The sequence below is a fragment of the Micropterus salmoides genome, unplaced genomic scaffold (assembly GCF_014851395.1).
Source record: "Micropterus salmoides isolate LMB-PRFRI ecotype aquatic unplaced genomic scaffold, ASM1485139v1 Ms_hic_scaffold_14, whole genome shotgun sequence".
Taxonomy (NCBI): domain Eukaryota; kingdom Metazoa; phylum Chordata; class Actinopteri; order Centrarchiformes; family Centrarchidae; genus Micropterus; species Micropterus salmoides.
The window spans coordinates 24,819,013-24,950,236 of NW_024040485.1; the positions used below are offsets into that span (position 1 = coordinate 24,819,013).

A 131,224-nucleotide genomic window follows, 5' to 3' on the forward strand; every position below is an offset into this window, starting at 1 on the left:
CCCACAAACATGCGTAGATGCATAACTGTAAACATCTGTGCACATCTTTATGCACGAACACATTGGTGATTATTTTGACAAAAAAATTTTCATTTGTTCACAAAATGTCATGCACAGCTACAGATCTTACAGATTAAAAAAATCTATTAACCATCTGACTTTAATCTTGCAATCCTGGTTTACTAATGGGAGACCTGTTGACAAACACAAAAATGAGGCTTTGAGACGTCACAATTCAATTAAACACTGTACTCACTCATTGAATTCCATCATGTGACTTTATTCAGCTACTAAAAATCATCTGCATGTGTTGACATTTTCCAATAATCTATATATGTCAAGGAATCTCTTTCTCTCTTTCCACTTCAAATTATCCATTTTTTGATGTACACATTTTATAATTAATCAAAATTAAAAAATATACGTAATGATCTGTAAAACAAAAACAAGCGTTTAAAAAAATTAAAGTGTACTTGCCAATCGAGTGATTAAATTAATACTTATTCAGTGACCCCATAAAGATGCAGAATGATGGTTTTCTGATGAATAAACAATAATGGGGAAATAAATTTAGTAAATCCAAGTGACTTTCAACTCAAAGCCTTTGATGGTCCATCATTTTATCACCAAAATCGCATACATACACGGAGAGAGAGAGAGAGAGAAGTGTAACCTGTGCCATCCGTCTATAAAAATGACATTTCATCCATTAGCGTTGGACAGGTTTTGAGTGAGAAAAAAAAATGCATATCATGACATCTTAGCACAAGAGTGTGTGATTACAAGCCCCATGTAATTCCAAAAGTACTAATGTTAACAGATCAATAAGGTGCCAATTAAACAAACAAGTTGTGCATGGTAAGTGATGCTCTGAAAAAGGCCAACAGTGGGAAACACCACTACAAAACAAATTAAACTCATGAGTCGGTCTGCTTACATTAATCAATATTTACATAAGCAAAATGTTCCTTTTATCTGACATAAACACTTAAAACAGTCAATGCATCTACATCATTACATACAAACCTCATGTTTGTGTAACAGTGCATGGGGTTGCCATCATACATACATTTACAACATCTTTACATACACCATTTACATCAGTACCTGAACTTGGAGCTATTTCACAGCCCTTTGCACGTGGTACTAAACAACCATACAGCTACACTGGGAGTGACGACAGTGTTTTTTTGGTGAGTGTTTATAAAGCAAAGAGACTACAGTCCTGTAAAACAATTTGCCTAATGACAAAAGAACTAAAGTAATACCTGGCTCCTGGAGAAGTTTAAAGGGTTACACTTCATCCAACATATAAAACCTTTACCTTTAGCAGTATCCAGATGTACAGATTTCTACTGTCCCTCAATACAATGGGGATGAATGGGATTTTGTTCATAGTGCTCACAGGAGTCTACAGCCATGCTAGCAGCTCTGTGAGTCTCTACTTAGGCACTCCAGTGCACTGACCTAAATGCTAATGTCAGCATGCTAACATGTTCAGAATGACAATGCTAACATGCTGATGCTTAGCAGGTATAATGTTTACCATGTTCATCATCATCATCTTGAGAGTGTTCTAACATTTGCTAAATTAGCAACACAACATACAGCTGAGGCTGATGGGAATGTTCGTTTGCAGGCATTTAGTATTTGGACAAATTGAAATTTTGACAAACAACTCAAAACCTCTGCAAATAAGATCAAAACTCTCTGCATGGCTAAATACCACTAGAGGCAAGTGACACAATCTATATACTGTATATTTTTTAGAGTATATAATTTTTTTTTTGCCATTTGGATGAACTGCCCCTTTAAGCTTTATTTCAGTTTGGTGGAACATTTTCAGTTTTTGACCATGTACACCTCCACAGAAGTTCATCAGCAGTCAGCTTGTAATATAAGCAGCCCTAGGCTCGGCACTCATTGCCAGCATTCAAGATTCTTCCCAGCTGTAACAACAATAATAGTAAACAGGCAAAATCACCTCTTAAGCCTGATTTATACTTCTGCTTCGAGTGTAGTAGATTCGATACAGGATCATAAATCAAGCTTCAGAGGTGATTTACAAGGGTACATAGTTAACAGCAGTTATTACCCATGTCTGTCCATTGGTGTGTTCAGTTTTCACTATGGTGACTGTTTGTGAACGTGCACACTGCAGGTACCCAAAGCTGGTTGTTTGACTTCATGAACTCCTAGTGAGGTACACGCAGAAAAATTGGATTTATTCAACTCAAAAGAAATATCAGCAACCAGTGGTCACATACGGTGAAAAGAAAATACCTATTGCATAGTACAAGAATATTAGGCAGGTTTCAATTTGTCAACATAATGCCGTCTTTGAATACCTTGGAAAAACGCCATCTGACAGTGTTGTAACTGCAGTAATTAGACAGTTACAGTTGATTTATGTATGTTTATATGATTTCAGCAGTGCAGTCAGTCGGAACCTTGGTTATGTTTTGAGAAAACACCACACGCCCTGGGCTGCCTTATACAGAAATCTGGTCATTTTATTATATGTTAAGTAAAAATCCATCTGAATTTACAGAATTACAAAACTAAAACTAAGCTACTGTGTTTATAGGTCATTTTCTTAGATTTCTGGGATAGGCGTAAATAGCATACGCCAAATACACAGATAGACTAAATTTTTCACCCAATGGACTGGTAAAATCTATAGTTTGAGTAACTAAGGCTGAATTTACACTTTTCAATTTCAGTGTAGCATAAAGTGCCATTTAAAGGTTGCACGACACTCTTGTGGCACAGTTGATTTAAAGAAACAAAAAAAAAGGCAATCACTTCCAGTACTGGCAGGAGATTGGTTTGGATTGTGCTTATGTATGAAGAGGAAGAAAAAAAAAAGACAAAGAAATTAGGAGTTGATATAGTTGATTGCATCTCGTCTCCCATTTACTGTATAAGCGCACTGTAAACTGTTTCAAGTGTGATTCCTGTGATGAACTGAGCCCCTTCTCAATCTGGTCCTCATGTATCCTGCAGTCTCGTCACACTGCTGCCAGCATCATGTCTCCTCCTCATCCTCCACTCTTTGGCAGTAGTGGTTTCTTGGACTTATTGACTACAATGCAGCTGTGCAATACCATTTGTTTCTGTCCTTCTGTCACTGGCTCTATTTGACTTAACTGATGCTGAGCTGCGCAAATCCAATGAGTTTAACATCATCAGGAATTTCAGACTCCTCCACGCCAGATGCCTGGAAGAGAGAGAACAACATTACAAACACACACACACACACACACACACACATACATATATAAATACATATATTTTTTTTCCTTCATACATTGTTCTCACTGTGTACTTACCAATTTAAAAGTCACATTTTTGTTACTGTGAGGATCGTCAACAATCTTTTGCAAATTGGCTGCAACTACACAGAAGACACAAACGAGAGGACCATGTCAGATGACCAACTAATGTAAAGACATCATGATCAGTGGTGAAAACAGGTAAACAACTGGGGCGAGTTCAATCTTTAAACATTTAGCTCCTGTTGGCTACATTTCAGATTTAACAACATGTTTTCTAGGAACAGTGTGCAACGTTGCACAACGGGCTTCGAGGTATGTTTGCTCCCATTTGGTGGCCGTGTCGGAGATGTTACCTAATCAGCTGTGACAACGATGTATAGACAGCCGTAATAAAAAGGTAGTAAAGTGCAGTGCACTTGCATACACAACAGGGAGTTCAAGGCACTGGTGTTGGTGTGAACCACATTCACTTTATGATGTGTGAAACACAACAATAGGATTTTATACTGTACCAGCATGTTTGCATGCTTCAGCACATTTACTACGATTCAAACATTTAAAAACATTTTAGATGCTTTAAATACACTTTAAAAGAAAACTAAATCTAGAAGACATGTACACTGAGGTGGTAAAGTTCATGTTTACTGATAACATCCTTACAGGGCTTATATCCATTACTTACCAATGACCAAGTCTCTCCCATCAACCAGACCTGCTGAGACCAACTCCTGAGAAACTCCATCAGCAGAATCTGAGGACAGACGTGCAGAGAAAACACCAAAGATTTAGACTTGAGATTGTTAGCTGCATGATGAAAGAGAAAAAAGCTAGGGTAGGAATCCTACCTCTGCCAGACATGAACTCAAATCGGATGTCATTGAGTTCCTTCTTGAGATTCCTCAGTCTCAGGACGAGGCTGATGGGAACACTGGCATTGGCTGCAGCTGGATCCTGCAACAGCACAACAGCATAATAATCACTGTACAGCACTTCTGGTTAGAATGAACAGGGAGATAAAAATGCTTGACTAACCCATTCATAGTGCCCATGACACACCTCCCGTCTCCGTGAGTATCATTATATGTCTATAATTAACGCCTGTGGTTGGAGGTTTCGGTTGATCTAATTGAGGGGTCGTCTAGAGATGTTCATTTATCACCCATTGTTTCACACTGAAGGGGATGTAAGGCCTTTTGGCTGAGTGGGTGTGAATTAGGGCTTCACAAATAAACCCTTAATTAACAAAGCACAGTGTGCAGAGGTTTCAGAAAGCTGAAATGTGCACTGTGACGTCAGTAGTGCACACAAGTAGATCACCAGTTTAGTTTGTAATGGTAAATGCACAAGGACGATGTGTGATTCACATCCTGACGCAGGTTTCAAGCTATTCCACTGATCACACCAAGACACACATCAATGTGCCAACAAAAGCAGTGAATCAATTACCAAAAAATGCTAATTTAAAAAGTTAACATTAAAGGTTCAGTGTGTAATATTTAGGATAATCTACTGACAGAAATGCAAAATAATATATATATATAACTATGCTTACAGTGTTGTATAAAGACCTTACATAATGAACCGTTATGTTTTAATTACCTTAGAATGAGTCATTTCTATCTACTGCGCCGCCATGTTTCTACAGTAGCCCAAATGGACAAACTGCTCTACAGAACACATTTTGTCACTACATTAAATACGTGCGAAGAAACAAGAAGAAGTAGTAGTCGTCGTCGTCATCTTGTTTGTTAGAAGTAAGTAGAGAAGGGAAATTTGAACAAATAGAGGACCACAAGTATTATTTAGCACAAGTACAGACAGAGAGTTTCAGCCACCGTAGCTTCTCCTACACGCTTGCATAGGGAGGGTTGAGTGGGGGCTGAGCAGTTGGTTGAAATTCACAACCCTCTCCACTAAATGCCACTAAAACTTACTCTGTGAAACTTTAAGAGACTCTGATTAAGTATCTGTAAAGAAAATACTGAAATAAGCAGTTGAAGTGATACTGGTATAACTTAAGCAAAAGTACTGGAGCGTTATCTAAAAAGCTCCCCACTTACTTATTTTCATGTTCTTACCTGAGCAGTGGGTGCATGTGAAGGGCTTGCTGTTTGAGTGGGAGCTTGTGGTGGAGCCTGGCCCACATTTGCAGGGCTCTCATGGGCAGCGCCAGGTGGCTTGAGATGTCCCGTGGAGCTATCTGCTGGCGGGAAAAGCTAAGAGACACGAATGTGCAAATGAATCAGCAGATGTTTTCAGTTTTACATATATGGAAAGAAAGAGAACACACATAGGACAGCCATGTAGATTTAATTTTCAAGGCATAAATCAAGATGTTCAGGTCATGCCCACTACAAATGGACTCACCTCCATATTCTGGGACCCCTCCTTCACTCTGGGTGACTGCAGAATGGACATGACAGATTGTCAGGATTAAAAGCATTTATTCTCCTTTTATCCCCCAATGAATAGACAGATGGAGTATTGTACGATTGAAATTATTTGACCCAAGGTGACTTTAAACAGAGGGATGAACTGAAATCACAGTCAAGATAAAAAAACAGTAGAATCCCACACCAAGACATGAATTGAGAATAAGTAAAGAACAGGTGATCTGAGCAGGTGTCTGGTCTAGTTACCAGCTAGTTTGTATCTTGTATCTTATACAATTACATCTTTTGCTGCCCAGCTAAATCAGTGTCAGGTACAAGTCTTTTTCATACTGTGGCCGCACTTCACTAAACATACAGAATTGCTGTAAATACTATGCAATAATTGGTCCTGTTATGTTTCCACTAAAACAATCTCTATTCCAACAGCAGCAACATGGAGCTTATAGTACAAAACCGTCAAACAACTACTAGTCCAGACAAAACAATTCGAGATAAATAATCTAAACTTGAACCACACGGACACTGAGGCAACAGGCTCTAAACAAAAGCAAACTCCTAAGTAAGATAAACAGTCCAACAGCACCATCTGCTGGCCATAAGGATGCCAAGCCAAGTGAGAAATGCAGTAAACCGAAGCGGCTGAAGAAACAGGCATGCAGAGTCTCACCCGCAGAGCTGCCACGGCAGCTTTGCCCTCCTCGCTCTCCTCGTCCAGCTCATCGTCACTCCACTCCCAACCGCCATCCTCCGTCTTGTGGAGACGTCCACTCGAGCCGGGGACACGACGCACCTACACAATGCAAAACATTATTATTTTTTTTTTTTTAAGATGCAACACTTAATACTGACTTGACTCATAAGTGATCCCATCTTTCTGGTTAATACTTTTCATGGGCGTTTCCCACATTAGGCAAAAAGTTAGGAACTGGGACACACCTTAGGCAAGACGGCACACCAATGCAGAGCAACACAAGATTATAGACAGACATTAAATCTTCCAACTACTGCGCATTCATAGAGTATTAGTAATGACAATCAAACCTTTTTGGACCGCTCTGTTATTGTCGGGCCTTTATGTAGGAGCCTCTCCTGCAAATACTCATTGTTCTGTAACAGAAAGACAAATATTTCTTACAGTATCTATAGAGATTCTCTTCAAAACACAAACAATATTTCAGTTTATTTTTATGATAGTGACGTAAGGCTCACTTTGGCTTTTGTGAAGAATTTATGCTTCAGCAACTCGGCTGCAGTTGGCCTAAAAAGGAAAAAGACAAAAAGACAAAAAGGCTATTCATTATTTTCATTACAAAACTGGGTAATCTAACAGAAAGCAAAATGAGCACTACTCTCATCTGGCATTAGGCAAAAAAAACAAACAAAGGTTTGTTGACTAACGCACCTTTTTTCTGGGTCTTTCTGTAAGCACAGGGAGAGCATCTTCCTGAAGGACTTGCCATATTTCTTCACCATTTCCTTGTCTGTGATGCCCGTCTCCAGACAGGGAGGGTCGTTCTGCAAAGTCAGCATCAGCACCTAGAGACGTGCACAGATTAGCTTCAGTAAACTGATATCAAAACACCTGCTAATTCAAAACTGAGGCACCCTTTAATTATGAACACCAATCTGTGCTGACTCACTGGACAGAAACAAATGTCCTCCCTCCAAAGGTTTCTTTAGAATTTAAAACACCAGCATTTCCATAATATGCTACAGTAAGTTAAACAGGCTACAGAACTCCTTAAAATGTTCTTGTTTTTTAAGAGCTGTTTAAAGTCGTCTTTTTAATGGGGAAACAAAACAAAAAACTTAATTAAAACTTAATCAAGCGGACAGCTGTAGCTAGCAAAACTGAACGTCTCATGTCCCTAGACAAACGATACCTTAAGAGATGCAGCGAATACCAGTAGGTGCACACACAGTTACCTTCATGGGTGGGTATTTGTGATATGGTGCAGCTCCAGTGGCCAGTTCAATAGCTGTTATCCCGAAACTCCAGATGTCTGCTTTGAAGTCATAGCCGCGGACCTGTGGATTGTAACAGGATCAAGTGAACAAAGAGCTCAAGTCTTCCTTTTATCGCTGAGTTCTGAGGAATTACAGAGAGAAAACGGGGAGAGAAAGAAGCCCTGTACAAAATAAGCCTCCCACCTGCTCCATGACCTCAGGGGCCATCCAGCATGGCGTCCCCACAAATGTCTTCCGAACCTTGTTCCTTGTCATGTCTCCTCCTGCTGCTAGAAAGGCACTCACGCCAAAGTCTGGGCAGTGTGTGATTAGGGATGTATGACAGAGAGAAAGAAAATAGAGAAGAATTATTGAAATTACTTAAATTCATACCTAAATATTGTTTGTATTATATATGTCAGAATTGAACAGACAAATCTAGACAGAAACTGTCTACTGAGGAATGTAAATACTGTAATTATGCAGAAACACGCTAAAAAGAAAAATGAGTGTACCAGCAATTTGCACTGAGCCATCTTCCCCAAGAAGAATATTTCCAGCTTTTAGATCCCTGTGCAAGAAGAGAGGGAGGATTAAAACATGATAAATAGGGATTGCAATGTGACAAGATTTCAGTTAGTTTCAATATCCAAACTGTCTAGAAGGGATAACGTTACTACCAGTGGAGCAATAACCTAATGCACATTAGTGTATAGATCAGGTAGACGTTTTTTTTTTAAATTATGAATTCTCATTAAATGACGACGTTAGTCTCGTAATATTACAAGTTTTTGTCAGAACACATATGTGGAATAGATTTTGAATGTGCAGAAAACCTGCTGAAACACAGGAGCTGTTAAAGTCCAGGAATTTATAACTGAATTAAAATGAATTCATTTATCATTGAGGTGAAATTTAAAGTGGTTATTTCCCCAAAACAAAAAGGCACAATCATGCCTGCATGTGTGCTGACTCAGCAGGGATGATATTAAATGAGAAAGGTTGATCAGAAAACATATTTGAAAGCTATAAAGAACGCCTGAGAGCTGCACCGCATTATATTCTGTTATAGTTTTACATTTTGGAATTTTGTGTTTCCCTTTACATAAATAAAAACATTTCCACCATAAATGGATGCAGAAAAAATCTCCAGAATGCAGAAAATAAAGTGTTAAATGCTCAATTTCTTTCATATAATTCAGCATTGAAGATTTCTTAAAAATAGTGTTAAAATGTCCTCTTGATTTTGTGAACCCAACACCGTGTCTCGTCTGATGAGCTAAGTGTCTCGTCACACCCCTATGATAAACAATGTCACAAGTCAATACCTGCACAAACACGAGTGGTTAGGCTGTGCACACTGACTCTGCAAATGAGCAGAGCACTCTTGCACACAAACACGTTAAAGCTTCACCTTGATCTGCCTCATTTTAATCCACCTTCCTGTTTGCTTACTTTGAGTGCAAACTATGCACAAAGAACAGGAGTGGATTAAGGTGTAAGTGTGTTAGCCATAGCATCTGAGCTCAGTCAGCAGCTGCTCTCTCTTGCTGAAAATACTGTCCAATCGCTCTCTAACTATAACATTAGAAACAAATCAAATGAGGATTCTATTGGATTTATCCAATATAATACATCATCATAGTGAAGCCGTAAAAATAAACCATCTTTCAAAATACGTCACAACACTCGGACTAAAGAAAACAATAACCCTTGTCTTGCAACAAGGCAGAGAGGACACAGAGGCCTTTCTTTTTGGTGCTGGTTCACAGTGTTCCTGGGAGGAACTTTTATGTAAAACAAACCTCCTCAATTATGCATTTTCACTGTATTAAATATTAAAGGAGCGAGCAGGGTCTAGTTTAAACCACACGCTCATATGCAGAACTGAAGGGCTCAATGCAAGAGGAAGCTCAGACAGCCGAGTGTATGATGGGAATCAAACTGCACTAACACAGTGTACAGTGGTGACAAGGCATTGGCCCGCAGGCCTGCTGACACATTATTGGAGCTCACCGATGAATCTGCCCATTTTTGTGAAGGTACTCCAGCCCCTCCAAGACTTCTTTCAGGATGGTGGCGATGCTGCCCTCATCCAGCACTCCGGTCTTGTGCTCGCCACGAGAGATGATATGCTTGATGATGTCCAACACTGAGCCTGAGAGAAAGGCAGAGGCTTGTCACAAGACGTGCCGACAGTCTCACTCAGAGCTCCCCATCAGCAGCAACCGACCTCTGGAAGAACGCACCTGACTTTACCTAATATTTACTGAGGTTAAGCTTTTATGTTGTTGTCTGTTGTTTGTCTATGAACGGACTGCTAGCTGTTGGTGAATTTTCAAAGTGAAAGTTACTACTTAAAAAGGATCCAGTCCTCACAAGTCACAAAAGTTGATGCTTAGAAAAGTCTCTAACATTCAAAAAAACAAAAAAAACGTTTTCACGACTGTAACTTGAACAAACGAAACGTTCCCAACATTTAAATGTCTTCCCTTAAGCTATACTGACAAAATGTTATAAGTAACTGTTTACCCAGAAACACACAAAGAATGTTGAAAGTAATAATGCTTAAGATTTTCCTTATATCAAACCCTGTTTTTGATATCATCTATGGTAGGGCTGGGCGACCAAAACCTTTTGGCGGAGCCTGCCATTCCCACGCTGGACTCAAATTGTCTATCAACGTACGAACGATTCATAGGACCGTTGACCACAGGTGTCATTAAATCTTCAGAATTATCACTTCAAAACAAAATATTTTCTAGCCATATTATTTGATATAACATTTTTTTTCAAGTTGGCATGACAAAGAATGTCATGTCAAGGCGAAGATAAGAGTCAAGTCAGAGGCAAAGTTTCTTTAAACATTACAGCACTTACCACCACTGAGCAGCTTCATCACCAGCCACAGTTCATCCTTCACCACAAAGGAGGTATAATAAGACACAATGTTCGGGTGGTGGCACTGGCTCATGGCCTGGATCTCTTTCTGCACAGAGAAGAAAATATGGGATGTAAGGTCACACGAAGTAGTGGAGTACAAAGCATAGCACTAACTAAATCTTAATATTACACTTTCAGTGACAAACTAAACTTTCCTCACAGTCAGCCTGTTCTGTTAAAATGACTCAATCCTAAAAAGGAGTACACAGAGCCTGACTGACTCCAAGCTGGGTTACATCACCACTGAGCCACGAAGCCAAGACGTTTTTAACCTAGATGACAGATATAGGGGAATTCAGGACCTTGAACTATTATACAATTACTGGGTGGGTGGAAGTCCTGGAACATAAGGGTAATATAATGGAATATTCTCATCAGATGGCAAACATTGCACTGTTGATATTTGACAGCCCTTGATAAGCAATAATTGCACAAGGATGAGGAGAACTGACTGATGCAGCGTAATCTCTCAGATGTTCTACCTTAAGTTTCATTTTCATGTAAATGATTGCCATTGCACAGCTGAAAAAAAGCACATAAAAAAAGTCATATTTGTAACTGTGCAGTAGGGTTGGCCGATAAAGCAAGTTGATGTGACAACCAATAGAGATTTTGCTTCTCCAATTCTACAAAAGTAGTCATCTCTTTAATCCTTGTGGTTATAAAAGAACTGTGTAGGAAACAAGACCCGCTTTTAAGGCATAGGCTTACAGTATTTTTTGCATCGATGTCAGATTAGATCAGATTAATTACTAGCACAAAGCCAATTAATCAATCACCTGCTGAGGTGAATCAGACAGCTCCTGACACATCTTATTTTGTTTTCAATGTATTGCTAGTTAACAGTTTCAACAAGCACCTTACTTATTTAATAAGCAGATTTGTCTATTTGTTTGCCCCCTAAGCTTAATCAGTCTAATATTACATTTCATAAAAATTTAATAATTTCATCTGATGCTAGCGGAGTTTATTTCAGGCAAGGTGGGATGTCTCTACTATAAAATGCTGCAGGAATCCCTGGATTACTGTACCACAATTTGCACTGCTATTGCAATATTAAAAGTTTGCTTTGTCATCTGATCACAAGGGTGAATAACAAAATACTAACACATAAAACACTGACTAAGCTTTTCTTTTCTGTAGTTCTATAGCTGGTGAAAATGCAAGACAGAAAAATCCTGCACATACAGTCAGCAGAAATGTCCAGCAAAGCTTTAACATTCTGTTGCACATACATTTATATCCTATTCACAGGTTTGCTTTGAAGCTAATAAAAACACTTTCTGTAAATGATAACGTGTTAAACATTACAAATGATCACATTGTAGTGTATCCAATGTTTAATGTAGAACCAATGTTTACTGTTGTTGCTGACAACTTGGTGGTATTGAGAAACTTAACAGTGATGAAGTGTGTGTAGGAGACTTTACACTCATGTCAGCTGTGTAAAATAAAGTGAAGAAGACATTATGATATGCCACAGGAATATATTACGTATTTCCATTTCATATGTCTTTACGTTGTGTCTTATTGATTTCACCCAGCTCTAGTACTCAGTGGTTGTTGTGGTACCAAGCTTCTGATCTGTCCCTGACTGATGTGATGCCACCAACCACACCACTCCCTGCAAACAGAAAGATAGACACGCACACACACACACACACACACACACACACACACACACACAGAGCATCTGGACTGCAGATACTGGCCCACACACTGCTGCAGTTTCTTACCAAGAGCTCGTCCATGCTAGTTTGACACTTTTCCAGGTTGATGCGTTTGATGGCCACCTTCTCCTTTCTGGGTTTGCAGTATGCTGCCTGGACAACTGCAGTGGCTCCGCTCCCTGAGTAGAACAACATTAAGAGTGAAACTGTAGGAGCAGCGAAGACAGCAGTCAGAATATGACAGCTCGACTAAGCATTTTGTGTGCAAGTGCTAAATTTAAGTAGGCTCTAGTTTCAAAGATTGGGTCATTTATAGTATTCACACATTACTGTAATACGTAGCATCAATCTTGGATTATAAAAAACGGCAGTTAAATACCACATCAGACCAACTCTTTGTTCAAAGTCATCAATCACGTTACCTGAGCTAACTTAGTGTATAGAATGAATGGCTCACTATAATCCGTGTCATACTTTCAGCAAAGGAGCACCACCCTCTCCAACTGACTAGTCCTCACGCACTGTAAGCTAACTTGAGTTAGCCCTTTAGCTTCAAGCTGACTTGCTAAGGAGCCATCACACTTTAGCTCGCCAACTAGCTACCTAGCAGAAAACTGATTTGGCCTTACCAGGGGGAACCTCTGCAGAGCTGTTAACCTTCCTGACATGTAGCTGCGGGTTGTAACTGGCCTTCTGTTAGCTAAAAGACATGCGATGCTAGTTGGCTAGTGCCAGTTGGCTTTAGACACAGGGGAGGCTCGGATGCTAACTTTAGCATGCTAAGCTACTCACCTATCACCTCATTGAGTTCGTAGTCATCCCTGTCGATTGACCAGGGTTGAGAGGACTGGTCGTCTGCCATGGTGTCGTTGTGTGGGCGGTGTAAACAACACGTCTAAATGGTAACAGGGAGAAAGATGTTTATTGTTACTCCATTCGTCTAATGCAGGCTGTTCCGCTGACAACTCCTGCCGCTCCTGCCGTCAACACAACTTTGCGCGCGGCTGACGCATCGTATTACGTACGAACTCTGAAGGAGGCACAAAGATGTCGCCATCTTGAGTGCGGCAAAGTCTGCTATATGTCTAAAAACAACAAACAAACTCGGAAACAGAAAACATCTGCAGGTGAACCCCCTTGTTGAGATAGTTACTGGCCAACAGCATTCAGGTTAATTGAAATGTTTCAGTCTTTTAGGTAATAGATACGCTTTTCGTACACATGTAGTGTGCAAAGTAGACCCAATAGAGGGCGCAAATGCCTCAACTAAATGCGTTCTTCTTTTTCGTGGTTCCTGGCAGTTGACATCCAAAATGTTGTATTACTGCCACTTACCGGATGAAATACTTTCCCAAGTGCAATAAATTTACAGTGCCCACCCAAAGTACTCCCATTCAGTGCATTGTCCGTTCAATGACTCAGACCCAATGGACTGAGATGGTGTCAGTGTTGTGACTATTTCTTCTCCTGATATGTCTGAAATGTACAAGAATCCCCTTGCTGCATCCAACACGATCTTGCTCCCTTCCTTTTGCACTGCTGCTCGTTCATCCTTTCTTTCTAGTCTCGTGGTAGCTTCAGCGTATGACAGACCCTCTTCTGCTCTGACTTTACTCACTTTTATTTGTTTTATTTTTTCAGACATTGTGCTGATGGTAGTTTCCCACAGAGTGAATGCACTTTGCTTGTTCCTGCTCCTCTTCACACTCCTCTCTTTCACAGTTTCTTTTGACTCCTCTATATACTGCAGCCACATGTTCATCCTCCTGACAACAGAAGCACCTTAATGGAGCTCTTTCATAAGGTCTCACCTTGTAACATATGTAATCTAAATGTACCCTCTCTGGCAAATCTCCCTCAAAAGTTAAACACACAGAATTACTTTGCTCCCTTTCTCCTTGACAGAATTTTGCCTCACAAACACCTTCAATATCCCCAAATTCCTCATCTTCCGCTGACTGCGGTACGCCACTTACAACTCCTTTCTTTTTGATTTCTGACCTGAGTGGGAAGCATTTCAAACTGCTATAATCTTTATACATTTTAATCCTCAAAGCTTGATCTCTCAGCCGCTTTGACACACAGTCACTGATAACATCCCACTTTTTATTTTGATTGACCAAACATCTCCAAATTTTTCTCCAACTAACTTTCCAATTTAAGGGCAACTTAAATTGCCCTTAAGTTGCCCTTGATTTTAACTTTCCTTGGATACTATGACCTGGATGACTGAGAACCTTCAAAGACACAATGCTGGGTCGATTACTCTAAACCAGTTCCTTAATTTTAATAAATTCATTATATGTTTTGTTTGTAAAATCTTGAAAAGTAGTAAATAAAACTGTCATTTACAGGTTAGTAAAAGTACACTATTTTGTTCTAAAATGTGGTGGAGTAGAAAAAGAAGGTAGCACAAAATGGAAATGTACAAGAAAAGCAAACTTTAAAATTGTACTTTGGTAGAGTACTTTAGTAGATGTGCTTAGATACTTCCCACAAATGAACTGCAGACAGATCTAATCAGACTTAATCTTTCAGTCTCCAGGTTGAAATGTGGGATTTGCCAAGAAGGTTCATGAAAAGCAGATGGACTGTGCTAAAAACTCAACAGACTGCAGTTCTCATAACTCAAATTTTTGTCATTTCTGTGGCAGATACCTACTCTTCGGGCTGTATCCTTTGGTAACCCAGGAATTGAATGTCAGTGAAACAGTGTCCTGAGGCATGAGGATGTTTTGGTATGTGAGGAAGCAGTGTGGCCTGCTCTTACATGTTCAACAGGGACCAAGCAAAGACACAGACTTATCAGAGGTCACTTATTCTGTTTACAGAGCTGTTTTCAATTGAGCAGAAGTTTATGTGACACATTAAATTTCTGTCCGCTTTATCCAAATTCATTTAAGTAGAGTCACAGTTCGCTGGTTAGTTGTTCCATGGTCTGCATACAAACCAGCCTTTGCTGCAAATCCCTTTTTCTGGACTCAGTGATTTTTACAAAAGCACATTGACTAGTTTGGCAGTGCAGCAGGGGGTGGCTAATGCTGAATGTTTTTATTTGGTTTTTTTTTACATTAGGAGTTCTGTTAATAGAAAATGGGGACATTTTAATAAAATTGTAACTTAACATGTCTCTGAGAATGTAAAAATCGTCACCACTTTGTCTGATTCAATTGATCTATGGTGTACAACAATCCAAACCAGCTCTGGGCGAGGAAATAATTGTACTCTGCCTTCATCTCTACCTAAATGAGCAGAAGATTTGAGCCAATTATGGAGCTAAAAGAAAGGGACAAGAAATGGTTAAATAATCTGACCAGAGAAAGTGTAATACTCACTCCTGCCTCATCAGGTACTTCAAGTTGCCCTTGAGCAAGGGACTCAAGCCCAAATGGCACACATGGATCAGAGAAGCTCCCAAATGAAGGTATTTAAGTGTACAAAATGTGAAACCAAGATAAAATGCATGTTTTCTTGCACGTTTTTTTTCTCTCAAGGTAAAAAAACCCACATGTGCAGTGTTAAAATAACCTTCTGTTCTCAAACAGAACCATGGTAAAAACTTGACAAAGACAAAGATGCACTCTGTTTTCCTACGTGTTTTCCTGAACCTCGTTTGTACATTTTGGAAGTGGTCGGCCCTTGTCCGGAAGCTCTCCCTCTGATGCTGCACTAAAGCTCACTCATCCTGATGCTGACAGTGCCCTGAGGGTAAGCCAGGACTGAAAGGGAAGTGCTGAGAGCCACAAGAGCCCCAGACGCACCAGTGATTGCAGTGCTGTTATCCAGGCAAGGCTGAGATGCACATGAAAGGAAAGCCAAAATAAAAAGTCCCATTCAGTGTCAACTAATATGCTCAAACTTACTGTGAACTATGTAGATGGACAGAGAGCCTAATCTGTTAATCAGCCCTCTTGATCATATTCTTCTTACCTTGTGTTCAAATAAGGATCAGCTGTCCCCATGAAATACAACTGACAAAGACATGAAGTGAAATTTCCACAATATTACTTATAAGACCTGATTACAGTTACTTGAGTGCTTCTCAAGTGAGCTCCCCTCCAATTTTATTCACATAGTTTCCTCTGGGGAAGGAATGGGCCTTGAAGTGCTTTAGAGAACATTTATTATAAAAGATAGGCTGTAGATTAAAGATTTTTCATTCCAGGTGCAAAGACCAACTAATAATGTGGCATGCTTTAACTGCTTGCTCTTAAGTCAAACAGTATGTTGGGATAAGATGGTGTGAAGGTGTAACCTAAACTATTGTGACATCGGCACCGCTGCTTGCATAGCAGGCTTGTGAAACCGGTGCTTGAGCCCGCAGGAGAACTGACACCATTCAGACTGCCGGGAAATCCCACCTGATTCGCCGCCTAAGGTGTGTTGTCTTCATATCCGGCTCAGCAACCCCAATCCCAGGTCGTTTTACATAGCTTAATTGCGTTTACATGGAAAGAAGAAGCAATTTTGGATGAAACGGTGCAGCAAGCGAAACGTGGAAAGACAAGACCTGACTGCGTAAAAAAAAAATAAGACAGAGGGATCAAATTCAGAAAGGATGGAAACGAATGGGATCGAAAAGACAAATGGTAAGAAGCATTTTGATTTCTATACCATTGTGCACATTAAAGTGCGTCTTTCATTCGCTGGATGTAATTTTGCTCCAGAATTGTCCAATACTGAATAATCCCCGGGCCAATATGGCACATGGCTTTTAGACTTCTACTTCTTACAGTTAAATTGTTGCAATTAAACTTTTATCTTCACCACCTGCGGATATTTAGCCTACTTTATTGAACGACATGTGGAATAAGATCAACCGTAGGCCTATACATTTTAAGAGTCGGTCATACTCTGCCAAAAGGTGTGGCCCCTTTTATTCTGCCCGGTTTCACCTTTCTGCAATCCAAACCAAAACAGCGCACCACCTCTTTAACCACAGAAGAAAACACCCACTTCAAGCACTGTTATCAAGAGGCGATAAATGCTCCTGCATCTATCTCTTCTTGCCAATCAGTGTGTTTGTTGCCCTGTTTGCACCTGTAAACTTTTTAAAACTTAGTAAAATAAAGCTTTATCGGGTGCATTTAAATCTCAGCACTTGGCACAATGTCACCACTAGATGGAGTCGAGAGTCAACAATAGCAGGACCACACTGGACTTATAGACACTAACTTTAGTTGTCATGTAGCTTAAATTGTGATTCTTTAGCTAATTAAGGCATTGTGAGAATTAGATTTTTATGTAGCTGCTAATGTAACCTAACTATTGTTGAAAGTCTATGTATTTATTTTTCTTACTAGTAGACTATTTAGACCTATTGCTGCGCTTAGGCTACTAGTAGGCTAGCCTATTGCCTCCTGTCACTTGTAGTCCTAGATATCTTACTGTTATGCTTTACTGATTTAAGTCATTTGTTCCTCAAATTTAAGTCGTTTTGGATAAAAGCGTCTGGCAAATTAAGTAAATGTATTAACCTCACTGCCAGGTTATTATCTAAAGTTAACTACGGGGTCTTCAAAATTGATCAGCTCCTTCTCCTGAAATAATTTATGAAATTACTTAAACTGACAGAAGTTTTGAACCACCTCGTCTTGCAAACAAATGCTGGTGTTAGGACTTGAGATCATGCTGTCAGCTGACAGTCTGAAGGGGAGTCCCGACAGAGATGAAAGTGAACTTTGAGTGGGGCAGGTACACGCACTCCCACACACTGGTCGGCCACACCGCCTTGGGAACAACACTGTCCGGTAGCGTTTCAGCACCTCAGGCACCATGAAATGCCTGCAAAGACAACCCAAACTGAGCAGATCTGAGGAATTACTCCACTATGCCAGAAGCCAGAAGGCGATCCAAATGAACGTAAAGCTCCTAGGTAGGCAGATATTTCAACTATATCTTGTAGCAGACGTGGCGTCGGAGGGGGAAGTGCGTGAGAAGTGGAAGATGGAGGTAAGTTAGGCCTATAGGAGCAGCAGCAACATATCAGGGAGGGAAAAATGGGTAAGAAAATACATTTGAAGTTACCGGGATGACTGCGAGAACGAAATCCACCTGGCTGCTGTAAAACTGACTGGGAGCAAGGGCGGAGGCTATTTGGAGTTCTGTTGGATAAACACTACGTTGGATTAAGGTCAAACGTGACGATGTCAGTCTAGTTGATGTTGAAATAAGTGGAGTAATCATTGTTAGATGTGTCTTACAGACACAATTAAAGAAGGGAATGGAAATATGCCAAGGCAAGGCAAGTTTATTTGTATAGCACATTTCAACAACAAGTGCTTTACAAACTAAAGCATAAAAGCAGCAATAGGAAATAAAAACAGGGTAAAACAGGACAGTAAAAATCACAGTGCAGTGTACGATATTGATCTACAGCATCACATTTGATTTAATTAAAGGCAGTGTTAAAAAGAAAATTCTTCAGTCTTGATTTAAAAGAACTGAGAGTTTCAGCAGACCTGCAGTTATCTGGGAGTTTGTTCCAGATATATGGAGCATAAAAACTGAACCCTGCTTCTCCTTGTTTAGTTTTAACTCTGGGGACAGAAAGCAGACCTGTCCCAGACGACCTGAGAGGTCTGGGTGGTTCATAACGAAACAGAAGTTCAATATTTTGGCCCTAAACCATTCAGTGCTTTAAAAAACAACAGCATGATTTTGAAATCAATTCAAAAGTGCATAACTGAGTTAGATGGCTACAAAGAGTCATGTTTCCCATTAACTGGAAGAGTTCCAGTAAAAGAGTATTGTAGTTTAACAAAGTTGTTGACAGTCAAATAATATTCAGGATTAGTGGCAGAGCAAGGTGTGCAACAAGATCTGTTATGTTGTGTTTTGAATCAGAAGTCCTGCCTGACACAATATTCTTAGATCATATCAGTTATCCAGTAAGGACCTTTGTTCGTGAACCCATTCAGTGCAGGCATTGTTGGAAATTTGGTCACAGCTCGCTTCTGTGTAGACACGATATTGGGATGTGTGGTGAATGTGGAGATGAGATGTGCAGCGGCAGAAACTGTGGAAAAGATGTGTAATCAGTGTGGGGGGAGTCATGAAGCACTGCAAGCAGACTGTCCAGAGAGAAAGAAAGAGATTAGAGGGCATGAGGACTGTAGGTCAAGGTAGGAGTATGAGTAAGGACAAAGTTCTTAGCATTTCTGGCCTTAGTGATTAACTGGGCTGCAGAGACAGAAAGGAAATCTGAGATATTAGAAATAGTTGATGCTGCGAGAACGTTTTTGGATATCGTGGGAGTTCCTGGAGAGGCAGTGCAGGGGTGTTGAGACAGGCTTTTAGTCCCTCATAGAGCCTAGATTGAGTAGGTTAGTTTTATTAGAGAATGGGATGAGGGATGGGGAAGAACTTTCCCTAATATTTTAGTTTTTATTTTAGTTTTGAGAATTGCATCTTATTTTCAATCCAGATAAGGATACAAACCAACAAAGACGAAAAAGATGTGACCAAGGGGTTATCCAGGGTCAGACCAAACGCTTTGTTATTACAGTGTAGGCTACGTCTCAACTTGTTTATAATGTGTAAAGCAATAAAACTGTGCGCGGGAAGGGGCTTGCCTTGGTTGCATTCTTGGCTTGTGATTTTGTGCATTCAGCTCAGTAGATTTGCAGGAAATTTTGCATTTAATCTCTGCTCCTCGGTTCCACAGGTATGGAGGGTGATACGGACCTCAAGTTCCTCCTGCAAGGGGGAGATCTTCTCAAGGTCCGCTCTCCATCCTGGAAGAAGTTCCGCCACTTCAGACTCCAGGAGGACTGCCAGACCATGTGGCACGAATCAAAGAAACCCTTCAGGACAAACCAGACCTGTGAGTGCTGCCCCAGCATCCCACCTGCATGTGTGTGACAATACAACTAAAACTATCTTTGATATCTTTTCCCAGGTCAGATGGATTTTTCTTCATGGATAATAAAAGTGAGAGAATGATCACAGAGCTATAAAATATTATTTCTGTCTGAAAGTCCTTGGTATTATCACACGCAACTGGGTTGTTAATGGTAGCAGTGACAAGTTTTCAGGGTGTGTTTATCAAGATAGTATTTTTTGTAGTTTGAAGGAGTGGTTGTATTTTCCCCTTGGATTACATCCATATGCATATTTTCATGCAGTCACAGTGCAGTCACAGTTGCCATGTGAAATAACATGCAACAACTCTGCACAAGTGACTGAAAATGTGGATTTTTCAGTTCTCACAAACGTCTAATGTGACGTCAGTAAACAAACAGCCGGTTTATGTTTATCAAGCAGGCTGGTCTGTGATGTCTAAAGTAAGATTTACAAATGGGCACAATAATTTGTTTTAATCCATACACAAACACTAAGCAATTTGAACTAAGCGGAGGCAAGTGTTGTGTCGAAGATGCATTTCCTACCCGTTAGGTTCAACCAGAATCCGCTGGCTGGATTGGCTGTTTTCCCAGCAAAACAAGTCCACCACCTAGCAGTAGTTTATTTAAAACATATATTTATATTTATAGGCTGCAGTATTGAGTCTATGTTGGTAATGCACATGGTCTAATCGAGTGGTGACAAGCTATTCTGTCTAGTTAGAAAAATGTAATTCCACACAGATTTCACAGAAAGCCCACCACTAACACTTAAACGCAGCATGCGTTTGTGAATCTGTGTGAAGCTGGAAACTGGGAAAGCAGTCTCAAAACTCTCCATGCAAATGTAACCTAACCCTTGCGTATCAGGTGATCCGAGCACACCCAGATCACACACATTTAACAATCTGTAAATAAATACAAAGGAACGTCACATAGTTTGACATTTTTATGCACAGGAAGCTTTTTGAAAGCGAAAATGATCAACTCTGTGAAGCTGAAGTTAAAGATCTGTACGTAAAACATTCATATTTATTCAGGTTGTCATGTGCGCATTTGTAAAACTCTTTTAATTTTGTGTTTGGTGTTTGTGTGTGGATTGGACATGCATCTGTGAGTACACAAAATTAAATATTGTGTACAGTTGTAAATCTTATTTTTATTGTAATACACATTTGTAACCATTTTTGAGTTTAATACCTCTCCCTACAGAATTGCCCTTTTTTTTGTTTTTTTTTTTACAGTCCTATGGCATAAGATTTAGTGTAAAATGACATTTGCAACTCTTCTCGTGTCTCCAGTTTCACTTGATGAAATCTCAGCTGTGCGAATGGGCCGTCAGTCAGAGGGTCTGAGGAAGTACACAGAGGAGCAGGAGGAGGGTCGCTGCTTCTGCATCATGTTCAAGGGCCGCCGCAAGAACCTGGACCTCATGGCCAGCTCAGAGGAGGAGGCCAAGCAGTGGGTCACCAGCCTGAACAAAGTGGCGTCCAACATAAACAACCTCAGCGTCCAGCAGAGGACAGGGCAGTATCCTTGTCATGATATTGGAGGTTAGACTTTGAACATGACTGATTTTCAGCAATGCACAGGAATAACCACTCTGGTCCTTATAGGTGATATTAGTCATAACCGATTACAGAAAGCAGACAATTTTTCTGCTCCTTACATTAAAATCACTTCAGTTGGATCATCAGCTGCCTGAGGAAAGCAGACAAGAACCATGATGAAAAGCTGAGTCAGTTAGAGCTCAAAAACTTCCTGCGTCTGATCAACATCAAGGTGGATGACGACTATGTGGAGATGCTCTTCAAGGTGATGATGACCTCCAAGCTCTTAATATCTTCAGGAGCTAAAAAAAATATTAAAAGTTATTGCTACAGTTTTCATAGATAGATGTAAATTTAGAAAAAAAATGAAGATGAAATAAAAAAATCTTGATGAAAAATGTACCCCCTACCTTCTTAAGACTTAATAACATGTTCAGGTTAACTAGTGTGGACCAACTTTCACATTACATTTCCATCATACAGAAATGTGACAACTCAAAATCTGGATACCTTGATGGAAAGGAGATTGAAAACTTCTATCACCTGTTGACCAATCGGGAGGAAATTGCCGTGATCTACGGGGAGTACGCTAAAACTACTGGCTTTATGAGTCCTGAAAACCTGGTGGACTTCCTGATGAAAGAACAGATAGAGAAAGCCTCACTGGCGGACGCACACAGGATTATCGAGAAGTATGAGCCAAATGAAAATGGTCAGTACCTTTATCTGAAATAACGTGTTTGTGTTTCAGGTTGTTACTTTCAGCATCACAGCCAAATCACTGAAGACTAGCCGTGGTACTCTGGCTACTTTCTTTTAATTATTCATTTTCATTTTTGGTATTATAATGATGTAATATTGATTATAATAATCTTAATCACTTACTAAGTGCTTTCACAAGGCAGAAAATAAAACACAGATAAAACAAAGAATATATATATACAGTTAAAAGAAAAGAAAAATAAAGTTAACTAAAATCAGGAAATGCTCTCTTGTAAAAATTTGTTGTTAGAATGATGATTTTTTTCTCTGGCATGCTGTTCCAGAGCCTCGGGGCCCTGATTGCAAGTGCTCCTTCCCCTTTAGTTTTAAGTCGGGCCTCTGGAACAGATCTCAGCCTGAGGGTGTCATAGTTCGTGTCGATGCGTATGGTACTAAAAGGTCAGAGCTATAGCAGGGAGAGAAAAGTAAACAGTAACATTTTAAAATATATTCTAAAACATACTGGGAGCCAGTGTAATGAAGCTAAAACAGGGGTGATTTTTTTTTGTTCTGGTTCTGTAGTCTGGCAGCTGAGTTCTGGACAGTCTGTAGTAGATCAGTAGGTTTTGGGGTCAAGCAGTAATCCAGGCTTGATGGGATGAGGGCGTGTAAAATGTTCTAAGCATCCTTAAAATTTTACATTGTTAGTATTTTTTTATATTTCTAAGATGGTAAAAATGCGATTGGACAAGCTTTGTGGTGTGCTTCTCAAAACTTAAATTAGTCAAACCAGATGCCAAGATTCCTTGCAACAGGCTTGATATGATCCACTAGGGAACCAGCAATTATGCAATTATGTATTGCATTTGTGATTTCAGAATAGCCCTTTAGATTACATTTTTGATGTAATTTGGAACACAGTGACTCAGGACTAGGAGATTTAAACCATGGTGCAGTAACAGGAGCTCTCACTGTCCAGACACCTTTCTCAGTCTTTTGAACCATAAGGCAAAAAATAGCCTCCTTTGTCTTTATCAATATGTAATATGTGCAGGAATCCTATGTTGAGTAAAAGAGAAACATTTGGCCAATGAGACCTGTAGTTCCAGGGACTACAGATGCAGAATAGCCTTTTGACTAACTCGGGTGCATTTACAGCAATGTTTATTAATGTGCACTGTCCCTGTTAAACCAGTTAACACAAAAATACTGCTCTGTGGGTCGGACCTAGAGAAACAAGAGATGATTGACATGTAGAGAAACAGGCTTAAATTCTCTAACTGGTACTAATACGCCACTGCAAAGATATACAACAAACAGCAATTTTCCAAGTCAAATATCATGCTGGGAAGCCAACTAACCTGTTAGACAAAGCCCTTTTATCACTAGAGCCTATAGTGCCTACAAGATAAACTTAAAAAACATGCAGTATGCAAAGAGAACAGTGTTGTTGGTGCTCTTACGGTTAAGTAATGTATTACATGAATGTTTTACTTACATACACCACAGCTAGGACATCTTATGTCAGGTTGCGAAGCCTATTTAATGTTGCATTTAAGGTGCAGAAGATATCTCAGCTGATTCACACACAAACTTTTCAGCAAGGATCTTTATTTATCTTTATCTTGGATTTCAATATGAAACCAGCACAGGCGTAATCAACTCTTCTTAAGGGAGAGTGTATATGTATTACACTCACACGCCTGTTCGGCCTTGTCCTTGTGTTCTTTCAGCCAAAGAGAAGAAGCTGCTGTCCAAAGATGGCTTCCTCATTTACATGCAAAATCCAGAGGCCTCGGCCCTCAGTTCAGATCACAAAGAAGTGTACCAGGACATGAGCCAGCCGCTCAGCCACTACTTCATCTCCTCCTCCCACAACACCTATCTCATGGAGGATCAGCTCAGTGGGCCCAGCAGCACGGAGGCTTATATCAGGTAACGGCTTTCGTCCAACCTGTAAGAATCTGCCCTTCAAGTCTTGAACTCAGCTGCTACAGCTTTGATGTACTGGTACAATCACTGCAGGTAGTTATTCAACTTTTGGTCTCTGGTTAGCTCTCTATCCCAATGGGAGGAGGCTGAGGGTTAGGGAAATATGACTGTAGTTTGAGCAAAGCATCTGTCTCAAAGCAATATGAGGATGAACTTACGCTGTGTAGTTCACGAAGGAGAAAGTGCAAATAAGTCAGCAACACTGTCCCGGATGATTAGGAGTGGCCTGTTTTAACCTGGCCATCTGTTGGAACCTTTGGACACGACTTGTATGCACTGGCTGAGGAAAATGAAACCATTTGGATCAGAAAATAAACAAGTTTGTAGCCAGTATTGGTACAAAATATCCTGTCAAAAATAAACCACTGCCTCACCAGAAATAAAATAAAAAATGAAACGCTAATATAGAAATCTGTTTGATGGTGGAAGATGAGTTATTTCTACACTTTTTTATATTGGTTCACTTAACTTCCAAGTACCCTCTCGGTGTGTTTCATCATATTTTATTGGCTTGTTTGTTTAAATTCATCACAATCTGCATGTTTATGTAAATAAGTTATTAGTTATTTTAACCACCTGGGGTTTATTAACAACAGGCTGCTTTACAGAGCCTCTTTGTAGTCCAACTATTCAGTCACTAATGCTGGTTGTGACTCTCTCAGGGCTCTGCTGAAGGGCTGCCGTTGTCTAGAGCTGGACTGCTGGGACGGGTCAGACGATGAGCCGGTGATCTACCACGGCTACACACTCACTTCAAAGATCCTCTTCAAAGACGCGATCCAAGCCATCAAGGAGTATGCCTTTAAGGTACAGTTAGTATCCATTATCATAAAATATCCATTAGTACTCTACTTAAGTTTTCCTCATCTGAATTCTCTGTGTCCACAGATGTCCGATTACCCAGTTATCCTCTCCTTGGAGAACCACTGCAGTGTGGAGCAGCAGAAAGTCATGGCCCACCACCTGAGCTCCATCCTGGGTAGTGCACTTGTCACTTCCCCCCTGGGGGATGGCATGCCCACAAACTTCCCATCTCCAGAGGTTTGTATCTACTCTTATCAATGACGGATGCATGTGATGATATCAGTCACTCACACAGCTACACTGTGTGTGTGTGTTTGTGTGTGTGTGTGTGTGTGTGTGTGTGTGTGTGTGTGTGTGTGCATGCGCATACCTTCAGGAGCTAAAGGGGAAGTTCCTGATCAAAGGGAAGAGGTTAAACAAACTTGAGGCCATCTTTGCTCCTGAGGCGGCAGAAGCTGATGACATGGACGTGACGGAGGAGGAGGAGTCGAATGATGAGGATGAACAGAAGGCGAAAAGCAAGGTGGGGGCTGTCACATCAAGGACGAGTGAATAAATCCTCTCACTTAGCACATTTTTAGCATTAGCAGACATTTCTTTTCCTTTTAATGTGCAGAAGAAAAAGAATCTGAAACTAGCGAAGGAGCTGTCCGACATGGTGATCTACTGCAGGAGCGTCCACTTCCACGACTTTGACGACGCTAGACAAAACCTGAGCTTCTACGAGATGGCGTCCTTCAAGGAAGGAAAGGCCCTGGTGCTGGCCGAGGAGTCGGGTGAGGAAGACTTTGTTTCTGGATTCACTCAAGTGTTTTATTGTAAAGATACATGTTATCTTAAGGATATTGCTGTTTCCAAAAAATTCTGTAAATTTGTCTCAGCTTGATAACAAGTTCTTGAATAGGGCAGATTTTGAAACAAATATGTAAACGTGAGTTAATCATTAATTAACTTCCTCAGGGACATCTCCCTGCAACTAACCCTAGTAAGCTTAAGACCCTTGCCTTATCTTTCCTCCTCAACCAAAGCCAGAAACTCCCCTTCTCTGCCTCCTCAGCCAGCTCCCTCATGGCCTTCCTCAACCTTGCCCCCTTGATGCCCATAGCTCAAGCTCAGGGTGGATGATTCCACAAAGCCTCTGCAGCCAACCTCAGCAGTAACATTTGCCTGCTGTCCTCTGCACTCAGCTGTCAGCTCCGAGTACTTATCCTTTTTCCGGTCGAAAGCTGCCTCCATCCCAGCCTCCCATCAGCAGCTGTTGACCATAGGACAACGTCTGGCCGAAGAGAGGTTATGATGATCTCTAGAAACTTGAGCTGTCGTTCCAGGTCAACCCTCAGATTCCAATTGCTCCCAGGGGTCAGGGTTGTTTTCCCTCTCTGAGTGGTGGCCTTTGTTGCTCCTCCTTGCCCGACAAAGTGAATCAGGTGTTAAGAGGACTTGGTTGTGACGCCATCCATATCGACCCTGCGCCAGCGCTGTCTTACAGCTGGACAGGATGTGCTGCAGACCTGGGTCAGGGTCATTGCAGAGTTAGCATCTTTCCTCTGAGCCGTACCACATATGCAGGTTGCCTGGATAAATAGCTACTGAAAGCAACAAAATTGAATTGAACATTTTCTTTCCTATATAGTTATGATGGTACCTCGGTCAGAAAAAAGTGTATAGAATGATGCACAAAAGTTGAATCAAACTTTCAGCTGAGTAGATAACTCTGTTCCACTATCTCATTGTGTTCTTCACAGCTAATGCCTACATCCGGCATAATGTGGACAAGCTGAGCCGAATCTATCCATCAGGCTTCAGGACCGACTCATCCAACTACAACCCGGTGCCTCTGTGGAATGCTGGCTGCCAAATTGGTACGTAGTCCAGACTCTCACATGCATGGCCAATCACTTATCTTTGATTCATCATTGTGCATCATCTTGTTATTCCTTTTCAGTGGCCTTAAACTTCCAGACAGCCTGCACAGACATGGACATTAACCAGGGCAGATTCCTGGTTAACGGAAAGAGTGGCTACATCCTGAAACCGGCCTACATGACCGACAGAGCCACAGAGTTTGATCCCATCACCCTGACCCGAGGAGAATGGCTGAAGCACAGGATGCTCCATGTCATGGTGAGAGTTTCTCTCTCTCACACGCACACAAACATATGCTGTAGAATCCTGTTGAGAATCCTGCTGTCCAGATCTTGAAGGATCTTTTATTATCTGACGGGATGTATCCCCCACCTGTCATCAGATTATATCAGCCCAGCAGCTCCCCAAGGTGAACAAAGACAAAAACTCCGTTGTGGACCCGCTGGTTAAAGTACAGGTGTATGGAGTGCCGGCTGATGTCGCTGAGAAAGAGACCAGTGTAATTGAAAACAACGGTACCTTTCTTTTCCAACACTATATACATATATATGTTTTGTACTGTACTTGTATTTTTCAATGCAGCTCTGTTTAAAAAGCAGATATTGGTCATATAAATACTTTTGGAGGTATTTCTTCTAATTCTAACAGATTGTTAAATGAAGGTAGCCAATGCAACATTTTTATTACAGTTACAATGCTGTTTGACATTTTTCAGCCAGCTAAAGCTAAAGGGAAACATCAATGTTAGGCTTCAGAAACAACTCTAGAGTCATGGTAGAACATGTTCCTTCCAGTAGTAGCCGCAATAGACCAGAATGAAAGTGCAGCCACAAAACACATTCTGAGTCAGCTGTAAGAGTGTTGTTTCTTATTTACTGGAAAAAACTCCTGCTCTGCCTTCCCTGTGTATTATCTGTTTTTAATATCTAAGACCCCACACCCTCTGTGGGGGGCATGTCGAAATGCATTCTGGGAAGTGTGGGAAGCCTTAATAGCACAAGTAGACCAGGCAGGTTGAAAGATGACCAAATAACTCCTGGAATGTGCTGAACATCAGAATTAATGATGCACAACATCTGTGATACATCAAGTTTCCGACCGCACATTTCTTCTTTTCTGTTTGAGGTTTTAACCCAACATGGAATGAAAACTTTCAGTTTGATGTGTATGTGCCAGAGCTGGCACTGGTCCGTTTCCTCGTTGAAGACTACGACTCCATGTCTGATAACGACTTTATTGGACAGTACACACTTCCATTCAACAGCTTAAAAATGGGTAAGTGTTAGCAACTGGCAGTGGATATTTGTAGAATTGTTTTTCACACTTTATAAATGAACAGAGGCAGAAACTCTCCCTTCTCTGGTCGAGCATAGACAACTCAGTTCACACTCTGCACAACGAGTTCTTCATATTCTCCTTTTTCTGATCACTGACTGGAACCACTTTGTGCTCCCACACAGGATACAGACATGTGCCTCTGCTCAATAAGAACGGAGACGTTCTCCCCTCAGCTGGACTCTTTGTACATATCATGGTCGTTGGTGCTGAGTAAGAAGTCGCCGACTGGCATGTTCACAAGGACCTCCATCACACAGCCATATTTTATTTGGTTTTAATTGTTGCTATTTTATAGTTTTAGTTCATGATTAACTTATTGGCTTGATTCCATTAGTTTGAGCAGTTACTGTAAAAGTCAGATAAAAGCACATTATTCTCAAAGGAAATTAGTCTCAATTTAAACTAAAGATCTCCATCCGCAAGTAGAAATTAATTGTATTGGCAGGTGGGTTTTGCATGCAAATACTGTACATACTCATAATTACACTTAATACTTATGCAACACATTACAGGGACTGTTATACAAACTGTTTTAACTGGTTTGTGTGAGTTGCACTAGTATTACGCTATATTCAGGTTGAGATGGCATTGGACTTTTTTAAGACAGTTTGTGTCTCTAATTTCTGGTCAGTTAATGAATTGTTTGTTTAAATTATTTTTTATTTTAAAATCACCATTTTATGTGCCTTGTCTTCATCAGTAATTTTAGCCATCCAGTATCCTTATTTTTCATGTAACATCATCGACAGTTCTTCTTTATCTTTTTACATATCAAGATGAAGATTAAAGTTTTAAACATGACAACCTGTCGACAAACTTTTAACTTTTCTCTCCCAGCACAACTAAACAGGGTTTAACCAAAGGGATACACTCTGTAGTCATGTAAGACTTTGAAGATTAACCTAATTAATAAACCTTCTGGCTTCTCATCCAGTGATACCAAGTGGAACAATACACCTGCATAGATTTTAACCAATTATATATGCCTACAGTGCGCGTAGTAGGAAAATCAAGTACCTTTTTAAACCACTATTTTACTCAAACAGGAAAAGGAGTAGACGTGTTTGGGGCTGAGCCACTTCAGCCTTTCCACAGAACACAATTAATACCTAGTGAACTTGGGATAGACACACCCTTGATACACAGTGCAACAATGCATCAGTGCAAATATCAAAAGGGAGGTGATCATGGGTAGGCTTACTACTGATTGGCATGAAAACCTTTGACTAGGATTATTTAATAAGTCTTCCATACTTAAAGTGGCTATGATCAGTGTTTTATAACAATGGATCACATGACTTCCTGTTTGTGAAAGGGGTTGCTCTTTTAGGGACTATCCCATGTTCCCCTTAGCTCTTTGGAGTTTTTTTAGCTCATTGTTTTGATGATATAACCCGCAGCTTTACTTGTGGTTCGCTTCCATAGTGTGCGGCACCAAACAGCACACAGTTAGCAGGTAGTTTGTGAATATAGTGAACCATTTAACAAAGAGACAGGTTTTTTTTTTTTTATAAATACATGAAAAGAGCTAAAAATAGAGTCAGTGGACCTGCATTCCCCAGGAAGTCAGAAACATGACCCCATTTATGCTAATGTTGCTCCATATCTGCTGGATTTGTTAATAGGCAACTCTATGCGAACAAGTTAGCCATATCAAAGTAAACGATATGTCAGTCTTGTGTTTGCAGCTTGTTGCCGCTGCACTTACATGGTCAAAACTTTATTAAAATATACAGTTGATATAAGTTTAATTCTTCAACCTGCCAGCATGTTTAGGCTAAATAAAAACTGACTTTGTTGCCATTAGTGTGCTGACAGAAGACAATCAACATTCCTCCATAAAAATGTGCTTTATTGAGACATGTCTGAAAAGAAATGAATAGCAAAATAAATGAATAATATTATAACAGAACACTAACATTCTCTCTCGTGACTTTTGGAGTTATTAGACCATTTCAAGTACAGAGCGACAGTGGAAACCTCAATCACACCAAGCTGAAGTGATGACCTTTGGCCTTAATTCATGTAGCATATCTGACATTTGAATAAAAAACAAAATAGACATGGTGTAATTGTTTCAATGAAGCCTTTTATTATGGAAAGAAAGGGAAAAAAACTGAAACTCAGAATGACAACACGCTGCCAACACTCAAACTAAGCCAACAAGAACCGACAAGTGTTTAGAAAAAAAAAAAAAAGTGAATAACCTGACCAAAAAACAACGACAAAGCTGTGACTTTAACTCAAGTGTTGCAGAACTTTGGTGTTAAATCAATACAAAATGATTGAATGTGATTATGAGTGAAGTGAAACAAAACTGTAAGGAAGCACAAACAAGATGCCTGTGCACGCACACATACACGTCCCCGAATAGGAAAGACAAGACCTGACTGAGTTCTTACCAAAAGGCAAGAGATAGGGACATTACAGATCTGAAAGGAAGAAGATGGAAAAAAGCTGGATAACAATGGGCAATATGCAACTTTTCAAACCAAATACTGACAAAAAGGTAGGTAGAAAAATATCACAATGATACAAACATCTTCAGAGAAAGGTAATCATTGAGAGGTTGAGACAAGTCGACCAAACGCTTCTTTAAAAAAAGGACATTGCACTGAAACCATCATCATGAGCTGAACACTCACCCATCACAAATGCTTAGGTAAAAGAAAGAAAATATTTCAATACATCTGAAGGAGCAGCAGCCTTTCAACTTGAAAAAAAAAAAAAAGTTGGAAATCATGAAGTAGTGTAGGTCTTTAACACTATGACACAAAACAAAGCAATAAAGCAAATTAGTTTTTTTTGAGTGTACAATCCCTTGATGGCACTACAGAGCTTTTTCCATGCTTCATTGCTTCATTTCATTGTTTCATAACATTAAATGACCTGATCTGGCCGAGCTGTTTTCACACTCCATAGGAAAGTACTAATGAGACAACGCTAAAACGTGTAGATGAAACCTCGGAATTAATGAAGAAACATTGCTTTGTGCCTCGACAGGCAGTAAGGCATCAATGCCACGATGAGGTTCTTCGCAGTCCTTTTTTGCAGTGCCCCAGTAGTGTTCCACTTAGAGCTGGCCCCTAACATTTGGAGGCTGTTCTGGACTGAGCACCCATCTGTAGGTTTGGAAGGTGTCCTTTTTTACGTTGTTCCACAACAAAAGCTGATAATTATTGGCAATGTAGTTTACTACATGAGGTCGCTTTGGAAATTTAGTTGTAATAAGTTCTAATAATTAAAATTTTATCCTCAAATGACTAAATTGTGTGTGGTTTTTCCAGACCAAATAATGTGAAAAAGACATGTTTAAAAAGGTTCTATTATGAACACTAATCGTGATAACCCGGCCAGCCTCAACCGAACCTCTACTGGCTAGCCGTGTCAAGTGCTTTAGACACCAAATCAAACACTTGGGATGGAACCCTCCCCCTCCCCCCCAAAAAAAGGTTATTGCCATGGTAGCTAATGTTGCAGCATTCGGTTGCGTGGCTCCTCTCATATGTAGGCACTGAGGTGAAGAGCAGTTAAAAATAGCCTGGGAAGGTAAACGCCACACATAGTCTCCGCTGGTTTCAGCCAGAGAGGCCAGGTCATCACTGTATGTAAATCAGGGAGAATGGTGCGATTTTAACACTGTCCAGATTCGATCAGACACCATCCTATATTCCCTAAAGACACTAAACCTCACAAAAAAATAAAAAACATGGCACTCGACCCATTTACTGTAAGATCCCAGACCATTTGAAACAACAACAACAAAAAAGGGATACCTTTGCAACTGTTTACAATTCTGGAGAAAGATCATCCTCTAAGGGTGAAGCTGCACCACTATGTGTGCCCCACACACAAAAAAAGAAAAGACAAAAACCTGGGCTAAAAGCTAGCCATATGATAAGCACGACATGACAAACAAGGACCTCATAACATTTAAAAAAACACAAATGTATTTGACCACTATTTGTCAAAAGAATAAAACCTATAATGCTATACTTTCTACTGATGGTTTAACAGCTATAACTAAACCCCTGTTAAAGATATGAAGCCTGTTAAGAAATTCCTTATTTGGCAAATAATAAAATGAGATATGAGGGGGGGGAGGTGGGGGGGGGAGAAAAAAATAAATGGCACAATTTTATGTAAGCTTTCTGATCAAACTATCAAACGCAAAGAACTACTGTACTTGCAGGTGGGGCGTAAGGTTCACAATTGCAGATGTACTCCTTTCCTAAAACAAATGAACTATTTCTACATATAATGAAAGCAGAAATAAAACAAGGTCACATCTATATAATGGCACAGGCATACTGGGGAAAAGAAAGAATACCATGGAGACATTTACCCAGCGTTTGATGATCACAAAAACTGAAGTAAAACTTTTATCTCAAATACTTCTGTGTCCACTTTAAAGCATATTGTGTGTGAAAAGAATTAAGTACTCTGGAAATATGCCATGTACAAAATATCTCCCCATATAAACAACATTCACACAAGGCACTTCATTCAGTAAGAAAAGAGAATCACAGTCCTTTCTACTACCAGAAACTGCCTGCATAGCAAAAATACGAGGACAAAATCTTTTCAGACTTTTGTGTGGTACCACAAAAGAAGTTTCAGGAAAAAAAAAGTTGTGTTTTTTTTTGTTTTTAAAACAAGAACTTCACTGAATAGTAAAACTTCGTTGGTTTGAAAATAAAGACCAGAGTTCAATCCTCTTAGCATTTTGTCCCCAATAGTATCAACGTAGGACGTTCTGTACACTTTCTGGTGTGATTTTTGTGAAACACAGTGCTCCTGGGATATTTAGTGTTTCTTATTTTCTGATGGCACTCAGAAGGCAGCCAGTCGCTAGCAGATGAGAGCAGAGACAGGTCACGTGAAGGTTTCCACAGTGAGACTCCAAGACGTCCCCTTGGGGCAGAGACAAGAGGGCCGCGTGTGGGACGATCTGCCTGAGTCTGAGAGATGCAGTTGTAGAAAGGGGCAGAGACTGACAGAGACAAGGATGGAGAGCACGGGCGCTTTGGTGTATCCTGCTACCTGCCTCTGAGATTCTGCAGGACCCCGTAAACCTCTTCTTCTTTGCTGAGTCCCTCGAAGAAAGGCAGCAGGTCCAGGAGCTCTGTATCATTCATATCGTCAAACCAGGATTGGACTGGGACCTTGGGAGACAGGGAAACCACCTGTTAATTACCTTTTATTTAATATCACCAAGATTACCAGCACCATACTCAAACATGGAAACATAATCCAGAATCCTCTAAGTAACTTGATGGGCCTATATATTAAAAGCTAATACCGTCATCATGTTTTCCTTATTGTCATTAGAACTACCTGGACTGCATTTTTCAGTATTTACAAACTCATGTAAGGATAAGTATAATAAAGATGTACTTAAGGGTGGGTTCACACCTAAAGGTCCAGTTCGTGAATCAAACTAATGCGACAACTGGTCCAAAAGGTCCTGTTCAGACTTCATGACTTGCTGTCTTGTAACGGGAGTCTTGAAGTCGTTGTGGCATTCACACTACACGAGCTGACGACGACTCTGTCTGGTCTCCAAACCACGTTTCGTAAAGAAAACGCGTGAAAAGTGTCACACGAAATGATGCGAAACAGGAATTGTTTATCATTATAAAGATTAAACCTTATAAAGACAAATATTATGGGTGAAAGAATAGATTAGCACACGCAGGCAGCAGGGATTGTCTAAGCTACAGAGAGAGCTGGAGGAGAGTGAAAAGTGTTTTGTAGCGAAAAAGTAGCTGCCTGCTCTCCTTGGCTGGATGTTGAGTCGGCCAACAGCTACAGATAGTAAGCATGCTAGATACCGGCCTTTGATGCGTCTTTGAGTAGTTCACAAATAATGATTGGCGAGCGCCGATGGATCGCTGATTTGCCACCAGTCACAGCTCGACGGTCTGCAACTTACAAATCGGGCTTAAAATTGTGTGAACTAGGCTTTGTTTGCATTTGCCATACAAATTGGACCAGTGAAGTAACTGGGCCACATCTGCAAACATCCAAAAATCATAAAGTTGGGCCATGCAAATAAGCTGATAAAGGATAAAACATTTTCACATACTCTCTCCTTGAATGATTGAATTAAAGACTAAATGGACCTTATACATGCTACACACATAAAAAGTTCAAGATCAAAAGGTGATACACTTTCATTATGTAAATTACATACTATAATTATATAGTGTGAACATTTGTTATGGTTTTTATAGTCTCCTTTTTCATATTTTGAACTTTGTAATTATTTTCTATTTATGTTCTTTAATAAATAAGAATTCTTCAAATGACAAATAACAGTGCGCTTCCTGTGGATGGTTCAAATGGTGTTAATATCAGAAAGGAACCGCTCCAGAGTTCACTTGACAGGAGGACCTTCCTGGCAGACAACAGAGAAATTGTTGGATCCACACACAGTACCGAGTTTGGCGTTCACACCAACCCAAACTAACCGCACCAAGGGGGTAAGGCTCCAGTGTTGAACCTGCCCTGAGGTAATAGACTACATGGTACACACAACAGTGGGAGCCTAGGTCTCTTTGGTGGGCAGGCAAATGATTTAACAGTCATAGTTTCTGATTGTGACAAATATATTAGTGGTTTAGAGACTCACAGCATTTTCTGGGTGGAAAATGTAAGAGGCGGGTGAATTGTCAACAATGATGACGTTGCTGAGTTCTCGTCCCAGCCTGCTGAGGTCTTTGACATAGTTCCCTCTGTGAAAAACGCAGGATTCTCTAAAGAGTCTCGCTCGAAACACGCCCCACTGATCCAGCAGGTCCGCCACAGGGTCTGCATACTGTCCAGGCCAAACAAACACAGGGAAATGTTACAATTAGACATATCCTGAAATGCACATAATTAATCAAACTGGTTATTGTGAAAACACATTGTCACGTCTACAGTGCTAGCAGCAAAACTTACTTGCAAATGCTACACTATTATTACAAAAGGAAACACAGCAGGTCACCGATCACAGTTGCGTTTACCCGAAAAGGAAGTTGCCTGAAATACTACTCTATGATCCAACAAGCACCAATGACACCTAGCTTTTAACTCAGCTTGAGGAACATAGGATACTACAGAAACATCAGGTCCTCAAAAGGGTTATTTCTGTCTCATTCATTAAACTTACCCATGAATTTCTGGCTAAGATGCAAAAGACACAGATGGAGAGCGAAACAGAGGAAGTGTGAAAAATTGCGACAGTAAAGAGTACATGAAAATAAAAAATACAGCAGAAAAAAAGAAATGGAAAATGTTGTTCCATGCCCGTTACTGGCTTGTAACCAAAACACATGTCACAACTGAGAATGTGTCCGGGCCTAAACGCACCTTGGCAAGACTGGCTGTAAAGAGCACACATTCAAATAGTTCTCCCATCTTTTGAAGAAACTCATCCACATGGGGTCGTTTCAGCACATACACCTGCAAGACACAACACAGATTTTAGGCCAGGTTTGAGAAAAACAACATACAAGGTGCTGCACACATGTCAGACAAACGCATGACTCAAAGTATGAGTATGGAGTACTATAACCGTATTGAGATGGGATGTCACCTCCATGAACACTTTTGAGGACTGCTACAAAAAAAAGTATTTCTTTTGCTTTATCAAAAAATCTTTAAATATCTGATATCAATCTCACTCACAGATTAGATGCCCTCCTCTCTTCGTCCAGCGGCTGCCACCCAGTGCAAGTAATCATGAATAGGCCAACCAGGATACACACAGCCTATCCTGGATTACTTGAACTGGATCACAGTCATTCTCTTCGGGATCTTCACATAGGAACACAACGGAACATTTGCCCCTGATAAAAAGGTAAGGTATACTTCACTTAAAATGTCTTTTCATTGTGTGTGTGCGCAACATACCTGATGAACAGTACCGTCGATCTCCACTGGAACAATAAAATCAGCATTGCTGATGGGCTGTGAGAAGAAACAGCAACATATCAGTGTCACGCCAACTTTTGGTGTAGTACCACAACTGATCAGCAGAGGTCCCGCTAGGAACACTAAAACTTTTCAGACTGTCAAATCTCTGTCTTCCTTTTGCAACCTCTATAGTAGTGAAACTCAACAGACAACTAGGGGGTCGTCCTCTAACAGGAACTGGATATAGCGGACGGGTTGAGGTAAAAAAGGAATACAGATCAACAGGAAGGGGAGGAGATTGAGGTCTACACACAAAAACAGACTTTTCTGTTATGCTGCTTTTATTCTTGAATGCACAAACATGACAGGAATATCGACCCTGTTCTTACTACAGCACATCCTCCACCACCTGCTCCTCTCCTGGTTTTGTTTACACGGTGATCTAATAGATTTAACACAGCTTTGACATCCTGCAGGTTATTGGCTGAGTTTTAGATATAAAGACAAATATTGATAATATCAGATATACAACTTGTATTACTCTCATTGCAAGGCATAAATGGTCAAGCCAACTGGTGGCTGTATCTCTTTAACATAGAAGGCCTTGACAACTGACTTGATCTGTGCACATCAATAGCAAACCTTTAGCTTTAGCCTGTTCTTACCTTGAACGAGCTGTGGACAAGCGTTTCATCCAAGTCGATCACCACACACTTTTTGCCATAGTCAGATATTATCATCTCTGGTAGGAGGTATTTGGCTGGTGGCTGGGGCGGAAGACAAGGCAGATAAAGTCAGATATATTGAGAGAGTGAGAGTACATGAGAGAGAAATACAGAGAGATATATATACTTTGCATAAATGAATGTGCAAGGCTGAGCAGAAAAACCAACACCATGTTAGGAAGAGCACCTCCATGGAAGACAAAGCAGCAGAGATACAGCCATGTCTGAAATTATGTGTCTGGACCCATTCAATAAAACTTTTCATCACATTCTCACAGACAAAGGCCGTGCGAAGGTTAGCTGATGCTGCTGTGGAGCAGTTCATTGAAAATCATTCAAACTTAAACCATATCAGTTTGTCTCTGTGCGGGTACAGTGCTCTATTTGAAAGTCATTCATGTTTGATGGATCTTAGGAGTTCATACAGTCACTGATGGGTGATTTGACCGGTATGTTGGCCAGATAACATAATTCCTTTCTTGAATGACGGAATGAAGAGCTTAACTAAATATTATTCATTACTTCTGGCATGAAAGCACCCAAGGCGATCAACAGAAACAGTTTTACACTTAACTTGTTAGACAGTTAGTGTCACAGTATTTCTGAAAGCATACAAACCACCAAGTGTCATGCAGATCAGGCACTGAGGCACCATTTAAACCCATGTAACCAGGTGCTTATACACCTTCCACACGGCCAGTGCTACAATCGGCTGAAAATGAACTGCAGTACGGCAGCAGAGCAAAAGCTTTCTGAGGAGAACTGGAGCCCACACAGACAGGATGTGCCAGCAGCAGCCCACTCAGCCTGCATGCAAAGGAGAAAAAAAGGCAATACATACACTAGGGACAGGGATAACCTCGACCTGGTCACACTACAAACAAGAGAGACAGACACATACAAAAACAGGTTGAGGGGTAGGAAGGAGAACAAATAAAAGAGACAAAAAAAGGGGTCCACCAAGATAAAGAAACCCCTCCCAAAACAAATAGCGTGTGTTTAGCCGAGCAATAGCTCACCTTGGGAGGTGATCCGTTCTCCTCAACAGGTGGAGGCAGGGAGCTGGTGTTGGAGTTGGTGGCTGGCGGCTCCACATTGTAGTTGCGGAAGCAGCAGAAGAATGTGCTGAAGATGCTCCGGCTCCTCTGCTTCTTTAGGCTGCTGTTCGACTGGGACGCTGTCAAAACAACACGGAGGGATGGGAGAGCGGAGGGTGAACAAGTAGATATGCAAATCGATATTCTGTCACAAAAATGGAGCTGGAGCTGGGAGGCATTTACGTTTGGTTATTTGCATGCTGAGCTGTGGACACTGCAGGAATAAGTGGGACACAAACTGTTACATGTTCACTACAATTCTCCTAAGTGACAAGGGTGGTGCGAGCCACACTGAATCACAACAATAGGTGAGACCTTGGCAGTGTGATTAAATGGCATTAGTGTCGGTTTTGTTGACCCGGCATGGCAGAACCACTGATCAGAAAATAACTTGGCTGGCCGAGTGACTTCATCAGTCACACATAGCGACAGTACAGAGCTCTGCTCTGATTGCAAATCGCCTCTCATTCCAGGACTACAGAGCAGGGCCTAAATCAGACACTGAGCTTTTATTAATAGTGACAAGTTGGAAGCTGCGTGCTCCTCTTTCCTCCTTTTTGCCCTGCCGTAGATCCCATCACCTGATTGGCCCAGGAGTCTCCATTTTGAAAGCTTGCTTACGTTTCCCTCCCAAGTTTCAGCTGGCAGGTGAGTGACTGAAGCAGCCTGCACATGCACAAGAGACGAGGGAAGGGAGGAGGTGGGAGGCCCTCAGACCCCGCAGAGCCTATACAAGGCTGCATTCCTCTCCACCCATTAGTCCCCCCTGTTCACCCCTCGGCTCACCCAACCAGAATGCTTTTGCAACTGAAGACCAGCGAAGAGCAAATAGCATTATGTCATGTCTTTTGGCATCTTGATATTGTGCCACTTTGTGTTCCTGACCTTAAACAAATACCCACCAGACATTTGTCATAGGACAGACACAGAGCATGAAAAAACATACATCAAATGACTTGTCATAAAACAAGCTGGTAGTGTATTAGTAAGAACTACAAACTTTAGACAACCCTTACAAATACCAGATACATTTTTACATCAATCCAGCTACGTCAAGCGTTTTCCCAACAAAACAGTCCTCCATGCCACAGTATCTTGGGGCCGCAAAAGCAACCAGAGCCTCATCGCATGTCATAAAAGATAATGTGGATAATGTGGCGTTACCAGACTATTGTTTTAAGATTATTTCAATTCTATATTCCACTGCTAAAAATACTCATGAGTGCAAGAAAGATATCAAGACACTGACTATCAGCATGTCACGGCTACATGAAAAACTTACTGCCTTCCCTTCCCTCCCCTCTGTCATTTCCCTCTATCACTAGCTTCCAGTCCACATTAATAACTGCCTTTCAAGCTACAGCACGCTGTGCTGGGTACTTATACTGTGTCTTATCAGTGACACAAAGCCCAAAAGAAGTTAAGTACAATATGCATCCATCAACAAGGAAATCACATTAGAGATTATTTTAATTAACTTAAAAACCTAAAACACACAGAATTGCTCTGTCAAGCAGTGATGATGTAGTATGGCTGATTATTAATGATAATATTGTTTTTTGTTATTTTATAGATAGTTACTTTATTACAATATTTACAAAACTATCACACATTACCTCTGTGAAAAAAAGATAGACTACTTACGTTTTTTAAGTATGTTTATCTGTTGACAACCTTTTTGTAAATCTGTCTCTGTCTGAAATAAACTTATTACCTTTTTTGGTGAACAAACAGGCAGACCATGTCCATCACTTCTGTAAATGTTAAGTAATGGAAGCCAAGGAAATCCTGCATGGAAATGCTATCCTATCTTCTTAGTGTTTAAAACAAAAACAAAAAAGAGGGGGCATACCACAAGTGCAGAGAAGAGGAATGAAACAGGATGCACAAGAAACTACTGCAACTGCCCAATGTTTCCAGAGTATAAAAGGCCACCATCTGACCCAATCCACTGGAAAATACCAAACTTTTACACAACACTGCAACAACCACCAAATACCAGGGATCTGCTTGGCAATATCCCCACAACATGAAATTAAAATATATATTTAAAATTATAGAGTGCTTACGTTTAAGGTTTCTGAACCGTAAAGGGAAATTACCAAATTGTTCAAGCTTTAGTTAGAGATGAATCATATCTGACATTATAAGCTTGGTTTAAATCTAAAAATAACCTAATCAGGAATTCACGACTTCCTTTATTAAACTGGACTTTTCAGCTCTCTGTTCTGTAAAACTGGGACAGTGAGGCAGTTGTCAGCTTCCTGCTGTGACTCATCACTACAACCGGCCGATTCCTGCACAAAGACCCTCAGAAAACACTCAGGACATCTGAGTCATGCACAGAGCAGAGGTGGGCCCGACACATCACTCAACGTTAATAGTTCAAGAAGGAGAGGGTAAACTGTTAATGCAGTTACATGTTAAGTTCAGCTCCTTTATTAACATATTCCCCACATCACACTCCAATGTTTCATTACCAATTACCTTATTACCCATTTATAGGACACAGCAACATATCCCCTGTGCTGTTTCTCTTGGTCTTGTGCCTTTCAGGTACAGTATATTCAACACCAGGCTGTCCACATACAAACTCACTATGTATCATTAATCAGCAGGTGTGAAAACTCCCAGTCGGGGTCTGGCCAAGAAAAAACACCTCTCTCTCTCGAGCCTATGGGTGGGTTTGTGATTGTTGACACATCATATACAGTAAATAAGGGTTAATGCAGCTGCACAGTGAGATAAAAGCAGTCCCATATTAGATTCTGTAAGCAGTGCTTTGCAATCTCAAAGCTTCGTACTTGGTCTACTGTAGGTGGCACAATGAGTATTTTATATAAATAATAACTCAGTGGACTAACTTTCCACAAGTATACATAATGTAAACAGTAAATACACTAATCTATCAGAGTCTAGTGCTTTACTCCTTTAATATACAGAACTTTTTTTAATCAATATGGAAATGAGTGAAGACACTATTCTAGTTTTTATTGATTGATTCTGATTTTTATTGAAAGCAATACAACCAACCACTTTTATCAACTCAAAACACTACATGTTTACAAGTTTGAGGAATATCTGTGAACGCACTCTGGCAACATCATAAGCAGCGGTGAGGGTTGGGCCATAAGACGATGCCATCGTCAACAGACATCACAATGCTTTAACAAAACTTTATCACACTAGATCGCGCAGTGAAAGCATGTTTTAATATCCACAGAAAGTATTATAATTTTTAAATCTACATGCTTTGCACCTGCCTTAGAAAATCAGGGGGCGAGTCATATGCATAGTACAACCACAACGGCTTAGACCATTCAGTGATAATCTTACATTACATACAAGTCTCCATTACACAAATAAAAATTAATTACTTTTTTTCTGATTAGGTGATCATGAAAGACAAAATTGTCAACACAATGAAGTTGTTTCTTATTTAGAAAAGAAATGGCTAAAGTGTCTGAATTTCCAATTTCTAAGTTCATAAGAGTTTAATTAACACAATTTAAGAGTTTACTGCGCAAAAAAAGCAAAACAAATTATTCTAGATCTTTTACATTAACAAAACAAAGTATACAAAAACAATGGCAAAATTCAAAATAATTTAAATGGGCCTGGTTAAATTAGATTTAAATAGGCTACACAAATGCTTTTAGATAGGCCTACCTGCTTCGTGGTTTTACAATGACAGACAGTGTTCAGAATCCAAAAAAAGTTTAAATCTCAGAATTTCTGAGAGAAATAGCCAGCACCTGATTCCTTTTCCTTTTCTCTCACTGGTGTGTGACAGGGTGTCGGAACTTGTGCATGTTGCTGCTGCCACCATATAAATATATAATCCAAATCGAAGACAGAGGCTTGATCCACGACCAAAAAAGCCCCAAAAGACTGGAACCTGCTTTTGTTCCCAAATTGATTGACAAGTATTTGATTGTTTTTCATTCCAAATTGGGAGATCAATGGAAAACAAAATGCAAACTAGATGTACTGTTAAGAGGGCTATAGATTGAAAGTAACTGATCTATACTTCCATCCATTAATTTCTATACTTGCTCATCCTGCACCAGGACCAGTAAACTATCCCAGCACACACTGTGCAAGAAGTAAAGAATACCTTTGACATGGCAGCAGACACACAGGTCTGACACCAACAGACAACCAAGCAATTGGACTGTGGGAGGAAACCTACACATGCATGAGGTGAACATGCAAACTCCACACAAAAGCCACAACTGACCAGTGGATTCAAACTCAACATGCAGCATTGTGTACCATTCCACTACTTCACCTGTGCTGGGAGGATCTTAACATAACTTCACACTATATCCCTTTATTTTTGCAGTTGAGTTGAGGCTCCAACGAAACTGTGATCATTGTGATCATTGACAGAGTAATCCATGTTGAGCTTAGCTGGCAGCTGCAGATTAATTTTTATTTTTCCAAGTCAAACTCTTAAAATAAGTCTGGATGGACTTACTAATTATAAAAGGTCAAAACATTAATTAATAAAAAACTATTAATAATAACAGGGAACCCCAGGAAATAAAAAGTCTTATATGGTTGACATCTGACAGAACCGAATTGGTCAAAATTAGACAGCCACTGAACAACTGTGGTGCTCAATACTTAGCACCACACATAAATCAATCATCAGAAACGTCTTGGATTCCATGTCTATAGAGGGTGAGGGGATCATGTAAGAGCCACCCATGCATCTCACAAAAACACTGATCACTAAGACCACATCCCTTATTTTCTTCCTTTGAATAATCAAGTTGATGTTATTTTTCCCCAAACTAAAGTCTAGTATGACAGAGAATGAAAAATAATGATTATTGTCATCTTTGCGAGTTATTATGCTTGGCCTCGAGGTCAGTGGTGCTTTGGTCAACAGGGCAGCGAGTCTATACTTAGGCTGCTGCTTGGCAGCCAAACCAGTATGAAAGGCAGGCACATGTTGTAAGACAGCCAGTAGAGAAACACTGAGAGCAAAGGTGGTCAATTTTTGTCCAGACAGTTTGGAGCCTGTTCAAGCAGTGGAAGACTACCTGTCAAATTCCTCTAGGACAGCTGCAAGGACATGTTTTATGTTAAGTGATTTGCAATAAAAAGGGACAGTCAAACCGATGGCTAAAGCTAAGAATGCTGCTGTATACTAGAAAAATATAACAACAAACAAAAAACAAACACTTTCTGGATCTATTTAAATTAATGTTCATAACACAGCTGATGACTGTGCCCCTCAAAACTTACAGTTTTCATGTCCAGAACAAAATGGAAGAACATGGCCATACTATTCCTTTAATGATGGTAATATTTGACTTGGCCCCAGGGGAAGAATTCTGTGTGACTCATTCTTAAGAGAAAAAGTAAGAGGTAGAAAAAACCCCCAGCAACATCCGAGCCCTGCTTCATCATCTAACTCAACTGTGTCCTGCATAACAGACAGCTCTAACTCAGGTGATTTTACGCATGACAGTGAACTCCCACTGTGTGAGTGGTGCAACTCAAACTCCTCTGGTGGGTAAACAGTCATAGTAAATGCTACCAGGATGCAGGTATACAATGACTTCATAATTGGACCAATTGTCTCTGATTTTCATGTGCAAAATTGTTATTACAGAATGAAACATTTTAAAATAATTTATTGAGACTTGACCTAGATTTAAAAGAAAAACAGTGAGCTCATAACTAGCACAAGGCAACAAATCCTGAGCTTAATCAGATCAATTAAACTGTCAAATTTTATTTATTATTATATTATTATTATTTATTTATCATGTAGTCTATAAAGAAAGAGAAATCTACTTTACAAGCCCAAAGTGATGCCTTATATTTGCTTACATTCTCTGACAAATGGCTAAAAGAAAGAAATTAATTTATGAAGAAAGAAAGGAACACAAAAAACATCTGCTTGTATGAAACCATAGCCCACACTGTCATATATTTATACTGGAACAGTTACCTAAACCATTCATTTATTTTTAACCATTAACAGACACACCACTTAATTGACTAATCATTTCAGCACTACTCATAACCAGTGACCATACATGACTTTTCCACAGCACAATAACACAACCAAGTTATGACTTATAAAACAAATACAAACCCTTAAAAATACCTTCTGATATCTTTCAAGCAGAATAACTGTATCTCAACAACATTTTTACTGAAACATAACAGCAAGCTGTTTGTAAAGTAACGTATAACTGCAGTGGGATCTGCATATTTTTCATAATGCGTGGATCCCATCTCAAATCCCAGCCTACAATGATAAACTCCCACACATCTGCAATGATAATCTCACATGGCGCACACATATGTTAAAGTCACACAGAATGCATAGTACTTGGTGAGGGATACCTTTGTACCCAGAGGAGAAAGCACGGTTGTGCCTGAAAGACTTAGGTTCTCACATTACTAATGCTTTGAAAAGTGAGGTTTGAGATGGGATACTGATACATGTCCCACGGGCCCGGGTGACCCGGAAAGTGTCAGTGTAGCCTCAGGAATGGGAATGAATGGACATTAGCAGCTATGGTCCTGAAGGAGAGATTTGACCTCCACTGTCAATGGCAGATGGAGTGCAAGAGAAAGGTATAAGATAACATTTTGCTCCCAAGATCCCAATATATGTGGGTGATTAAAACCTGAAAATCTAACAGTTAGCTTTCAATTTGCAGCTTCCGATTCAGCAATTATGGGGAAAACTAAGGGAAACTCAGGTCCAGATCAAAAACCACAATAAACACAGTTTCAGATTTGTGAAATCTTTATTCTATTTGTGAAAATAAACAAACACATAAATCCCCCCCTTTCTGAAATTTCACAAATAGAATCAAAGGTTTCACAAATCTGAAACTGTGTTTTAAAGAAACTTTGGCCTCTCATTCTGGTCCAGATTTGACAGCTCTAGGTATAGTTGTTTTTGATCTGGACCTGGGCTTCCCTTAACTTCCCTTAACCTTTTAAAATAAATTTTTTTTTACTTAAGATATGAGAAAACACCACCTGAACTGGTTGGGAATTTCACTTGACGTAACTAAATCTTCATCGGAGACGAGGCAGCATCACTGATTACAAAATTGTACATGCAACATTGCTGGCGGCAGATAATTTCTCTTGTCCCCAAAACCCTTTTGCTTCCCCGCAGACCAAACCACCATGAACTTTTCAGCTTCTTGTGGTCGTGATTCATATAACGTTAGTGAATCACATGTAAGACCGTTTAGTCCAGCTATGTTACCAAAACGCTAAATGAAAAGAGTAAAATACAGATATTTAAAAGAGTAAAGACTTACTATCACTGGTGTTGATCAGGTGTGAACACCCACGGTGTCACTACAGTGTTAACGTTAATTCGGCCAACGTTAACGGGATTAAAAAAACACACGTCTTGACACCGGAGTCCTCTTCACACTGAACATGCAGCAAGCAAACGTTAAGCTAGTGCGTTAACTTATTAGGGACGAGGCCCCTCTGATAAACTTGTTGCTTACTGGGAAGCGTGTCAACTAACGTTAGTTACGTTTCCAGGATTTTATATTACAAACAGGCAACCAGTGTCTCAACCTACTACAAGTTACTAGAGCAGCGAGCAGGCGAGAGCAAAAAGCTAACGTCAGAAGAGAAATGTAGTAGCAGACAGCTAGCATTAACGTTACTTCTCTGTCATTAATTGGCTTTTCCTTACCTTTTTCCTGGTTAAAGGATATGATTTCCTCCTCCTTCGGGTTGGAAACTTGGGTTATTATGGACATGTGGTCCATTTAGACGGGTGGTTATTCCTGTTTTGGTTTCCCCACAATGTTATTCGTGCTAGCGCGCTTGCTCCGTTTGCTAGCTACCGTCAGCTAGCTGTTTAAGATGAGGATGACCAGCCAGCCCACAAAGCCGAGGTGAAGTGTTGTTGCAGCGGTGGTAGCCAGCCAGCTAGCACGGTGGTGAATGGAAGCCAGTGAATGGCTGTCATTTATGGCTCTCCGCAAAATATCATTGCTGCAAACAACACCGAAAGCGTGTGTGGCAAAAACAAAATAAAACAAAACAACCGACGTTTAATTGCTAACTAGCTGAAGTTAGCAAGTAGCATGGATTAGCGAGTTAGCTGTGAAGCTCCGATCATCCAAAAATGTGAGGCCGTGTCTGGAACAACGTTGAAAACACGCTAGGAAGCCCTGTCGGATGCGTGTTCTTGTCCAAAAACATGTACCAAACGCAGGTTGTTCAACGTTAAAGTTTAGGCAAACACTTCATATCTCACTGGCCCTATATTCCCTGTGCAACATGGAGGCTTTATGTATTTTGAGTAGCATCTGAAGCGGGGGCACGCCGAGTGGGAGGGTTTGTTTCTGTGATGGATTCTCTCAGGCAGCCGCACTAACATTGCTCAGCCCGTGAAGCTGGCTGGACTCGGCTTTCTCCTCTGTAATTACTGTTTGGTCTCACGCAACAAATATAGCCTAGCTCTTTATTAAAAAGAATACATTCAAACATATGCTAATACACTTTGTGTAACTTAACATGATCCAGGGGCCAAAAACTGCCCGTTAAACAATTCACGCAAACAGTTGACGTTAATCCAAACCCCTTGGTTTGTGTGCGCCTTCCCCGTGTGTGGCTAATTTCAACAGATCGAGAGCGCCACCCAGTGTCTAAATTATGAAAATGCTTCGAGGATACCCTGCATTTATTACGATAAAATACAGTAGCCTACACTGCCTGCATGTGTACTCACATCAGTCGCAGTATCGGATCTGGAGTACGACTTCTAGTCAAACGACTTGGTTTATTTTTGTGTAGCCTGTGAGTGTCTGAAGAGAGAGTGAGACGGTAGGCTACACCGTATAGGCTGGTAAGACGATAACTGCTTTTAATTAAGGACCTCAAAACATCTCACTTAGCCTAATTATGGGAGACATAGACTACTGAAAACTATGAAAACCAAATTCCTCTGACTTTGTAATGACTTTATAAAGTGGTAGCCTATTCTGATACCACAGAAGATATACAAAAAAACCCACTTCATCAGAAAACCTGATGTAATTGCTTTTGTCGCTGCCAATTGGTGAACATGAGACATGTATAGCAGCGTTTACCTTCTCCTCCAGTGTAAACCATCCTACTTTTTGACTAAAGAGTCGTCAAATGTATTGTAGGCTATATCACTGTACTGTAGAGGCTGCTTGACGCAACTGCTTTCCCCCTCATTTTTAATCATTGTCCCAGAGTGTGTTTGCGCTCTAGTAAGGTCTGATGGGCTCGGTGTGGACCACCCCTCACTGCGGTACAGTAGTGAAAGATAAATATATCCCCCACCACCACCACCACCACCACCACCTCCTCCTCCACCTCCTCCTCCTCCTTTCGTTGAGTCCGCAACATCCTGACTGGCCGAGGCTGGTGATCGCAGGCAGCGGCAGCGGCAAGCCCCCACAAGACGGATGAATTAGAAAAACTGCTGTAACCACCGCCACCCCCTTTTCTTTTATTTATAAGTGAAGAGTCGGGCTGTAAACACTGCTGCCCTCATCTTGACAGTGTGAAGCGGAAACAAGGTTAGTAAAAACAAGTCCCTGTTATTTGTCCATAGAGTTAAATATAAGAGTAGGTAAGCATGAAAATCAATGCAGAAGTGACCGGCTCTGTATGCATGGAGCAGTGAAACAGTAAACCTGCATTTGTATGCAGGACGCTTTGCTGGGGTCCTGCTTAGCCATGGTTACATCTTGGCATGGAGAAGACTTGTTAATCAAACTCCTGTAACTTTAACTCAAATGAGCCTGGCACACACACACAAACACACATTCTCAACCAGATACAAGTGCATTATTCTCCACTGGAAAGTATCTTTCTATCGGCTTCTTACTCTGTTGCACCATTCTTGGTCATTCCAGTCAGTGCTAATTATTCTGTGAAGTGAGTCCCCAGCGCCTCTCAGATCACATAGCACTGCAGCTGCCCTGCTGCACAGCAGACCAACTGCAAGAGCTATAATAGGAAGGAGAGGTAGGGTTGCGCAGCTGACGGTGCTGATTCCGCTCTGCAGTCCTATTTAAGTCACTAAGATCATGAAGACTTGTTAGTAAAATGCCACCTCTTTAAAACCCAAGGTGTTTTAAACAGAAAATGCCCTGGTCTGAATCTGACATGAAGAACTAGTGCTGATTGGTATAACAATACTTTGTTTTTGTGTGCATATCTTTTTTTTTTCAGTAGAAGTTATTCCACTTGTTTTTTTTACGTGGGGTTGTGCTAAAGTCCTCTCAAGGTCTGTCTTATTAATCACATTTGTATGGCAGAGTTCACACAAGATGAAGCTGTCAAATACTGCTTTCATGCTAATGTCTCATATTTGACTAAAAAGCATTTGCTTCAGAATAATGACATCTGAAAATCACCCCAAAAACACTGGTTCAGTAAACCTTGGTAAACCCTTAAACCATCCATTCATCCATTACTGGTTTCAGATATGTCTTTTTTTATTCATAATCATGCTGTTTACCCTCAGTCAGGTTTGATATTGTTTGGCTGATTGCTTTTCAACCTGTTAGGCTTCCAGTGTGCAGATTCGCCATGGGGATCAAGGCTGCTCTCCCCAGATATGAGCTGTATCTCTACACAGCAGTACTCGGCGTGGCTTTGATATGGGCAGGCAGTTGGATATTTGAAGCTTCGAGTGGTGAGTGCACGACATGTCAGGGGACGTCAAAAGCGCACACACACACACACACTGTAAATGTAACCCAGAGAGAGTGAAGAATCACTGACAATGCTGGAGTTTATTTAGGTTCACTGAAATCCCTTCATATTTAATAAAGTCAGAGCAAATGGATACTTTTCAAGCAGCTGCTCCAGAAAAACACTCCAGTCAATATTTTCATTCGAAATAGATCTCACTGAAAAATCACTTACCTTGTAGCAATGGGAATTTTATTATTAAAATCTGCTTCAATAAACAAGGCCCCTACCTATAATATAGCCATAAACTATAATTGCTGCTGTTTACATTCACCCCAGATGCAAATTTTAAAAAATGCACTGTGGATTGTTCAGTGTGTATACGTGTATGTATATATTGTTTATTTTATTTAATATGTTACCATATTTTAATATAGGTCTATACTTAATTATATGTCGTGTGTGTGTAGCATGAAGGATCTACAAATTTTGTTTCGTTATGCAGCCTTGTGCTGTATAATGACTAATAAACAGCTTTGGACCTTGTATAACATTTCCCTGTTTAACCTAAAACTGAGTAGAACAAAGTTCATGTAGCAGATTAAAATAGACTTCCCTCCTCTAAGGAATTTCAGCATGTTCATGTTAATATGAAGACAATTTAAAGATGCTCCAATTACTTTTCTAATTATTTTCCTAATGGAGATATTTCAGACTAAGATTCTGTTGTGGCACTGTCTGTCTCAGTCTGTGCTGTGAGATTGGCCAGGGCAGAGTCAGTCATCATTCTGTCCTAATTCTTTTCCTTTAGTGCTCTCTGTGTCTTGAAATGGTCATCTGTGGGCATTTATGATGCTCAGGTCTGCATACAAAAGTAGCACTTTATACTCGCAATAGAAACTTGGCCGTGTTCCCAGAAGTAAGAGGCTTTCCCTGAATGACCCTCACATTTTGACATCCTTTTCCATGGCCATTAGTGTAATCAGGCAAAGCTGAAGGAGGTACTGTGGGGGCGTGTGCGAGTCACATTTGTTGCTGTATAATGAATATCTCAACATCACTGCCATGATTCTGATTATTATCACACTTATTTGTGTTGTTATTGTCATCAGTTCTATGTCAGCATTTTATTCATGTTATGCAGTAATCTAATCTCCTACAACCAGATTATGAGCGTATGAGAGTAGATGTCAGCCTCAAAAATAGAAAGCTTCGCACTGAGTACATTATGTAATATCTGATGTTATCAAATGAACTGAATGTGCTCTCACACCTTAAATTCACTGTGAATAATCCAACAATTACACCGAAGATGTTCAAATTTTGACTCCTACAGAATGATTATTTTAGTTCACATAGACCCCCAAAATAAAGCTGCATACAGTCTGAATTTAGCACTCCTCAACCTAGAAGCATAACCATATATTGAAATTGTAATACCTTACTAATTCCATTGCACAATTTCCTGCATTTTGTTTGGTGAATATCCTGTATATTTTCTTCTTTATTCAGAGAATGTAAACAGAAAGGCCTTCAAAGAAAGTGTAAAACCAGGATGGCATTACTTTGGCAGGAAAATGGCAAGTTGCTCATTTATCTTCCCTTTATGTCTCTCATTGTGTTCTATAATTGGATTTACTGATGCAAGGCATCAAAAGAGTGATGTTTTACTCATGCATCTTCCTTTGCCACAGGATGTTGCGGACTTCGAATGGATGATGTGGTTCTCTACATTCCGCAATCATATCATTTTTGCTCTCACCGGTCACGTTATCTTTGCCAAGATATTCACCCTGCTAGCTCCAAAGGTGCGTGCCTGTGTGTGCATGCCCATGAGCTAGCACTGTAATCCGATTGCATATAGGTATAATGCAATGTCTCTTATTATGTGTATGTGTATGTATTGCATGTGTATACACATGCCTGTATTTGTGTGCATGTGCAAGACAAGCTTTTCTCCAATCAAGACCACACACCGGAGTTCTGTTGATATGTGGTATAAACACATTAAATGCAAAGCTACATTGTTCTGAAATGAACAGTAGACCTTGGGCTGTACAAGTAATGCAGTTCAGTTCAATTCAATGTAATTCCATTTTACCGTATTCTATTGAGCAAAAATTATTTGTCATGTTGTGTATTTGTTCCCCAAAGTGTAACAGGTTATTGGTTATTGCATGAGTTGCGCTCTGTGTCTGTTGAGTGCACCAATGATTCTTTCCTGGGAATAATTTGACATATTTAAAACAGTTCATTGTGTTTTAAACATGTTTTCTGTCTTGTTTCATGCTTACATTGAAGATTGGTATAGATGGATGTAAGGTAACAGTAATAAACATGTGAATTTTGTAAAATTTGTCATGTGTTTCATTTAAACCATGGATACATTAACAGCATCCTCTCCCACACACAATTTAATCTTTGTTCCATCCTAAAGTATATCCATTGTTGTAGATACAACAGTGTTGTACTAACACCACTACTTTTCATGTGTGTTGCATTCAATTATCAATAGTACAAAAATCTTGTTGTGACGTCACACTGACGCTGGCCCCTCTTTACCCACAGCACAGATCCTTGATCTTTGGGGTGTACGGTGGTTTGGCAGTCCTGATCACGATGGGCTGGACCTTCATGGCTCTGGTTCTGTCTCACTGCATCATACTCTACAGTGTCGCTATGGTCAAGAGCAAATGGATGTGCTTTGCGGCCGGCCTGACCACGCTGGCGTCCCTTAAGCTGGAGCCCTATAACTCCTGGCAGGTGAGTGGGTGGTTCCAGGGCTGAGGTGCATAAACACTGAATGCTCTGCAGCCTGAGGCAGAATGAGCTGTGGGAATTTGAAGGAGATGTCTGTCTGACCAGGAGAAGGATCTTAAAGTCAATTCTGTCATGAACGGTCAGCCATTTGTTTAAGAACCAACATATACTGTAGGATCTAATATAAAAATATAATAATGGTAATATAAGCACTTATATAGTAATATTATCTAGTGAAATAAATAATATATTTCAATGTAATGTAGTGTTTGATATTTTCCTACTACTTATACTATTACTTCCATTGTAATTATGATAACGTAAAGCGTAATATATAATCGAGAACAATTGTTGTAAAGTGCTTGTTTCAACCAGTCAATTAAAACACTGGGGAGTGTAGAGGTATTGTCCATATGCAAAATCTTGAATAACTCTGACTCCTTCTTTAGGAAACCTTGGTGACTGGCTCTTTTGACCTGCAAGACATCCTCTTCTATGGAGGCTGCGGCTTCAGCATCATGCGCTGTATGAGCTTTGCATTAGAGAACTGTGAGAAGAAGGACGGCAACTACACATTCTCTGACCTGCTGAGATACAACTTCTACCTCCCCTTCTTCTTCTTTGGACCTATCATGACTTTCGACCGGTATCATGCCCAGGTGAGGATTTAAGATTCAGCTGAAAGTTGTAGCTGATTGGAGGAAAAATGAGTAACAGTTGGTGACAAGTGAACAGCCATCTGATATTTGACAGCAGTTATTAAGCCGTCACTCGTGAGTGCACATTGTGCTCGAAGACTCCTGAAGGCTGATGTAATACCCACATGTAATGCCATGTGTTTATATAACTGAAAGCCATTGGTAGAGACAGAAAAAAAGATTTTAGGCCTTTGCACATTTTAACTGAAATGACCATCCCCTCTAGCAATATGAGTTTTATATTCTAACTGAACCAACCTGGTTAAAATTCTAAAAAGGTACCACTGTTACTGCTACTGTTACTTAAGGAATACATTAATTACTAGACAGTGTCTCTCCAACTATCACTAACTAAGTATAGGGTATGCTGGGATAGACATATCATTTTACAAAACAATGATGGCTTGTTCACAAAACTGAATGTTTTCAATTCCACAGGTGAACAACACCCAGCTGACCCGCAAGGATAGGGAGTTGTGGAACATCACCACCAAGGCCTTGTTGCATCTGGGTGTTATTCTGGTGGTGGATGTCTTCTTCCACTACCTGTACATCTTGACAATCCCCAGTGACATGAAGCTGGTCACCAAGCTTTCTGACTGGTGTTTGGGTGAGTTAGATATATGCAATAATAACAGGTCTGGTACATCTGGTACTGATGCTTGTGTTTTTGTGATTTATATGCTCATAGTTAACATTCCTTGGCGTGATTCAATGTCTTTCAGCAACCTGTTTAATTTTTTATCACTGTATCATCTTTGAACTTAAAGACCACTAAAACTCAGTGAACCTCAGTGACAAATAAATCCTGTCAGGGTGAGCTTCTATTTTAGGCACTTGATAAATGGTAGAAGAATCTTTGGGATAGTCTACATTTAAGTAGAGACATTCTTTCCACACTCTGACTGGCTAATCCAATATTTACTAATGGGATTATTGTTATGTTTGTGCTTTATGTGGTTTATCAAACATTACCATTTTTAGTTGACATATTAATTAAGATTCCTACAATCAATGTGCCTGTAGGAAACCTGCTTTGTTTCCATGTGTACCTTTGCAGCTGGTCTGGCCTATTCCAACCTGGTGTATGACTGGGTAAAGGCAGCCATGATGTTTGGTATCATCAATACTGTGTCTACACTGGACCACCTGGACCCTCCTCAGCCTCCCAAATGTATCACCATGCTCTATGTCTTTGCTGAGACGTACGTGTGACTTGCACTAGTTGTGTGTAATCTGAGGAAGTCATGATGTAGTATCTTTGTTGACAATGTTGAAAGTTAAATGTGTAAAAAAAAAAAAAGTGAATTGTCTGTTTTTCTCTCCTTTTTTTAGGCACTTTGACAGAGGCATCAATGACTGGCTGTGCAAGTGGGTGTTTAATCAGAAAATCATGGGTTTAAATGCCAGAACCTACAGTTTATAGAAGACTATTCTGAGTCTCCATCAAGTTGAATTTGAGTTGTAATTTTGCAGGTATGTTTATGACTTTATTGGTGGGGATCATGATAAAATCTTCAAGGAGCTCCTGGCAACCATCTGTACCTTCGCTATCACCACTTTGTGGCTGGGCCCATGTCAGATTGTTTACATCTGGTCCTTTTTCAACTGCTTTGGCCTCAACTTTGAGTTATGGGTGGCCAAGTTCTTCTCTCTTCCGCCATTTTCGAACATAGAGGTAATATGAAAAACACGAACCCTTTCAACTTTTTCTAACCCACAATCATTAAATGGAATTATACTATGTGGAATTTGGTGCCATATCCCTTAATGTACATGTGTCTACTGTATCTAGTGTGCAATGGGTGAAGCCATGTCACGCAGGATCCGTGGTGTGTTCAATGCTGCCAACTTCTGGGCCATTGTCCTCTACAACGTTCTCTCTTTGAACAGTTTGGAGTTTGCCAAACTGGTGGGAAGACGGCTGATTTTCAAAGGTGGGGGAAAACAAGGGTATATTATATAAAATGAAATCAGGCTTTTCTGCCAGTTTGAGCCAAAGCGTGAGCAACACAGACAGAAAGCAACATACTCTCAAGGGGTACCATCCTCCAGATATCACATGACTTAACATCCTCTTTGTTGCTTTCTTTCATATAGAATAAAAGAATCTTAACAACAGAGCATTGGGGATTGTTCAGGATTATCTCCAGTCAAACATCTACTTAGGGCACTGCACAATGAAAGCTGCACTACTTTAAAATCATACTTTTCTGTTCTTATGCCTTCTCTGTTTTTCTGCTTCACTTCCTCTTCTTCTCCTCTTTGTGTTTTTCTTCCAGGTTTTCCTCTGTCCACACTCTCAGTGTTACTTGTGACCTACTGTGGCGTGCAGCTGGTGAAGGAAAGGGAGAGACAACAAGCCTTGCTGGACGATCCGGAGCCAGTGAAGCCAGTAGATGGTGGCAAAGAAAAAGCTGAATAAACAGACATAAAATCTGACTTTCACAGACTTCATGGTCAACAGCCCCCTCACATTGTTCCATCTTCAGCCTTGCGAACTGCAACAGCCAGTCAACACCTATATTGTTCACAAGCCTGTGTTCTTGCTTTTGTTTGTCAGAAGCAAGACAATGTTTTGAACTGTGAAATATCCTCAAGTGCACTTGCTGTAGATAATCGCCACGTCCTTTGGCACAAACCCACCGATGGTGCATTTTGTATTTGTATTTTATCTGAACAAAAGATAGTTTAGCAAATGACAGGCCTGACAAACATTGTATGATGCTACTTCTAATAGTATATATAAGGACATACAGAATTGTAAAGGAACAACTACTTTGCTTGTGTGGTTGTCTCCTGTGTCTCGGATTTGGATATTCTTCCATCAAAATGATTTTTCAGATTTTTCATCAGATGGTGTCTTAATTTTGCCTTAGATACCTCAGATCCTAATCATTGCAATGTTTAACCATACTGAAAGGGTTAAAAACATGGGAGAAAAAAAACTTGAAGTCAGACTTCCACATAGTCACAATGTATAGGATAGTCTATTTTAATGTTGATTGAGAATGTATTAGATCTCTTATAATGTTGAACAACTGAATGTAGTTCAACCTTCCAGGGAACGACAGCTTAACTCTAACACCATATCGTCCACAGGAGATTAATGTAGGTGTGACATTTTGTCAACAATCTTCCCTTCGCCCTCTTTGACATGATCCAGGCGCTCAGTTCGCTAAGAAAGGCAATAGGCCCTTCAGGAATCATCGGTCAGTCTTATCCTGCCTGTCACCAAAAACTGCTGTGTGTCTTCAGTACAGCAGGCAGAGAGAAAAAGTTTATGCAGCTTGTAATGCCTTCTCTCACTGTAAGGTTTTTATTCAAAGGTGTTCAAAATGTGTTGTTGTTTTAGCACAGCCTGCATTCAAACACTGTTAAAATTTAATTTTGTTTACATCAATGGAAATAAATAATAAGTCAATTCAGACTGCGTTGGGTTTTATTTGCATGATAGTGAGACATTTTCATCGCCACAAGATGGCCCAGTTTGACCAAAGCTGATCACTGACTGCATTTAACATGTACATGATAAAAACATGAAATGCCCTGCATTGTACAGTCTGAACATGATTGACATCTTCCTCTTTCTGGGTGGGATAACTTAACACCTTTACCATAGATCTTTTTCACAGTTGACCTTTTGATGTGTCACAGTAGGAAAATCACAGGTTAATAATAAAATTAATAATGGTTGAATTTAGCTATTTCAATTTCAGGGTCCTGTTATTGTGAGTGTTATTTTAGTTCCTGCCAGATTTTCCACCACTCTACCTCTGATTGGCTAGTAGCTGTTGACTCCATTGGTTAGGTTGGTTAAGGTTAGAGTGAGGTTAGGGTTAGCTACTTGACGCAGTTGAACTGGTATCTGTCAAATGAGAGTTTTAACAAGGTTTTTGCTCATTGGGCTTGCTGACTCACTGTCACACTGTCATGACTTACTGTCACACTTAGAATAGAACTGAGCCATCCCTAATGTCATCAGTAACAGCTGTGCTTTTCCTACTATGACAAGCCAAAATATCTCAACAACAAAATCAACAACTTCAAACTGATTTGGACAACTAATGTGCCAGAATAATTAAAAACACTCAAGAAAGTTGAGAAAATCTTTTTTTCTTCTTCATCAAGTGTTAGATAAGTGGTAGAACATATCAGGTATAGGTACAGTACTTCAAAGTATTGTTTGTTCAGGGAATAATTTACAGTTTGACATAATATTGTAGGAAATGCGCAGGTGTAATTAATAACATTAATTATGGCCTGTATAGTGCCTCACTAATGTGGTACAGGCACAGCTTTATTTATACACAGGTGGCATATCTCTTCACGTGATACCACTCTTATGTGCAGACATTCTTATTTTCATTGGCCTTGTCATATCGTTGAATTGAATTGAATAAATTACATGGACAAAATATCAAGCAACAAAATATATAGTATACGTATGAGTGAAAGTGTGGGACTTCCACAAATTGTGTTTCCCCATTAGATTTGGCTTCTATTTTAATATCAGATAATTTTCAGCCATTAGGTGCCACTGTTGAATGTATCTCTGGATTAAATAATTCAAAGTGGTTACACATATTAAACATATACAACACATCTAAGCATGTATCATAATCTTCATTAATTCCATATGTAATGAATGATAAGAGCAATTTGACTTGTTACCCCCACACATGATCCATCTATCCATCCATCCATGCTCAACCGCTTATCCTGTTTACATGGTTATGGGGGGCTGGAGCCAATCCCAGCTGACATCGGGCAAAAGGCGGGGTACACCCTGGACAGGTCGCCAGTCCATCGCAGGGACCTGACACATGATTAATTTCATAATGAATAATTTTGATTTTGTTTTAATAATAGTTCAACAATTACAATGAATAATGGAAATTTCATGTTATATGTAATGTTCAGTGTTTGGAATTTAAATTTTTATCAAATTTTATATGTCTTTTTTTTTTTTATAAATGTAAGAGGAACTCCCTGTTGATTTAAATGTTTGGTGTGTTTTCCCCCCAATACATGAGTTTGTGTTTGAGCTAATGTCTAGGATGGTTATTATATGACATGCTAATCTTCCAGGAACTACTGTTAACTATACATATCCTGTATCTCCACATGTACATGCAATATGGTGAACTGCTCAGTGTCAGTAAAGCCAGTGTATTAACTATCACTGTTCAAGTCGATACTGGATTACAGTAGTTACAAAAAACTTGTAAAAAGTCAGTGAAAACATCCAAGTACTAAGAGCCAGTCAGGCTGCCTGCTGAGATGTTCTGCTGGATTTAACATGCTGAAGTCATTCAGCTGTTTGTGTGGCGCAGGAGTGGATAGGTCCTCTTCCCTTTCCACCAAAATGAATTCCTCAGCTTTGTGAGGGTCCTGTCTATAAATACCCTGGATTTACAGAGTGAGTGACAGTCACGGACAGCTGCAGCCACAAGCCAACCAACCCGTGGAGACTATCCACAGTGATCTGAACAGCCGAGAGAACGCTAGCAGTCCTGCTCTGTTGTGGGGATTAAGTAGGGTGCCCACGAAACCCAACCGGGACAAGGACACAGAACAAAATGGCTGCCCTGACTATAGACCCTGTGGAGCAGCCTCGCATGTACCAACAGACTCTGCTTCAGGACGGACTGTGCGACCTCTTGGAGAATGACAGGTTTGTGGACTGTGTTCTCAAAATTCAGGACAAGGAGTTCCCCTGCCACCGCTTGGTTTTGGCAGCCAGCAGCCCCTTCTTCAAGGCCATGTTCCTGTCCGACCTGGAGGAGAGCAAGAAGCGTGAGATTGTCCTCAAAGATGTGGAGCCAGGTGTTATGGGGATGATCCTGCGCTACTTATACACATCTGACATTAATCTGACAGAACAGAACGTCCAGGATATCTTCATGATTGCTAACATGTACCAGATCCCCTCAATCTTCTCTGTATGTGTGTCTTACCTCCAAGAGAAGCTGGTGCTGGGAAACTGCTTGGCTATCTTCAGGTTGGGACTGCTGCTGGACTGTCCCAGGCTGTCTCTGACTGCTAGGGAGTTCATCTGTGAACGCTACCAGGTTGTTGTCAGGGACCCGGACTTCCTGCAGTTGGGTCCAAGCGAGCTGGCCATCATCATCACGTCAGACGCCCTCAACATTGAGCGGGAGGAGATGGTATTTGAATCCTTGATGGACTGGGTCAGACATGATGAGACAAACCGGCTTAAGGACCTGCCAGAGCTTTTGCACTGCATACGTTTCAGGCTCATACCTTTGGATTACTTCAAAGAGAAAGTAGAGCGTCACCAGTACATCCGGTTCAACCAGGAGATCAAGAAGGACCTGGATCTTGTCAAGGATGCTCACAGAGGGCATCTCCCAAATCCCAGGAAGCCCAGCAGTGATGGGGCAAAGAGAGGAGAAGGAAGTGAAGAGGATGACGATGATGAGGAAGGTTACCTTCCGGGTATACTTAACAACAACCCTCGCTTTGGGATGTTTGAGTTGGACCTGATACTTATGATCAGTGATACAGGGACTGTGGCCTACGATCCGGTAGGAAATGAATGCTTTGTGGCCTCAGAGTCTACAGAAATTCCCAAGAATCACTGCAGCTTGGTGACCGATCAGAACCAGGTGTTTGTTGTCGGAGGATTACTCTACAACGAGGAGGACAAAGACGAACCATTCAGCTCTTACTTCCTACAGGTAGTGAACGGGTCATAAAGAACATGAGTAGAAACATACCACTTTCTCTTAATTTATCTTCCTGTACAACGCAAAGGAAGGTTTAAACTGCTGAAGGTTTAAGATGCTAAATTCTTGTGCCTCTCATTCCTCACATAGCAATGTTTTCACATAATGTTGTTTTCATCCACAGTTTGACCCAGTAAGTTCAGAATGGTTAGGGATGCCCTCACAACCCAGCCCTCGATGTTTATTTGGCTTGACTGAAGCTGAAAACTCTATCTTTGTTGTTGGAGGAAAGGAACTGAAGGAAGGCGAGCACGCCCTGGACTCAGTCATGATCTATGACAGACAGTAAGTGTGGATACCAAATGTAATCAAATTAGTGGTGTCACATACACAGTCATACACAGTAAAATGCATTGTGAAATTTGTTCTGTGCATGTCTAAACCACCATTGGAACTTTACTAATAATAGTCAAATTTGTATCCATTATCTAAATGAAAACACTTGGAAGTCTTTCCTATAAATGTATTGTTCACTAATCAAGCCTCCTTTGTCGTGCATTCAGATATTCAGTAATTTCATTCAATGCAGTAAAGCGTAAATCACTCTTGCAGTCACATTAAAGGCATTCCATCCTTGAACTCCTGAGCATTTCTGTATTTTTTTATTTAGAAGTATTGCTACATTAGTCTGTAGATTCACCATTATCATCTATAGGGTCAATTCATGATGATATGTTCTCTTTTTTGTACACAGGTCGTTCAAATGGGGAGAGTCTGATCCTCTGCCTTATGAAGTGTATGGCCATGGAACCGTGTCGCACAAAGGCCTTGTCTATGTCGTTGGAGGAAAGTCTGAAAGCAAGTACGTCAATAAACTCTAGGAAATTTTACCATTTTATTGGTTTTACTGGATTGCCTTTTCATACATATTTGACACTTCTGGATCACTACCTGCACAGTCTGAAATACAGTAATTTTGTAACAACAGGTGTCACTTTGGATTCCACAGAAAATGTGATATTTAAGAACTAACTCAATCAGTATTCAAAAGTGTACTCCAGTGATTTAGAATAGCACTTCCATTGGTGGACTCACAGGAGACATATTAAAAAACAATGGTCAAAATCGAGGCAGCAGAGGCAGAGATATCCTGACTTTGAATCTCTGGTAGTTGTCAAGCTGTAAAATGTCCTATATTTCCTGTAATTCAACTCAACAGCATTGTTCATAAGATCCTCCGTGCCTCCTAAATGCTCACCTCTTTTAAACTCCACACCCCCAGATTGTAATGCAACTGAACTTCATGCATAAATTCAGTGAAAGCTACTTTAACACACTGTTTTAAATGTTGCAGGAAATGCATGAGAAGAGTCTGTGTCTACAACCCCACTAAGTTTGAGTGGAAGGACCTCGCTCCTCTGAAGACTGCCCGCTCACTGTTTGGTATCACTGTCCACAAAGACCAGATCTTTGTGGTGACGGGGGTCACAGATGCAGGCCTCACCAGCTCTGTGGAGGTCTACGACATTGCCACCAACAAGTGAGACAACTGTTTTTTATATGATCCACTTTATCTCATCGTTATGGTGTGAAGCGTCTGTCCACAGCAGTGAAATTACTCATTGAGTGTAAATAGCAGATCATTAGGTCATAAAATGGCACTGATTGTACTGCTGAGGTTATCTTAAAGTAATATAGCAGCTTATTTTACACCCTCATCATTTCCCTGTGTGTGTGTGTGTGTGTTGTCCTCTTGTGCTCTAGGTGGTCTGAATTCACAGAGTTCCCTCAGGAGCGCAGCTCTCTCAATCTGATCTCGATGGGAGGTTTCCTGTATGCCTTGGGGGGGTTTGCAATGATGCCCACTGAAACCAGTGAGGAGCCTGTCCCAACAGAGATGACTGACATCTGGAGGTGAGAGCCCCCTTCCTTCAGGTTTAAGTCTGGTGATAGTCTTATCTAATTGTCAGCAAATAAGATCAGAAAATAAAGACCAAAAACCAGCAATTAATTGATACTAACAAGTACTGCCTGATGGACAAAGCATGATATAGTGTCCGCAGAGGAATCTCTTTTCATGCTCACTGAAGCACCAAATGTGTAATAATACGCAGCTGAAAATAGACTCCCCAAAATGCAAAATGTTGTTAAAGGCTGAAGTTTTGTGACCTCCACTGTACCATCATTATTAATGTAGCTTTCCTGCTGTGATAAGTCAAAATGTATTCTGTGAAAAGGGTCTATTTCTATACACATATACATAGTTCATTAGTCTCAAATGGGTGGGAAAATAATAATCCTTAACTCCAAAAATGAATGGAGCAACACCAAATTCTTTGTAGATGAAAGGTGTTGAGATTGCATTTGTTATTAGTGTTTTCTATCTTTTAATGCTATAAGGGCACCAAACGCTAACATATGTGTATGTTTCCCACAGGTATGATGAGCCAGAGAAGTGCTGGAATGGGATTTTGCGAGAGATTAGTTATGCGGAGGGATCCACTATTCTTCCAGTGCGTCTCAACACTCTGCGTCTCACCAAGTTATAACTGGTGTCATGAGGCTAATGATGTAATACTAGCATTGAAGTAAATGAGTGTACTCATTATGGATATTGGCCCAAAATTGGCTTAGGGTACAGAATGTTTCATGGTAGCTATTAATTGTCTCCGAGGAAGAAAAAATGATATATCAGCTTCAAATGGTTTTGTCTCATGTTTTACAGCAGGGGGAGACAGATACATACTAAATACTATGCAAGTCTAAGTCGGGGTAGAGGAGAACAACATGAGTTAGAATCACACACCAAATTTATTTTATGAAAAACTAAAATGTTGATTTGTACATCTGTTTTTTGTTATAGTATTTCATAAATTGTCTTTATTACCTGTTTCTTTATTTAAAGCAGAAGTAAAAATAAGGGTTGATTGTATTGCATTAAATGCATTAAGTCTCACTTTCAGTTGGAACTACACATGAGGCCTGTCTACAGTGCAAATAGTTTTATTCTTTTTCATCTGACATTTTGTTCAATAACATGTTTACAGCTGATTACACATACTGTACAGTACACCAACAGCTACACAACATTTACATGTCAACAAAAAAAGAGACACTTTACTGATATCATACAAAATAGCCTCACCATGAGTGAGGAACGTAGAGTTTTAAATGTAAACATCGATTTCCAGTCGACACCTGAGTACTATAAGTCACCACAAAACACATCATAAAACAATTTTCTTGCCATATTTACACTTGAACAATATATACAACAGCTGTGTGTGACAATTAGTCTGAGGTACTTTCAGTTAGTTTCTGTTTTACACACACTGGTACAACAAAAAGGGGATATAAAGTAAACACCAATCTTTAACGTGACTCCCACGTGAAACATGACACTGTCACTGCATGTACATATTAACGTCTGAAAAGACCTTTTTGAGCAAGAGGTCACTTAAAAGAAAGGTCTGCATTATTAGAGCGAGAGCAACATCCATCATGTCATTTAGCTTGATAAATCTTATTAAATCAAACATGAACAAGAATCTACAGCCAAGCTAGCACCTTTGAGAGGCTAACCTTTGACTTTAATGCCAGCATGCTAACATGCTCACAATGACAATTCTAACATGCTGATGTTAAGATGGTATAATATTTACTTATATATATATATATATATTTTTTTTTTACATATTTATGTTCACTATCTTAGTTTAGTGTGTTAGCAAGCTAGCATTTGCTAATTAGCACTAAACACAACGTGCAGCTGAAGCTGATGGGAATGTCATTAATTTTGCAGGTATTTAGTCATCAATCAAAGTGGACACATTCAAATTGTTACACGTTGACAGCACTAAAAAAAGTTAAGGCATAACCATAGTAATTACAATCTGGGTTTGGAACCATGAATGTCTGAACTCTGAAAAAGTCTAAGGATCATCAAAGTCACTAGGATTCATCCTCTGTGGACCATAACTGTCATAGTTGTTGACATATTTCAGTCTGGACCAAAGTAGTGGGCCAACTGACCAACATGTCATCAACATCAATAGAGCAAATAAATGTTATTGTACAACATGGTACAATAATATTTATTTAATCCGTCAATATAGAATAGAATAAAAAAAACAATTAAAGCAATTAAAGCAATTGTCATGCAATCCAGTTAATGGAAGATAATCACGTTTATTCACAATGTTGTAGACTAATAATGGAATACATCTGATCCATTAGTCGCAGAAATAGCAAAAATGAACGTCTGGTGAGCGATTGTGCACTCAGACAAAACTAAAAGCCTTTGTAATCTGAGATAAATTTCACAAGCGAGAGCTTTCGTGTCTCCTCTGGAATGTCATCCGGCAGTAATTCAGCAAAGTGTATGCCCCGTATAAAACTGTCATAGACAGGATAGGAACGTCCAGTATGCTGGTTTTGCCATAGATCCCTTCTCAGTGACTACTGTTCATGACAGCCTGACAATGTCATTAATGTTGTTACCATTGGTCCCCTAAGCAACATGGGGCCATTAGGCTAAGTGCCTGGAGTTCTCTTGTGTAACACACCCTTTTAATGAACATCTTACTTCTTATAGGTCACAGCTTGTCTCTGGCTCTATCCCTTGCTTAACATCAAATGGAAAATGCTGGCCAAGAGCTCCATTTCCCTTTACTTCACATAGTGGTCATGAAGATCTTTCTCATTGCAGTATTCTGTATTGCGCTACCTATAAAAGACTAATGTTACTCTGAGAACTGTTTTTCAACACCTTGTCAGTAGCCAGGTCAGGTGGACTCATCATGTGATCTCAATAAAGCTTTACACTGTCCTAAGAAGGACACAGTTTGCATATACAGGTGCTGGTCATATAATTAGAATATCATCAAAAAGTTGATTTGTTTCAGTAATTCCATTCAAAAAGTGAAACTTGTATAATGTATACATTCATTCCACACAGACTGATATATTTCAAGTGGTCATTCCTTTTAATTTTGATGATTATAACTGACAACTAATGAAAACCCCAAAATCAGTATCTCTGAAAATTAGAATCGTGCCACACTCTAATCAGCTAATTAACTCAAAACACCTGCAAAGGCCTTTAAATGGTCTCTCAGTCTAGTTCTGTAGGCTACACAATCATGGGGAAGACTGCCGACTTGACAGCTGTCCAAAAGACGACCATTGACACCTTGCACGAGGAGGGCAAGACACAAAAGGTCATTGCTAAAGAGGCTGGCTGTTCACAGAGCTCTGTGTCCAAGCACATTAATAGAGAGGCGAAGGGAAGGAAAAGATGTGGTAGAAAAAAGTGTACAAGCAATAGGGATAACCGCACCCTGGAGAGGATTGTGAAAAAAAAGCCATTCAAAAATGTGGGGAGAGATTCACAAAGAGTGGACTGCAGCTGGAGTCAGTGCTTCAAGAACCACCACGCACAGACGTATGCAAGACATGGGTTTCAGCTGTCGCATTCCTTGTGTCAAGCCACTCTTGAACAAGACACAGCATCAGAAGCGTCTCGCCTGGGCTAAAGACAAAAAGGACTGGACTGCTGCTGAGTGCTCCAAAGTTATGTTCTCTGATGAAAGTAAATTTTGCATTTCCTTTGGAAATCAAGGTCCCAGAGTCTGGAGGAAGAGAGGAGAGGCACAGAATCCACGTTGCTTGAAGTCCAGTGTAAAGTTTCCACAGTCAGTGATGGTTTGGGGTGCCATGTCATCTGCTGGTGTTGGTCCACTGTGTTTTCTGAGGTCCAAGGTCAACGCAGCCGTCTACCAGGAAGTTTTAGAGCACTTCATGCTTCCTGCTGCTGACCAACTTTATGGAGATGCAGATTTCATTCTCCAGCAGGACTTGGCACCTGCACACAGAGCCAAAGCTACCAGTACCTGGTTTAAGGACCATGGTATCCCTGTTCTTAATTGGCCAGCATGACCTCGCCTGACCTTAACCCTATAGAAAATCTATGGGGAAGATGCGATACGCCAGACCCAGCAACGCAGAAGAGCTGAAGGCCACTATCAGAGCAACCTGGGCTCTCATAACACCTGAGCAGTGCCACAGACTGACTCCATGCAACGCCGCATTGCTGCAGTAATTCAGGCAAAAGGAGCCCTAATATTGAGTGATGTACATGCTCATACTTTTCATGTTCATACTTTTCAGTTGGCCAACATTTCTAAAAATCCTTTTTTTGTATTGGTCTTAAGTAATATTCAAATTTTTGGAGATACTGAAATTTGGGATTTTCATTAGTTGTCAGTTTTAATCATCATAATTAAATGAAATAAACATTTGGAATATATCAGTCTGTGTGTAATGAATGAATATAATATCCAAGTTTCACTTTTTGAATGGAATTACTGAAATAAATCAACTTTTGATGATATTCTAATTATATGACCAGCACCTGTGTGTATATATATAGTATATATATCTCAGTGTGACACTGGTCTTTATGTAAAAATGCGGTCAACCTCCAGTACAATGGAAGTTGTTTCCTGATCAAAGCTACATTGGAACAGCCTGAGAAAATGACAATTTCCTTTGTTGTGTTTTCTTGGAAATTAATTCTTAGGTATAGGTAAATATTTAACCCATTTACTAAACAGGTGCTAAGTTTCAAAAGAAGTTTCAGATGACTTTCCACCCTGGCAAGAACAACACTCATCACCTGTCATTTGGTGAGGGTGAGGGATAAACTAACAAGGAACAAATATTAGTTTCACTACTAAAATGTCAAATTGACCTTCAGTAACCAATATCAATTGCATTGCAACAGTGCATGTGAGCCATGCATTAACTACATAATGATAAAAACAAATAGGAGAGTTAACTTCACATGGGTTTCAGATGGCAGAGAAGTGCTCCTGACATGCTGATGCCCGGCGTGTTGTAGGGCTGCATTTGGTAAACATAGTGATCTGGGTGCTGAAGTTGTTTCCATTGCTGCCCATGGAGGGTTGCTGGTACTTAGTGTCAGCGCCCAGGAACCTCTGCAGCATCCATCTCCGCCACTTACGCTTAATCTCCGCCTGTACCTGCAGGAGAGACGAGACGGTGGACAAACAGGATGAAAAGGGGGCATTAAGAGGGTATGACATATTGGAGTACACATCTTAAAGAGCTGTTTTTTGTTTGAATTTACTCACCTCTCCATTCACAAAGCAGTACAAAACTGCAACAACAAATCCCTGAAGAATAGAGACGTAGATATCACTTACAGCCCAACAATAACTTGAAAAGACATACCAGTATGATAGTACAGCTGGGGAAACACCCAAAGCGTTTTTGTGTGAATAATGATGGAAAGATTAGGAGCAACTTCAGGCTCATACAGAAGATTCATCATTTAGATCGCTGGGAAATGTTCCCAGAAGATATCGTTCTGAGCTAAAACGGTTCCAAAATAAGAATACTTTCCATCGCTAGGTTTCCATCACTGGACTTGGCTCTCAGTGTTCACATTCAATTTAATACTCAGTAAATCAAAAAATGTCATTATTCAAGCATACAAAAATTAAACACGTCAGCTAAACAAACCATTCACTTGCTTAATCAGACAAACCGTCTTCATGCTACCAAGATGTTTTCATGTAACTTCACTTAATCAAAGGTTTTTCTGGTGCCAAAACACAAGATGGCAATCCTGTAGCAGCTTAGTCAAAAAAGTATCAATATGCAGTGCTGCTTGTGTGTGACTGTGTGTGACATGGGGAAAGTCGTAATTTTGCAGACAGACTGCCTTGTATGCTATTTTGAGACGTTACCTGAAATGACCCCAGGATAAGATCGAACACCATCCTCACATGTGGATGGATGTGGTCAGGGATGAAGGCAAAAATGATGTAGTTTATGCCAAAGAGAGGTATCAACAACAGAGTGGATTTAGCCAGTCTCCTAAAAAAGAGAAGAGAAGACTAGTGTTCACCCTTGTTAAAACCCAAAAAAGCTAGAGTCAAGGCAACACTTGTCACCCACAACAACATAACTTCATTTCTTCACTTGTCACCTGTAACCCAATGCTATGACAGAGATGTTGACATTCTGCACGGAAAACCTACGAGTACTGATTGGATTCCTTTCTTCCGATGTCGGGGCAATTCATCTTCTGTCGTAAAATCCGGATTATACAGATGAAGAGGAAAAAGTTCACCTGAAGAGAGAGTAAGACTGGTTAATCTGCATTATCTGTATATGAAATGTTACTCTTGAAATGACACCGAGACTCACTAGTATGGCAACTAAAATCGGTGTTTTGATGATCCACCATGGTCTGTCATCGATTATCTCCCAGCATCTAGAGATAAGAGAGCAAATATAAATGAATTCTCACAAAATAAAAAATAAAAAACTTATTAGGATAAAACAAACCCTTGAATGGTGCTATAAAGACAGAGAGCAGTAATTTCAGAAACTGAAGATGGGGAAAAACAAACTGTGTACTGCACTCTACCTTTAGACAATCAAAGGGGTGCAGGGAAAACAGTAGCCTATCTACAAACAAAATGTCTTCAAAATAAAGCTATAATTTAATATATTTAAATATGCAATTTCAAAGTAGCTTAACCACACTGAATCACATGACTTTCAGTAGAGTCAGAGGATGTGATGCTAACGTGCTTTGCTAAGCTAAGCTACTTATCTATTGGTAAATTTTTAAAATTTTGTTTAGCTACTGCCTAATTTATGTGGGATACAACACTGTAAAAGTAACATGTCAGATAAACAAAACAAATGTTTTCAATTACAGGAAAGATGTAGGATTAATTTAGCTAAGGCTGGTTATCTCACACTAGCTAGCTTAAACTTAGCATAGCTTTAGCTGCTTGGTAGGTTTTAGAGCCAACAGAGTATCAAACTAGAGTTTTTAAAAAAGAAAATTATAAATACTAACACATACTGTAAAAAATTAGTATATGGTAAAACCCATTTCAAAAACTCTGTGTGCAGTTACAGCATTTTAGCTTTTAGGGCCATGAAACACTCAGAGGTAATTACTTTCTGTGTTGCAGACATTGCAGATAAATAGTTCACGAGCACTCCACTGAGACTAGCTATTAATCCTCACCCTAACAAAGGTATTATTTTTTAGTGTGTATCTGCAAATGTACCCATTTAAAATCAGTTGTAAGTAAATTTAATCAATAAGATTAAAACAAAGACAAATGGCTAACTCACCCCGGATGATTTAAATATGCCTTCGTAATCACCCAAGCTGAGATAAAGATGGTTGGAGCCCCTGCAAACAAGAAACGTAAAGATAATTTGTTGTAAGTTATTTCAACATTAAAATAATCTCAGAGAGAAACTAATCTTGTCACATTCTGCCTGTTGGCCATGTTTAAGTTTGGTTGTCTGTTTGGTTCTGTGTTAATCTGTTTTTGTTCTGTTATCCTAGTCTGTTATCTTGTCTCCCTTATTCACTCTGTGTTCTTGATTCTAAGATTTGGGTTTTGCATCTACATTTCAGTTCTGTTCTGTTGAGTTTAGTTCACTGTGAGGTTACTTATTGATCAGTTTGGTATCTGTTACTTAGTCTGGGTTATTAATCATCTAGTTATCTGTCAGCTAGTGTTTAGTGGTGTTTTGGTATTTTCCTTGTTTCCATTCTGTTTCTAGTTGAGTGTTGTCCTGTTTCCTGGTTAGTTCTGTCTCTGTTCCTTACCCCGGTCTGTGTAACAGTTGGTCCATGTTTTCTGTTGGAGGTTTGTTCCTTGTCTTGTGTTCTCTGTTTAGCCTTGTTTATTTCATTGTTCATTTGCAGGTTCTTTTAGCTCACCTTGTACCAGTCTGTCATGTATCTTAGGTTTAGTTCTGCATTTTGGTTCTGTGTCTTAGTTTATGTCTGTGTTTAGTGTCCAGTAACCAAGGTTGTCTGTTACCCCAGTTATCACTCTTCCTGCCTGTCTCTTTGTTTTCCCTACTGTCTCTCTGCCTGCCTCGTTAACCTTGATCCCTGTCACTTGTGTTGCTCCCGCCCTGCTCCTTAGTCCCTTAATCTAAGCTCTAGTGTCTCGCATTTCGGCTCTCACCTCCTCTGCGCTCACCTCAAATCGTGACAATTCTGTTCACCACCAATTATGACAGTGAGCCTTGAGCGTGTGTAAACTGTTTGGATGATTTTATAGCTAAAGTAATATTGCATTTTGGGTATGCTTATCATTTTTAACTGGACTCATATGTGCTCTGTGCCAATATTGTCTCATCCTGGGTATCTTCACTTTCCTGCTGGCAGACACAACATTTCAGGGCTATATATAGAGTTACTTTATTAGTGTGATGGAAAAAGGAACATCAGAAATGTGGGGAATGGTTGTTGTTGATTATACATTTTAGTACATACATATATATATATATATATATATATATATATTATATATATATATATATATATATACATATATACATATATATATATATATATATATATATATATATATATATATATATATATATATATAAATGTATATATATATATATATATATATATATAATAATATGAGTCCTCAAAGGCTCAGCCAAAACGTCTAGATGAATATATGTATTTTGCGCCGAATGTATCTATCCATTTAAGATATCAAAAGTCCGAGTCTATGAATTAATTTTATTCATAAGTTCTACAGATGCATGAATTTGTTAAAAGGAGGACTTTTAGACTGAATTATAACAACAAGAGTGAAGTGGCAGCTGCCTGCTGCTGATAATCTAAACGCTGCCAGCAAGACTCATTGATATGCAGCTGGGAGTGCACAGTATTTTCCTGTGGATGTATAAAACCTCACTTATACATTAATTTACATATGACCATGTATGTTGTGTTGATGTAAAGATTAAACAGACATTCAGGCTGCCTGGTGATTGTAACTCAGTGGATAATTGATGATTTCTGGCACCAATTCAGACAAATGGATGGATCAAATCTTCTTGTGTGAGCTATTTGTATTCATCAACATATGGCAAAGAGGCTAGCACATACCCCAACCAATCAGGATGTACCACCAGAAGTACTTCCTCTCAGAGAAGAAGGAAACAGCTAACAGAGTGTGGAGGTAGAGGCCCTCCACCAGCAGCCAGAAGAAACTTGCCATGATCCCATACTGGAAGAAGACCACCACTGCCTTGCAGCCCACCTGCAGAAGAACGAGGATGTTAGGGACTTATTGCATTGCCAGTGAATGTAGATAAATGCAATTTCATTACAATTCAAGTGATTAAAACAAATGTTGTTGCCAGTAGAGGCTTCGCAGAAAATGTTTTTAGTAAATCTCTCTAAAATTAGTATTAATGACTCAATTACAAGAAAATGATTCTGTTGATTGGTTGAATGATTCGGTTTGACAAGTCACTTATTAGAAGCAGCAGTGAGGGTATCGCACAATGAGCATGTTTGTTTGTTTGTTTATTTATTTATTACAGGGACAGTGCATATTCATAAACATTTCTGTCAATATGCCAGAATTAGCCTAAAGGCTATTTTTCATCTGCAGTCCCTAGACAGATGTTAAGAGTCACCCTAAAAAAGATTACATAGTACATAGCACTAAAAAATTAAGATACATTTAGTAAAATATCAATTATATTAAAATATACAATCTAAACACATCAAAACAACAATCGGACAAACATCACGTGACATAATTAGACCAAATTCTATAGGGGTCTCCTTGTGGTTGTGCTGATTATGACTGCCGTACTAATTAAATACACAATCAAAGTGTATCTGAGATTTATTTGAGGTTTTTTTTATCTAAAGCCCCTCACAATGCCATGGGATGATCTTGTTGGTGGCTATAGGTGCAACTTTGAAGATACACAGTAAGTAGCATACTGATCCACCGCGACATCTGCCCTGCAACAGTTACTGAATAGCTTAAAGCGAGACTATGTGACATTTCCTGAACAATGGCCACTGAGACCACAAGCGAGGCCACGAGTGCTTATCATTGCATAAGGGACAACTACTAAATGAAGTATAACTAAAAATGAGAGGAGTTATAAAGTCAGCAAATTCACTCATAAAGAAATATGTAGCCACCATTAGCTAACGTACCAAAAGCATCAATCATCATATCATTTGTAAGAGGAAAATTGTTTTATTTCTATTTTTCAAAAGTTAGATATGGTATATGTGTTACATAATGTACTTATTGTGAGTCACTTTGGACAAAACCGTCTGCTAAATGCCCTAAATTTTCTCATTCGAAGGGGCAGAATATATATTCAAATAAAAGATTGTTAAAATGGAAGAAGCTGGCAGAGAGATCCTGAATTTCAGTAAGTGATGTGGGTCATTAGAAATGTCAATGTGATTTTGAATGAGGTTTTCTGGTTTCACTTTGGCTCTCTATAGAGTATATAGAGAGTATTCACAGTTATTACTGTTATTCATGACGAGTAAATTGATCTTGATGTCTACCTCAGTATTATATATATATACTTTAGTGATTTTCTTTTCTACATTTTATATGAGCATTGGAGCCAGAGAACAAGAAATTCATTAACGACTGCTTCACTAAATATGTTGTGCATATGACTAATAATGACCTAAAATCGTTGAAGTTCCCCTTTAATATGTTGCTTTCTACAAAAGTTTTTTTTTCTTTTTTAATGTGTTGTTTGAGTTTAGAAACAGTTGAGAGGGGATGCAGCTGTGTTTGGACTGGGACAATCTGTGTACCGTGAAGAGGAAATATCTAAACTCAGCCATTAACCATCAGCAGTTAAGAGATGAATTAAACAGGTGATTTATAATCTGCTGCTGATCTACTCCTCTCTGGTAATAAAGCAGTGGATTCAGCTGGACCAAGATCTGAGACACTGACATTGGTGACTTGATCAATCAAAAAAGAATAAAATAGCCTCATTATATCAAACTGTACCCAATTCAATAGCTTATCCAACTCCGTATCTTAATGTAGCACTTAGTTAGACTTTCATGTTTTCGCTAAGATCATGTTGCTGAAACGTGATTAAAACTAGATATCAAAACTATGAATATGATTTATTGACAAAGCTCTCTGTAGTTCAGGCATAATGTTCAGCAAATAGGAACTCTCACAACATCCTGCTGGACAGATGAATGAGGAAACGTCGTCTCAGGAGTGGAAGGGACTTGGCAAACACTGCTACACCCACAAGCACTTGAGCGTTCGGATGTTAAGTAAACTCAGAGACAAAGCAATAAAGTCAGTAAAGTCTGAGTGAGTGATTCAATAGATGGAGTTCGCCTCATTTAAGTACAGAAACTAACCACCAGCTGCTGCTTGTACATCAGATGGATGAGTTAATTTGATCTATGATGTGGGGCTTTTGATTATGAAAGGAAGAAAATCAATAAAATGTCCAGCTCCGCTAAAATAAAATGGACATGTTGGTGAGTGAGATGGGAGCCTTTATATCAGGAGCACAGAGTGTGCAGCGCACTCACAGATGACTGGCAATCGTCAGTCTCCCCGACATCATACAGAACCATGTCCTTCATGAAAACGGCTACAGCTTTCAGTATGAAAGACACAAAAAGATGCATATGGATGTAGTTTCTTGTGCAGTGCAGCTTCCTATAAAAGAAGACAAATAAACAGTTAGATGATTTAAATCAACAAGAAAAAGCAACATTCATCATTCACTTAATGAATTCCCGCTGATTAAAGATCTCAAATGAACTGTTTACATGACCTGTCCTGAAAAATATCTGATAAAGTGTGTGTTTATGGCACCAAAGCATACAACTGGAACATATATCGTGAAAACATTCACCAGAAACTCCACAGACTTAATTTATGGAGGCAAACATTCACAGAAAGAATGTGTATTTTAACTGAGGAGAGTAGTCATTATAAGCACTTACTGTATGACAATTGTCATGTAATGTGCTCCTACTGTGCTGTAACCTAAATGTCAAGCTACAAACCCTGCAATTGTCAAGAAAAGCTATGTGTACGTTTCATACTTTATATGGATATAGTTTTTCAGTGAAACATATATTTATCAAGCAGAAACCCTGACTTGACATTCACACACAGGTAAACAAGAATAAATCAAGGGATTTTGCAGAGAAAATGCCACTAATGTAAATTCTCTCTTCTGGGTGTTCTCAAACAAATGCCTTCCCAGTGAGCTTATGATTGGGGATGAATTGTGTAAACCCATCAGGCGAGTCATCCCAGCAGGACGGGTGTGATGACACACAGCATGAACCAGCTGCCTGAACACAGCATCTGCAGCTGAACATAAACAGTAAACACTGTTCACATCCTGTGTCTCTGCTCAAGAGTCCAGACCATTGGCATTTTATAAGCCAGAGGAGTAAACACATCTCTTGTTGTTTAGCCTGTAACACATAAACACTCCAAATGCAAACACACCCAATTGAACAGACTGGGTTCTGTATAAGAAGCCACAAACACCAGCCAGTTAAACTTATTCTAATGATCTGTGCTGTGTCATGCCAACATGCACACACACACTTAATGTTTCTCTGCAACCCCAGGACTGAAGGTCAAAAGGAAACATGCTGTGAACAACAGCCGTCCGTCTAAGTGGTTTGACTTTATGGCTCATGCACATGAACACTTTGTTTGAGAAATGTTGCAACAGCAGATAATGTTAAATTTGGACTTGTCCCACAAAATCTAGCAGTCACATTACTGTGTGAAAAACACTGTAAAACCTCTATAAAATGCAGGAAGTATGGTGTGAAATGAGAGATGGACAGGGTTTATCACTCTAAATGATGGAAAAAAGATGTTTATTTATCTTTATGCTGGGACATTAAATAGCATTTTGATTGATCTCCTTACCGAAAAAGACACAGTATGATGATGGCGATCATCAGAGAAATGAGCGACACGCTGTGACCAATGGTGTAACCCATTTTGATGGCGCCAAAGAACTCTCCCTGCAAAAACACATTCAGTTACACTCACTGAAAACAGTTCATCTGGTGTTGAACATGAAGCCAGAGCAGTAGTCGCAACATGGGACTGGATGAGTGTCGAAACCCTGATTACCATACCAACCGTATTATCATCCATGGTGCTGTTGGGATTGTATCCACAGTCCATTATGTAGGAGTCTATGCTGATTGGAGTCCAGCCATCCTCAGTGCAGGTCTTTGAAAGATTATCTAATAAGCAGAGGGACAGAGGGAATATTCAACATTACTCTTGCAAGAATACAACAAATTGCTGTGGCAGTTTTAATTAAAAGTAATGTTGTCTACCACCTCAGTCTTAATTATGTCACACTGAGATGAACGTGTTTCACTGGAAGACACTAAAAGGAAATGGATTGAGGGAAGGAATGACTGAAGGGGATCAGTCGTCCCACTGGCTCAAAGATATAAGACAGTTCCCATGTGTATTTGCCTCCATCTGTTTCTTGATTCCTCTCAGGCCGCCCACACACCAGGAGGCCAACAGTTGAGCAGAGAGATAACTTTATCTTGGCCTGCCCATGAGGGCAGAAGTGCAAGGTCCAAGTGCATTAGATTCATAATAAAAAGTATAGAGGGCACTTTCATCTGCGAGGGGATTTCAGGAGCAGAGTAGAGCTTTGTATAGTCAAGTATAGTAGACCTGAGCTCACTAGAGTACAGTACAGCACAGTAGACTTGAACTCAGTATCAAAGAATAGAGCTCTGTATAAGGGGTGGATAAGACACTTGCTTTTGGTGTGGGAGAGGTTTGATTCCCACTGTGACATGTCCCTGAGCAAAACACTTAACCCCTAGTTTCTCCAGAGGCGTGCGACCTCTGGCATATACACTCACCTAAAGGATTATTAGGAACACCATACTAATCCTGTGTTTGACCCCCTTTCGCCTTCAGAACTGCCTTAATTCTACGTGGCATTGATTCAACAAGGTGCTGAAAGCATTCTTTAGAAATGTTGGCCCATATTGATAGGATAGCATCTTGCAGTTGATGGAGATTTGTGGGATGCACATCCAGGGCACGAAGCTCCCGTTCCACCACATCCCAAAGATGCTCTATTGGGTTAAGATCTGGTGACCGTGGAGGCCATTTTAGTACAGTGAACTCATTGTCATGTTCAAGAAACCAATTTGAAATGATTCGAGCTTTGTGACATGGTGCATTATCCTGCTGGAAGTAGCCATCAGAGGATGGGTACATGGTGGCCATAAAGGGATGGACATGGTCAGAAACAACGCTCAGGTAGGCCGTGGCATTTAAACGATGCCCAATTGGCACTAAGGGGCCTAAAGTGTGCCAAGAAAACATCCCCCACACCATTACACCACCACCACCAGCCTGCACAGTGGTAACAAGGCACGATGGATCCATGTTCTCATTCTGTTTACGCCAAATTCTGACTCTACCATCTGAATGTCTCAACAGAAATCGAGACTCATCAGACCAGGCAACATTTTTCCAGTCTTCAACTGTCCAATTTTGGTGAGCTCTTGCAAATTGTAGCCTCTTTTTCCTATTTGTAGTGGAGATGAGTGGTACCCGGTGGGGTCTTCTGCTGTTGTAGCCCATCCGCCTCAAGGTTGTGCGTGTTGTGGCTTCACAAATGCTTTGCTGCATACCTCGGTTGTAACGAGTGGTTATTTCAGTCAAAGTTGCTCTTCTATCAGCTTGAATCAGTCGGCCCATTCTCCTCTGACCTCTAGCATCAACAAGGCATTTTCGCCCACAGGACTGCCGCATACTGGATGTTTTTCCCTTTTCACACCATTCTTTGTAAACCCTAGAAATGGTTGTGCGTGAAAATCCCAGTAACTGAGCAGATTGTGAAATACTCGGCCCGTCTGGCACCAACAACCATGCCACGCTCAAAATTGCTTAAATCACCTTTCTTTCCCATTCTGACATTCAGTTTGGAGTTCAGGAGATTGTCTTGACCAGGACCACACCCCTAAATGCATTGAAGCAACTGCCATGTTATTGGTTGATTAGATAATTGCATCAATGAGAAATTGAACAGGTGTTCCTAATAATCCTTAGGTGAGTGTATATAGCAATTGTAAGTCGCTTTGGATAAAAGCGTCAGCTAAATGAGCATTTGAAAATGTAAACTGCTTTGTGGAGCTCAGTAGACTGGGGCTCAGTAGAGTAGCACAGAATAAAGAAAAACTCTGTAAAGTACAGTAAACTAGAGCTCAGTAGAGAAGACTAGAGGTCTGAAGAGTAGTGTGCAGTAGACTAGAGCTCAGTGGAGTATATTAGAGTATTGTAGACTAGAAAAAAAGCAGAGTTATAGACAAGCTCAGTAGAGGTGAGTAGAGCTTCGTGGAGTAGAGATCTATAGAGTGCAGTAAACTAGAGTTCAGTGGAGTAGAGCTCTGAAGAGTACAGTATTGCAGAGTAATGTGCAGTAGACTAGAGCTCAGTGGAGAATATCATAGTATACTAGACCAGAAAAAAGCAGAGTGCAGTAGACTAGAGCTCAGTAGAGTAGAGATCTATAGAGTGCAGTAGACTAGAGTTCAGTAGAGTAGAGATCTATAGAGTGCAGTAGACTAGAGTTCAGTGGAGTAGAGATCTATAGAGTGCAGTAAACTAGAGTTCAGTGGAGTAGAGATCTATAGAGTGCAGTAGACTAGAGTTCAGTGGAGTAGAGCTCTGAAGAGTACAGTATTGCAGAGTAATGTGCAGTAGACTAGAGTTCAGTGGAGTAGAGATCTATAGAGTGCAGTAAACTAGAGTTCAGTGGAGTAGAGATCTATAGAGTGCAGTAGACTAGAGTTCAGTGGAGTAGAGCTCTGAAGAGTACAGTATTGCAGAGTAATGTGCAGTAGACTAGAGTTCAGTGGAGTAGAGATCTATAGAGTGCAGTAAACTAGAGTTCAGTGGAGTAGAGATCTATAGAGTGCAGTAGACTAGAGTTCAGTGGAGTAGAGATCTATAGAGTGCAGTAGACTAGAGTTCAGTGGAGTAGAGCTCTGAAGAGTACAGTATTGCAGAGTAATGTGCAGTAGACTAGAGCTCAGTGGAGTAGAGATCTATAGAGTGCAGTAGACTAGAGTTCAGTAGAGTAGAGATCTATAGAGTGCAGTAAACTAGAGTTCAGTAGAGTAGAGATCTATAGAGTGCAGTAAACTAGAGTTCAGTAGAGTAGAGATCTATAGAGTGCAGTAAACTAGAGTTCAGTAGAGTAGAGATCTATAGAGTGCAGTAGACTAGAGTTCAGTGGAGTAGAGATCTATAGAGTGCAGTAAACTAGAGTTCAGTGGAGTAGAGATCTATAGAGTGCAGTAGACTAGAGTTCAGTAGAGTAGAGATCTATAGAGTGCAGTAAACTAGAGTTCAGTGGAGTAGAGATCTATAGAGTGCAGTAAACTAGAGTTCAGTGGAGTAGAGATCTATAGAGTGCAGTAAACTAGAGTTCAGTGGAGTAGAGATCTATAGAGTGCAGTAAACTAGAGTTCAGTGGAGTAGAGATCTATAGAGTGCAGTAAACTAGAGTTCAGTGGAGTAGAGCTCTGAAGAGTACAGTATTGCAGAGTAATGTGCAGTAGACTAGAGCTCAGTGGAGTATATCAGAGTATACTAGACTAGAAAAAAGCAGAGTGCAGTAGACTAGAGCTCAGTAGAGTAGAGCTCTGTAGATTGGTGTGCAGTAGCCTCAGTTGAGCAGACCTCTATACAGTGCAGTAGCCTAGAGCTCAGTGGAGTATATCAGAGTATACTAGACTAGAAAAAAGCAGAGTGCAGTAGACTAGAGCTCAGTAGAGTAGAGTTCTGAAGAGTAGAGTATTGCAGAGTAAAATTCAGCAGAGCTCAGCAGAGTAAAGTAAATCTATGAGTCCAGTAGAGCAGAGTTTTGAGGCTTGAGGCTACAGATCTGCTGAATGAATGGATACAGACACGTAGACAGACAAGTAAAAAGTGAATGAATAGTTATTAGATTGAAAATGTTCATGAGGCATATTTAATTCTGTACCCAGCAATAAGACACACATATTGACATCTCTGTGATTTTACTCTTATTGTGTAATATTTATTTGCAGTGTTTCCTCATCTCCTTTCCAGTCAATAAAGAAAGGAACCGGCGTGTATTGGCGACAAATTAATCCTTGCACTGAATACTGCTGTAGAAATCTAAATGTAGGACATTCCTCACATTTCCCAACCGTATCGCTCCACAGCCACTATCAAATCAAGACAGAGTTGGGAAATGATCAACAATCCAAAGTCTTAGAATGTATTTGGCATTAAAATATGGTCAGCTCACAAATACCTGAGTGGCGTATTGCAGAGAAGATGGAGGCTTAGCTTTCCCAAACAACATGACAAGACACAAAGGCGATGATAAGCCCCTGCCGTTTCAGCCCATGCCACCAATGGATTTGGCTTGTTTGAGGGATTGCCAGAAGAATGCTTTCATCATTCCCCAAAACATGACTGCAAGGATTTTCAGTGTCATGCACGACAACGAGGAGAGCTCAAACAAGTTAATCACCCTGTCATTGTTTTAATTACTAGGCTATAAAAAAATTTCTTTTCTGTCAGTGTTGTATAGTCAAATGCTTTGTCCTTCCTAATTATATCTTGGAGGAAGATTCATATTAGCATGCAATGATTGGCTTCAGCTCAACTGGATATTATGGCATGTATTCGTGAAACCATTGACAGCCAGGCACTCTGTCAGTCTGAGCTTGCGGGGAAGGTAAGTGCCTGTGTTATTGAAAGAGATGAATGACTGTGTTTGTGTTAGGCCTACTAGGTAAAGAGTTCATGAGAATGGCAAACTCTATCTCAACTAAATTTATGACTTGGCCATGAATATCTGTGGCGCCATGTTTCGTAATGCTTGTTTTTTTGTGTGTGTGAGGATTATAAAATGAATGGCTCAGCAGGATGTGTCAATAACTTGAGTCTTTTACAAGTGACTGACAGTGAATACATTTGAAAAGAAGCAAAAGTGACTTTGACACTATAAAACATTTACAAAAAGGGCAACTTCTTCAAAAACATAGATTATACTCTTCTTAGGGTTCTGAAAGCTTCTCAAAATAATATTAATAAATTGCTAAATGTACAGTGGTCAAGCTTCACAAACAAAGCTGTTTTTCTTAGTTCCTGTTCACATATGGAAACACTTGGTTCTCACCCGACTGCAGCAGTAATTTACAAGGAACAGAATCCATGACCGTTCGTCATCCCTTAATGAGAAGTCCTGAGAGCAGTGTAGGTTTAACAAGCAGAGACGTGCACTCATTTGTTGATTTACTGCATAATTGATATCATGTACATCAGCGCAGCACAGGTCACTTATAATCCCATCTCTTTCTTTTAAGGCCTTTTTACTTAATCCCGGTCCCAGCACAGTGAGGGCCTGTTGATCATGTGAACCTTAGACATGTCAGTGAAATATACCTCCTCTGCCTTCAACCCTACAAATCTGGTGATTCTTCATCTGCCTTTGTCCCTGGAGGGCCCTCCTCTCTTGGGTCACACTATCTCACATCTGGGTCACATCACAGCTTCCCAGAAAACTCTTCTCCTCTGTACTGAGCCTTCACATGCGGATGATGAATCCTCAGTTGAGAATCCCTCTCATGTCCATAATATGACAGAGAAAATATTACACCACATTACAGGGGCAGGAACCCCCTTACCATGTCTGCAGAGCTATTCGCAAATGCACTGCAATCACTTACAGCTGAAGTCTTTAACTTCACACTTGTTCAAATTACAGCAAAGTCAATGGAGCATGAATGAGCTGATTTTGTGCCCTTGACTGATAAGGTGTACCAAAGGCAGGTACAATCTAAAGCTGATGATACACGGAGCAACTTTTAGAGCAATCGTGCAGGGCAACGTTGCAGTCAATGGTAACGAGTAAAGATTACTACCGTTACAGCTTAACAGACCTTGAAGAGTTTTTAGTAACAGGCCATATTAAATGCAATGTAGAAGAGGTGTGCATCCTTATACATGGATTTTATATACATTGATATCATTGCTTTTTCAGCCTTGGGGGCAAAGCATGTTTGACATACTGCTTGTTGAAGCAAACGCATTAGCAAACAGTTGTATATTTATACAGCCAACTGACACAAAACAATGAAATTTACTCCTACTTTTCATCATTAAGTATAAAAGCAACTCATGAAATTTCTTAAAGCTAAGAATCACTCTTACTCTCCCAGTTATTTAAGACAGCTCCAGAGGTCTCTCAAGTGGTTAGGAGGAGAGTTAAGAGAGTTGCCCATAGGGGCTTGTGATAGCACTGTGGAGACAGAGATGTGCGTGAATCTTTCTGGAGAGGAAGAATTGTTTGACAATAGGCAATTAATTATACAGTATCGTTTGGGCAAAGCAGGCATCATTGTTGTCAGCGAGTTGGTGCAGGACATCATCTCACCACGGACTTTACGCAGCAATGCGTTTTCAACTGAATTGATGGTGGTAATGACGTTTCGTTTCTTTGCTACAGGACAAATGTAGCAATGCAATGCTGATGATTTGAGGCCATCACAACCATCAATAAGCCAAATTGCCATGGAAGCAATTATGGCACTTACAGCTCCACACAAGCGCCTCAGCGACTTCCCATCTACAATGTTACAATGTTGGATGTTCATGTTAAACATGGTCAAAGCTTCAAATAATGAAGTTAAAGTATTTAAAAGAAATCCCTGTGAGCAAAAACCTCAGATTTCCTTATGTTCTGAACGCTCTGTCTGAAACAGCTTTTTCTACCAACGGCTCTGTTCTTCGACACACGGAGCTACACGGAGCCAGTGTTCTATATATGGTCATTTGCTCCGCACAGCAACAGCACAGCTATGCTCAGTCTGCCTGTACCACTCAGCGGCAACGACAGCCTGGTAACAACCTTCAGGTCAATAAGGTGACAGTGGGCTTTAAGAGGGGGGGCTTAAAGAGACATCTACAGCTTGTTTCAGACAGAGGGTGAAATGAAGGACTTATCCTGGCTGGAACCAATCCCAGCTGACATTGGGGCTCTTGCGATGGATTGGCACATATACAAACAACCAGTCACACTCACACCTAAGGACAATTTATCCTATCAACCTAGTCGGCATGTCTTTGGATGGTGGGAGGAAGCCAGAGCACCCATAGAGAGCCCACGCAGAACGTGCAAATTCCACACAGAAAGGACGGGATGACAGGGGTTCGAAACCAGGACCCGGGTAAGGCAAAAGCGCTATCCACTAGGCCACCGTGCTGCCCCATTTCCAATGTGTATATCATAATGTATTCTTAATTGACAAATGTCTGTTGAATGTAAACTCCTCCTCCTTAGGAATTGCACTATTCAATGTTAATTTAAGTTTCTTAAATAAAGAAATCTATTCAGTGATTGGTCCTTGCCTACATCATCATCCAAAATCTTGTTTACGGCACAGCAAAGCGTCGTGAATCAACACAAAGACTGGCACTTAAGATTTAGTCGTACACCTCACTTTAATTAGGATTGAGAGGCTTGATAAATAACTTTTAAGCACAGCTTACAATTTTTTTATTCTTAAGTCAATTCTTAACAGTGATCTTATGAGTAATTCTGAGAAGCTTGATAAATACGGGCCCTGATTCATTGATTACACCTTATCAAAGAACGACACCAGCACCAATTTCAAGCTGCCTCATCTCCAACAAAGAAACATTTCTCAAGGCTGTGAAGTTGAACTTGAGGCGTCTCTGCCGAATACAAATAAACAACAACAACTCAGCTCAGCTCAAACACTCAGTGTGGCAATTAATGACAAATGGACATATATGGAAAACTCAGAGGGGAATAATCTCAGGAACCACCGTACAAGCACACTGCATTTCAGCCAATAAATTCTCAAGAGGTTGGTTTTCCTTACACATAATTAGTCCTACTTTCCTGTGAGGCTTCTCATAGGGGACAAATAAACAGAATGCGTCTTGATGGGTAAATGGTTCCCCCGGGATGAGAAGGTATTTATCTTTTTGTGACTCAGCTGTGCCATGTGTTTCAAGTTTTACTGTATTCTTTGTAATGTATGATAAGAGGTGTCAGGAAAGATAAAAATAACAGGTGATCATGAGCCAGCATGACATCATGAGAGTGAGCCGCTAGGATGCCCAGTGTAGCTGCATAATTCCTATTTCTGGTCTCAAATATGAAGCGTGATGGCACTGATGAATCAACAGCAGGGAATGTTTGGAACAACAACAACAACAAAAAGGAGGCTAAAGACGGATGAAGATGAGCAGCATCTGTTATGCTTCTGAATATTGTATACATCGGGTGATACATTTGGGACATCATGTTAAATGGGTCACTTTGGGCTCTTCAAATATTAACAAATCACCAAACATGTTATTGCACTGTTGCTAAAAATGTCCTTTACATGAAATAATAATTTTGATTGGTCTTAGATAACTACGGGCAGAACAAAGATTTTTAATCAGTGGTCCCAGAACTTGCAAGGTAAACCATGTGGCATGTTTATCAAGATCATTGCAGGTAAAACAATATGGTTATAACACCAAGGATGTTGTGAGGAACACTGTTATATTTTATAATCAAAATATTTTCACAATACACTTTAATTTTTGTGGGAAAAGGTTTTTAGGTTAAAAGTGACTTTTATCTATGCAAATGGGACAAAAAATGTATTACTACAAGGAACTTTTATTTTGTTTTGATTCTGGCAGCCCTGTAGTCAAAAAGAGTTAGTGTTACCATCGCCTCATGCCACAAAGTGGCATGTGCATTTCTACGTAAGTGCATGGCATTCTCCAAAGAAAACAAAATAGACACCTGATCTTGTAATTACAAGATCAGGTGTCTAAAAGAAATTTCATTTGTTTTGACACCTGACTTCTAGTATATACTATTTTTCTTTTTAAAACAACTGTTTATATTGTGCATAGTGATGAGGAAAATAATCTATTTGTTGATTAATAACTGTAATATGACGATGGTGCAACAAAGTAAACTTTGTTTTAGTAGACCAAATACGATCAACAAGCTATAAACACAACACTGACATTATATTAATTATATCTTTACATATAAAGTTCATTTAGATAACATTTCAGCAAACCGTTGCTTATTTACACATCCAATTGATACAGAGCAACATTAAGTTTATTAGTTTCTGGTTAATGCGAGTCCAATATTTCTGTTTTGGTCTCCATCAACTTCTGAGGAAAATATCTGACTCTTTAGCAGCAAAATGCTCGCTATGGTCACCATCTTCAGCAGTTGCTAACTTCTGTCTGTTGTCCATCTGAGCCTTCAGCTTTTACACTGAAAACCGCTGCCTGTGTCTAGAAACAAGCTGATGAGAGCAGCGAGACTGAACCAAAACAGTAAAGTAGTGGTCCGTAAAACCAAAACAATGAGCAAAAAGATGTTGAAATGTTCCATGGAGCTGAGAGGGAACAAAAGAACTGAGTGATAATTCTCTGTGGGTTTGTCACTATAAGTGAATTAAAATAAAAATAGAATCTATATAAGAGCAATTAAACTCACATTTACAAGGCAAGCAGTGTACATGCAGTACCCATGACCAATGTTGTACTTAAGCTAATAGTGCAGTATGGTCTCCAGTGAAGTATCATAGTTGTGTAACAAAGCCAGCTACATATAATATATGTAGAGTAATATTACACCATCTACTATAAGAATAAGACATAATATGTCTGTATTGATATAGGAGAGAAATATAATATTGTATACAATGTAATTAAATAGTATAATATATTAACATAACATAATATATGTATATGTGTATATATATATTTACATGTAATATATATATAGAATCTAAAATAGAACATATTATGAGTATAGTATTGTATACTAATATATAGTATAATATCAAATATATAATAAATATCATATGTATAAGTTGCCATATTTGCAAACAATCCAGTGGATTGCTGTATTAATTACAGTAGCTTTAACAAATCTTGCTAAGTTTTAAAAAAGTAATGGGAGGCATTTAAGTAGTTACTGAGTCTGCTGATTGGCTCAGTGCGAGGGATCACTGACTGATGCATGACTGCATTCCTTCTTACTTTTCTGCCACAAGATCCCAAAAATGTGTAGGATTGCTGATCATCACACAAACAAAGACATCGATTTAGTCACTTGTCTCCTTTCCTCCCCATTTCATTCCTCAAACACAGACAGAGAACACACACAACGTATTCTATAAACTTGATTCTCACTTGTAGGAATGTCCCTGGAGAAGTAGAAGAGATATTTGGGGCAACGGATGGTGACCACCTCTCCAACATTGGCACTGGGCCAGCAGGTGATCTTGTCCCACGTCCCCCTGCAACCTAATTAAGAAACAGAGAGAGAGAGACAAAAAAAAAGAAGTGTTCATAGCTACTAAACATCGAAACATCACACGCACCAAGATAACAACATAGACAGTTTTTTGAACATGTGTCTAAACCGGGATGGCTCCATTCCAGTGACAAACAGCAACAACCTGCTTCGGTTGAAGGTTGAGGTTACATTACATTTATTCATTTAGCTGATGCTTTTATCCAAAGCGACTTACAATTGCAATGTGAGAGGTCGTACGCCTCTGGAGCAACTAGGGGTTAAGTGTCTTGCTCAGAGACACATTGGTGGAAGTGTCCCAGTGAGGAATTGAATCCGGGTCTCTCACACCAAAAGTCATCCGTCTTACCTACTGCACCATTACCACCCCACACAAGCACTGGAGTTCCCATGGCAGCCAAAACGTGGCAGCTCAAGTCAGATGTTGTTACAGCCCTGGGTCCATAACAGCAGATGACCTGAATTAACACGGCACCACCATGACTAATAAAATAGCTCACACACCATTATTTTAATTCAGCACACCACTGCGACTTGTTTGGTACTCAGGACGCAGAATCAGGCCACAGCACTTTTAAATCCACACCTGCTCAGCATCTCATCACTATGAGTAATCAGTTTACCAGGTGATATTTACACCAACACTCTGAGGATTTGGCAATATTTATTTGACAGAATCTATAGGAAGAAGAATTACACCTAAATTAAAAAGTAAATGAGTGTTTAATGAGTTTTTCATTGTGTGAATGTAAACAGAGTCTCGTGATACCTGCAGTTTGGATCAGTGAGATTTTAGTTACACACAAAGGCACTAGAAGCTCTATGAAGCGCAAGTAGGCTATCTCTCTGGAGAACATAATGATGCATGCTGTGAGTACACAAAACCCCACTTAGCAACATGTAATTCCACCTTTATCAACAATAAATTGAGTTTTATTGTTGTACATTTAATAAAAATGAAAGGTAAAATGGGATCAATTAGAAAGTTTACTTTAAAACTGAACCAAGGTGCATGTGACAAGGGGAAGGAAAACAGTGTTCAACCATGCAAGGTGTAATGTTCAGGCAGAGGGGAGGGTTGAACAGCTTCTGTTGTCTTTACAACTCATTGTGTCACTTCGATCAGAACCTACTTGTGGATTAAGCAAATTAGGATACAAAACAGAGTAAGTGCAGTCAGGACAATGAAGGAATGTCAAACACACAAAAAGAAAACTACGCACCTGTTGTTCTGTTCTCAATCTGAGCCTCACACACGTCCCTTTCCTTGTCTATTTCCTTCATCATCTCACACATCTGATACTGCATTGAAAACACCTGTGAAGAGAAGACATTTCACACACGTTTTCTATACATGTATATATATATATATATATATATATATATATATATATATATATATATATATATATATATATATATTTTATTTTATTTTTTTAGAGCTGCAGTGACATTTTAAAGTGTCAGTCACACATCATTTGTCTGTTAGGGAAGCATAGAAGACTGCATGAGTTATGCTGCATGTGCTTCACATCTCAAGGCAAACACATCTATTGTCTACAATGAGGTCTTCCTGAGATGAGCTGCCATTAATCTCTCTGCCATGACACAAAATCAATCTTTTGACTGTGATTCAACCATCATATTCCTTAGATTTGCATGTGCGTGGTTTGATGTGGAGGGATCCTTCAGCCATGCATTGGTTCAACATGAAACTGAATTCACAAGGGTTTATATACAGAATATACAGACCCTCTGCAGGACCAGAAGATTTATTGCCTTTACTTAGGTGAATGAATCTCATCTCTGTGGGCATTAATCAGACTGGTAGTATGTGGCTATTGTTAGTCGCAATATGAGCCCATATGACTCTCCTCCCACAAGGTGACTCCCCCATTTAGGTTATGATGTATCTCGTGCCCCAGGCTACGCAGCCCGTCCTGTGTCACTTCACCCATGGTGCACCTCTGGACTATGAGTGGAGCAGATGTTGTCAGTGATGGATCAGCGCCGCCTTAAGCAGTGCAAGTTGGAGTATCAGGAGGAAACTTCATAATCATCACTTTTACCTTCACTACTAGCAAAAACAGCACTCTCTGACTTTTCCTTTCCTTAATTTTCTTCACTGATGCACTGAAGCAGTCTGTGAATGTGAAGAAATGCAGATGTAAAGCCAGCTTGCTATTCTAAGGGCTGTGACCTCCAACTGAATTCCAGCATGAATCATACATTCTTCTCTATACAGGAGACAGTTGTGGGCATGGATGCTGGTGAACAGAGAGTACAGAGGAAGACATAGGAGGCCTCTGTCATTGGAGACCCACAGTCATATTGTAACTTCTAATTTACCATAAGAATGAAAAGACATCAGCAAGGATATAAAAACACATGAATGTCACTGGAAAACAATCACAATCTGGTCAACTGTTTTATTTTCAGAATCAGAGTCAGCTTTTGTGTCAAGGAGGTTTACACACACAAGGAATTTGCTTTGGTGTCTTAGTGCATGACAATAAGCAAATGTTGCTGTCATTTTAAAAGGTGCAGGTTTTGCCTGCGGCGCTTGTGTTGCAGGAACTGACACACAAAGCCTGGAGTGAGGAGACTGGTGTTGTTATCATAAAGGCTAGGAAGTCACTCTTGATCTTAAAAACTCAACAACAACAAAAAAAAGCGCTCTACTTGAAAGATCTAGGTGGTTGCCAAATTAGGAACACGAGTGCAAGTTCAAGTCATGAGAAAAGTCAAAAGTCTTTCACTCACGGGTTTCAGCAATATGCAGGAGAGAAGGATGAAGGCGCTCTTTAAAACTTCCAGTAACATATCCTTTATAGTGGTTGATTACTTCAAAAATAATAGATTGTAGACAGCAAAAAATCTATTCAAATAATTAAATATGTAGTGACAATCTGCCGCAGCTTTGTGTGGCTCCCCTTGCTGACTCCTTGCGTTCTTGCGCTCTGAGTGAAGTAAACTGCTCCGCTCCTGAATTCCTCCTCCTCCTCCTCCTCCTCCTCCTCCTCCTCCTCCCACCACACGGGCTTTACCTTGAGCAACCAACAAGTAACCAATGAAAGATCATCTGTGAACGTCAGTGGATGAGGGCGTTAACACGTAGTTACAAAGAAAGTAGAAACTGCTGTACCCGTAAATTCAAATTAGACACGACTAACCCATTGTTGCATTTTGTATAGCCTGTTTGTGATAGGCAAATCATGTAACACGATTTCACAAAAGCATATTGTAATACCATATATTTATGCTGTAACTATGGCTACAATATTTATCATATAAAACTACAATTTGTTTAACTATTTGTGTAACCCTGTAAACGGGATATAGCCTACTCCTGTAAAAAAAAAATTTAAAAAACGCTTTCTCAGTTTCTCCTGTATTCAAAAGGGCAGTGGTGGAAAGTAACCAAGTAGCCTACCTTTACCCAAATGCACATGTACAATTTCAGGTACTTTACCTGAGAGTGTTTGTTTAACAGCCTAGCCTTCTACTTTACAGGTATTACAAAATTCAGAGGTAAATATTATAGGGCTTTTTACTCCACTACTAGCTTTAGTTACTACTTTACAGATTAAGAATCATCATAGCAATAAGCCTATAAAACACAATTCAATGTTAAAGACAAAACCAGTAAGCTCATGCAAACATCTCACATAGTTTCATTTTATTTAAACAGTTTGAGGCCCAAATAGATAAAATGACCCAATAAGCCACTGAAAAAGCAAAGATTAAAGTCCAGAAATGGGTACAAATTTGTGTAGAGGAACTTTGTTTGTTCTTCTTTCATCTCTCATTAATAATCTCAGACCCCTCAGAATCATTGTGAAACATCTGTGACAGGAATCCACTGGCCAGAATACTCATCTCTATATAAAGTAGGTTCCACCTCAACCAGCTAAAACAGTAAAAAGAAACTTATGCATTGATGCATCAGTATTAACACTGTTATATATAATAATCTCTGTCACAGTGACATTTTTTGCAGAATCAGTATGTTTACTTTGATTTTTTAAGTAGCTGACATGTTGCTATAATACCTGTGCACTTTTTTACAGTTTTTAATGCTTGAATTTTACTTGGAATTGAGTATTTCTACACTTGCATTGGTTGTTTTGCTTAATGATCTGAGTACTTCCTCCACCATAGCTATAAAATGTAGCTAAATAACACTTATGAGTGCACAGCCATATGAGCCCCTTGAATAAATGTGTAGGAACAGATACTTACACACAGAGCACAAGGGGTCACTAAAGGGTTTGATGAGGATGAAAATGATGTGAATCCTGAGACAACTTAGGTTGTTTCTTTAATTTGTCACCCATCTGGTGCATTACAATTAAACATGACAACAAATCCCTAAAATTGCCAGCCAAAAAGTTGAGGCAACATCTCTGTGACACTGTCTCAACAGTCTTTGCTGTTAATATAGATTAAGGCCATCGGCTTCACTCCACTGTCACTTAACAAGTCTAATAAAATACACAGACCAGAAGACAATCAGACCATATAGAAGACCATATACAGTAGACATTCAGTTGAAGTGTGAAGTCACATGCAATAAAAATCAGTCCCTCTCAGTTGCTCCTAGATATGGAGCTGGTCATAGCTGACACACTGCCCTCAGATAAGATAATGCTACTGTATGTGCTCAGAGAATGATGCATGGCACACATACTGTACTGTATGTGTGTGAAGTGTTTGCGACAAACTGTGGAGAACAAAGAGTTGTAAAGCTCATAAATCATCAAAAACATCAGTGTGGGACTGAAGACTGAAATATATTTCTGCTCACTCTAGAAGTTTTGCAAATGGACACAGCAAGTGAAAAACATGCAGCGTGTGTGTCTGTTTGTCTCTGGTCAGATGGTTGATCTGTCATCATGTGCTCATGCGTCAGTGTGCACAGTTTGAAGAAACACTTACTTCCAACCATAAGGAATACATGTTACTGATGAACTAGTCCTTGTTTCCCATGCACTGACTCCTCCAAAGGCAGCATGTGCTTTGCCTTGTGTATTACTGGTCTGGCTTTACAGTCAGTGGGTGACTCGCTGAGGCTTATGAAAGTTTTGATGGATGTCAGAATAACCCTCCTCTGGGATGGAAGTCAAATGTTTGGTTGTTTGAGTTCTGCTGGATGAATCTTGTGGAGCTGAATGTCTACTGTATAAAGGTCTGAACCAGTAATGTCCCTAATCTCAGGTGTTGATTCAGATCATTTTCATCTTCATCAAACCTTGTGATCTGTATGGAAGTAGATGTTCCTCTAGATTTATTCAGGTTTTGTCTTTTAATTTGTCACCTGTCCATAAATCCTCAAGGGGCTCATATTGCTGTGGTGCTCACTAGTGTTATTTATTTACATTTTATAGCTGTGGTGGAGGAAGTACTCAGATCTTTAAGAAAAAGTACCTATGCAACAGTATAGAAAAACTAAATTCCAAGTAAAAATCCTGCATTTAAAACAAAACAAAAGTATATGCGTATTATCAGCAAGTACTGGCTCTGCAAAAAAGTGTCCACTGTGATAGATATTATAACAGTATATATGACATGACTGTTTATTCTGATGCATCAGTGCATACGTTTAATTTTACTGTTTAATTCCATAACAAATTAATTTGTTGGCCATGCCAGAAAGTATTAGTATCTCAGTCAAAATAACTGTGCCACTTAGGTGTTATAATAGCAAACATTTGACTCCACCAATGTTTACCGCTCTCTCACGCCAGTTGGCAGTGGTGTTTTATTGCCAGTGTCTCAAAATTAAGAACACGTTTCTCATAAACCCTCTGTCATAAAGATGATCTTTGCTTCAAAAGAGGATAAACATGTTTACATTTTCTATTTGTCATCCTTCTCTGCTCGAAAGTGTAGAAGCTTTTAGGTCAGTTTGCACTTCTGGATCAGCCACAACTTCCTGCTTTGTGCCATAAAGCAACTGTATAACATCTTCTATGACAAACAAAATGAAATATGGTGCCAGTCAGAGGCTGCGAGGGTCTCATTTACTGTAATTAAAGCATTAATTGCTCAAAATGATTGTGGGAAATTACTTATTGTTGATTATTGCATAAATCCTTGCCTTTAACACATAAGCTGAAACATAACTCCAACCTGTGGGGTTCATTGAGAACGCCCCAGATATTTTAATGCCGTTAATGACGGTAATTACGAAGGTGCATCAAACTCATTAAACTGAAAAGAAGATCAGAGTGAAATGATCTTCCCAGCAGGGAAACTAAAAGCAATGTAAGTGTGAGCGCATAGTGTGTGTGTTTGATGTAATGCCTGTTGAGAATAGGAATACTATTTAGAAAAGGAATACTATTTCCTTTTGTCAAGCTTGCATTCACAAAAATGACATCTTTTCCGGAACTTAATTAAAACAGCTCTGTTTTGGTTTGTTGAAAGCAGTTTTTTGGTATTATCTCGTGGGTGCTGGAAATGTTTCATAAACCATTTGAACGTAGGATTTTCTCAATCGTGTCATCCATCATTTAGACTGAAAATATACAGTGAAACTACACATTTTCGAGTGGCCTTTTATTGTGGCCAACCTAAGGCACACCTGTGCAATACCCAAGCTGTCTGATCAGCATCTTGATGTGCTACACCTGTGAGGTGGATGGATTATCTCGGCAAAGGAGAAGTGCTCACTAACACAGATTTTGACAGATTTGTGAACAATAGTTGAGAAATAGTGCACATAGAGAAAGTCTTAGATCTTTGAGTTCAGCTCATGATGAATGGGAGCAAAAACAAAAGAGTTGCCTTTATAATTTTGTTCAGTGTACTTGACAATTAGACCTTATATTTTCAAGGTTACAAAGTCCCCTTATTTCAAGAGCTTCTGACGTGCAAAGCATATATGCATCCATCCATAACCATGCATTATTATTGGATAACAACATCTATAGCTCCCACACTGTCTTAAATACATTAAATACAATGGGGAAATAGCACAGAAAAATAGTTGGGCATAAACATCCAGGCCGGCTGCTGTGAAGCAGCGTGTCTTTTGTCTGCTCTCACTCATCAGTGAGAGGAAGGGCCAAAGGGTGCGTCTTTGAAACAAAGAGAATTTAAAGCTGTAGAGTCAGAAAGGAGGATTCAGGGGCATTTTTTGCTTTTGAACAACAATAAGAACAACAACCAATTCATTAGCCAAAGATGAGGTTGCCAGACTTTTCATTTTGTTTCATTTTAATTTATAGCTCTGTTTTACATCAGTCCATTTGAGAAGCGTCTGTAAGATGCTCCATCAAGGTTGTAAGCGTTTGAATGAAAATTGTTCCAACAATGAGAAAACTGACGTCATTATTTTGAGCTGAATGCAATCTTGCTTTCACTGATCAGTCAAGGACAGACATACTGAAGAGGAATGAAGCAAGATCTCAATGGATGAGCATTAAGGGGCAAAAGCAGCTCTAAATCAAGGCATTCTTTAGTTAAATGTTTTCTCTTTTCTTATCTAGGCATTGGCCGTTGAATTAAACTGTGTTACAGTGGTGTCAGAGATGCCCCTGAAGATTCACTGCTGTTTATGGAATTGAACGAACCAACAGAGGAATATATATCCAGTATTTCCAGCAGTGCAGATACATTTTTTAAATTTCAGTAACTCTTTTCACAGCCTGGAGAAACAAAAAGGCTCTGAAAACAACAAGTGACGATAGCATCCAAATGACAGGAGAAAATATGACCAGGCTTTTAAAACAGGTGTGCATTCATAGTCAAACGCTGATTGCCAAGAGAACATAGTACGCAGACAGAAAGAGAGAGAGAGAGAGAGAGAGAGACAGAGACAGAGAAAAAGGAAGCTGGCAAAGTCTGTGACACTTTACTTTATGATGCATGGATGTATTACGTTGGTCAGGGCTGGCAACTTTCAGTCAAACATAACAAGAGGATTAGCTGCTTTACAGGTGAGTGTACTTAGGTGATCTGGACCTAGGTCTGTGAGGTCATTAGATGATTAACACAACACACAAGAAGAAAAACATCACTCTGCTATACAAATCATTTTTATAATTTGTGACTTGTGTCTTATTGTAAAATGCTGGATAGGAATACTGGAAAAGTTATTATAATAAAATATTTAGAGAAGGTTTAAAGAGAAAATCCTCCTTGGTTGAACTGCTCAAACCTCATACTGTCAAGTAAAGGGTAGCTGTAAGGACTACATTATTCAGATTGGCAACATTAATCAATATCACACCATGATAACAAGCTGTAAATATACATTGGCATTAAGTCAAAAAGACATTAAAGTGTTTGTCTTCTCAGAGAGCCAGGGCTGAGGGCAGGAATTATACATTAGTATTTAGATGCTTTACTTAAATAAAAGTGGCACCACTACTAATAAAATAATAATAATAAATCAAAATATTTCTCAAATTGAGATAATTATCAGAAAGTATCAAAAGTAAAAATAATCAATATGCAGAGTGGATCATGTCAGTGTTATTGTCAAAGTGGTGCAAACCATTTAACCATTTATTTTACAGTGTGGTAGATTTATCATTGATAATGCAATATATTTTATAAAGTCATCACATATTTTGTATGTAAAATCTTAGAGCACCTGTACACCCACACAGTCGATCATTTCACTCATGTTGACTGTGTGGGTGTGTACAAACTTTGCTTGACTGATACCCCTTCTGTTGATTTTGTTGTACCTGTTAAGGTGGTAGAACTCACCATCAAATAAACGTAGCAGAGTAGAAGTATAAAGTAGTATAACATAGAAATACTCAAGTGAAGTACAAATACCTCAAAATTGTACTAAAGTACTTACTTGCATTCCACCACTGTGCTTTTGACCCATTAATTCAAAGCAAGCAAGATGTGAATAGTTCAATTGAAGTGCAATTTTTCCCTCTCATATTGTTGGATTGGAATAATTTTAGAAGCCCAAAGGGATAAAACTACGATTTCTAAAGGATTAGATTTTGTATTTTTCCCCCTATTTCCTACCCCAGTAATCATATGGCAACCCCTTACGGGAGTTGTTGTCCTACTGGTTTATATGTTGAGACATTGCATGACATGTTTCAGGGTCTTCCTTCCTCAGTTTATAGATATTTTGGTTTAACTACTGAGAACTATGACATCTGAAACTAAAATTAACTGGATGCAAACATTTACATGACAGATGGAAGTAAAATTACAAATTACAATTATCGACATACTTTATTTAAATAACATTTTTTAGGTATTTTACTTGTCAGATTAAAAAATGTCATCACTTTATAAAGGACCGTGGACTTTAACTGGGTATTTTTATAATGTTGCTCTGCTATGTTGAGTAAATTATTTGGCAAAGTTTTCTCGCACTGAATGTTGGATTACTGACTAAGAGCAAATATAGACTTCAGCCTGCTGAAGCCAAAAAGGACAAAACGCTCCACTTAACGCAGGTTATACACATTGCTTAGGATGGCACTAAACATTAAAATGAACCGTGTTTCATAAAGAGTAGTATGCGTGCAAAAAAAACTAATACCTGTTTCAACCGGACACTGCTGGCACCTGGTGGTCACAGCACTCATAAGAAAAATAGTACTTGTTTCCTATTGGCTGGTGAAACATGACGAAACGTGGGCAAACAAGGAAATGAACCTCGCGCACTGGAAGCTTTTGTTTTCGATTTATGTGATCTAATTGTACCTGTGTGACAGTTTTACCTGGTAAGTTTTGTTGAAGTTATCTGTCCTTTATGTAAGTATTCTTAAAAAAACATACGACGTAACGTTACTTCTGCACTTTACTTTCACTTGTGTTGACTGTAGCGTTATGTTGTGTATGCACGTCTGTTCCTAGATCCAGATATGGGTGACTTTTCTGTGAACCCGCTGGTTTTGATTGGTGTCGGGTCCGGCTTTGCCTTCTCTGGTCTTTTCTACCATTTATACCAAGAAAAGACAAAAGAGTTGAAAAAGCTGAAGGCAAGTGGGCTAAATCATAGTTTGAGCCACGTTAAAGTATTAATGCAGCTCTAGTTTCATGATTTAAAAATACATATCTGATTTTTTTTTTTTTTATTCATTGAAGGAAATACCCATATTCAAGCCTGATCAACATTTGGTGAGAGTACTGAAAGCTTCTCCCCACAAGCGACTTCAGTATGTTGCTGTAGAAGGTACAAACTAGAATTAATCTTTTTTGTAAATGCAGTTTTGAATGGGTTCAGTCCAGAGGAATTACCTTCATATCTGTTTCAAGGTCTGGTCCAGGCAGATGGGGAGCCTCTGCCCAGCCAGTTTGTCCCTCGTTGCTTTGGCGTGATTCAGAAGACAGCAGTGGAGGAGCACTGGAAATACTGGAACTCCCTCAGCAATACATGGTACATTAAACTACAGACTAAAATGTCTCTTTACCAATCTACTAGCCTGTTAGTAACAGTTTGATGACTTTTCCAGGAATTCTCGGAAAGTGAACAGAAAAGAAACCCAAAACTCAGTGCCTTTCAGTCTGGTCAGCCCCGGAGCCTACATCACCGACTTGTACGTGAAGGTTCAAAACCCTCTGGAGGCCTCTGGGTGCTACTTGGAGAGGGTTTATTTCAAAGTGAGACATGCTGAGGAGAGCTTGGGGAACATAGTGATGCAGGGCCTCAGCGGGGAGAAACCTGTGGCGATGGAGGAGAGCGAGGAGCTGCTGCGGGTGGGGAGCACCCTCACTGGTTTTGGTGAGGTGGTGCTGGAGGGGGGGCAGGTGATGAGGCTGCAGGCCCCGCAGGATGGCCGCAAGTATATCCTGGTACCCACTGACCACAGGAGCTTCTTGGACAGGCATGAGAGATCAGCCAGCATGTGGAAGATGCTGACTGCTCTTTCTGGCATCACAGGGGCTTCTCTTCTAGCCTGTGTCGTTTACGGCTTGGTGGGAAAAAAGGATGACCGATCAAAGTAGGCTTGAAGACGTGGAGATACAAGTGTCACTGTTCTTAGGTGTCACAGTACTGCCTCAGGTGTTGGACCTTACATTCCAAAGTGCCATCCTGATGCTAAGATAATTCACTTGCATGTTTAGATTTGCTTCATTGCTGACCGGTATTTCCTTGTCCTGTTGCAACATGCATCAGAGCCTACAACTATGGTGGCCATGAGAGACAAAACACGTCGACATTGGACAAAACATAGTAGAAAAATAGAAAGCAGATCATTTTAGAAAACGCATTTACAAAACTGAAACCCAATAAAACTGAAACATGACATTTGACAAAATCAAAAAGGTAACTATTCTTGTTTGTAATTAGACATAACCCAAGTCAATTATGTATTAAATTGTTGTAGTATGGTAGTTTAGTCTGATAAGGACAATTATTAGTTCCTTAAGCCTAAAGAGTCTACTCAGGGAGATGAAACAACTTAAGTCCACATAGGTCTAACAGTCAAGCTATGAAAAGTATACATTTGATTGAAACCTGATCATGTAGCCTCTAAGCTAAGAAGCATATGACAAGCAATCAAACTCAGAAGAGTGTGGAATTATTGCAAGATATTGGACTTTATAAGATGTATTCACTTTAGAATAAAAACATTCAAAGCTACTTTATCAAGGGAACATTTTATTTTTGTTGGTTTCATTTTACATAAACGTTTAAGGAGTTATGTGACGTCAAGCACTGAATCAGTCGTTTATTTTTCTCAACCTCTTACTTTCACTTTTGATTTCAAGATTGTAACTGTGATTTAAGTGTTATTTCATCAGGGCCAGTCCAGGTTTCTAGTCATCATGGAATTAAAATTATATTTTAAGGTGATTTGAACTGAATCAATTTAGCAGATAATCTTCTACCTCTTAGATAATTATGTCTTTGATGTATTTTTGCTGACCTGCAGTGTTCAGATTATAGTGAAGCAATATTAAAGTCTTTTAAATCAGCTTTGAAACCTTGTTGCAGCAAGTGTATCTTGAATGAGACATTTTGTGTTGCTGACAAAGTGAGACAGATGATAAACATTTCCAAGCAGTCCGAGGGTCTTTCTTGTTTATTTGGACATACATTCATCGCACACAGCCCTTACATGACGTGGCACTATGTGAAAAAATGTATATCAGCTTGAACTGTAGAGAGAAGGTCCCGATGGATACTGGTGGCAGAAAGCTGCTGTAGAGATAAAAGCAACAGTCTGGATTCCTTTATTCACGTAACAGGTTCTTAATTTTTACAGTCATCTTTGTCCTTCCTCAAGTGCTCCTCACTATTCCCCTTCTTCCTCTGAAGACTCCTCAGCCTCCTCCAACCACTGGATGAATTTCTGAAGCTGTTGGAGAAAAACATACATCAGAACAGGGTTGTGTGAGAAATCTGCCATTCTGAAACTCCATGATAGTTTCTGGTGGACAGGTGAGAAGTGAAACATGCATGGTGAGTTGAACTACTGCAGTTAGAATTTATTTCAAGGACAGTTCAACAATGCTCATAGGTGTGGAAAATAATAAACACAGTTATAATATTATATAGTATCATGGATCTGAATTATTAGTGAAATTCCTTATGTAAAGAATTTAACATTAGCAATGAATTACCTTGGTGAAACATGCCACATAAATAAACTTGCCATAAGCAATGCAGTTTCCTCTGAGCATTCAATGAAAGGATGAATAATAAGCCCAACTGTGTTTATTGAATTCTTTACCATCTACTGGTATTTTACACAATCTCAGTGCTATCCATACTGAAATGTTTTACTTAGTTTTGCTGGCACCAGTAACATATTACTGTTTTGTTCTTACATAGGTGTCTTACCACATCAATCTGAACTTCAACACTTTATTGTATAATTGTGAAATGATCTAATAAAGCCTTGTGTTGTGGGTGTACTGTACCTACCCCCTGGTTCTTGCGGAGCTGTCTGCTCTTGTCGGTGGTGGCTCCCTGGGAGAACCAGCGCAGTATCACCTCCTCCTCTAGGATCTCCAGCTGGTACATGTTCATGAGGACCTGGAGGGAAAAACACAAACAGCATCTTCAGCACCAGGCTTCAACAGACCCAACATCTTCTCTTGTAAAGTGAGTTCAACCTTTATAAGATTAGCAGATTAGTGAGTGTACATAATAGGACCCTGACCTTGACCATAGCAGCCCAGTGACTCTCCTGCTCCAGGAAGTGTTCCTCAAAGGCAGACAGACAATCTAGATGGTCCTGTGCTCTCTTCACATAGTTCTTAAACACTGGCGCCCAATTCTTTAATAACTGAGAGGAAGACAAAGACAGGATATTTATTTTTATGATGTCTACACTTACATGAAGGTGCTGTAAAAAACAAATGAAAAACAAAACATACTTACAGGTAAGAGCAGAGCAACGTATTGTGATGGGGTAATCTGTGGGCCCTGCTGCTGGAAAGGGTACTCCAGCACCACTCTGGTTAAAATCTGCATCACCTCCTTCAGACTGATATTGTAGGCATACCTGAAGAGAAAGAGTGTCAAACTGAATGTGCACTTTGACAGAGAGGCAAAGAACTGCAGGCGATTTAATGTTCCTCCTTACTTGAGAGAGTTGATCTCAAGTACAAGATTGTCACAGCTGATGTTTTCCTCCAAACCTCTCTGCAGAGTGCCCAGCACCTCCATCTGGAAGACTACACATGAACAGACCAAAGAAGAATTGGAGTCAGAAAGGGGGACATATATAACCATACACATATCTAATTTTCTAATAATCTTTACTAATAATTGTCTTTTTTTTTTAAGTAAATGTTGATTTCCAGAGGAAACTTTATTGCTTATTTGTTTATTATGGGAAACTTTTTTCTTCATATATGATGAATGTTGCCTGTCAACACATGTTCAATTGTCCTGATGTGCAATGACTTAAAGACTTAAGGCAAAGGCACCTTAACTGTTTTCACTATAATTAGTACTAAATTACATCATTATTTGCAGGAAACCTCCTTGGAGATTATTAGGAATTTGTGGTGAAGGTTGTGAATTGTAACCAGTGGCTCACGGTGCATTCATGTGCTACTCAGATGGTCCCATTTGACAAGTTTTGAAGTCGTTCTTCCGACTTCAGTGTGTGTTCATGTGCTCTTAAGTCAGAATGTGGAATCAACATGGACGCTACTACAAATATGTATTGGATTAGTATAATCAGAACGTATAAACAACACACAGACATCTAGTCCACTCTACATGGACAGCAAACTAACCGTTATAATCATATTACAAGTTACATGTTGCAAAATATGTATATGCAATACGTCATTTTGCACGAAAGTTCTGAAAACTTCTTTATGTCCTATGTCCACTTTATTTCTCTCTTTTTGCAATGAAGATTTAAGGTGGAAAAAAAGATTCTGATTATTCCAACACCACATGAATGCACCCCTGCCTTTCCAAGCACGCAGGAGAAGTTACGCTGGCCGACACACTCTGTCTACTCTTGTACTAAATAATATGTTTGGTCTTTCATTTGTCCAAATTTCTCTTCTTTTCTTACTTCTAATAAACCAGACGTCTACCACTAACGTTACTTTTTCTTCTTCCTCGTACGTATTCAACGTAGTGACGAAACGCACTACGTAGAGACGTTTCTCTGTTTTGGGCTACTGCAGAAACATGACGGCTCAACTTGGCGACATCCATGTAAGAGGACCCGCGGGGTGTGTAGATACAAATGGCTCATTCTAAGGTAATAAAAACATAACGGTTCATTATGTGAGGTCTTTATACAGCACTGAAAACATAGTTATGGATATTATATTGCATTTCTGGCAATTGATCCTCAGAAATATTACACACTGAACCTTTAAAAGTGGGGTGAAAATACAGGGAACAAAAGAAGATTAATGCAAATGTAACAGCTTTGGTGCTCTGGTACTGACATTTTTCTGTGCGCACAAAATGATTATTTTAGGGGAAATAAAGTTAACTACACAAAACGTTTCATGAAAAATGACATTCTGATTTATTTATATTTTCTAAAAGGTTTAAACAGCTACTGCCCAGAGTCACTATTTTATGCGTGTATATGAGTGTGTGAAACAGGGCTTACAACTGACTCAGGAAAATTGAGCTGAGCTCCATATTGTGATATTTTATAAACAATTAGAATATTAATAAAGTTGCAGTCTATTAGTGATTAATACATTTCATCTTGTTATGAAATGTTTTTGCTAAAGTTGAGCTCATTGAGAGAGTAATTCAATTAATCTGGGGATAACTATCATCACTGGTTTTGCTGTTGTTTTTTTTGTCTCTTTGGTCAGTAGGGGGCAGTCATACAGTTCCACAGACAGGTGAAATGAACAACTCCCACCTTTAACATCATCCATCTCGGGGGAGGGGATCATTGGGTCTTCAGGACCATCAGGCTCACTGTCCTCACTTTCACTCTCAGGGTCAGGGTTCAAAACCAAACCTGTTGCACAAGGAACAAAAGCCAGGCTGCTGGGACATGGACTACAGCGTCATGGGAAATGCCAGTTTCACTGACTCTGTGATGAACTTTACAAGCCAGCCAAGCTGCTATCCTACCCCAGAGACACTGCAACAGCTCTTCGTCCTCTGTGTTATCCAGACTGCTGGCCTTCCAGATGTATCCTTTCCCCTCTGCTCCTACCTCTACTGGGTTAAATACTGGAGGACAGAAGAAACCAAAACTCATTACAAAGAAACATTTAAGCATTTGGTTCATTCATGTATAACGTCAGTTCATAGTGAATACACACCTTTCAGTTTGGTTTTGTCTTTACTGTGACCAACCTCGGCATCGTCACTCAGGAATTCATCATCATCTTCCTCCTCCTCCTCATCCGGATGGTGCATGGACACCACAGTGCCCTCGGGTAGAGAGATGTTTGGCCCAATCACCACCTTAAAAACAGTTCCCAGCAAATAACTTGATGAGACAGAAAAAGTCATAGATTTCACCAAATGTTTGCCAGTGCCATTGAATCCTCTTGGCACACAGAAGGCGCTGGATAATTATAATTTTTCAAAAAAGACAAAATTAAAGCCACTGTCCAAAAAAGCAGGACTCTTCTAAGCCTAAAACTACTAAAAGTGTAACATTACTTTCTACACATCACAGTCCTCAAACTCTGTTCTGTTTGCTCTTGAATGAACTTTCCCAAGATGTAAAGTTCTCCAGTGCAGCATTAACATAGTTTGCAAATTCACAAACATTACATTTGATTTATCAACAGTTTAAAGAGGGTTTACGTGTGCTGGCAGATATAAAGTTGTAGTTAAAACATTTTAAACTGATTTAATGTCTGAATGTGTTGATATTTAGCAGATTTTGAAACAATGTAAAAATGTAAATAAGTTGAATTGTTTTCAAATAATAATTCTTTGCTTGATTGATTGGGTTGTAGAGCTGGGCAACAAAACAATAATGCTAATTGCGCTACATTTTTCCTCAATAACAGTATAACAAATGTTTCGATTCCATTAATTTGAGTAAAGAACAAATTGGCATATATGTTCTATTAAGATATTTATTTTGTTATTTTACTCATGCATGTTTGTAGAAAAATTATTTTATAAAAAATTTATTTTGAATGTTCTACTTAAGATTTGTCAACTGATCCACTGTTTGGCAAGTGCTTGTCATGTCCTGACCATAAAGAAGAGTTTAAAACCACAATTAACCGTTTGATTCTGCTGACGTTTGAGGTGAAATTAGCTGAAATGTCAGTTTAAGTGGAAGCGGAAGAAACAATCAATTATTGCTCTTTGTAATATTATAAAGAGGACGGTCTAAACCTGCTCTACTGTATATGAAAAGTGCAATGAAATACCTAAATTGAAGTACGTGCATACAAAGTCTCTCACAAATCAGCTTTTAACTAATTACAATCCAGAATAGAATAGGCCCTGCGATGGACCTGTCCAGGGTGTACCCCGCCTTTCGCCCGATGTCAGCTGGGATTGGCTCTAGCCCCCCTGCGACCCTGTACGCAGGATAAGGGGTTGACGATGGCTGGATGGATGGATGGATAAATGAGGATAATGAATGCATTGCTTACATTATATGCCAGGACACACTGTTTATTCAGTGTCACGCCTTCTTTGACCACAGCCTTGTCGCAGACCACAGACTGGCTGATCACCACGTTGCTGGCAATGTGAACATTACTCCAGATGTAGGCATGGTCGAGGTTTACATTGTCGCCTGTTACAATAGAAAAGGGGACTGTTAACACCACTTTGAGTACATACTTATATAAAAACTCCTACTTTCAAACACATACAAATTAGCACTTTCAGGGAGCTCACCTATGGTGCAGTTGTTACCGATGACACTGTTAGAAATGTAACAGTTGGCGCCGATGCTAGTGTCACAGCCAATGAGAACATTCTCCTCCATCTGGCTGCCGTGGCCCAGGCTGACTCCGGACCCTCTGTAGACGTTGTGGCGAGAATACGTACAGCTCCGTCCCTTCTGGTCGATGAAGTTGGCCTCGGGTGTGAGCGGGTAGACCCACCGCCGCACGAGGTCCGACGACACCGAATCATACATGAGAAGGTTGGATACTCGGACACCGTAACCATCCTTGGTGACGTGCATGTGTATCTGGTTGCCTAGAATCTAAACAGAAATAAAATAAAACAATGGCTTAGGTTGCACTAAATGGCATTCATGGTCCTAATTTCAATAAAAATAACAATGGCTGCATAGCGGAGTACCTCTTCATTGACCAACATCCCTCTGACAAAGTCATTCCTAGTTTGGTAGTCAAAATTGTCAGTGAAGAGCTCAGCAACCTGAAAAATGAGAACAAATCTTTGTGACCCCAATCAGTTCTGTTGAGTTCAGAAGTTCTTCTCTCTGTTTAGTAACTAACCTGCGGGGAGCAGATACTGATATGACAGTCCAGGAGGTCGTGTCGGATTTCAAACTCATCACTTCCGCTGTGAAAAATGTTCTGTGAAACAAACAGAACAACTGCTCATTCCTCAACCCAAAAGCATGAGTGAGTTAAAGATGTGAGTTAATGTGAAACTCTTACCATGGGGAACTGTAGCCTCTTCAGCCCATGTGTCTTCTGGTAGTGTAAAATCCGCTGGCTCTTGCTGTCCATGGCAACAATAACATCATCTTCCTCACAGCGGGACTTGTGACCGGGAGATGATTCCTTGAAGATCATCGTCATCACGGAGATGTTCTTGTCCATCTTTCGACGTTGCCTGTGCAGAAGTGAAATGACACTGAGTTATTAGAGCAACCCAGCTCTGGGGCCATTTGTTCAAAAAGTTTTATCTGGATCAGGGTGATTCTTTTGTGCCAGTTTTTCAAAGCAACATTGTATTTGTTCACCCTGATCCCGATTAAAAGCTTTTCAAGATTACCAAATCTGTATTACCAGTGCTCTAAATGGGGCCTACATATCACAAAGCGTGGAGTCACTTTACGTCACTTTTGTTTTAACAGACAAAAAAAAGCACAACACAAACAAGTCCTTCCATTTTTTATTTATTTAAACAGTCGGACTCCTCATTTGACCCACAACAAGTAAATAAAAATATTTTATATAAATAAATGTTTTAAGTTAAAATTAAATACATTATTTTTGTTTGATACTGACAGTTGTTTGGGAGATGATTTTATGGGGACAAAATACTTACGTACTGAAAGGTAATGTTTATCTACTATGTTACATTAAAGTTTAAACATATCAAGTGCAAATAAATAAACGAATCAATACTACATGATGCAAATGTAGTATCATTTGAACAATTTTAAAACTTTATTACAATTTCTTCCTAAAATCCACCCTGAATCCAACCTTCTGCTGGGATCAGGACAACAACACATATTGAAGGTTTAATCCAGATCAACTCATTTTCAAGATTTGATCCAATCCAATAGCCGAAATCTGATCAGATTACTTCTGAACAATCCAGTACTGGGCATCACTAATATTATCATGTCTCCTGCCTATATAAAGATTAAATTAGATTATCTCTTACCTGTGCTCCTGCAGTGCCTGACTGATGTCAATATTCGATACCACATCTCCATAAACCAACACGAAGTCTGAGCGCACAAGAGACTTTGCATCAACATCCCTGAGAACATCCCCTAGGGAGCGGTACAGATCCGAGGTGATGATGTGGACTGTGTTTGGAGAGGTGGGTCGACACCACTTCGACTTCCTGCCAGAGACACAGCCACAGGTGAACATCTTTCACTGAGACCAATATGCACAGATCATGTGGGTTATCACAGTGAAACTTACAGCAAGTGTTCCTTGATTTTACTGGCCATCCAGCAGCAGAAGACAAATGTTTCCTGCACCCCAGTGGAAGTGAGGAACTCCAGGGTGTAGTCGATCATGGCAACATTACCCAGCGGCAGCAAAGCCTGTCAACAATGACAATGTGGCAGGTGGCGTTAGTGAAGTGTGCAGCCTCGTGGCGGAAACAGAAAAACAAGCCCCCGAGCATCGTTAAACAACACCCACAGCTCAATCAACGGCTTCAAGCGACATGTTTATCTATGATCACATGTTTACATCAGCGTCAGCGCAGCCCTGACACTGTTTACAGCACGGACAGTGCTTAGCTACCATTAGCGGTTCAGTTAGCTTAGCTTGCTGCCTACCCTCGGCTGGTCTTTGGTCACCGGGAAAAACCTCCGGTTGAAGCTGTCAGCGATTAAAACAGCCTGCAGCGGCTGCTCCTCTTCCTCCTGCTCACTTACACCTTTTCTACCTGAAAAGCCAGAGCCCGAACGACTCTGTTTCCCCCCTTTACCGGCCATGTTAGATTAAAAAAAATGCTAACAAACTCTGCTACGGTGGCTGCGGTGGGACAATCTTCTTTTCGTGACTGTAGTCAGGGGCGTCACTTTGTGGTGAAAAGTGCTGGGGACATCTGACATGAAACGTTATGATGTATGCTATAAATGAAAAGATATTTTAACACTATTTGGAAAAAAATATTCAAGGCTGAAATATATGTGGGTGTTAAATGTTCATGTATTTAGCATCACTTAATTTCTTGCATTCTGGAGAAATGTTCTGCACCAATTATGGTGGAAATATATTTATTTATATGAAGGGAAAAACAAGATTCACGTGGCAGGAAGGCGTTAAAGATACAGAATATAATACAGTTATCAGCAGCTTTTTACTTCTTTTGGACATTTGTTTCTTCTATTTTTACATTGCATGTTTTATTATAGTGCAAATAAACCTTTCCCAAAACATTGTTATTTGTTCTCTAACATTTTTTCTTGCAAGCAATTATTCATAAATACTTAACAAATGCTTTCAAAAAAGTGACCAAATCAGCCATTTTAAAAAAGTCCAGTGTAAATGACACCTGTGCTTGTAGTGCAACCATGTGTTCGCACGTCGGGTCTAGGACTCAGAGTGCATTTGTTGACCTTGTATTATTCCATTGATCTATAACAAAGCTATGAGTGTATACAATGCTTTAATTTTTCACTGGACTTTTTTAATTACAAAAATGTATTAAATCCATCTACAAACAGGGCCATAGCCACGTTTTGAGGTCGCGCCACAAACTTAAGAACACATACTTTGCAAACTCCACACAGAAAGGCAACTGGGATTTGAACCCACGCTGTGAGGTGACTGTGCTAACCACTGTACTACCATGCCACCCCTACTATTCATATTATATATGTTAATTGTTTAAAAATATTGTCAATGAATTTCATTGACTGGAGTAAAAGCTGCTTTCTTTGACCTGCCCCCCTTAACAATCACAACTATAATCCATCTTTTTAAAATCTTATTAGTACGTTTCTCACAATAAATGATATGTATTTTCTTAAATGAGACTTTCTTAATCTTGTCTGTAATATAGTACTTACCATAAATCTTCAAGGTTTATGCCTTTGTATTTAATTAAAAACAGCAGATGAGAAATGATGAGCAAAAGTTTTTGAGTTTGTCTTGACTGGAGTCATATTCACTACAAATGTTCAATTACAGCCAGCATACACAAAAGTCATATCTAAATAAAACATATTTGACAACCCAAGTTGAAAAACATGTTTAATCCATAGTTATAGTTAAAACCTACATAAAAGATTCTCCATGACATATTTTTCAAGGATTACTTTATTGCAGAAAAACTCAGTTAATGAACATCTGAACCAACATGTTTAACTTTAACAGAGACAAAAACATCTGGCTCCTGCCGTCAGTTTGGACAAGAACCTTCATTCACTGTTCTGTTAAAGTTCAACAGTTTTTCCATTTTGTTCTCAGACACCTCAGATTGTAAAACACATTGCACTTCCAGAAAAAGAAAAACTACTGGTGGTGTTTGGTTATGTTCTTTGCATGCTCCAACACAGAGTCATAACGCAAGGTTTTAGATGTCCAGGAAGCTGGAATTCCCTCAAATCCAATCTGTGAGAATTAAAAGAGCACATTTTATAAATTATCAGACATAAACTACTGCCATAACATTAGACATAAACTACTAATGTAAGATTACCACAAAGTCATACCTGAGCCCCCAGACAGGCTCCAATGAAGGATCCTCTGCTACAGGTGCATCCCCCACAGCTCATGGTTTCTCGAACAGCCTGCTCAAAGTTCTTGGCTGTCAGGACTCCATGCAGCGCTGCTTGGAAAGCACCTGGCAACCCTGAAAGAATATCAGCACCAGGTGTGAATGACATAAAGGAAATTAACTTGTTGTCTCAATATAGGTCTTTTAAATAACATCTATGTAAGTTACAGTTAGTAATTGATTATTGATCTTTGCTCATTAAAAGTATGACTTAGTGATGAGAGAGGTTAAAACGAGCTTCAGGACGATACCTCATGTGTTTGGAAACACATTGGGGATTAGCTCCTGAGGAGTCTTTGATAAATTCTCCTTCACCTGATGAATGTGCCCTGCAATTAATTGGAAAAAAAGACCATAGTCACTCAAATGAAATAAACATCTGTAAAAATGTACAGTTACATAAATGTATCTTTAGAATGAGTCACAGTCTGTTCAAATTAATACAAACATAGGAACTACTCAGTATCTTAAACTAGCACAAAATGAGGAACGGTAAACCCTTTAATCCCATGACTTAGTCCCATGACTTTGGTGCAGTGAAGCAACAATGCTGCAGGGCTCACATACCAATAACTGCTTTGTCCAGATCCTGGGGCTGCTTTCTGTTCGGGTCACTGAGCTGATCAAGCACCGAGTCCAAGGCTTTTGGATCAGGACCGTTCAGGATGAAATGCTCCAGGAACCTGGGAAATAAGTGTCCATGTACAACTCATTATTTATTTCAATTTTAGTTTGGCCCCTATCTGCACTTGGTTTCTTTCTGTATACGTGTTTATACATAAATAGCATTAGTTAATTTAACCATTATATCTGCTTCTCTGGCAAATTTAAATTTTTATGTTGATTTTTCAAATTGACATATATGGAAAACTTACTGACCTTGCAGCCACCAGAGTCTCTGCCACACATGCATCATTGTTCTGGGTGACACGGACTGCCTGCTCAACCTTTTCGAGCATGTCAGGTTTTCCTGCATAAAAAGCCACTATAGGAGCCAGTTTGGCTATTCCATCAATCTGACAGTCGATCTCACAGCCTGGGGCAAATACAACACATTAATTAGAGCTGCTTCTCTTAGTTATTTGTAAAGAAATTACTGCAGATGCACCTGTCTCCTCTTTGCCTGCATCCACATTCTTCAGAAAGCCCTTCAAACTTGCATGTCGCCATGGTCCCTCGATGGGCAGCTGAGGTCTTGGCCCTGGTATACACAAGGACAAACAAAACATCATCAGTATTCTCATCTGACTAAGTCAAAAGAGGTGAATTCATTCTTCAGCAACAACATAAAAGGTTAGCGTTTCTTACCTCCCCTCTCTCTGTAAGGATCGTTGACAGGCGTGTCATAGTCTGATCCAGGCCCAAAGAATTTCAGTGTGCGCTGCTTCAGATCGTCAACATTTAGACCTGGTAAAAAAAATACATTTACATATGTGAAGCATGTAGTTGATGAGATATAAACCTTCATCTTATATCCTCGCAGAACCCAGGGGGTCTAATTTTGGAATATTTCAGGTGTGGTGAGGATGTGGAGCTTATCATCCTGCTATTGAGTCATCAGTAAAGTCTAATTATTGTGTCAACAATGCCGGGATGTGCGCACCTAACCACGTTTTTGTTCTAATGGCATGAAATTGAGGCTTTATTTTCTTCAGATGTAAAAGTTTAAAGAGTCCATGAGGCGGTCTATTGGGTACCTCCACATTCAGACAAGGACTCCAGCAGGACAAACGCCTGGTCTCCGTAGCAGCTCTGCAGGCCCGTCTGCCTCCTGTAGAAAGGGTTGGCCGACTCAGAGCGGAACTCAGGGTTTGGATCCTGAGCCAGAATCCCCTGCAGCTTCTGGAGGTCGTACACCCAGTGGAGGGGCTGCGCTGTAGGGGACGAATCATCAAGTCAGTTTTATTCTGAACCAGAAGTCCCATGAAATTAAGTGGACTAGCCGAGTACACAGTTCCCTCCAAAAGTATTGAAACGGTAAGGCAAATTCCTTTGTTTTTGTTGTTCACTGAAGACATTTGGGTTTAAGATCAAAAGATGAGTATGAGACAAGAGTTCAGAATTTCAGCTTTTATTTCCTGGTATTCACATCTGGATGTGTTAAACAACTTAGGACATACCACCATTTGTTTGAACCCACCCATTTTTCAAGTGAGCAAAAGTACTGGAACATGTGACTGGCAGATGTTTCTTGTTGCCCAGGTGTTGCCTTTTAGGTTGATTGTCCAAACATTAAATAGTTCTGCATGACTAGTCTAAGTTTTCATCCTTCAAACCTATAAAGACTGCATATCCTGTTAAAGAGGAAAAATCAATAGGAAGACCAGAGAGCTGTCTATGGGAGAAAAGCAAGCTGAGAAAAGAAGGAAAATCGACCAGAGCCACTGGACAAACATTGGACATAGCAAGCACAACAGTTTGGATACTACTGGTGTACTGAGTAACAGACATCAAACAGGTCAGCCAAGGAAAACAACAGTAGTTGATGACAGAAATATCGTGAGAGCTGTGAAGAAAACCCCCAAAACATCAGTAAGTGACATCAGCAACAACCTCCACAGTGCAGGGGTGAAGGTATCACAATCCACTGTTGGAAGAAGACTCAGAGCAGATCACTGTTATTACCTGCTGCATCTGCCACGGCTGATCCTACGACGGCTCCTATTGCTCTGTTGGCCAGAACTGCAGCCATCTGTAAAAGTATTATTGGGATTTAGGAGAAGGGTTATTATTTTTTAACTAAAAAAATACATTATTGTTATTAGAGCTGAAACTGTCGATTAATCAATCAACAGAAAATGTATTTGCAGCAATTTTCATAATCAATCAAAATCGTTTAGGTCAGAAACACCAAACAGCCTGTTGTTCCAGCTTGTCCAGTGTGAGGATGTGATGCTGATCTCTGATTTATATCAGCGTGAACTGAATATTTTCAGGTTGGGGACTTAAGACATTTGCAGCTTTGAGCTCCAGGAAATTGTGACAGGAGTTGTTCATTATTCTAAAAGTCATCAACTAATCGAAACAGATTATTTGTTTACAGATTATTTTTCTAACAATTTTTTTTTTTTTTACTAACTATTCTGACTCAGGTGTGACAGACAGTCCAGTGAGTCATTAGGTGATGTTTAACTGGAAATAGAGCAGTTTGATTTTATCTGCACTCACTTTACCTATAGCCTCTGACAGGCTGTGTGCTGCTTGAAAACAAATTGATAAATAAATGAATAGATATTAGCTCGATGTGCGGCATCTAGCTTCAGTGACGTTACTGTATGACTTGCATACAGCATTATTTACCCCTCTATTATTTTGACTACAACAATGGCCTGTGCTGAGTAAGTTAACATAGCAAATAACGCTAACGTTAGTTTTTAACACTGTTGACTGCTAACGTAAGCTAGTTATGGAGCGTATAGGCTAAACATTGAGAAGCCTTACCTTAAACTCCGTTTAATGTATACGTACAAACTGAAACCCAGCTCGTACTGCACTGTGTTTGAACCTTTACATACAGTCTATGGTTTTAACACTCGGCACCTATTTCGACTGTACTCATTATGAAATGTTTTAGCTCTTTAGCACCGCCCACATTGAAGCAACAATATAACCCCGCCCACCTGAGATCACCTTTGAACCTGAACAGACTGACCACCATGAAGGATTTTATGGACATTGTTAGAGATTACGACTCTGGCAATGGAATACATTCATGTCCTTAAATACAATATATAATATTAATACAATAACGTTGTATTAATATGGTGATTTTAATAGGCTACATATAGGCTATCAAACAACAAAAATCCTGACAAACTGACAATGAAACAAATGTGCAGTGTTTAGGATCACACCCTAGTATTATTTTCAGTAGTCTTATTAAATTTTCTAAAACATTTACAGCATCTAAGCCATATGAGTCAAATTCAAGGCCCGCAAAAGCTTAAAACATTCATGATTGTCCCAAAATAAAAGTCTATGCTGCTTTAAAGCATACATGAACAATAAACTACATCTCCCACAATGCATGTTGATTTTGTGACCTGCGAAGTGACGGCATCCCGCCACAAGATTGCGGTGTTTCCAGAACCGCTTAAATGTTTTGTTTTTTTAAGGACAAGTGCAAATGAGAAATGTATACAAACAATCCCAAAATGTCCAAAATTTATGCAGATGGAAGGCCATTTCTTGAACGATGGGAAAGTGAACACGTTTGTGCTTCAAGGAGAAAAGGCCTACGTTTTTTGTGTTATGAGCATGAGGCAGTGTCTGTGATGAAGGAGTAGGCTACAACATACGTCGGCATTTTTGCAGGTAATAAAACCATCTGTCTCAATAGTTGGATGGATGCCCTCTGCAAGGCTGTGTGCAGCCGTTTGTTTAATCAAATGCCACATCTGTTGTTTTACCATAGTTCTCCCCTCTCGTCTGAGTAAAAGTGAAAAGTTAGTGTAATAGTTTGATGATATTTGTCTTTGTTGTGTAGGCCTACTTGAAAAGTAGCCTACATAATGTTATAATAACAAAGAAATGTGCTTGCTTATAGCATCTGATGGGTTAAATGTCCTTAACTTCAGAAGGATAAATAATCAAATAAAGAGATTTTACAATATGTTAAGGAATTTTTTTATGCAGTGAAGTATGTTTAAATAGTCCTACGCCCTTTGAGCGTACCATAATGCTTATGTGGCCCTTAGTGAAAATGAGTTTGACACCCCTGATCTAAGCTGATTATAACATCACTTAGCCTATGGTTCTAAGACCCGGGGTAACTGGTTCAGGTTTTGGTCATAGTTTAGATTAGAGAGCGTCATCTACTGAGCAGGAGAGGTAACTGCTGCAAACATGATAAGTGAAATGAAATTAGAGTTCCTCCCCTGGACAAACCATCCCATAGAGCCTCTCCCAATACTGTATACACTGTATGCACCAATATGTGTGGATTCTTGATAGCAACAGTTTTTTTTATAGGACTAACAAATGAGCTATAAAGAAAATAGGACCATTTAGATTTTTTCCCAGCAAATAGGGGAATAGTTTATTTTCACTATTATTCCATCTATAAGTAACAAAGACGTAATGTATGCTTACATTGGTCATAGGTTTCATACACTTTTTGTAAATAAAACATCTAAAAGCAAAAATCCTCAGATCAGATGGGGGACCTTAGGACAAAATCTTATCAAATGGGGGTCCGTGGTCTAATTTGTGTCAGTTTAGGGGTCCTTGATGTGAAAAAGTTTGAGAACCACCGCATTAAGGCATGTATTCAAGAGGATGGACTTGGAGGCTAATGTTTGGTGAACTGAGGAGAATGAGAGAATGAGACACAAATGCTCCATGTAGGTGAGGTGAATAATGATGAATAATCGCGGCGGGGCTGGAGCCAATCCCAGCAGACTTTGGGCGAAAGGCGGGGTACACCCTGGACAGGTCTCCAGTCCATCGCAGGACCACACATAGACACACAACCACTTGCACTCACATCCACACCTAAGGATGATTTCGGAAACACCAATTAACCTAGCCTGCATGTCTTTGGATGGTGGGAGGAAGCCGGAGTACCCGGAGAGAACCCACGCGGACACGGGGAGAACATGCAAACTCCACACACAAAGGTCGGGGCAACTGTGAGGCGACAGTGCTAACCACTGCACCACCGCGCTGCCCCTTATGACGAATAATGAATTTTTATATTTTTGGAGCTTCTGTGTTCTGTACATCAGTAGTTAAATCCACTGTGAAACACAAAAGACAAAACAACTGTTGCATTTCCACACCTCCACACCTCGGTTATTGACGTCACAGCAGGTGTTTTCAAAGTTGAAACACTTGCTGTGACGTCACTGATTGGGATACAGCTAAAAGTGTACTGCCACAGATTATATGTTTACAGTAACACAGTGAGCCACAGTTTAGCTTTATTCTCCACAGTCTTTGACACCATCTCTACCACACACTCATAAAGTCAGTGCATCTTTCAACTTCAAATTTAAACTTTCCGCTCTAATACTGTGGGTTGCATGTCCTGCTACAGATACGAGGGGTGTGTCGTGTACGTGTGTGTTGGGGGTCAAAAGGAGTATTACGATACCATGTAGACTATATTTATTTATAGCTTACCGCTTCCCTTTCAATTTGTAAAGTAGTATTACATGCAGTCATCTCAAGCACACTTTGCACAGGGCACATGTGTACTGTATGCACAGATGGGGCATACTCAAACCCCCCCACCGCCACCACCACCACCACCACCGTTGCCATAAAACTCTATGTTTCACTTTCTTCTTGAGTCAGGGCTAAGTGACACCTATGCCCTGAATCCTCAGCAGGTGCACCACCCTGTCCTCTCCTCACTCCCTCCATGTCCCTGAGTGACCCAGTGCCACATTCTAGCGCTGTGCCGGTGCCAGCAGCAGCAAATTAGACACCAGCACCCCCTCCTGATATGTACTTCTCTGTCCCACATCCATTATTTTTAGCTAGGATCCAAGCCTCCATCTACACTTAATATGGGAAAAGACTGCCTCATATTCAAAGCCACCTCTATATCCATCATATCACTCTTTCTTCTTTTGGCGCAAAGCAGACAGGCTCAGCACGCACGCAAATACACATACACCATTCATCTTCATCTCTTCATTCCTTGCTTATGCACCCTCCACCTCCATCACTGTCTTCTCTGTTCTCAGTCTGGATAGAGGGAGCGTCATCTCCTCACTCCACCCACTTTGACAGGTCTGCAACACACACTCAAGCACACATGCACAAGCACACACAAACACATACACACAAAGCTGTCACCCCAGCAACCACAGCAGCCCCCGCCTGATTTTACCCATGCTCTGTAACACCCCACATAGACACACACTCACACCTATGTCAAACTTAGCCCAGCCCCTCTTGCACCCTGTGCCCCACTCCCAGTTTCCCATGTGAGGTTTTTAATAAGGTGGATGCAAGAGTTGGTCTTGCTCTCTTCTGGGTGACGCGGATTGGAAGGGGTTCTCCATACTTTGAACAAACAATTTTGTTTTTGTTTTTGTCCCTCCCATTTGTTTACTTTCTGAAACGGCAAATACATTTACATTATCTTAAAGAGGAGCCATGAAGTGGACCTGGGTGCTGGTGGCGGTCTTGCTGTCCTTTGGGGGGCTATCATTGGGCAAGGAGAGCTTGGACTTCCCAGAGTATGATGGAAAAGACCGTGTCCACGACCTCAATGCCAAGAACTATAAGTCTGTGATGAAGAAGTACGATGTTATGGTAGTGTACTACCATGACCATCCCGGATCCAGCCGCGTCGCCCAGAGACAGTTTGAGATTGAGGAGTTGGCCCTTGAGGTGGGTTGAGATGGGAACTATGGTTAGAAAAGCAGGTTAGCTTAGTGATGAGGAAACAGTATAACTAGTGCTGGATTCATAATGCAAATGTCTTGAACTCAAAATTGCAATTAAGAGTAAAAATGAAGGGAAAAGGAAAAAAGGAAAGGAAAGAGAATATTTGATAACAGTTAAAAGTGAAATTGAACACTTAAAGTTATCATGGAAAAGTGATGCTACAAGGTGGAAAATAGCTTTGCTGGATTCAGAACTGTTGATAGGTGAACTCCTGAAAATGTGTCATAAGCCTGCAGTGTGTCATCAGCGTGGAGGCAAAGAGCTGAGCTGTGAGGATTTGAAATATCATGTATTCTGGCAAACTCTGGGCCTGTGTACATTGTGTGTGTGTGTGTGTGTGTGTGTGAGTTGATGCATTTGACACACCTCTATCAGTACGTCTTTCACACCTCAGGTCTCCTGTCAACCTGGAGACTTAGCCGTTTCACCACAATCCTCGCAAACAGACAATTACATCATCATTCAGAACAAAGCTTTCAGGTTTCAGGACCCAGGTGTTTTCTCAGGTTACCTCAGAAAATACTGATCACATAGTCCTATACCACATTTTCCAGGAAAAGTTATCTATCTATCTATCTATCTATCTATCTATCTATCTATCTATATTGTTTAAATAAATACTGGACTAATATCTACTGTGAAAGTTCTCTAAAAAAGTGATTGTGCTGATGACTTTAATACATATACGGGACCATATTTCACAGCATTTGGCCTGGCCACTACACAGTGCACAGTCAAGGCTGCTACCTTATACACCGGATACATTATTATATTTTCAGGAGAGCTGCAGGCATTGCTGGTGGCTCCTTTTAGAGTTGACATGCAAAGCGGGCACAAAACTCTGCAATTACTACCAAATTCAAAAGCAGATTTCTGAAATCAATTCAGTTGGATGACTCTAAGTGGAATCAGCAGTCCCTACAAAACATTCAAGCTCTTTCTCTGACTCATTTTTGACAGCTGTGATCATCCCATTAATTTCATGTGCAGATAGATTAGCGAGAAAAATTGGATTTTTCTTTTTGCCGCATTCATGTGGAAGGACTTTGGGTGGTTCTATCTAATGATGTAAAGTCAACAAAATAAATGAAAATCAGTAACAGGTAATTATAGGAAGGAAAACATTTATAACCAAAACTGAGAGAGAGAGAGAGAGAGAGAGAGAGAGACGCTGCTCTCCTCAGCATATCACATCATCTCAACAGCCTCTGTATGGGAGCATTAGGGCTTGGTCTCAGGGCTGGAGGCCAGGACTGAAGGTTCTGGCTCCAGTAGTGCTGGCTCAGCTCGGCGCTGTGATTGACACTTGCAGTACTGTACTTGTCAGCGGATCCCAGAGGGCTGAGCATCACTGCCACCTCGCCAAAATAGTCCTGGGGCTGGTGTGGCTTCTGGCACTATATTTATCCCGAGCTGCTTTTGTGGTGGGTCAAGCTCGCTGAAGGCTTGTGTTTCTCCTTAAGAATGTATTATGATTCACATTTGATGAGGTTTTATTATTAGTAACAGACAACAGCAGAAGGCTCAACATCTCAGAGGTCAAGGCGCTCTGTGGAGGCTAGTTAAAGTTAAATGAAATGTGATATAATGAGAGTGAGGAAGTCATATTTAAGTGTTTTCTCCCTTGGTCAAAGAAGACTGTTAAGGTGGCCTGAACACTGTGACAGAGTTCTACGTTTTGTGGCTTAGACTTAATGCTTAATAATTTTGCCATGTTGAGATTAAAGGGCCCGCATTCTCCATACTAAATGCACTGTGCTTTTAAATTGGTCACTGTCCATGAAAACAGATAAGTACACTATTGTTATTATCAAAATAGGATGACTCTGCACTGTCCAATAGGAGGATAGATCATTTTTTCACAGCAGTAATAACTATCTCATTGTCACGGCAGGAAATTACATTTTATCACATGTATTTATGTATATGTATTTATGTTTTTGCCATACATATATGTCCCAGTGAACAGGCACAACAGGACAGTATTTACATGCATGTCGTGTAGATAGAACAAATGCAGCTGTGAAAGCTATAAAATCCCATCCCAGATACTGAGGCTGTTGGTTTAACCTTACATATCAGCTACATTACTGCAGATACAGATTCTGTGCACCAAGATCCAAAGACAACTTTGCATGTTTTATATTTAGAGGACAGACACAGTTATGAAATTAATGCAAAGCAAAGATGCCACCAGATAACTAAATAAAAATTGAATTTATTCATATTATATTCATATTACATATTCAAATCAAGATGCACACCCTGTAATGTGTCAATACAATGCAAATACACATTTATCTCTCATTTCACATACTTGCAGATTTGTAATTTGTTAGTTTTGTTAAAGTTATACAGGAAATGGAAAACAATTCGAACATTAGGAGACACCAGTGTTTTTTCATATGTGGTCATTACAGTTTATCCTCAAATGTATCCATCTTCACTTGCTTGGATGGTATCAAGCCTTAATCACTTGCCCTTTAAAAGTTTATTTTAGCCTTCTTAAATGCCAAAAGGGTGGGGGTCTGCAACAAAATATAGTGCAATGCAAAAATGACTGTACTTACAGACTTAATTTGCTTTTCTAAAATGTATATAATTCCAATTGTACATATTTCTGCATTATATATAAAGTATGTTCATACCTTACTTACCTGCTGCTAAGCTACAAACTAGAAACTGCTCTACTAGACCCCACCCATCTGCAACACCAGTCAAATTAATATAAATGCCAAGAATTATTTGCATAACAACCTGCAAAACAGCCTGGATGGTCAAACTATTGCAGATGCCAGTAAAAGCAGCTGCTCAAGATCTGTGACACCGATGTGTATGTGTGTGAGCATGCGTGCGTGCTTTTTACCCTCCAAACACACTGAGACAACCCTCAAACCACTTCCTGAATGCAGTCAGGCTGTGTATGTGGCACTGTCATTCGTGGAACCAACTGTCAGTCATGAGGTTCAAGTTTCATACAGATTTAGAAAGTGCATAAGCAGCGCTCTGAAAAGCATGCTTTTATGGTAATGAAACTACTGATTGACACAAATATGTCAAAAAAGCATAAATGTGCATGAGATTTGGATATAAACACAAATTTTACTGTACACTTATACAGACATATGTTCCCATGTTTTATAGACTAAACTGACAAATCTAAAGTTACATGACAGTGTCTTTGTTTCACAGCTTGCAGCCCAGGTCCTGGATGAGTTTGATGATGAGGATGTCGGAGTCGGTCTCATCGATGCAAAGCTCGACAAAGTAGTTGCAAAGAAATTAGGTAAACACTCCACAGCTGCAGACACTTAGTTATATATCATTATAACATATCATTATGCAAAATGACACCAGCCAGTATCAGTATCTCAGCCATTTACTCAGCCAGAGATAAACTATTAATCTCTAAAGGATAATAATTGTAACTAACCTGTCTAACTAGAGATAATGTAGCTTTCAGTGGGATATTCCCTCCTTCACTTTAATGTTTCTTGTTCTCATGGAAGATAAATATAAAACATGTGGGAAGGACGAGGTAAACACCTTCTTCTCTTTTCCCCCAGGCCTTGATGAGTCTGACAGCGTCTACATCTTCACAGACGATGAAGTCATAGAATATGATGGCGAGTTTGCAGCAGACACTCTTGTGGAGTTCATCTATGATGTTCGTGAGGATATAATCTCCCAGTTAATACCCTGCCTTATTTTAGCAACAAAAAAAAAAGTCTTTAAATCCCACTTTGCTTTATTTGAAGATGACCCTCGGAATCTAATTCGGGGTTCTTCTTTTCTGTCACCTCCATCTTCGTTGTTTCCCCCCTTTTCTCCTCCATGACCCTCATTTTCATTCATAGGTTCTTGAGGACCCCGTGGAAATTATTGACAATAGTAGGGAACTGAAAGGCTTCAAAAATGTCGAAGAGGACATCAAATTGGTGGGCTACTTTAAGAGTCACAAGTCAGAACGTAAGAATCTGTACTGTGATGGCATGATAACCTGTTGCTTGCTTCAACACAATTGCTCATAATTGCATGTCAAGCAAGTGCAACAGAGACCAGGCTCAGATTGCTTGATTTAACTTTAAGTTGCAGACGGATTTGATTTTTAACATGATTATTAAGTAAGCACGCTAGCAGCTAAAGTAATGATGAGGGCAACAAGTCTACATTCATAGATATTTCATACAGGGGGCAATCTACTGAAACAACTTGATGGATGCCTGTAAAATTTCAGATTTTGAGGCTTTTGCCGATGCTGCTGAAGAGTTTCATCCTCACATCCAGTTCTTTGCCACATTCAACCCCAAGGTAAGTAATCACGATAATTATATACGTTTGATCAGACACATAGAGCTATATGAAAAGTATTAAAACAAAAGCTTTCTCTGTCTGTTGTTTGGTGCTGATACATGTCCAGTGGGTTTATCAAAGCTTTTTTTTCTCAAAACAGCTGTCGACAGCTGCTGAAAATGAGGTTGATGAGGGCATAGCCTGTAGTATTTGCCAGAAAACCAAAGCAATAGCTAAAAGATGGTAAACGTTCCGTAGACATGAGAGTTGCTGGAATTGGGTTATTATTCTCTGTGGATTCATCACTACTAGCAACTCTTTTGACATTACATATTATTATTTGATCCATTGTTTATATAAAGCAATGGGCCAAAAAATTGAGCCTTGAGGCACTCCATAAAGAGCTATTTGATGTATTTAACACTTAAAACAAACAATATATATATTTACTATATTATAATTGTGTGATTCACACACTGATGGAACAGCTATCAGTGTGTGAATGGCAAGATTCACACACTGAATCTTGCCATTAAGTATCTTATCTACGACAAGATACTTAAACAATTTGGGTTTAAGTATCTTGCCCAAGGACACTTTGACACAGACTGGAAGAGCTGGGGGATCGAACCGTTGATCCTTCGATTAACAGGCAACCCATTATATCTCCTACCTCCTGAGCCAAAGCCGCCTCCTTCCTCCTTCCTAGAACTACTAATACTAATACTATACTTATTATAGAATAGCAAGGTTATTCGTCACCCATATTTACATGTGTGAAGATTCTATTGGACATTGGTTCAAAACAAGACACTATGCTTACCCAAGTTAGCCTAAGTCACGTTGTAATTAGCAGGTCACATTCACACAGGTAATATATTCTTAGGGGAGACAGTCTGTAAACATCTAAGACTGAAGAAGAGCGCCATATCTCTCGTCCTTAGCTGTCTAGGCATCGACACATTCCTATCTACCCAGCCAGTCATTACGAACACACAGAGAAAGACACCAGTATGAGACAAAGGTCATTCTGTTTCTATGTCTGCAAGTAATAATTTGTTGTTATTTAAAATGACCATTTTAGATTCTTGATTGATGATGTTGCAGCTGAAAGGTTCTTCCTTCTTTTGTGAGACTACCTAGAAGTCCTCATTGATAAAATTGTAAGAGCTAGACGTACAGTAGTATGCCTGCTTTTCCAAATAAAAACTGATGAAGTATGTGTCTGCAGACAGGCAAATTCTGGAGGCTGAATGTTCAATATACCTCCAGTGTTTGTTGTATCGCTCGTTCTTTCAATTAGCACACCTTCTACAAGACAGCTTTCATTCAAACATGCCATACTGTAGATCTAAAAATGTTGACCTCAAACAGTCAAAATGACTTACGACAAATTGTTTGCATTTATTAAAACAAACTAAACTGGTGAAATATCTTGTGAATTAAACCTTTTTATGTTATAAACCATTCATTTCTGCATGGTTCCCAGGTCCTTTGTGCTCAGTTGTTAGTTCTAATCCTTTGATTGTGTGTTACAGATTGCCAAGGCTCTGGAGCTGAAGCTTAATGAGGTAGACTTCTATGAGCCCTTCATTGATGATCCAGTGGTCATCCCAGGAAAACCTTACTCTGAGGAGGAGCTGGTGAAATTCATTGAAGATAACGACAGGTAAGTCTCATTAATTCTATAATCTACTACAGTGATCTCATGAGGTAGGCGCTTTACCTTCCATACTGTAAAACAAAATGCATAAAATCGCATACTCCTGTGCTTTTCAAGACCAACCATGAGGAAGCTGCAACCCCACAACATGTACGAGATCTGGGTAAGTACGTTCAACACCACAACAAATTAAACCAAAGGTCTGTTTTTGTACTACTATTCTTCAATGAGGAAACTTTGATGAGATTAAACTACAGTTTCTGAAGTTCCTGAAATTGTAACTTTAACAAGTTAACCCCAGTGGGTTCAGTTTGCCTTTATTCTTTCCACAGGATGACGATGTTGGTGGTGAACATATCATTGCTTTTGCAGAGGAGGCTGACCCAGGTAAAGGAACCCTGAGTTAACTGTAAAACATTGCTGACAGAAACACCACCAGATTATAAAACAGTTATAACCAGTCACCAAAGCACATCTAGGGAGTGTTACATGGGGCAGCAACGGGGTTGGAAGAGGTTTTTGCATGGTGATGATAGGTCAAATTTAATCAGACTGTCCCATAAAGCTGTGTAGTCCTTCTGCAGGTGAATGAAGGATGAGCAATAAAAGAATCAGCAAATACCCATTAGTTTAATCTTAGTTTCACTGCTGTCCTCTCCACTCCTTAGACGGTTTTGAGTTCCTTGAGATCCTGAAGCAAGTTGCAGAGGATAACACCGACAACCCCGACCTCAGCATTGTCTGGATTGACCCTGACGATTTCCCCCTGGTAAGAATATAACACAGTGCATTATGCATACCGGAGAAACTTGTCTCGGTACTCCTTGACTCACAGTCATTTGATTCACCCTGGATTATAACAGTGGGGTTAATCATAATATTTTCCCCTGCAGCTTCTGCCACACTGGGAGAAGACTTTTGGAATTGACCTGTCCTCCCCACAGATTGGTGTTGTCGATGCTGATGATGTGAGTAATATTTTTGGTACTTCCTTCGTACATTGCCCATGCCTTTGTGTGTTTTGCTGTATTCTGTTATACATATGTATATACTCAGAGTACATAATACTCAAATAATAGAGACTGACCAACTGTCCTATGAACCCAGTAATACCCTGAAAATCCCTGGTTATATCTGGTGCAATCACTTTGTCGTAATTTGATTAATTATAAATCTGAAGAACACTTAAAACTGAAACAGTAAGTGCTCTGAAAAAGCATTCTCACCCAATCATGCTCCATATGAATTGTGCTTTGTCTTATAGGGACCCTGTGTCAAAATCTATTTTTAAGACCCTTCACTTTTCAGTTTGTATCAGTTTATATCATGTTTACATGGTGCACAGTCAGACTGTGCACCATGTAGCAGCCTATAGCAGTATCCCAGTGTAGACAGTTTGGTTCGTTTATGAGACTTTGGGTAAAATTGGTTGAATGAATGTACATGTAGGGGCTCAAAAGGACTGTAACCCCAAGCAGGTTACAGACAAGTCCACAATCTATCTATACCTTTGTATATAGAATTTACCTCAAAAGCTACAACCCTTTGTGCACGATACAAACAAAACGGGGGGCCGCTTGTGAAAAATTGCTCCATAGGGCTACTAGTAGTCCAAAACTCCACAGGGTACCTTTAAGGCTTTCGCCTCCCCAGAGTATGGTTTCATTTGTTCTTCATCACTCTGCAGGCTGACAGCGTGTGGATGGACATGGATGATGGGGAGGACTTGCCATCTGTAGACGAGCTGGAGGACTGGATCGAGGATGTTCTGTCAGGTGAAATCGATCCTGATGATGATGATGACGATGATGATGATGATGATGATGATGATGACGACGATGATGATGATGACGATGATGATGATGATGATGACGACGATGACGATGACGATGACGACGATGATGATGACGATGATGATGATGATGATGACGACGATGATGACGACGATGACGACGACGATGACGACGATGATGATGACGATGATGACGACGATGATGACGACGACGACGACGATGACGATGACGACGATGATGATGATGATGATTATTAAATCATGAAGTCATAATTTACTCTTTAAGTCTGACCAATTCAGTTTCAAGAGTCAACATCATCAGCTCTGTCAAATAATCTTCTTTTGTATCTAGTTCTTATGTTGAACTTAATTTTGATATCACATCTTTTCGTCATCCTCTCTCTGCATCTCACCAGAATAATATTCCATTACTCGTTTATCCCTCTCCCCAACATATTCACTAATCCTCCATGTAAAAAAGTACTTTCTAAGATCCCACGGTGCCTTTATTCCCACATGTAACACTGTCCAGTACAATAAAAAAAAGAAATTCTTTTAAAACCTTGCCATCAACTGATATATCTGCTTTACTGAAGTACTGGAGGGGTTGCAATGTTGTATGCATTATGTCTGAGTCCATCTGTGAAGTCTGTTGCAGTTTGAATGTGTTTTATTTGTTCACTTATTTTCTTGTTTGACCCCGTATCGAAACAACTGAAGCCAGATCCAAGGGTGCTAGCAGACTTTTCCATCACCAGCCTGCTCTGTGAAATCAATGTAACGCTGTACACTGAAAGTGCTGTACATCATATGGATGTTTTCTACGATAATGAAATATGACAACAGCCATATTCTATTTTTGTAACAAGAGACATTTAACTTACTTTAAAGTCTTAAATAAATGACAGCTTGGACAGAAACCCTATTACTGTATAGTTTTTTAAAGGTGTTTGTGTGTGAAATTCTGCCAGCCTAAAGATGAATTGTTGCGCTGCCACAAAGTGTCGGTGGAAGCCAAGGTAGAAATAATAAGGCTTTGTTCCCCTCCACGATGGCCACCTGTAACCACGGTCCCACTTTGAAAATATAAATATATAAAGACATAACGTACACTGTGACTTCCACTAATTACATAGTCAATTGTCATAGACACAAAGCAACTAAGTGTTTTGCTATTAACACTGGAGGTGCCCTCCAAAATGTAGAAAAAGATTGCATTCTTGTCCCCGTCTTGTTTTTATTAAGAAAGGAATCTTAAAACAAAGACATCTCAAATATCCATCTTTAAAAAAAACCACAAATACCCAGAAAAGGAGACAGGGCCTGTGTGGCTAAACATGAGAGAACGTGAAACACAAAAGCACTCTCTGTTCTGAGCATAGATTTATATCGGGTCTAATCATCGTTTGGCTCCGCCCCTCTTATTTCGTGACGCAACCATAGAATAAATGTAACTGGCCGCCCCAAAGTGTTTGGCGCGCCTGCGCCAGTACGAGACACGCCCCTTCTTTCTGCAAGCCATGTGGCTGTCGTTGGTAAATAAAAACCCCTGCTAATTACTTCCATTTTACTCTGATTTTTTTTGTACAAACGCTGAATCCTGCAAAGACGACTCAGCCAAAATGTCGGCGGGCGTCGTGAACCTCCAGGCGCAGGTGGAGTCGGTGCTGGGAGCGCTGGTCAAAGCGGCCACCGTGGAGTTAACCAAACTGTTCGAGAGCAGGTATCGAGCATCGGCGCTGGATGTGGATGTGGGCCGCAATGAAGACAAAAGGGAAAATGAAACCGTGGAGACGCTGGATAGTTTATCGATCGAGGACACAAAACGCAGCATCGGAGTGCAAGTGGACAGAGACATGTATCCCCCGTTCGAGCTTTGTGGTGTGTGTGTGTGTTAGGAGCTTTAAATGCTATGACTTCCTGTTTGCGTGCACCGCTAGGTTGCAGGGATAGCTGCATAAGGAGAGCGTGTAGACTAGTTGCTCCTTAAAAACTTAACTGCATGATAAGATCAGAAGCATGCCATAGCATGTTGTGCTTGAAATAAGCACAGACTTAGTTGCATTTGTGCATTTAGTTCCTGCAAACTATGTTCACTTTTAATTGTAGCGCTGAACTCCTGCAGAGTGTTCCCCCATTGCAAACCCAGTGTAAAGGAATGTATGTGTCCCTCTGTCTTAACCCCTCCCCCCTCTTCTCCACAGGCCCCTCTTTACCCTCGGATGGGGATTGTTCCAGGGAGTGCAGGGAGGAGGAGGTGGAGGTGGTGGAGGGGTGTCTCATTCCAGTAATTCTCCTGGCTGAAGATAATGGCCAAGTTGACCTCGAACAGTCGCCTGTGAAGGAACAGGTCAGTGAGAATTTATTGGGGTGTTAGTCACCCGTGGAAAAAGAAGGAACAGGATGAAGGGAAGTGTGAGCAACTATGTGACTTACACATTGTAGCTTGTCATCAGAGCCTGGCCTGTTCTCACAGGGCCTGTGTGCCCTCCAGCCAAAGCTTTGTTCAACTTGCTTGACATGATAATCAGAATCAGAAAAACTTTATTGATCCCAGAGGGAAAAAAATATACAGTGTATTATTTTGTTTGTTTTTGTTTTTCGTGTGAATATAAAAAAAAGAAGAAGGAAATTCAATTTTTGTCTTCAAATTGGACAGCAAACCATTTGTCCGTAACTGCATCTCTACAAAAACATCTGCTTGCTTGCAGAAGGTTGGCTGGTTGGTATGGGGCAGCCTGACAATTAAAGCAGGGTGGTAGCCATGTATGTTGACTGCTGGCTGGAGGGGAAACGTAAAGGTCAAGGAAGTCGGCGTTGATTTATTATTATCCCCCCCCCCTATGAAAAACATTTTAAGGTGCATGAAACTTTACAAAAATAGTGTCAGGGCGACACCCTCATTGGGAAAGCTGAAACAATCTGATGTTTGCTCATTCGCATCATGCACTATTATGAATGAATGAACATCGTGACAGTGCAAGCACCTGTGCAGCTGATTCAGTTACCCCTGTGCCTTCAGTGATGCTTTCCCTCCTTGCCTGACAATCCCCGCACCAACACTCAACATCTGACTTAAGGGAACTGCCCCGGTGGGATGCCTGATAGATCTTGTGGGAAGCTCCAGAGTAATCTTTCCCTTTGTTTTAAGCAATGGATTACAGGAGGCTACTTAATTGTCCTACTGTTTGCCAAGCCAAAGAACGCATATTGACATTCAGCATGGTGCTCGTCACACACAACTTGGCGCGCAGGAAAACACTGCGGAGATTGTTTTTTTTTAAATCACAAGAAAAACAGAATAACAAAATAATGTGTTGTATATTTGATTTTTTTTATTCTGACAACAAAAAAGGAAAAACTTTTTTCCATTTTTGGTTCAACAAATAAAAATGAATTGCCTGAGCATACACGGCCCCATTACGTCATACTTGTTTTTGAGGTATCAAATGTATTTATTTTTTATACTTCAAAACCTTTTTACAGTTCTACAGTAAAAATATGCATGTTTGTTTATTACGGACAGGAACAAGAGCTGATAAGAAATCAACATAAATATCAACTACAGCAAAAAAAATCTGTTTATTTTTTCCCTGGGTTTCTTCTTTAATAAGGTTCTGACGCAGACTTTGGACATGGTGGAGTTGAGTGGGTTTGAGTCCCCAACAGACAGCAATCGACAAACAGAAGTTGTTTTGCATGGTAAGGAAAAGTATCAAGACAGTGAATTGAAATACAAGGCTGAAAACATACTAACAGGAAGCATAATCATGGATGTAATCCCATGCATAATTTGCAATAAGATTGGAAAGATTTTCAGTTTTACTATATGCTTGTTAGATATTTGATTTCAACAGTATGTCATAATACCAATAATTATCAGAAACAATAAGTGCTATAAAAACCACCTGAAATTATATTTGTTAAGCTTTTTCCTTAAATGTGCATTGTGTTCTGCAAAAAAACAGACAAACATGAACACAATATGTCCCTGTCATAAACTGACAGGAGTCCCAGTGGATGCTGGGATAGGCTGCACTCCGCGGTAACCCTGAACAGGAGAAGCCGTTAGAGTAAACAAAAGATAAAACATGCAGAGACAGAGAGGGAGAGAGAAATTGGCGTCTCTTACTCACAAATAAGTATAAGTAAAATCAGTTGAAGAAACCAGGAAACACTGTTTGAATGACAAAATGCCATGACTTTTAACTGACAAAGCCAGCAATGTTATTTATTCTGTTGGAAATATATTCAGACAGATCACAGCTAAACAAGAAGGTTTCTGGGAAAAGGGTGGAGGGAATGTCCAATGTGATTAAATAATGTGTCTTAATCTTTTTCAGTCTCTGCAGAAACAAGGACAGAGACTTTAAGACATGGATCTACACAATGCTCTCCAGCTAAACAGAAGCCTCTCGTGATCCAACCAGACACACGTGATAGCATTTCTGGGGAGAAGGTTAAGTTTGTTTGCCCGTTGATCCTTAAGGCAGAGTCTCCAGCTCCCAAACCTGACAGCCCCGAGAAGCCTGTTCAAGCCGAGCCTCAGCCAGCCCGCGTGAGCACCGCTAAGGGCACTGCCTACAGTCCGTCCCCGTCTGATGGAGCTGTGACGCCTGGTCAGGTTGGGGTTTGGGAACGGATCCCCACACCAAAGGAGACGAAGAACAATTTACATATGAAACTGAAACTGACTTCTCCCGACCAAAAGCTGATGCGTCCCTGTGCGGTTCAGCTGGTGAACATGCTCACGGTGCCTGAGTCAGAGATGACGCTTCAGGGTGATGTTGCTAAAGGTGATGATGCTAACAACAAAACTGGCTGGCCTCTGCCCAAAGACCTCCGCCGCCACCAAGGTCTTCACACAGGCCATCGCCTCTGCTGCTTCACCCCCTGTGGAAACGGGGTTTGGCGGCTTCAAAAGGTGGTCACCCACTCCCGTGATGGATATGCATGCAGCATCTGTGGGAAGACATTCAAGCGGAGGAAGATTCTCCGGCGGCACGAGCGCTTTCACACCGGAGAAAAACCATACTCGTGTTCAGTGTGCTCGAAGACGTTTGCGCTGAGGAAGAGCCTCCGCCGCCACTTGAGGTTCCACACAGGGGAGAGGCCGCACACCTGCATGCAGTGCAGCAAAAGCTTCCGTTTGCGAGAGAATCTGAAAGCACACCTGAGGTTCCACACTGGAGAGAAGCCTTTCAGTTGTACTACTTGTGGAAAGATGTTCAGGATTATGAAGAATCTGGAGAAACACCAGTGTGAATTCTTTGTTCCTTCATTCAGGACGATTGCTGGCTTGTAGCTGTGGGAAAATTGGCTGGTAGTGGTTGCGCCATTTTCTACCTCAGACTGAAAACACTGTATCACTTTTGTAGAAGACTGGCATGTAAAGCTGAGATGAGAAAGGTTTAAGCTATAAGGAAAAAACAGAAACACTGACCCAGATTAGTTCCTGAGACCCAGCCATTCCAGAAAGGTTATATTTTAATGACCGATTAGTTTCAGTGTGACGGGGGCATTTTCTACTACAGATGATTTTGTCTTTTACATTTCTTTGTTTCTTATTCCTTGCCATATTTTTGTCTCCTGTGATTGTGGACCAATAATGGGACCTGAATAGTGTGCAAGAGTTGTAACACTACTGCCACTTTTTAGCATCAGACATTGTGAGAAACACATGGTCAGTTTGCAAAGAATCTCATAGTTTACCAGGTATACTACATACATGCTGAAGGAGAGGAGGTGTTAAATGGGTTGCATCAGTAAAAGTTAAAAAGCTTTTATGGGTAGCCTACAGGGAGAAGATATCTGGTGACTGACTGGGCAAAACATCCTCACCTGCCAACCTTTCATGTGTCAGTTGTGGGCCTATATAAAGTACTGCCACTGATGTTAGTTTTTGATGTCTATATTATTTTTATATTATGCTTTCTTTTTTTTTACTTAACGCTCTTGTCTCTTATCAAAAAGTAGTTTGGTGTCATATTCACGTTGATTACTGAATGTATGTAGACTTTCTTTTCATGACCTATATGAGCATTAATGCTGACTTTATAAGAAATCTGGTTTTAACACTTTGGGAAGATAATCATACTATGATACGTGTATATATGATGTTCCCTTTTAAAATACTGTTTTAAAAAGTGTTTTATATCCGTTGTTACAAATGTGTTTTCATCTTTATAAAACTTCTGGTGCTTGATCACATTTTTGTTGTGTTTTAATAAAAAAGCCATTTTGTGGGACACATGATTTTGGTATTTTTTTTTGTGTAAACCCTCAACACACTACTTTCTAATGAAGCACCCGTCCTAAAATAGGTTTATACGTTGTAACTAATGTCTAAATAGTTCTTGAATAATTGATTAATGTTTTATAGATCAGTTATAAGGAACTCTTATGGTAAAGTCAATACATGTGTTTGTTTGACAGTTACTTGCATGTTGCTATATGATCAGGAGGACTACAGAGAGAAGCCATGGCGTTAGATAAGAGAGTTACTATGCATGATGTAGGGCAGATCTCTTTGCATGAATGTCTACAACATATGTATGCAAAGCAAACATTTGTCTATAAATGGATGTAAGATTAGAGAGGAGTGTAACAAGTCCAGGGACATGATGAGCCTTGTTACTGTCAATTTTCGTTTCACTGACAGTGTAAAACAAAAATATAATTTTGATGAATTTGTCACTTATATTAATAGGCAGTAAACGTTTTTATTTTTAGCCCTTTTTTTTTCTTTTTTTTGCAACCAGGGTTCCCATCGTGCTTTGCGTGATGTAAACAGGAAGTAGTTTGTCAGTAAGAGCTGGGTTAAAGGACGAGATTTATACAGAAACTATATAATAATAATAATACATTCATGAAAACACCTGTGTCGCGTTTTTTATAAAACTTCATATCTATATTTTTAGTAAATCCACGCAATGGAAAGTCATGCTAACGATCTGTAACGATGGGAAGTTACAGACAAGAACACGGTTAACTACTTAATGCTAAATTTGAAAGGTAAGTTATTTTGAGGCTGCCTGTATAAGGAGTGCCTTTTTATATGATTTATCAGCGGATATATGAACGTTAAATCCCGCTGGATACTGTAGAAAGGAAACAAAACGTTAGAATATTTTTATTTTACGTTATTGTGCGAGGAGTCGCGACTTCGGGTTCACATTTTGTCACTCGGGAAAAGGGTTAAAGGTTTAAAACGGGTTTAAAATGTCGACAGGTTTCAACCTCACAGATAAACGAAAACAGTATGTTACACCTATTCGCCCTAAGGCTGCATTACGTGACTTATTCACAGTTTAAGATGGTTGTAATTAACAGAAAACCCACCAGTGGAACAATAATGGCTCTGCCATTTAGTTTAGCGATGCCTTCGGCATGCACATGAGCTGGATACGTTTATTTACCAAGAAGGTTTTCACTGTTTGCCAATTGACCTTGGTGTTTCTACAGTAAACATGTTAAGAGGAAATAAAAAGAAAGGCAAAGTACTGCAACAGTTAATACCAGAAGGTGGGGGAGTTTAACACCAGTCACCCGTCAAACCTCTGCAAACGAGATATAATAGAGAATAGAAAAATTACAGTCGAAATATGAAAGAGATTACTACTATTACAGCAAATAGCCCACGTAATATAAAATATTAATAATACAAACTGAGTAATTATAATATGTAATATTTATTGTTGATGAAAGTCGGCACCACTTTGTAATGTATGTAGCATGTGGTGACATATCCTTAAGCATGAATTAATTCCTCCAAGGTGATACATATAGATTCTGAAAACAGAAGCTGTTGTTTTGTTTATTTTTTTTTTTTTGCATAATACATCACATCCGAGCAACACCAACATGAACCTGATGGTGCCACGTGATGATATCCAGGATTTGGAGGAGTGTGTTGTCTTTTTTCCAGCTGATTGTGTGACCAATAATCGATCGCCATTTCCATCACATGGCTTTTGTTTACACTTTCTGGACCGTTTGAGTATTTGCCTTTGTGAAGGCAAACCGGACCAGCTGGAAAATTTAAACAATGTTATTCAAGCGCTGGTTCGTTTCAGGAAGCGGACCTTTAGGTGTGAAGCCGCCCTAAAAGTCCACAAACGCGTGTTTATTTTTTTCTCTCTATGTATGACTAAAAAAATGAATAGTGTAATTAATTAGTGTCCTGCTTTTGTTGTATCTAATAATGATATTTTGATTATGTAATCCTATAGGCCAAGTTACATCCTACTCCTCTTAAGCCCCGCCCCACCAGTAAGTACAAATTTAAACTCCGCAGTGCTTTCACTTTTAGGAATGTGTGTATAGAAAACAGAAGACAAGCAAAACTGAGGGCTTTTCTTAGCTTTAACTTTAAAGGTTGGAGGCTCGTGAGGTTATTCATAACAAACGATATAGTAAGTGCTCACAAAGGCAGCAGTTAACACCCTCCTGTCCCCTCTGGCAGGCAGAAGGTGAGGAAGAAGAGGGATCAAAAATGGAAGAAACAGAGAAAACAAAGCTTGAGGAGATGCTGACGTGCCCAGTGTGCCGGGACATCTTTAAGGATCCTCGGCAGCTGCCCTGTGGACACAGCATGTGTAAGGGCTGTCTTGATAACGTGATAGATCACTCCTCAGACACTCTCTTACCTTGCCCAGTCTGTAGGGAAGATTTTGGACAGAACATTAGGTTCCAGAAGAGCTACGCACTGGCCAACATCGCAGAGGACTTCAGGGTGATCAAGATGAGGAGGGTATCTGCTATGAGCATTTTCTCACCTACAATCTTATTTATCCGTGCCACTTGAAAGATGTAGAGAGTAAAGGAATAGTTGTGGAATGTTAAACCTAATCTCAAAAGAGGACAAATGTGTCTAACACACCTTTTCCCACATCTTAATATCTGGTTTTTGTAAGCAGGACGAGCAGACAAAAAGTGTGTACTGCGACTTTTGCCCGGAGAAAAAAACTCTGGCCTTTAAAACGTGTCTGAAGTGTGAGGTGTTGCTGTGCAAAGAGCACACCAAGGACCACCTGGAGCTTCCGGTATTCACGGGACACCCTTTGGTCAGGCCCCTGTGCGATCTCATGGAGAGGAAATGCCCGCAGCACGACGACGAGGTGCTGAGGTACTACTGCAACACGTCCAGACGCTATATCTGCAACGTGTGCGCCCTGGAGACCAAGCGGGGCAACCTGGCCACTGAGGCCTCCACTGTCCTGAGAAGACATCTGACTGTGAGTTTTGAGTCTTTTTTTTACACTAAATTGCAGGGGACAAATCATGACATCATTATGTCAATAAGTAAAAAACATCAGGTTGGATTTACAGAGTAATGTTGGGACAGCACTATGGAGAAATTGGATTTTCTTGTCCCTGACTATCAGAAAGACTTTCATGTACCATCCCCACTCCACCTGATTCATTCATGCCGTAACCTCTTAAACCTCATGGATCAGTCATTAGAAGTTCATGTTGTACAAGATACCAAATATGCCAGGTTGAACCTTTGGAAAATTTGTATATTATGCTGCTCAAAGCATCTAGAATATTTTCATTTAATGGACCAGTGCAGCCATATAAAAAAACATAGAGTCTTGGTTTTAAATAATTCACTCAGTGAAAACATCATACAGCTTTAATAAAGAGCTGTGATGTGATGGAGTAAGGTTAACTGTGTGTGCATTCAACAGGAGTACATGGACCAGCACTTCAAAATGCTCACGGAGCAAATTACAGATACGAATGAGTCTGTAAAAAAACTGCAAGAAGACCTTCAGCTTGAAGTAAGCTGTGTTATCTAAATTTTCAATATCTGTGATTTTAATGGGTTTATAGTGCCGTTTGTTTCCAACACTTTTCAGATCTAATATGTATTTTCTTCCTCACAGAAACACAAAGTGAACCCTTTTCTCAACAGTGTCACAATGGTGCTGCTCTGTCTGTGGTTCATAGTTCTGTATTATGGTAAGACCAAACCCCCTACTATTGTGTTTGTGTAGGAACCTTTACTTCATTAAGGATAATATAACACAGGTTTCCTCATGTCATATTTGGATCATTTGCTAGTAAGTAAGCCAAAGGTGACAGCCTATGACTCTTCTAAACAGTAGGTCAGTTTCTGTCTCTGTGTTTGCTTAGTCGACTGACTAACACAGCTGTCATGATAAGGATGCACTCTGTGGTCCATCTCCTAGATAATCCAAGGTTGAGATTATCTTTTTTTCTTAAATTTGTTTCATTACTGACAGACAGACTGGCTCCATGTAGGTTGATTGTCACAATATAACAAGTTATAGAGTGAAATTGAGTTTTGTAACTCCCTTCTGCTACATAGCAGAATATATACATTAATACAGAATCAATTATGAAA

The 131,224-nt window shown here is 39.9% G+C and overlaps 12 protein-coding genes across 19 annotated transcripts; 7 read left to right on the forward strand and 5 right to left on the reverse strand.

Annotated features, from left to right (window-relative positions):
- Nucleotides 1-259: 259 nt before the first annotated feature.
- LOC119902480 (serine/threonine-protein kinase OSR1-like) lies at nucleotides 260-13,231 on the reverse strand. The gene is made up of 17 exons (XM_038718696.1): nucleotides 13,024-13,231; nucleotides 12,298-12,410; nucleotides 10,499-10,607; nucleotides 9,635-9,776; nucleotides 8,134-8,189; nucleotides 7,823-7,932; nucleotides 7,598-7,699; nucleotides 7,074-7,207; nucleotides 6,881-6,929; nucleotides 6,713-6,778; nucleotides 6,339-6,461; nucleotides 5,646-5,681; nucleotides 5,357-5,494; nucleotides 4,124-4,229; nucleotides 3,961-4,029; nucleotides 3,333-3,397; nucleotides 260-3,220 (listed from the first exon to the last, which is right to left on the reverse strand). The coding sequence occupies exons 1-17, from the start codon at nucleotides 13,091-13,093 to the stop codon at nucleotides 3,146-3,148; spliced, it is 1,563 nt and encodes a 520-aa protein (XP_038574624.1). The 5' UTR covers nucleotides 13,094-13,231; the 3' UTR covers nucleotides 260-3,145.
- A 3,230-nt stretch (nucleotides 13,232-16,461) lies between these two features.
- On the forward strand, nucleotides 16,462-29,136 carry LOC119902482 (1-phosphatidylinositol 4,5-bisphosphate phosphodiesterase delta-1-like). 3 transcript variants are annotated; one of them, XM_038718698.1, is made up of 15 exons: nucleotides 16,462-16,820; nucleotides 19,898-20,056; nucleotides 21,377-21,605; nucleotides 21,761-21,890; nucleotides 22,109-22,337; nucleotides 24,061-24,262; nucleotides 24,982-25,126; nucleotides 25,208-25,360; nucleotides 25,500-25,646; nucleotides 25,740-25,899; nucleotides 26,869-26,985; nucleotides 27,069-27,247; nucleotides 27,372-27,504; nucleotides 28,115-28,264; nucleotides 28,450-29,136. In XM_038718698.1, exons 1-15 carry the CDS (start codon nucleotides 16,790-16,792, stop codon nucleotides 28,539-28,541), a joined length of 2,256 nt encoding a protein of 751 aa, XP_038574626.1. In that variant the 5' UTR covers nucleotides 16,462-16,789; the 3' UTR covers nucleotides 28,542-29,136. The 3 variants fall into 3 exon arrangements, with proteins under 3 accessions (XP_038574626.1, XP_038574625.1, XP_038574627.1); XM_038718697.1 differs by lacking the exon at nucleotides 16,462-16,820 and adding an exon at nucleotides 17,927-18,106; XM_038718699.1 differs by lacking the exon at nucleotides 16,462-16,820 and adding an exon at nucleotides 18,111-18,183.
- A 1,905-nt stretch (nucleotides 29,137-31,041) lies between these two features.
- LOC119902484 (CTD small phosphatase-like protein) lies at nucleotides 31,042-46,552 on the reverse strand. 2 transcript variants are annotated; one of them, XM_038718704.1, is made up of 8 exons: nucleotides 45,751-46,552; nucleotides 37,974-38,131; nucleotides 37,796-37,828; nucleotides 36,895-36,996; nucleotides 36,227-36,283; nucleotides 35,684-35,776; nucleotides 34,962-35,147; nucleotides 31,042-33,492 (listed from the first exon to the last, which is right to left on the reverse strand). In XM_038718704.1, exons 1-8 carry the CDS (start codon nucleotides 45,824-45,826, stop codon nucleotides 33,367-33,369), a joined length of 831 nt encoding a protein of 276 aa, XP_038574632.1. In that variant the 5' UTR covers nucleotides 45,827-46,552; the 3' UTR covers nucleotides 31,042-33,366. The 2 variants fall into 2 exon arrangements, with proteins under 2 accessions (XP_038574632.1, XP_038574633.1); XM_038718705.1 differs by lacking the exon at nucleotides 37,796-37,828 and having other exon boundaries at nucleotides 45,751-46,549.
- A 260-nt stretch (nucleotides 46,553-46,812) lies between these two features.
- On the forward strand, nucleotides 46,813-55,623 carry hhatla (hedgehog acyltransferase like, a). 3 transcript variants are annotated; one of them, XM_038718702.1, is made up of 13 exons: nucleotides 46,813-47,614; nucleotides 48,611-48,738; nucleotides 50,250-50,317; nucleotides 50,432-50,545; nucleotides 51,039-51,059; nucleotides 51,306-51,500; nucleotides 51,947-52,156; nucleotides 52,634-52,805; nucleotides 53,256-53,400; nucleotides 53,531-53,566; nucleotides 53,672-53,873; nucleotides 53,991-54,132; nucleotides 54,478-55,623. In XM_038718702.1, the coding sequence occupies exons 2-13, from the start codon at nucleotides 48,633-48,635 to the stop codon at nucleotides 54,618-54,620; spliced, it is 1,554 nt and encodes a 517-aa protein (XP_038574630.1). In that variant the 5' UTR covers nucleotides 46,813-47,614; nucleotides 48,611-48,632; the 3' UTR covers nucleotides 54,621-55,623. The 3 variants fall into 3 exon arrangements, with proteins under 3 accessions (XP_038574630.1, XP_038574631.1, XP_038574628.1); XM_038718700.1 differs by lacking the exon at nucleotides 46,813-47,614 and adding an exon at nucleotides 48,151-48,227 and having other exon boundaries at nucleotides 54,478-54,620; XM_038718703.1 differs by lacking the exon at nucleotides 51,039-51,059 and having other exon boundaries at nucleotides 46,816-47,614; nucleotides 54,478-54,620.
- A 1,999-nt stretch (nucleotides 55,624-57,622) lies between these two features.
- On the forward strand, nucleotides 57,623-61,773 carry LOC119902485 (kelch-like protein 40a). The gene is made up of 6 exons (XM_038718706.1): nucleotides 57,623-58,899; nucleotides 59,072-59,232; nucleotides 59,642-59,749; nucleotides 60,242-60,427; nucleotides 60,652-60,801; nucleotides 61,325-61,773. Exons 1-6 carry the CDS (start codon nucleotides 57,778-57,780, stop codon nucleotides 61,434-61,436), a joined length of 1,839 nt encoding a protein of 612 aa, XP_038574634.1. The 5' UTR covers nucleotides 57,623-57,777; the 3' UTR covers nucleotides 61,437-61,773.
- Nucleotides 61,774-65,203: 3,430 nt separating this feature from the next.
- Nucleotides 65,204-87,155, reverse strand: LOC119902486 (vasoactive intestinal polypeptide receptor-like). The gene is made up of 13 exons (XM_038718707.1): nucleotides 86,929-87,155; nucleotides 85,389-85,482; nucleotides 84,042-84,155; nucleotides 73,911-74,017; nucleotides 73,692-73,789; nucleotides 72,320-72,449; nucleotides 69,869-70,022; nucleotides 68,071-68,131; nucleotides 67,123-67,189; nucleotides 66,954-67,045; nucleotides 66,660-66,789; nucleotides 66,042-66,083; nucleotides 65,204-65,930 (listed from the first exon to the last, which is right to left on the reverse strand). Exons 1-13 carry the CDS (start codon nucleotides 86,986-86,988, stop codon nucleotides 65,739-65,741), a joined length of 1,341 nt encoding a protein of 446 aa, XP_038574635.1. The 5' UTR covers nucleotides 86,989-87,155; the 3' UTR covers nucleotides 65,204-65,738.
- A 4,828-nt stretch (nucleotides 87,156-91,983) lies between these two features.
- On the forward strand, nucleotides 91,984-96,163 carry LOC119902489 (mitochondrial ubiquitin ligase activator of nfkb 1-A). Of its 2 annotated transcripts, none has more exons than XM_038718711.1 (5): nucleotides 91,984-92,108; nucleotides 94,009-94,133; nucleotides 94,240-94,327; nucleotides 94,411-94,531; nucleotides 94,608-96,163. In XM_038718711.1, the coding sequence occupies exons 1-5, from the start codon at nucleotides 92,042-92,044 to the stop codon at nucleotides 95,098-95,100; spliced, it is 894 nt and encodes a 297-aa protein (XP_038574639.1). In that variant the 5' UTR covers nucleotides 91,984-92,041; the 3' UTR covers nucleotides 95,101-96,163. The 2 variants fall into 2 exon arrangements, with proteins under 2 accessions (XP_038574639.1, XP_038574640.1); XM_038718712.1 differs by lacking the exon at nucleotides 91,984-92,108 and adding an exon at nucleotides 93,756-93,875.
- Nucleotides 96,164-96,166: 3 nt separating this feature from the next.
- On the reverse strand, nucleotides 96,167-103,937 carry eif2b5 (eukaryotic translation initiation factor 2B, subunit 5 epsilon). The gene is made up of 16 exons (XM_038718708.1): nucleotides 103,755-103,937; nucleotides 103,390-103,514; nucleotides 103,121-103,306; nucleotides 102,160-102,337; nucleotides 101,995-102,075; nucleotides 101,837-101,914; nucleotides 101,426-101,738; nucleotides 101,176-101,321; nucleotides 99,874-100,018; nucleotides 99,680-99,781; nucleotides 99,462-99,563; nucleotides 97,692-97,782; nucleotides 97,487-97,610; nucleotides 97,266-97,391; nucleotides 97,028-97,138; nucleotides 96,167-96,458 (listed from the first exon to the last, which is right to left on the reverse strand). Exons 1-16 carry the CDS (start codon nucleotides 103,911-103,913, stop codon nucleotides 96,396-96,398), a joined length of 2,130 nt encoding a protein of 709 aa, XP_038574636.1. The 5' UTR covers nucleotides 103,914-103,937; the 3' UTR covers nucleotides 96,167-96,395.
- A 1,288-nt stretch (nucleotides 103,938-105,225) lies between these two features.
- Nucleotides 105,226-109,299, reverse strand: LOC119902488 (crystallin J1A-like). Its single transcript, XM_038718710.1, has 10 exons — nucleotides 109,145-109,299; nucleotides 108,329-108,395; nucleotides 107,401-107,577; nucleotides 107,012-107,110; nucleotides 106,812-106,904; nucleotides 106,583-106,739; nucleotides 106,271-106,386; nucleotides 105,955-106,032; nucleotides 105,639-105,778; nucleotides 105,226-105,537 (listed from the first exon to the last, which is right to left on the reverse strand). Exons 2-10 carry the CDS (start codon nucleotides 108,393-108,395, stop codon nucleotides 105,439-105,441), a joined length of 1,026 nt encoding a protein of 341 aa, XP_038574638.1. The 5' UTR covers nucleotides 109,145-109,299; the 3' UTR covers nucleotides 105,226-105,438.
- Nucleotides 109,300-112,597: 3,298 nt separating this feature from the next.
- On the forward strand, nucleotides 112,598-121,772 carry casq1a (calsequestrin 1a). The gene is made up of 11 exons (XM_038718714.1): nucleotides 112,598-113,047; nucleotides 116,297-116,390; nucleotides 116,671-116,771; nucleotides 116,962-117,073; nucleotides 117,342-117,415; nucleotides 118,936-119,066; nucleotides 119,178-119,223; nucleotides 119,393-119,447; nucleotides 119,729-119,829; nucleotides 119,954-120,028; nucleotides 120,748-121,772. Exons 1-11 carry the CDS (start codon nucleotides 112,811-112,813, stop codon nucleotides 121,108-121,110), a joined length of 1,389 nt encoding a protein of 462 aa, XP_038574642.1. The 5' UTR covers nucleotides 112,598-112,810; the 3' UTR covers nucleotides 121,111-121,772.
- Nucleotides 121,773-121,890: 118 nt separating this feature from the next.
- Nucleotides 121,891-127,107, forward strand: si:rp71-1g18.1 (uncharacterized protein LOC559922 homolog). The gene is made up of 4 exons (XM_038718713.1): nucleotides 121,891-122,733; nucleotides 123,057-123,202; nucleotides 124,467-124,554; nucleotides 125,196-127,107. Exons 1-4 carry the CDS (start codon nucleotides 122,475-122,477, stop codon nucleotides 126,155-126,157), a joined length of 1,455 nt encoding a protein of 484 aa, XP_038574641.1. The 5' UTR covers nucleotides 121,891-122,474; the 3' UTR covers nucleotides 126,158-127,107.
- Nucleotides 127,108-127,630: 523 nt separating this feature from the next.
- Nucleotides 127,631-131,188, forward strand: LOC119902492 (E3 ubiquitin-protein ligase TRIM8-like). Of its 2 annotated transcripts, none has more exons than XM_038718716.1 (6): nucleotides 127,631-127,866; nucleotides 129,084-129,123; nucleotides 129,317-129,604; nucleotides 129,771-130,088; nucleotides 130,545-130,637; nucleotides 130,743-131,184. In XM_038718716.1, the coding sequence occupies exons 3-6, from the start codon at nucleotides 129,347-129,349 to the stop codon at nucleotides 130,851-130,853; spliced, it is 780 nt and encodes a 259-aa protein (XP_038574644.1). In that variant the 5' UTR covers nucleotides 127,631-127,866; nucleotides 129,084-129,123; nucleotides 129,317-129,346; the 3' UTR covers nucleotides 130,854-131,184. The 2 variants fall into 2 exon arrangements, with proteins under 2 accessions (XP_038574644.1, XP_038574643.1); XM_038718715.1 differs by lacking the exon at nucleotides 127,631-127,866 and adding an exon at nucleotides 127,903-128,942 and having other exon boundaries at nucleotides 130,743-131,188.
- Nucleotides 131,189-131,224: the final 36 nt, after the last annotated feature.

Excerpts from the sequence above, each read along its gene's own strand:
- LOC119902480 (XM_038718696.1), bottom strand. The coding sequence starts at position 13,093 with ATGGCAGACGACCAGTCCTCTCAACCCTGGTCAATCGACAGGGATGAC. Across the intron at positions 7,208-7,597 it reads ACAAATACCCACCCATGAAG|GTGCTGATGCTGACTTTGCA; the intron begins GTAACTGTGTGT and ends GCACGTCTCTAG. Across the intron at positions 5,682-6,338 it reads CTGCCGTGGCAGCTCTGCGG|TCACCCAGAGTGAAGGAGGG; the intron begins GTGAGACTCTGC and ends TCCATTCTGCAG.
- LOC119902482 (XM_038718697.1), top strand. The coding sequence starts at position 18,007 with ATGAAATGCCTGCAAAGACAACCCAAACTGAGCAGATCTGAGGAATTA. Across the intron at positions 22,338-24,060 it reads GTATGAGCCAAATGAAAATG|CCAAAGAGAAGAAGCTGCTG; the intron begins GTCAGTACCTTT and ends GTGTTCTTTCAG. Across the intron at positions 25,361-25,499 it reads CAAACTTCCCATCTCCAGAG|GAGCTAAAGGGGAAGTTCCT; the intron begins GTTTGTATCTAC and ends GCATACCTTCAG.
- LOC119902484 (XM_038718704.1), bottom strand. The coding sequence starts at position 45,826 with ATGGACCACATGTCCATAATAACCCAAGTTTCCAACCCGAAGGAGGAG. Across the intron at positions 38,132-45,750 it reads ATCCTTTAACCAGGAAAAAG|CGTCCCAGTCGAACAGCAGC; the intron begins GTAAGGAAAAGC and ends TTGTTTTGACAG. Across the intron at positions 33,493-34,961 it reads TTTTCCACCCAGAAAATGCT|GTCCCAGTCCAATCCTGGTT; the intron begins GTGAGTCTCTAA and ends CTGTCTCCCAAG.
- hhatla (XM_038718702.1), top strand. The coding sequence starts at position 48,633 with ATGGGGATCAAGGCTGCTCTCCCCAGATATGAGCTGTATCTCTACACA. Across the intron at positions 48,739-50,249 it reads GATATTTGAAGCTTCGAGTG|AGAATGTAAACAGAAAGGCC; the intron begins GTGAGTGCACGA and ends TTCTTTATTCAG. Across the intron at positions 50,318-50,431 it reads ATTACTTTGGCAGGAAAATG|GATGTTGCGGACTTCGAATG; the intron begins GCAAGTTGCTCA and ends CCTTTGCCACAG.
- LOC119902485 (XM_038718706.1), top strand. The coding sequence starts at position 57,778 with ATGGCTGCCCTGACTATAGACCCTGTGGAGCAGCCTCGCATGTACCAA. Across the intron at positions 59,750-60,241 it reads GGAGGAAAGTCTGAAAGCAA|GAAATGCATGAGAAGAGTCT; the intron begins GTACGTCAATAA and ends TAAATGTTGCAG. Across the intron at positions 60,802-61,324 it reads GAGATGACTGACATCTGGAG|GTATGATGAGCCAGAGAAGT; the intron begins GTGAGAGCCCCC and ends TGTTTCCCACAG.
- LOC119902486 (XM_038718707.1), bottom strand. The coding sequence starts at position 86,988 with ATGTTACTGGAAGTTTTAAAGAGCGCCTTCATCCTTCTCTCCTGCATA. Across the intron at positions 72,450-73,691 it reads ATCATACTGTGTCTTTTTCG|GAAGCTGCACTGCACAAGAA; the intron begins GTAAGGAGATCA and ends CTTCTTTTATAG. Across the intron at positions 66,084-66,659 it reads TTATCCTGGGGTCATTTCAG|GGATTTGTTGTTGCAGTTTT; the intron begins GTAACGTCTCAA and ends TCTATTCTTCAG.
- LOC119902489 (XM_038718711.1), top strand. The coding sequence starts at position 92,042 with ATGTATTACGTTGGTCAGGGCTGGCAACTTTCAGTCAAACATAACAAG. Across the intron at positions 92,109-94,008 it reads GAGGATTAGCTGCTTTACAG|ATCCAGATATGGGTGACTTT; the intron begins GTGAGTGTACTT and ends GTCTGTTCCTAG. Across the intron at positions 94,328-94,410 it reads TCAGTATGTTGCTGTAGAAG|GTCTGGTCCAGGCAGATGGG; the intron begins GTACAAACTAGA and ends ATCTGTTTCAAG.
- eif2b5 (XM_038718708.1), bottom strand. The coding sequence starts at position 103,913 with ATGGCCGGTAAAGGGGGGAAACAGAGTCGTTCGGGCTCTGGCTTTTCA. Across the intron at positions 97,783-99,461 it reads CGAGATGGATGATGTTAAAG|TCTTCCAGATGGAGGTGCTG; the intron begins GTGGGAGTTGTT and ends GTTCATGTGTAG. Across the intron at positions 97,139-97,265 it reads ACTGGGCTGCTATGGTCAAG|GTCCTCATGAACATGTACCA; the intron begins GTCAGGGTCCTA and ends TTTTCCCTCCAG.
- casq1a (XM_038718714.1), top strand. The coding sequence starts at position 112,811 with ATGAAGTGGACCTGGGTGCTGGTGGCGGTCTTGCTGTCCTTTGGGGGG. Across the intron at positions 117,074-117,341 it reads TAAGAGTCACAAGTCAGAAC|ATTTTGAGGCTTTTGCCGAT; the intron begins GTAAGAATCTGT and ends GTAAAATTTCAG. Across the intron at positions 119,224-119,392 it reads ACAACATGTACGAGATCTGG|GATGACGATGTTGGTGGTGA; the intron begins GTAAGTACGTTC and ends TTCTTTCCACAG.
- si:rp71-1g18.1 (XM_038718713.1), top strand. The coding sequence starts at position 122,475 with ATGTCGGCGGGCGTCGTGAACCTCCAGGCGCAGGTGGAGTCGGTGCTG. Across the intron at positions 122,734-123,056 it reads TCCCCCGTTCGAGCTTTGTG|GCCCCTCTTTACCCTCGGAT; the intron begins GTGTGTGTGTGT and ends TCTTCTCCACAG. Across the intron at positions 124,555-125,195 it reads AACAGAAGTTGTTTTGCATG|TCTCTGCAGAAACAAGGACA; the intron begins GTAAGGAAAAGT and ends AATCTTTTTCAG.
- LOC119902492 (XM_038718715.1), top strand. The coding sequence starts at position 128,716 with ATGAACCTGATGGTGCCACGTGATGATATCCAGGATTTGGAGGAGTGT. Across the intron at positions 129,124-129,316 it reads TCTTAAGCCCCGCCCCACCA|GCAGAAGGTGAGGAAGAAGA; the intron begins GTAAGTACAAAT and ends CCCCTCTGGCAG. Across the intron at positions 130,638-130,742 it reads AAGAAGACCTTCAGCTTGAA|AAACACAAAGTGAACCCTTT; the intron begins GTAAGCTGTGTT and ends TCTTCCTCACAG.